This window comes from Protopterus annectens, chromosome 1.part1 (genome assembly GCF_019279795.1).
Source record: "Protopterus annectens isolate FY-2018-M chromosome 1.part1, PAN1.0, whole genome shotgun sequence".
In the NCBI taxonomy this organism is placed as follows: domain Eukaryota; kingdom Metazoa; phylum Chordata; order Ceratodontiformes; family Protopteridae; genus Protopterus; species Protopterus annectens.
In genome coordinates, this window is record NC_056726.1 from 1036583230 (window position 1) to 1036727408 (window position 144179).

The following is a 144179-nucleotide window of genomic DNA, read 5'->3' on the forward strand; positions in this document are numbered from 1 at the left end:
TCATCTGCTACAAAACTTTATTTTCTCAGTTATATAGTGAAAGTAGATCTAAACTAAGAATTACCAAACTACTTTATCAAGGAATGAAGTCAGATTGGTGTTATCTTAACAGCAAGAGGAAGAGAAAGCATATGGATATTAATAGTCTGCTACAACAGTCTTATCAAAAGCTCCCCGCTTCCTTAGCAAAATGGATTTTGATCTATGGTGCTATAAGCAAAATATATTTCAGACTTGACTTGAAACCTCATTTTTAGCCTGTCAGTAAGACAGCAAAGCATGCCATAGTCTCTTCAAAATAAAGCACGAAACATAACTCTCATTTGACAACCACATGGCCAAAGTGGTTAGAAAAACATTTTATATAGCCCACCTAATCATGAAGGGATTCACATCTAGATCAGGGGAGGTCATCGTGCCTCTTTACTCATCCCTCATCAGGCCCATAATTAAGTACAATGCCCCTTTTAGGATGTACCTTACCAGACACCTGCAGCAACTGGAAAGACCCCAAAAGTACCTCACCAAGAGGATCAAAGGGCTCAAACAGATGCCATATGCTGCCCGGTTAAAGAAACTCCAGCTCTACTCAGTGGCATAACGCCTGTTCAGAGGCGATCTGTGCCTGACGTATAAAGCCATGTCCAACCCAGAATTAGTGGACATGCTGCACCTCAGAAAATCCAAATCCCATCGAGCTACGCGCTCGAGAGACTTGAACCTCAACACTGAAATAAATAGGACATGCTGGAGGGACAGATTCATAACCCAGAGGCTCCCTTCACTCTGGAATAAAATCCCAGTCCAGGTTAGGCAGAGTCCCTCATTGACTCTCTTCAAGAGGAATCTTGATGAGTGGATGGGAGATCGAGGGTTTACCTGGTATCACTTCTGTGTCACTGTTAGACAGAGGCACAGTATACTAACCTCGAAAAAGGGCATAGCAAAATAAATTTAAAATGGGTGGCGAAAGCCAAACACATTCTGGCTAGGCTTATAAATGCCATAGGGCAGATAGCCTAGTATGAACCTATGAACTTCAATGCTAAACAGATTTAAAGTGGTTTAGAGATTTTCAAGCTTTTTAAAATCTCATAATCTCCTTACAATGGACTCTGAAATCATCCTGGGATTTTAAAAAATCTACAAAGACCCTCCATGTTTTCAAGCTATCATTATTCAGGACCTGTTACTGCTGTAGGCAGTTTGTTCCCTGACCATGCTGCCACAATTGCTGGAGCAGTGCTTTGCCAGACTTCCTACCCTCTACCTGGGAATGCATATTTCCAATACAGGAATTTGGAAGCATTTTTTTTCACTTAGGTCATCTCAACTTCAAAGAGAAAACATGGTATACATACTTTAACAGCTAAAAATGGGTAAAAACTTAAGAAGTCCAACTTTAGTTTTAATAAAGTAAAATATAAGCACTTCATCGACTGTTTATTATTTTATTTACTTTTTATTTAACATTTGTTTACCAGGAAAGTCCAACTTGGAACGAAACAATTTTCAGCGGAGACCTGGGGAGGAAACATTCCAGATGCATGTCTTTAACATAGGAGGAAAACAGAGCATCCAGAGGAAACCCACACAAATGCTCTGCATAGAAGGCACCCAGCCAAGAATTGAACCAGAGAACCTCTTTCTGTGAGGCGACAATGGAAACTACTGCAACACTGGCCATCTACTAAACTGTTTTAGTAGAGTTAGTCAGGGGATATTAGCGGTTTCATAGTTCATATGTACGTACTAGGCTATTAGCCCTAGGGCCTATATAAGCCTAGCCAAAAAGGTACCCTGGCTTTCGCCACCCAAGAAAATTATTTTCCTGTGCCCCTGTTGAGCAGAGCCACAGAAGTAATCCCTGGGGTGAATTTCCTTTGCTGTTTTTTTCTTTCCATCATTTAATAAGGTGAACTAGAAATTACTAAAATAAGGCAAAATCATCTACTAGCTGTGGAAACTGCAGGTTTAGAATTGTCAGCAACTGATGGAACTCCTGCAGATTAGTTTAAAGGCTTTGTTGAACTGTCTTATCCCACTGGCCATTTTGTGCAGGAATGTGTGTGACCAGACTGACTGACATGCCTAATGGCTGTGATGTGGCATGCAAATGATACGATTGACATGCCATGCAGAATTGCCTATGACTTCATGAATATTCATTGTGTAATTGTAGTAAATTCTCTTCCTCAATGTAGTTCAATCTATATTGAAATAGCGAGGGGGATGGGGGCACAACCCCCACAGGTGTAGGGGGCTACCCCAACAAAAGCTAAGGGAAAATGAATAATAGTTTTGTGTGCATCTGTCCTGCACCAAGGCTTGCTGTGTATTGGAGTGAGATATTTATAGTCTAATTGTAGTTTACCCTCTTCCTCGATGTAGTGTGATCTTGCAGTTGGCATACTTAAGTAGTATGGGGAATAAATAATATTTGTGTGTGTCTGTGGTTTTGCAGCCCCCCCCCCCCCACACACCCCCACTACTTAAATATATCAATTCTGAGATCACACTACTTTGAGGAAGAGGGTAAAGTACACTTAGACAATGAATACCAATGATGTCAGTTACAAATGGTATGAGTGGAATACAACTAAAATTGTCTAAAGTAATGCTTGCAGTGAATTTTGCCCTAAGAAAGCACGTACGAATTGTCTTTAAAATTTGATGTGAGTTGAGGCAACTGTATAGTAAACTAACAAGTCCACCCTATCTACTTTCCGCATGCTGACAATCCTGGAAGAATATTCATGTGGAAGAGTAAAACATCAAAATGTTTTTTCATGAAATAGTAAAAATGTCACCTGGTTCTGTGTGTTGGACAGGGTTTGGGTGGTGTTTGCTACTGCTCATCCGGTGGGTTAAGACGCTTCAATAAAGCCAGTTTAACATAGTTGCAGCCTTGCAATGGTAAGATCAATATTCAGAAACTATACATGCATTAAATGAAATTGGAAATAATGTCTTAAGATGCAAGACTGGAAACATGCAAGCAAGAAAGACTACACCTTAAGGTATTATGCTGTGCCTCAGGGACCATCTAACATTCACAGTGCTTTCCTCTGCACTTTTGGAATATTTCAACATATTCATAGTGCACTTAACATAAATGTTACCATGGTCCAACACTTTGCTCTACATTGTGTGCCTTAAGCATGGAAGCCCAAGAGATCTGACAGTGCAGAGAACTAAAACTCTAACCTGTTCCTCTACTGCTTCCTGTGGCAAGGTTACAGAGCTGAATATACCTTTATTTGCCAGCTGTGTGACCTTGAGCAAGTCTCTTAACTAAATAGCTTTGAGGCAACTGGAAATTTGGGCTAGGCTCTTTAATAGCCTCCTATAATGCATGCCTAATAACTATCTGTATAATTATGTGAGGGTGTTTTACATCAGAAAAAACAGTACAATTTGCTACAATGATACCCCAATCACATTTAAAGTATGCAAGCAAATACAGATATGTGACATCTGCACACACATTAAAACAAATTTTGGCTAACTAAAATGTGGTTTTACATTAAGACTGGGACTGCAATTCTAGTAGAAGTAAAAAGGTATCCTGGTCTGTCCAAGTTGGGAAGAACACAGGAAGGCTTAAACTGTGGATCATTTCATTTGCCAGAAGGCTTTTTTGTATAGATTGCTCATTTTCTTTCAGTCTATAAATGTGGTGTGTTTACTCAGCTTTTGATTCCGTTTCACAGATCTCAAACCCTCAGCATCCTTGCTTGTGTTCTCAGTGTGTTTCACTTCCTTCTAGTGTTATCCAGGCTAAGTACTTTAAATTGAAATATTGCACTTTTCTAAGATATTTCTGAGAACTAGTTACTGCATTGCAGTTTTCTGCACTTTACTACTGTAAAGAGAATTTGCTTTTCCTTGGTCTAGATGCTGCTAGTGTTCTTTGAAATTGCCTTAAAGTGTGTATTCCTCATTACAGGCTTGTCTGCATTTGAATTTTATTTTTATTTTATTTATTTATTACATTTGTTTACCGGTAGTGTCCAGCTGGGCCATGGGCATGTTTTCACAGGAGACCCAGGGAGAAAAGCTCCACAGTAGTACATAAGAATTATTGCAAACAATATAGGCATTTATACAATACAATTGATACAGCAATATATGCAATAATACAAACCAAGCAATTGCACTATACAGTACTGAGATCACCTTGTAATTACTCACTGTAGCTAGTTATCTGTTTTCACTTTTAGCTAACTAAAGTATGTTTTTCATAAAAAAGGCAGAACTGCAAATTTAGTGGCAGTAGAAAGGTACCCTTGTCTGTCTGAGATGAGAAACACAAAGAGAATCTTAAATTGAGAACATTTCATTGGCTAGGGGGATATTTAGTTGATTTAGTCACATTTCTTTGAGTGTATAAATTCCATTGCTCATTGGGCAGTGGCATTTTTCAGTGTCCTGTACAGATGCAGGCACTTAGAAACTAAAGTTTCTTTACAAAACTTCTTCTGTAACATTCTCCAGCATTCAGTTGCTCAAAGACCAACTTGTTCATGCACTGAGGAGCACTGCCACACAAATTCAGTCATCTGTTGTAGTTTTTACCCTCCAAGCATCCAGATTAGCCAGCTGTACCACCTGTTCGTAGTTCAAGGCTGAGCACTTCCCCAATTTCTCCACCACTAGCTTGGTAGTTATGGACATCCTGAGACAATGAAAGAATTGTCTCATGTTCAATGACAACCAAACCTTCGAGAAATGGATACATTATGTGACAATTTTAATTAAACAATATAACTGAAGGCAAGACACTGACACAAAACTACTAAAAATAGCAATCAGGTTGCCATTAACATAAGCATTACACCCCCTGCACATAGTATATGTCCAGTACATAGACCAACATATGCAGAGTCACATAAAAACAACATTACTAAACCCCAGAGACCTCTTAGACATTCATCCTACAAAAATAATCCTTATCGGCACCAAAACAACACCCAGCACAACACCTACAGCCACACCCTTTGAAGCCTCAGCTATAAAGCTCATAATGCAAGTCAACACATTACCAAATATTTAATCATAGGAGACTCCATTGTGAGACATGCAGATGTCCTGCTCACCCAGCTGAATAAGCAGAAAATCACAGTCAGTTGTCTGTCAGGGACCAGGATCACCAAATCACCCATGCACTCAAGTTTAGACCCTAAGTACAAGTATGACTCAGTCAAAGACCATGTGGGTGTAAATGACATGAAATATACCTCCTTGAACTATATGAAGAGAAACATTAGGGAACTCTCAGACTATGTGTCCCAGGTTGGTATGTGCCTAGCACTGAGCAGCATTGTACCTTCGCCTAGGATGATACTGCAATATGAACAAAAAATAATGGACTTCAATAATTGCCTTGGTTTCTGCTGTCATTCCAAGGGGATGCAATATCTGTCACCATGGGAAGATGTGGTCAGCAGACCATATTGCTTTTCCAAGGATGGTCTGCACCTGTCCCCTCTAGGCTTTTGAATATTGACTAAAAACACTGTACTCTTCATAGTGTTTTTTAGGCATAGGCAAACAGACAAATCGGACATAGCAAAACCTACCTAAGGTAGGTAATCTAAAAGCAATACTGCTCAATACCAGGAACCCAAACAAGAAACTCCACTCCCTCCAGGCTGTCCTCACCCTAGAGATGTGGATATCAGTGCAGTTACTGAGATGCAGTTTAAAGCCACAAACAGCCAACCTGGCAATGCTGGGCTAAAATCAATTCCACACATTCAGGCCAGCTCCTGCACAGGCAGGGACCAAAGGTGGAGGTGTCTCAATCTATATCAACAACAAACTCACCTCAAGGCTAGTCAAACTGGATGATGCACTTGAGCTTCTCCATATCCAGCTTTCAGTAGACAAAGTCCGATAACATGGGAGAATGGTGTACCCCATAGTGTAGTTTCTTCTATGATAAATTCAGGCCATAAAGTTATCTCCTTCATTGTATAAATCAGTTCTGTGAGCCAGACTAAACTCATAGCATTTAGGAACTATTCTAGGAGAAACTTCCTACTACTGAGTGATAATTTGTCAAAATTTCAAGAACCCCCCTCCCCTAAACTTTGAGAACACAGCTGCCAATGTAGAATTTTTCAAAGAAACCCTGTACAATCAAGTCATTAAATGCAAACCGCATACCTTTCAACCTGAAAACATCAAAAGTCTGGACAAAGACCTATGAAAAACAGGTACAAATTTGTATGCTGATTAACATAAAATGTGCATACATAATTATGTAACCCTGTCCACTCCAATGGAATTGTGGGATACCACCTTTCAAATGCAAATTGAAGAACAGACAAACAAAATATAGCCCAGAGTCCACCTGCAGCCATTCTAATGTCCCATTGCCAGGCTATTTTGCCTTATTTACCATAAACACTGATGTGCATATTGCTTTACTTCTACAATGATTATTTGGATTTTATTTTACATTTTGTAGAAATAATAATAGACATCTGCTAAACAAAGCAATACAGTCTCACAATAAAAACAGACTTTGCAAATGTATCTGTCCTTGAAACTCACATTCATTGAAACAGCATTGAAACCCACATCCAAAGAAAATGCATCTGGCCAGTGGTGGATAAAGATTACCTTTGGGCTGTTTTCAAATCACAGGCCCCTTGCACATGAAACAAGAAACATATGTGTGTTCTTTGATACACTTTCCTGACTTTATTAAATTATATTCCTTGTATAAAACAGCACACTTGTTAGAACACATTTAAAATTTATTGTTTAAACATTTTTCCAGTAAGAAATGAAACAAAATGCATGAACCAATAATGACAAAACTGCCCAATTCAGAACATTTCCATCATAAAAAGTCTACTCAAACTTCTACAATCCACCAGTATCAGTAAACATTCACAATCTCTGTGGAAGTAAAAGTCATCTAAATCCCATGTTAAAGGGATTTGTGCAACTTTATATTTCATTGTTTCGTGCCTGTTGCTCTCAAAGAATAAATTGTCTATGTTACATTAAAAAATGGTAAATTAGTAATATTTCAATAGGGAATGGATGCAAAACTGAGACATTCTCAGGACTGCAGCGTCCACCCCCTTTAAAACTATAAAAGTACAACACAGTACAGTATCAGCAATCCATCTACAGACTATGGGAGTAGAATGCACAGCCTTCTGCAGCAAAAGCAAATATACTACCTGTTGTGCTACTAACAATGCAAGTAGACTTTGCATAAGCAGCACTAAACTTATCTTTTCCTGAAAAACTGTGCAGCACAAGAAATTAGGAAAAATCCAAAATTTATTGGGAGGGACAAAAGCCCAAAACCAGGGACACATTTTTAAACATTGCTTGTATAATCTTAGAAAGTTGCTAGAATAAAATGTATTACCACGTGTTTCCTAAAAGATAGGAAGACAAACTTAAATGGCTATCATTATTTAGTGAATTCAGTTCTCTCTAATTTGCCAGAATAAAATAAAATTTATGGTTTTTAACTTTTGTTTACTGGGAACGTCTGACTTGGAATGAAGCTAATTTTCAGCAGAGGCTTGGGGAGAAATGCTTTGGACACATATCTTTGTATTGTGGGAGGACACCCACACAAAGACAGGGAGGACATTCAGACTCCACACAGAAGGCATTTCAGCCAGGAATCAAACCAGAAAACTTCTTGCTGTGAGGCAACAATACTACCACTGCACTATCCACATTTTAAGAGGAACAGACCAAATGTATGAGCCAAACACATTCCAGACATTATTTGAAAATAAGTACAGTTGAGAGCTATAACTCCTCCACACAGAAGGCACTTCTGTCAAGAACTGAACCAGAGAACATCTGGCTGTGAGGCAACAACACTACTGCTGCACTATCCAAATTTAAGAGAAACAGAACAAAAGTAGGAGCCAAACACATTCCAGACATTTATTTATTTATTTATTTGCAGTTTGATTACTGGGAAAGTCCACTGGGCCAAATTGACCCATTTTCAGTGGAGGCCTGGGGAGAAAAGCTCCAAGATGCATTATACAATTTAGATACAACTGATAGTTAATATTAAAGATAATATTATGTAGAATTGTTACTCATAAATGCATTCACTATCATGCATAGTTAACAAAAGGTAGGGATAATACAGTTTCATTTGAGGAAAACAGATATGTGCTAGGTGTGAAAACAGTTTACATACAAACCTTTTAAGAAAATGTAAATAAGCTTTGCATACACACATCAACAGTAGAATGATATTTACAATATGTACAAGGTTGGGCTGTGTGAGGGTAGCTATAGGGCTTGTAGAGAGAAGCAATAAAAATTGTTGAGAGCTTAGATAGGCTCATAGGAAGATAACTATGAGAGTTGTAGAGCTAGGGAACCAAAGCGAGAACCCCCTTGGATTAGGTTGTGTGAAGGCAGGTACATTTCCATTTAGTGGACAGGTGTTTGAATAGTTGCATTTTGAAGTTTTCTGAGTTTGGTATGGTTCTTAGTGTGGAGGGAAGGGAATTCCATTTTTGCCTAGTGAGAAAGATAGGAGAAGTTGGCCAGTAGGACGTTTAGGCTTATGGATAGTAATTAAGTTCTGATTTTCAGATCTGAGAGCTCTATTGGGTGTATAAGGGGGAAGGATGTTAGTTAGAGTGGGACATTTTGTTGGGTGAAATATGAGTCTATGTGCAGTAGTGAGTTGGAGGTAGTCTAGGTAGTTTGGGAGTTCAAGCCAATTCAGGGATTGTAGGGTTAGGTAGTGATGGGTGGTATTTTTAGATTTAGAGGCAAATTTAGAGATTTTTGTTGTAGCAGTTTTCTAGTTTAGAGGTGATAGAGGAGGGCAGGTTGGTTAGGAGTGGGGATCCGTATAATAAGGAAGGAAGAAGATAAGTTTGCCTGGTAGAGTTGGAGAGAAAGCGATTATTCCTATACAGCATACCTAGCTTTTGGTGGGTTTTCTTAATATTTTGTTGAATATGAATATCAAACTTGAAGTGTTCATCTACATTAATGTCAAGTAGTTTGGCAGAGGGGACTACTTCTATAGGTGAGTTGGTTTGACTATAGACTTTGAAGTTGTTTTTATCATAGGAGAGGGTCTTTGTGAGAGGGAATAGTATAATCTTTGATTTATTTGCATTGAGAGAGAGGAGGTTTTGGCACATCCAGTTTTCAGTTGCTGACAAGGCAGTTTGGGTATTAATCAGCAATTCAGAGAGGTTAGAGGCAGAGCAGACTAAGGTTGAATTGTCTGCTTATTGAATGAGTTTTGCATCAGGAATAGCAGTGTGAAAGTTACTGATGAAGATGTTAAAAAGCATTGGCCCAAGGATGGATCCCTGTGGTATGCCAGTTGGGGTAGATAGGAAGGAAAAGATGGAGTTCTTCCATTTGACTGCATGTGATCTGTCTGATAGACAGCTGGAGAACCAGGATAAAGCATTATGTGAGAGATTAAGGTTTGAGAGATGACAGAAAAGGTGCTTGTGGGAAACATTTTCAAAGGCTTTAGACAGATCGAGTAAAACAGTAGAAATTAAGTGTCCTAAATCTCGGGCTTGATTGACAGTTTCTAGGAAAGAGAGTACAGCAGTTATTGTGCTATGGCATGGATGGAAGTCATGCTGGGTTGGAATGAGAAGATTGTTTTGGGTCAGGAAAGGCATAAGTTGGAGGCTGATGCATTTTTCTAGGATTTTGGAGATTGGTGAGAGCAAAGCAATGGGGCGAAAGTTTGAGATGCTGGTATTTTTGCCTCCTTTATGAAGAGGAAGAATATAATAAGCTGAGCACCAGAGTTTGGGGATGTATGATTCTTTTATGGATTGGTTAATAATAATGGTGACTGGAAGAGCAATGCCATCAGCAGCACATTTTAGGAAGGAAGAGGGAATATTGACGGGAGCGTTAGAGCAAGGTTGAAGTTTGGACAAATGTTTTATTTATAAAGTTAGTGGAGATGGGTTTGAGTTCAAACAGATGAGGTGAGTTAGAAGACAGAGAATGTAGAGCAGTTGGGTTATTATTGGGAAATGTCTTGGTGAGGTTAGTAATAGTGTCTATGAAAAATGAATTGAATTCAGAGCCTAGTTCGAGGTCAGATTTACTTGGGTCAGGACAGGGATTATTCTTGGAGCCTGGATTAAGGAGTGAGTTTATTGAGTTCCAGAATTTTGGGGGTTTTTTATTGTTATTGGACTGAAGTTTGATATAGTAGGATTTTTTGTCTTTGGTGATTAGTTGTTTTGCCGGGTTGCGGAGCTGTTTATATTGGAGCAAGGTAATGGCCAGTTTATTGCTTTGGTAAAGCTTCTATGGTTTGTCTCTGTGGTGCATAATATGTTTTGTCTCTTTGGATAGCCAAGGAGCAGTTTTAGTTTTTATCCTACTGTTTCTTAGTGGGGCTAGTGAGTTTAAAGTATCAAGGAAGACAGAGTTGAAGTATTCTATAACCTTATCAAGAGGAAGGATGTTTAGAACTTGCCAGTTCATTTGTTTGAAAGTATCTGAGAAAGTAGTTGGGTTGAAGTTACTGAGGTTACGAGTTTGAATGTATTGATGCTGGTGTGGGGAGGAACTAGTTGAGCGATGCATGAAGGCTGGGAGGTGGTCGCTAAATGTATTGGGAATTGTGCCTGGTTATTTTATTTGGATCTGAGACTAGGATCCAATCTATAGTGGATCCGGGAGGGTTTATTTTGTTAGGTCGAGTGATGGAGAGGATTATTTGAGTGAAGTTATAGAGGTTAATGGATAGGGAGGGAGAGGGGCAATTGATTTCATTCCAGTCAATATTCACATCACTAAGGATATAAGTTTCATAGTTAATTTCAGTAGAGGCCCATAGGATAATATTTCGAATGTAGAGATATTGTTACCAGGTGAGATATATATATATAGGACAATGATGCAGATATTTTCATGTTTATTTAGTTTTAGAATTCCAGCAGTAAGTTCAGTGTTCTGGAATTGAGGAATTGGAATTTGGAGGGGAATTAATGTAAGAAGGTTGGAGTAGACTAGGGCAGTGCCTCCACCTTTTTTATTTAGTTGGTCATTTCTGAGATAATGAAATCCTGGCAGCAGAATCTCAGAGTTGGAGATAAAGGGCTTGAGCCAGGGTTCGAAGATGGCTAAGATATCTGGCTAGTTATGGCCTAACCAAGCTTGAAATTGGTGTACTTTGTTGTTTAGACTTTGTGCATTAATTGTAAAAATCTTTAAGGTGTTGAGATAGGAGGAAGAGGGTAAGGGATGAGTGTTGTTAATAAAGGATGTAGGCTATAGATAATAATCTAAAGTACTGGTATCAGCTGATATCTGATAATAAAGTTAAAAATCTAGATTTCTTAAAACAAGAATTTGATCTAAGAGAAACTTGCTGGTTAGAGGTTCAGATCTTTAGACAACATCTCATTGATAGAATAGATCTAATGTCTATAACAGTTAAAGAATCTATTCCAAAACTGATTGATTACTTGATAATAAATTTACAGCATAAAGTTTCTGATAAAGGTAAACTTTCATATATACATAAAATTATCAGACAAGAAACTTTTTACAATGTAGATTCATACTGGAATTATTTCACCTCTATTAATGGGGACCCACCAACTCAACAAGATAAACAATATATATTGGAATCTGCTTATAGAATTACATCTTCCATTGTCTGGAGACTTTATACATGGAAATTTTTACATAGATCTTTTATACACCTTTGATGATGAATAAAATTAATAATAAAGATAATCTATGTAAGAGATGTAATGTAGAAATTAATGCTGACTGGGCTCATATGTTTTATGACTGTATGAAGTTGAAAGAATACTGGAAGTCAATTAATGAATTTTTGCAGGCTCTTTAACAGATAATTTCATTATTTCTAAGTCTCTTATATTATTCAACACACCTGTACCTCAATGTGTTAAAAAGATTAAGCTTCCCTTGTTATGGTCTATCCTAGCAGTGGCTAGGAAAATAATAACTAGAAATTGGATTTCAGATACACCTCCTTCGTTCAATGAATTTAAAAATGTTATGAATATAATGTGTCATATGGAAATAAGCACAATTAGAATGAGAACAACTAGAAAAACATCACATTTTATTGTATGGGATAATTTACAAAATTTGTTAAAAAAATTCTAATTTCAATAGCACAGTATTTTAGTTTAATTAATTGATCTGATTGTAGTGGATGTCTTTGTAAATACTTTAGTTGTTTTGTTGAATATTATAATAATACCTATTTTTAATTATTTGTATAAAATTGTTATGATATTTCTCTTATATGTTAAAACAATAAACTTGTTTTGAAAAAAAAAATAAAGGATGTAGGACCAGGGTTAGGATGGATATCACCAGCTTGGACTAGGTTGTTGAAGAAGATATCCTTTAGCCATATTGGTCTGCCAGGCATGAATTTTGGTAGACTGTAGATTGGAGCAGGTGACAGTGTCTTGACTTGGAGAAGAGTTTAGGGTGGAATATGTGCAGAGGGTTGGGCTGAATGAGAGAAGAGGAGATAGAGTGGAAATGGGAGTAAGAGTGAGGGAGAAGGTGGGTTTGTATGATAGTTGTCTTTGTAGGTGGTATTGGACAAGCATAGTTGGAATATGAGGTAGCATAGTATAAGGGAAGTAGAAACAGAAAGAGGAGGCTGGGGGAGTGGAGGGTGTGATAACTTGAGGTGAGCATGTTGGAGCAAAGAGAGAGTGGTATGAGTGGCTAGGAAAATAGAGAAGGCTATGGAGAAGGTAGGGGCTAAAAAGTGATGGAGGTTTTCTAGATATTTAAGGAAAGAGGAAAGGACTATAATTATTGGGTGGAGAACAGATTACAGAGTTTAAGAAGGATGGCTATAGGTGGGAGGAGTAATGAGGGGAGCTGGTATTGGGTAATTAGGCTGAGAGGGTGGGGTAAGACAGGAATAAAGCTAGGAGTACTGGGGCGGGTGGGAATTGGGGGCAGGGTAGGGGAGTGGAGTGGGAAAGAACACTAGAGGTGAGTATGGCAGAAAAAGTATCAGCAAAGAGCAGTTTAAAGGCTGTAGTTGGAAGGTATGAGCTAAATATTTCCAGCCAGAAAATGAAGGCTGCCTTTACAGAGGGTGGTTTAGCAGGGGGGAGACAATATTTACAGTCTAAGGATATTAACTCACAACAGTTTGTGAAAAAATAAAACTTGTTGGGATTATAAAGAATATCTAGAATTTATATTGGTAGATGCTGCCACCTAATGGTAGAAGGAGATAGCAAACAGCAGGGATAGTTGGACCAGTCTTAGGTTTAAATATATTCTAGGGTAGTGATAACAGGAGGGGGAGAGGGCAAATGGTCTGCTGTAGGCTGCTAGAATGCACACATGGGAGGGCAGACTAACTCTATAGATAGTACATCAAGTCTATATTTAATTAGTGTTAAGCAACATACATTTACACAATCTTGTTGGGGGGGGTCTTCTCAGTAGTATTTTTCTAAGTACCAGGCAAGCTGGCCAATTCAAGGTGTCTTCAGGTGATGGCCAGAGGTATTCCTTTTGCGTTTAATGCAGGGAGGGAGCACCTGGGATGGATTACTGTAGAGGAGAGGGAAACAACAATGAGTTAGTTAATATTGCAGAAGTAGAGGGGAAAGGTAGAAGATAAGGGATGTTTAGAGAAGAAGGGAGGGTGTAACAAAGCACAGTAGTAGAGAGAGGCTATGTTTAGATGAGGGTGGAGCAAGTGTGTAGAGGAAGATTAGGTTTAGGGGATTAACAATGGAAAGCAGCAGACATGCTAAGAGCAATACAAGTTAAGCAATATAGGCTCCATTAAATAGAACAAAGCATTCATTCAGCAGTTCAGAATGCTATCAGTGACCCTGGTCCATTTGAGAGGACAGCGTTATACAGCAGTAGAGCCAAATATAAGCAGCAGAAAGCAAGGGTAAAATGATAAAGTAATACTATAAAATCTCTAAGCAGTGCAATATATAGTGCTCAACAGACTAGCACAGTAAACTATGATATGTTCATGCTGTGCAATAACTTGAGCTGAACATTTTTCAAAACAGTTTTCAGAACAATATAAAAGCCAAGCGGTGCCCTTATAGAGACAAACGGAAAAGAAAAATAGCTACTAAGTCAGTAATAAAGCTAAAGGCTCTAGTAGGACCATTGATCCACCTTAAAAGAGAAAAAAAGGCCTTCAACAATATATGTTCATTGGTGTCCTTTTAACAGGACATCTGGAGAACAGACTAGATCAGCAAAGTACAACAGTCGAGCCCGGTATACTCAGACTAAAGTAATGCAGCTGGCGACAACATAAAAAGAGACCCACTCATCCTAAAAAGCAGCTTACAGCTGCTAAGCCAGTAATTAACCTAAGCAAAGGGCAAATGACACAGTAGAATGCAAGCAGTCAAACAGTATAGTATATAGGGCGAAACGGTCCCCAAAACCATGTAGAAGCTGTGCAGAGCCCTTATAGTTACAAATGGAAAGAAAAATGGCTGATAACTAGATGTATAAGAGAATTTAAGTACCTTTATCTGCACTTTTTTTTCAAAAATACAGTATTTAAATTGATTTTAACTGTGTTGCAGGAATATTAACTGAACTGGAAGTTAGTCAGTGTTTGCTGAATTTTGTTATTTTCTAGTAATTACAGATGTGGGGGTAGCCACATTCTTTGATTTCCTGTCCTTGCTTATTTAAGTGGTACAGTGTGAAATATTTTCTGCTTAAAAACCTCAGCTTTAGCCGGCTAAGAACTAGCTGTATTCAACTGGACGTATAAGAGAATTTAAGTACCTTTATCTGCACTTTTTTTTCAAAAAATACAGTATTTAAATTGATTTTGACTGTGTTGCAGGAAGATTAACTGAACTGGAAGTTTTGACTCTGCTCTTCCGTTATTCCCACCCACCCTCCCTGTTTTTGTTTTGGTGTTAATCTTGGTGGCCTTGAGGCTGCCCGCCCCTCTTGTAAATTTGTGTTTGGATACTCCTTCTGGGCCCGTCTCATTTGCTCACTCAGCTGAGTGCAGTGGGATCATGTTCTGATTTCAGGCACTCCTACTGTGTACAAAGAGAGCATCTGGGAATCAGAAAAAAAAATATTAAGCTTGTTTCCTGCCTTTCCTGTTAAGTGGTATAGACTATTTGTAGGCTTCTGAGCCCCCAAGCCCTTCTGTGTTGGAGGGAAGCCTTCTAGCTTAGTTTTATTTTCTTATAACTAGCCAGTTTTCTAGTTTCAGCACTCAAATCTGTTTCTTTGATCTGCTTTTACTGTACTTGTGTTTCTACCTACTTTATTTTACTTTTGCATCATCTTAAAAGTACTCAATTGTATTTATTACTGCTTGGTGTAACTCATTCTAAGCCTTTTGGTTTAAACACTTGGGCTTCGGACCAGTTGTTTTGCACTGAGAGGGTTTGTGGTCTGCACTGTAGTGGCAGAACAGGTAGCTTACATCCTTCTAGGTTGGGAACTGATGATTGAGGGCTCAGTGTCTGTTATTCTAAAAGTGTATTAATTCTGGTTTAAGCACTTGGGCTTTCAGGCCAGTTATTTTACATTAAGAGGGTTCGTGGTCTGCACTCTTGTGGGAGGACCGGCTGGACTCTGCCCTTCTGAGCTGGGAATTTCTGGTTAAAGGCTTATAGTGCATGAATATCTGAACTGCTTCTTACTGAAGTTGGTGCGCCTTGTTTGCTGTGGCATAGACTGGATTCGGGCCTGCTGGATCTAGCTTTGTTTGTGTAACTTGAGCACTAATCCAGGCATTCTCTAAAGTATTCAATTGTATTTATTACTGCTTGGTAGTAACTTGATTAAAGTGTAGCTATCATTCTAAGTCTTTTGGATTAAGCACTTGGGCTTCAGACCAGTTGTTTTACATTAGGAAGGTTTGTGGCCTGCAGTGTGGTGGCAGGACAGGTAGCTTCCATCCTTCTAAGTTGGGAGCTGCTGATTGAGAGCCCAGTGTCTGTTATTCTTAAAGTGATTTAGTTCTGGTTTAGGCACTTGGGCTTCAGGCCAGTTATTTTACATTAAGAAGGTTTGTGGTCTGCACTCTTGTGGGAGAAGAGGCTGGACTCTGCCCTTCTGAGCTGGGAATTTCTGGTTAAAGGTTTATAGTGCCTGAATATTTGAACTGTATCTTACTGAAATTGTTACACCTTGTTTGCTGTAGCATAGACTAGATCTAGGCCTGCTGAATCTAGCTTTGTTTATATGCTTGTTTGCTTGTTATTTCCCTGGAACGCTAATTCCACCTAATATGCGGCTTCTCAGTGCTTCTGTGGATCACTAGTGATATCTTCATTGCTTACTGTACTTATTTCCTTGTTTCACTTGAAAGAAACTTACTGTTTGTCGTTTTTGCATTTAAGTTACCTGTAACACATTACACTTAAGTTACCTGGCACTTGCTCACTAAAGCAATTATATGTCAGCACTAAAAATTAAAAGCACTACACCCTCACTCCCCACTGGCCCTTGTTTTCAATTATAAAGGAATTCCCAATATTATTCTAGCATGTCCAAAGGTCAGTTGTCAATCTCCTCTCCGGTCCAGCTGGTGAATCTGGGAATCTTGAGGCAATGTTACAACTGCCTCATGTACACAGACAACCCTCTCCTCCTCCCAACAAATTCCAACACATGTGAGAGATGCAACCATATAGCCAAACTGGAGGCTAAGCTCTCTCAACTCAGTACTGGCATAACCAGTCAGGAGGAGAAGGAAACCACACTCACTACAATTCCAGTCTCACATAGATCTACCACAACAGCAAACCAAACACATAATCACACAAAAACATACTCGGATGCTCTAAATAAAGATCTGTCTAAGCAGCAGAGACCTCCAAAGCAGACACCCAAGCAACCGCTACCCCAAAACAAAACACGTGCAACACATATCTCACAAAGCCAGTGTGCCGAACAGTCACAGCCCTTAAGACTAAACAACACACCTGATACACTTGCAATAGGTGACACTATCGTCAGGCACACAGACGTCCCGCTCACCAGGCTGAACAAGGAGAGGGTCACGGTGAGCAGCCTGTCGGGCGCTAGGATCCGCCACATAACACAAGCACTCAGGTCACTCCAAGGCAAGTACAAATATGACTCAGTCATTGTCCATGCTGGTGTGAATGAGCTGAGATGTACCTCCCTGGACTACATGAAAAGAGACATAGAGGAGCTCTCTGAGCATGTAGCCCAGGCCGGTATGACCCTGACCTTGAGTAGCATCTTACCCTCACCAAGAATGATGCCGCAATATGAAGACAAGATGATCAATTTCAACAATTGGCTTAAGTACTGGTGTCATTCAAAGGGGATCCAATGCCTGTCAGCTTGGGATGATATGCTCGACAAGACACGATGCTTCACTAGGGACAGCTTGCACCTGTCACCCCTGGGCTTTCGGATATTGGTAAAGGCTCTTGCTACCCCCATAGTGCCTTTTTTAGGCAAGGCTCAAAAGACAAACCCACCTCCATAGGTATCACAAGGGATAAGAAACTAAGAGTAATGCTACTCAACGCCAGAAGTCTAAACCTCAAGATGCATGCACTCGAAACTCTCCTTAGCATGGAGAACATCGATATCTGTGCAGTAACAGAAACCTGGTTCAGGGCTGCCAAGAGCACCCCAGCACTACCAGGTTATACCTCATACCATGCTTTTCGGCCCCAAAACTTGGACCGAACCACAAAAGGAGGGGGAGTATCGATATTCATCAAAGATACCCACACCTCCAGGTTGGTGGCAAAGCACGAAGCATCAGAGACTATCCATGTGTAACTAACAGTGGGTAAAACTGCCTTCCAGTTTATAGCCTGCTACAGACCACCCTCCCAAACCCAGGAACCCCACTCGGCCTTCCTGAGAACACTGGAAAATATGAAGATCTCTCCAAACACCATTATATTGGGTGACTTCAACTACCCAAACATAGACTGGGAGCATTATTCTAGCTCCAACACCCTAGCCCAAAGGTTCCTAGAATTTATAAACTCAAATGCTATGGAACAACTTGTTACCACTCCCACAAGAGGGGAAAACATACTGGACTTGATCATCACCAACATGGGGACTCTATGCTCCAGACCAGAAGTGTATCCCTCACTGGTAAGATCAGACTATAAACTAATCTCACTGGATATTCACATCCCGACCACACCCCCTGCCCAGAAAACCACAGTGAAAAATTCTCTAAAGCAAATTTCACACTCCTCAAAACCGAGGTGGAATCCTTCAAAGCCCCCGGGCCTGTGGAAAATATGGCCCAGACCGCAGAATCCTTTATAAATGCATTCTATGAACACCTTCAGGAATGCATGGATCATGCGATCCCAAATAAAACCAAGACCCAATCATCCAAAGGCAGACGTCCTGTCTGGTGGACCCCAGCCATAAACAAACTATACAACAGATGGAGGAAGCTACTAAATGATAGAGCAAAATCCCAAAAAGGGAAGGCATCACTGATCAGTATTAGCAAAAAACTACGGGCACTCATAAAATTGTCTAAGGCCAGCTTCGAGAGAAAAATTGCACAGGACACTAGGGATAATCACAAGGCTTTCTTTAGTTATGTTAGGAACCTGGGTGGTAATTCCCAGATATGCTCAGAATTAGTCCAAAATGACAAAAAATACACCGAACCCACAGACATTGCCAACATCCTAGCTGACAGGTTCAGCACAAACTTCTCCCCCCTCCCCACCAAAAGGGAAAATATCTATCCCAGCAGAGTGCTGCCCCCCCCGACATCTCAGATGCTCAGGTAAGAGCCGCCCTCTCCAAAGCAAAAAACACAGCATCAATGGGACCAGACGGTGTCCTGGGCTGTGTCCTACATGAACTCCAAGAAGAGCTAAACCCAAACATAAAACTACTGTTCAATCTCAGCCTTACTACAGGATATGTGCCCAAAGAGTGGCGTACAGAAACAGTGGTCCCTCTCCATAAGGGTGGTGCCTCAACGGATCCTGGAAACTATCGCCCCATAAGCCTGACTAGCTTGGTCTGCAAAGCTATGGAAAGGATCATCATGGAGGACCTCATAAATAAAGATATTGGGGACCTACAGACACTCGATCCTACCCAGTTCAGCTTTGTTAAGGGCAGATCCTGCCTCTTAAACCTGGTTGATTTCTTTGAAACAGTCACCAAGGCCATTGACGAGGGGAAGGTGGTGCACACAGCCTACCTGGACCTCGCAAAAGCCTTCGATACAATACCCCACTCGGGCATTATAGATAAGCTCACCAGTTTAAATATAAACCCCTATGTCACTAGATGGATTGCAAACTGGCTCACGGACAGAACCCACATGGTTAGAATTGCTGGAGCCATGTCAGACTCCAAACCAGTTACAAGTGGTGTCCCACAAGGCTCAGTCCTGGGACCTCTCTTGTTCGGTATATATTTCGAGGTACAGGCCAACACGGAAGGACTGTGGCTGACCAAGTTCGCAGATGACTGCAAACTGAGCACCATAATCGACTCTCCAGCCGACACAAGCATCCTCCAAAAGGGCCTGATAGAAAGAGACAACTGGTGCCAGAGCCATGGCCTCAAGCTAAATGTGAAAAAGTGTATAGTCATCCCCTTGGCAAAAACAAAGTGCCCACAAATTACCACATAGGTGGTAATCCATTAAGTACAGAAGAAGTAATTAGGGACCTGGGGACCCAAGTTGATAGCAAGCTCTCATCTGACAACCACGTGGCCAAAGTGGTTAGAAAAACATTTTATAAAGCCCACCTAATCATGAAGGGATTCACATCTAGATCAGGGGAGGTCATCGTGCCTCTTTACTCATCCCTCATCAGGCCCATAATTGAGTACAATGCCCCTTTTGGGATGTACCTTACTAGACACCTGCAGCAACTGGAAAGACCCCAAAAGTACCTCACCAAGAGGATCAAAGGGCTCAAACAGATGCCATATGCTGCCCAGTTAAAGAATCTCCAGCTCTACTCAGTGGCATACCGCCTGTTCAGAGGCGATCTGTGCCTGACGTATAAAGCCATGTCCAACCCGGAATTAATGGACATGCGGCACCTCAGAAAATCCAAATCCCATCGAGCTACGCTAGAGACTTGAACCTCAGCACTGAAATAAATAGGACATGCTGGAGGGACAGATTCATAACCCAGAGGCTCTCTTCACTCTGGAATAAAATCCCACTCCAGGTTAGGTAGAGTCCCTCATTGACTCTCTTCAAGAGGAATCTTGATGAGTGGATGGGAGATCGTAGGTTTATCCCGGGTATCACTTCTGTGTCACTGTTAGACAGAGGCACAGTATACTAACCTCGAAAAAGGGCATAGCAAAATAAATTTAAAATGGGTGGCGAAAGCCAAACACATTCTGGCTAGGCTTATAAATGCCCTAGGGCAGATAGCCTAGTATGAACCTATGAACCTATAAACCTGATTTTAAGTGGAAGGCTTGAAGGGGATTGTTATTCCACCTTAAGAGGCTATCCGGCATTCAGCGAGGCACTTTTGTTGGCGTCCTTTTAACAGGACATCATTACACCAGGTTTCTGCTCATGACAAGCCAGCAGTATTCAATCAAGCCCTTTGTACCCATACTAAATTAATGCAACATTAGTCAGTGTAGAAAAGAGCACCAGTCCTCCCAAAAGCAGCTTATAGAGGACAAAAACACATGTAGGTCACAGATAAATGAAGCTGTCAGCACGAGGCCAACAATAACCTTATAACACAGTTACAAACATTGCATTGGAGTGATGGCCATCACCACAAGGCCATCTATAACCCTAAAACAAAGTTACAAGTAAAAACGCAGAGTTTAGCACAATAGTTGCTTAAGGCTTGCAAATGATAGACAGATATTCTGAAAAGACCTACCAGGAGGTGAAACAAGCAGTCTAAACCACAGGACCAGCACAGACGCATAGAGGAGCTATGGATGCTCAGGACAGGATTTAAAAATGGCACCAGAGTCCATGGGCGATATAAGCAAACTCCAGGAGGAAACTATCTACGAGGGAGGGGATAAGTGAAGGGAAGTTGGTTGGACTAGAGAGGGTAGAAGGTAGGAGGGACTTAAGGGGTGGAAAGTTGGTAGGAAGAACAGTTCCAGGAGGGGGAGGACTTAATAGAGGTGAGTATGGCAGGAAAAGTATCAGCAAAGAACAGTTTAAAGGCTGTAGTTTCATAGTATAGTACTAGGCTATCTGCCCTGGGGCATTTGTAAGCCTAGCCATAGTGATGTGGCTTTTGCCACCCCATGAAATGGTACAAAAATGTACAGAATAAATCTAGAATACTGTGCCTCTGTCTAGTAGTGACACAGTGAAGGTCCCCTTATATAATAGAATTAGTTTACTGTGCCCCTGCCTAGTAGTGACACAGATGTGACCCCTGGGGTAAACTTACGATCTCCCATCCACTCATCAAGATTTCTCTTGAAGAGAGTCAGTGAGGGGCTCTGCCTAATATGAACTGGGATCCTGTTCCAAAGCATGGGAAGCCTCTGTGTTATGAATCTATCCCTCCAGCATGTCCTATTCATACTTGTGCCGAGGTTTAAGTCTTTAGCTCTCGTAGTCCTGATGGATTTGGATTTTTTGAGGTGGAGCATGTCCATCAGATCCTGATTGGACATGGCCTTGTACATCAGGCAGAGATCACCTCTGAGCAGGTGGTATGCTACTGAACAGAGCTGAAGTTTCTTTAGTCTGGCAGAATAAGACATATGTTGGAGACCCTTGATCCTTTTGGTGAGGTACTTTTGTGGTCTCTCCAGCTGTTGCAAGTGCCGGGTGAGGTACATACCAAATGGGGCATTTTACTCAATCATGGGTCTGATGAGGGAGGAATATAGGGGTACAATGACATCCTTGGATCTGGATGTGAAACCCTTCATGATGAGGTGTGCAAGGTAGAATGTTTTTCTAACCACTTTGGCAACATGGGTGTCAAATGAGAGGTCGCTGTCTACTTGGGTCCCTAGGTCTCTGATTACTTTTTCCGTACTCAGTGGGTTGCTGTCTATGTGATAATTTGTGGGTACTTTGTTTTTCCAAAAGGGATGACTATACATTTTTTGGCATTTAGTTTAAGGCCGTGACTACGGCACCAGTTGGCCATTTCAGTGAGGCCTTTTTGTAGGATGTGTGTATCTGCTGGTGTATTGACTATGGCGCCTAGTTTGCAGTCATCTGCGAACTTTGTCAGCCACAGCCCTCCCATGTTTGCTTTAACATCTGAGAAATAAATGCCAAACAAGAGGGGTCCCAGGACAGATCCCTGTGGGACACCACTTGTGACTGGCTTTGAGTCTGACATTGCACCAGCGATTTTAACTTTATGGGTTCTGTCCTTTAGCCAGTTTGCAACCCATCTTGTGACATAAGGGTTTACTTTTAAGCTGTTTAGCTTATCTATGATGCCTGAGTGGGGTATTGTGTCGAAGGCCTTAGCCAAGTCCAGGTATGCTGTATGGACTGCTTTGCCCTCATCAATGGTTCTAGTGACTGTTTCAAAAAAGTCAACCAGGTTTAAAAAGCAGGATCTGCCCTTTACAAAGCCGAACTGGGTGGGGTCAAGCATCTGTAGGTCCCCTATGTCTCTGTTTATGAGTTCCATAATGATTCTTTCCATAGCTTTGCAAACCAGGCTGGTTAAGCTTATGGGGCGGTAGTTCCCAGGGTCTGTAGAGGTACCCCCTTTGTGGAGTGGGACCACTGTTGCTGTACGCCAGTGTTCAGGTACATATCCTGAAGTAAGGCTAAGGTTAAATAGCATTTTTATGTGTGGGTTTAGCTCCTCTTGGAGTTCACGTAACACGCAACCCGGGATACCGTCAGGTCCCATTGATGCTGTGTCTTTTGCTTTGTTTAGGGCGGTTCTCACTTGGACATCTGAGATGACAGGGAGATTACATTCAGCTGGGATAAGTATTTCTTCTTTTGGGGGTGAAGGAGGCGAGAAATTTGCACTGAACCTGTCAGCCAGAATGTTAGCAATATCTGTGGGTTCAGTGTATTTTTTGTTGTTGTGAACCAACTCTGTGCATATCTGAGGGTTTCTGCCCAGGTTTCTAACATAGCTGAAGAAGGCTTTGTGGTTATCTTTAGTGTCCTTAGTGATTTTTCTCTCAAAGTTTGCCTTGGATGTTTTTATGAGAGAACATAGTTAGTTTTCTGCTAATGTTGATCAGAGATGTCTTCCCTTCATGGGATTTCGCTGTGACGTGCAGTAGCTTCCTTCTTTTGTTATACAATTTGTTTATGGCTGAGGTCCACCAGACAGGACGCTTACATTTGGTGGAGAGGGACTTGGATTTGTTTGGGATTGCATGATCCATGCATTCTTGGAGATGTCCATAGAAAGCATTTGTGAATGATTCGGCATAGTGGAATGTGGTATCCACTGGCACAGTGGGCTTAAAGGATACCATCTCAGTCTTAAGAAGAGTGAAGTCTGCTTTTGAGAAGTTTTTCACTGTGGTCTTTTGTGCTGGGGTGGAGGTGGGATATGTATATCCAGGGTGATTAGTTTGTGGTCAGATCTCACTAGTGAGGGGTATACTTCCGGTGTGGAGCATTTTGTCCCCATGTTTGTGATGATCAGGTCTAGTATATTATCTCCCCTAGTGGGAGAGGTGACTAGTTGTTCCAGTGCATTTGAATTTATGAATTCCAGGAACCTTTGGGCTAGGGTATTAGGGCTAGAATAATGTACCCGATCTATGCTTGGGTAGTTGAAGTCTCTCAGTATGATGGTATTATGTGATACATTCATATCCTCCAATGTCTTCAGGAAGACTGAGTGGGGTTCTTGAGACTGGGAGAGTGGTCTGTAACATGCTACCAGTTGTATAGCAGTTTTGCCTATGGTTAGTTACACCTGTATGGTCTCTGATGCTTCATGTGTTGCTACTAACCTGGAGGTGTGGGTGTCCTTTATGAATATGGACACTCCCTCTCCCTTTGTGGTTTGGCCCAGGTTTTGGGGCCGAAAAGCATGATACGAGGTATAGCCTGGTAGCGCTGGGGTGCTCTCAGAAGCCTTGAACCAGGTTTCAGTTACTGCACAGACGTCAATGTTCTCCATGCTGAGGAGTGCATCAAGTGCCTGCATCTTGAGATTTAGACTTCTGGCATTGAGCAGCATTACCCTTAGTTTTTTTCCAATTTTGTTTTCTAAGGAGGTGGGTTTGTCTTTTGAGCCTTGCCTAAAAAAGGCACTATGGGGTTGGCAAGAGCCTTAGCCAATATCCGGAAGCCCAGTGGTGACAGGTGTAAGCCATCCTTGCAGCAGTGTGGCTTGTCCAACATATCATCCCAGGCAGACAGACATTGGATCCCCTTTGAATGACACCAGTACTTGAGCCAATTGTTAAAGCTGATCATCTTGTCTTTGTATTGTGGTATCATTCTTGGTGAGGGCAAGATGCTGCTCAGGGTCAGGGTCATACCAGCCTGGGCTACATAATCGAGAGCTCCTCTATGTCTCTTTTCATGTAGTCCAGGGAGGTATGTCTCAGGTCATTCACACCAGCATGGACAATGATGGAGTCATATTTGTACTTGCTTTGGAGTGACCTGAGTGCATGTGTTATGTGGCGGATCCTAGCTCCCGATAGACAGCTCACAGTCACCTTCTCCTTGTTCAGCCTGGTCAGTGGGACATCAGTGTGTCTGACTATGGAGTCACCTATTACTAGTGTATCAGGCAAGGTGTTTGGCCTTAAGGGCTGCAATTGGTCGACACACTGATTTATTGAAGTATGTGTTGCATGTGTTTTGTTTTGAGGTGGTGGATTTTTGGATGTCTGCTTTGGGAGCTTCTGTTGTTTTGGTAAGTTTTTTATTAGAGCCTCCAAGTATGTCTTTGTGTTTTTATGTGTTTGGTTTGCAGTTGTGGTAGGTCTATGTGGGACTGGGATTGTTGTGTGTGTGGTTGCCATCTCCTCCTGTCTGGTCATGCCAGCCCTGAGTTGAGACAGTTCAGCCTCCAGTTTGGCTATATAGTTGCATCTCTCACATGTATTTGTGTTTGTTGGGAGGAGCTAAATATTTGTTGGTATGAGCTAAATATTTCCAGCCAGAAAATGAAGGCTGCCTTTACAGAGGGTGGTTTAGCAGGGAGAGAAAATATTTACAGTCTAAGGATATTAACTCACAACCGTTTGTGAAAAAATAAAACTTTTTGGTATTATAAAGAATATCTAGGATTTACATTGGTAGATGCTGCCACCTAATGGTAGAAGGAGATAGCAAACAGCAGGGATAGTTGGACCAGTCTTAGGTTTAAATATATTCTAGGGTAGTGATAACAGGAGGGGGAGAGGGCAAACGGTTTGTGGTAGACTGCTAGAATGAACACACGGGAGGGCAGACTAACTGTATAGATAGTACATCAAGTCTACATTTAATTAGTGTTAAGCAACATACATTTGCACAATCTTGTTGGGGGGAATCTTCTCAGTAGTATTTTTCTAAGTACCAGGCAAGCTGGCCAATTCTGGGTGTCTTCAGGTGATGGCTGGAGGTATTCCTTTTGCATTTAAAGCAGGGAGGAAGCAGCTGGGATGGATTAATTTACACAATATTGTTGAGGGGGTCTTCTCAGTAGTATTTTTCTAAGTACCAGGCAAGCTGGCCAATTCAGGGTGTCTTCAGGTGATGGCCGGAGGTATTCCTTTTGCATTTAAAGCAGGGAGGGAGCACCCGGGATGGATTACGGGATGCAAAAACAAGCAGCCTAAATAACAGGACCAGCACAGAAGAGTTGTGGATGCTCAGGACAGGATTTGTAAAAAGTTGTACAGTTGAGAGCTATAATTCCAGGCTCTTGCTTCATGTACCTAAGGTACAGGGTTTGAGCCTGAGTAACTCTAGCCACCAGGTATATCTATTTGGCACACACACACACACACACACACACACACCAAACAGCACCTAATTTCACTGCAAGACTGCAGCCCCCCATAACACACACAGCATAAGCAGTCTGCCTCCCCAGACCACTCACAGCAAACAGCACCAAATTTCACCTGTAAGACTGCAGCCCCCTCCAGCATTCAAAGATGCATCACAGTCTGCAGATCTAAAAAAGAGGCATCAGCTTGAATGGATCAAAAATTAACTCAGTCAAGTCTATAGGGCCTTTTTGTATTCTTCCATGTAATACTCATGGTTCCTTATGGCATCCAGACATTGAGTTTCGCTTCTTTAAGTAAGTGACTTACCAGCTTATACTAGGCAGTATTAGAAACAGCAATGACTTATTAACAATTTTCATAACTGAGAGACCTACATGCTATTGAAGGGGGTGTATATCATAACCGCAAAACCGCACAAAATCGAATGGCATTTCATCGAACCCGAAACCGTGAATGCCGACAATATCAAAGCCATTCTTACCCAGGGCAAGAATTTGGTGGGCCATTACATGGCTTTGCCATGTCCTCCACTGTAGTGTGATCTCAGAGTTGGTATATTTAAGTAGGGGGTTGTGGGGTGCACAGCCCCCCATGTCGAGGGGTGTGCGGGCGAAGCCCCCCACATCAGACAGTTTTTGGTGTGCTTGTTTTGTGTGTGTTTCTTGGAACAGCGAATTTTTTCGATGATATACCATTTCGAACTTCCAAGTTCGAGCTTATGGTGTTCAATATTTTGGAAGTTCGATAATGTGATATAAACCCTATTGAAGGATATGGTGTGAAATGCCATAGCAGAAGACAATATGTCAATGTCCTTTTATGTCACACTATACTGGAAATATTACAATTTGTTTGTTAGTAATTATGAAAAATAAGTAACATTTCATATGTAAAACTACAAAGCTAGCTATCCAAGTGTAAATGCTCCTATGACATCAGGTATTTAAAATGTGTGTTTTTTAAGAATCACATTGGCCTGAGGAAGCCCAGAAGGGTGAAAGCGCTTGCCATTGATTCATTAAAGTTTTATGTTGGAGCTAACACTGGTTCTTATTTGATTCTTCCTCCTCCACAGTTCACATTGAAGTTAACGTCATTTTATGTGGAGTATAAATTTCAGCTTTGGTTTGTTCCTGAACTCCATTTATTTTATCATTTTAACATTTCATATGTACTTAATACTTCAGAAACTAAGGGACTTAACTACTGAATACCATTTGAGACTGTAGATGTTGAAGAAAATTTATCACGAACATCTGCACTGCAAGCTGCACATCTTGAAAGCTATTTGGTGTTATTTGTAATTATATAATTATGCATTATTCATGTTTCTGTAAATATCTCAAACATGCACTCAGAACTGCATTTCCTGCTATAACGTGAAAGCTTATGTCTTACTTACAAAAGTGTTCCAACAATATATGCCTAGACTGTACTGTTTCTAAGTCATGCTAATTTGTGAAAGTTTAGCAAAACATACAATTTTGTAACTGTGTGCATTATGTTACAGTATTTAAGTAAAGACGTACTATACTATTATCACTATAAAGAATATTTCTTATCTACAGTTTTAAAAGCTTTTATTGTTAACAAAATATTTACATTTGTCTATGTTATGTCTTTTAAGCTGATTTTTAGAAAGTACCTTGGAATATAAGCATGTGTGCAAGTCTGCTAGAGGTGAGTCATTCTACACCGGAGGTGTTAATGAGTTGAATACAGAACATGCCTCCCAACTATCCCAAATTACTCATTTTTTACTGAGTTTTGGGGTCCATATAATGGGGTGCCATGATTCCAGAGCGGCACCCCTTCATTTCCGATTTTTTTCCCAGCTTTTTTTATTTTTTGCTTTCATTGTTTTGAGCTGATGTCAACGTGCGCAATGATGTCAGCTCCATCAGGCTGTCGGAATTGAGCTCAAGGGCGTTTGATTTAAAAGCACGAGAAGGAAACTAGCTTACTTAAAGTATTGCAGTTTTGGCCCATGGTGATGGATTTTACACTCGTATTGGCCCAGGTCAGGACTCTCTTATTTCTGCATTCAGGATGCTCGTACACTGAATCAGAGTTATTTCTGCACTCAGGATTCTTGTATTTTGAACCGGAGCCTCTGTGTTATTTCTGCACTCGTATTTTCATTACTAGAAGACAGACACTCGTATTATGAGGTATTTGGAGAAAGAGATTGCATGTGTGTGTGTGTTAGAAATCTTTACCTTTTTTGCAGACAAGTAGAATGAAGGCAATACCAGCTGCATACACACCATTCAGCAGGCTGCCACAAACAACCTACAGGAAACATCAACATTGAGTTCATCAGCATCAGGCTGAAAGCTCCATGGTGCAGAGATATGGAGCTCTGTGTGCAGTTCAGGGGACCTGGGTTCAAGTGGTGGGCCTGCAAGCTTGAGCAGCTTAAATGCTAGCTCTTCTATTCCTGGCAGAGGATGGGTTTCCTGGTTTGCTACAGTCCCTAAAACAGACAAAGGAGTCTATTGCAGACTGACAAAACATTGTTCTGTGGGGGGGGGGGTGCAAGTGACAGAGGGTTTCCACATCTGTTGTTAAATACTTGATTTCCAGATGCCAGTGTTAGAATGTTCCTTTCATGTCACGTTTATTATTTGCATCTTTTGGTTTTACTCCTTTTATCCAGCTGGCTCATGCTAAAATGGCTCGCCACTGTCTAATATAGTAGGTTCATAGGTTCATACTAGGCTATCTGCCCTAGGGCATTTAGAAGCCTAGGCAGAGTGTGTTTGGCTTTCGCCACCCATTTTAAATTAATTTTGCTATGCCCTTTTTCAAGCTTAGTATACTGTGCCTCTGTCTAACAGTGACACAGAAGTGATACCCGGGGTAAACCTACGATCCCCCATCCACTCATCAAGATTCCTCTTGAAGAGAGTCAATGAGGGACTCTGCCTAATCTGGACTGGGATTTTATTCCAGAGTGAAGGGAGCCTCTGGGTTATGAATCTGTCCCTCCAGCATGTCCTATTTATTTCAGTGCTGAGGTTCAAGTCTCTCGAGCGCGTAGCTCGATGGGATTTGGATTTTCTGAGGTGCAGCATGTCCATTAATTCCGGATTGGACATGGCTTTATACATCAGGCACAGATCGCCTCTGAGCAGGCTGTATGCCACTAAGTAGAGCTGGAGTTTCTTTAACCGGGCAGCATATGGCATCTGTTTGAGCCCTTTGATCCTCTTGGTGAGGTACTTTTGGGGTCTTTCCAGTTGCTGCAGGTGTCTGGTAAGGTACATCCCAAAAGGGGCATTGTACTCAATTATGGGCCTGATGAGGGATGAGTAAAGAGGCACGATGACCTCCCCTGATCTAGATGTGAATCCCTTCATAATTAGGTGGGCTATATAAAATGTTTTTCTAACCACTTTGGCCACGCGGTTGTTAAATGAGAGATTGCTATCAACTTGGGTCCCCAGGTCCCTAATTATTTCTTCCATACTTAATGGATTACCACCTATGTGGTAATTTGTGGGCACTTTGTTTTCGCCAAAGGGGATGATTATACACTTTTTGGCATTTAGTTTGAGGCCATGGCTCTGGCACCAGTTGTCTGTTTCTATGAGGCCCTTTTGGAGGATGCTTGTGTCGGCTGGAGAGTCGATTATGGCACCCAGTTTGCAGTCATCTGTGAACTTGGTCAGCCACAGTCCTTCCATGTTGGCCTGTACCTCTGAGAAATATATACCGAACAAGAGAGGTCCCAGGATTGAGCCTTGTGGGACACCACTTGTAAAGTACAGTTTTGTACCTACCATAAATGTAGATGTCCGAACTGGATAGCATCTGCAGTCATAACAAGTGGGTTGTCCTGTCGTCAGGCAGCCCCGCAGTCGGCCGGATTCCAAAGTCCGGTCCGCTTCGCTGATGTCGCCTCACCCGACGTCATCTTTGTTGGTCTTCGGGTATAAAAGCATCAGCCGACGCCATTTTCCTCAGTGTTTCTTGCCCCAGATGCCAGTAGCCCTCTTGCAGGCTAAAAATTTGGATAGATGCCAATGTTTCCAAATGGATACAGGTAAACACAGTAATAAGCATATATGTACATATATACAAACAAATACACCATAAAGACTCCCCAACAGCTAGCTATTAGGAGGGTAAACACCCTAGGAGTACCACAGAGGGAAGGAGGGAGAATCCTGACTGCAGATGCTATCCAGTTCGGACATCTACATTTATGGTAGGTACAAAACTGTACTATGTCCTTCATGGATGCATCTGCAGTCATAACAAGTGGGTAGAATACCATAGCCAACTAGGGAGGAGGATAAAAGTAGATTATGGTGTGTTTAGGATCCCTTGCAGTACAGCAGTGGCAAACCCTGCTCGGGATCTGGAATATAGAGGCAAATTATAATGCTTGGCAAATGTATGCACGGAGGTCCAAGTAGCCGCCTCAATAATGTCTTTGGTTGCCACTCCTCGTAAGAAGGCTGTGGTAGTGGCTGTTGCCCTTGTAGAATGAGGTCTTATGTTCTGTGGAATTGGTTTTCCATGGAAGGAGTAACAGAATCGTATGCAATTTCCTATCCATTTGGAGATTGTCTGTTTGGAAATAGCTTTTCCTTCCCTTCCTGTTGCATAGGCTACAAAAAGTTGGTCAGTCTTTTCTGCTATTTTTTGTTCTGTCCAAGTAGTAGCGTAGCTGTCTATGTACATCCAAGGTATGCAGTATTCTTTCCCCTCTGTTTTGTGGGTTGGGAAAGAAGGTAGGTAGGTGGATTGCCTGGTTTAAAGACACTCTGGATACCACCTTGGGCATAAATGTAGGATTAGTCCTCATGGACACTCTATCTTGGTGGAAGATTAGGAAGGGTTACACTGCCATTAAGGCCTGTAGTTCTGAAACCCTCCTTGCTGAAGTAATTGCCAGTAGGAAAGCAGTTTTCCATGACAGGTGTTGTAGGTCTGCTGTTGCTGCTGGTTCAAAGGGTGATAGTGTCAACTTTTCTAGCACAAAGTTTAAATCCCAAGCTGGTAATGGTGGTTTCCTTGGAGGTTTTACATTCTTGATTCCTCTGAGGAACTGCCTGAGCAAAGGGTGCGAAAAACAGGTGGATCAAAGCTGTATTCTGCTGAAATAGCTGATGCATGTATCTTGATGGAGGAGTAGGACAGGCCTGAATGAAGAAGTTCGGCCAGATACTCCAGAATGTTAGGCATATCTATGTTTGACACATCTTTTCCTCTTTCCGTACTCCAAATGACAAACCTTTTCCATTTTCCAGCATAGTTCCTTCTTGTTGAAGGTCTGCGTGCTTCAAGAATAATGTCTTTAACTCTTTGGGAAAGTTCTGGATTAGCTGCTGCTATGTGATGTTCCATGCAGTCAGTTGCAGCGTATTTAGGTTTGGATGTATGATGCTGTAGTTGTTCTGAGTTAACATCAAAGGCATCAGGGGTATTGGCCACATATTGTTCTGAGACATGCTCTTCAGTAGTGGGTACCAGTGTTGTCTTGGCCAGTTTGGAGCTATCAGGATTATCCTTGGACGTTCTTCCTTGATTTTTAGTAGTACCTTGTGTATCAAAGGAAGAGGTGGGAATGCATATGCTGTTAGGCCTTTCCAGTTGAAGGAGAGTGAGTCCACTTTCCATGCTAGTGGGTGGAATGTCCTTGTGCAGAATTTTTTGAGCTGGTGATTGAGAGGTGATGCGAATAGGTCTATCTGTGGCATTCCCCATTTCTTTGAGATGGTCTTGAAGATGTCCGGTGCAGCTTCCATTCGTGGGCATCCGAAGTGGTTCTGCTTAATATGTCTGCTAGAGTATTGTCTTTCCCGGTACAAATATTGCCTGTAACTGAATGTTGTAGCTGAGTGCCAGGGTCCACAGCTCCAAGGTCATTCTGCATAGAGGGTATGAATGAGTGCCTCCCTGTTTGTTGATGTACCACATGACTGTGGTGTTGTCTGTCCTTATCATCAACTGGCCCTCTTTGAGAAATGGTTTGAACTTTTGGATTGCCAGTTTTACTGCCAGCATTTCTTTTAGATTGATGTGCAGGTGAAGTTGATCCTGTGTCCACAATCCTTGCACGCATTTGTCCAGCATGTGTGGCCCCCATCCTAGGTCTGAAGCGTCTGTTGTGATGGTCTGGCTTGGTTGACATCTGCGAAAGGGTAGGCCTGGGTTTGACTGGCATGCCTGAGCCCACCATAGGAACTCCTGTTTTAAGCATGGAATTAGTGGGATTTCTGTTTCTAGACTGTGTCTGTGTTGGGACCATAAATTCTTTAGGTACCACTGTAGTTTCCTCATATGTAGTCTGGCAAATGGGACCAAGATTATGCATGATGCCATGAAGCCCAAGGCCTGCAGAACTTTTCTTGCTGTTAACTTGTTCAGTTTTGTTAGTGCCAAGAAGTAAAGAGGAAGTTCTTTTGTTTTTCTGTAGTCAGGAATGCCATTTGTTGTACTGTGTCCAATTCAGCCCAAGAATGTCCTTGTTTGGGATGGTATCAGCCTTGACTTTTGTAAATTGACTGTGTATCCCAGTCCTTGTAGCAAGTAAATGACCCTTTGTAAATCTGTTGTCAGCTTGCTTTTGTTGTCCCTTGTAGCAGGCAGTCGTCCAGGTATGGGTAAATTTGAATTCCCTGTAGTCTGCAATAGGCGATTACTGATGCCAGGCATTTTGTGAATACTCTGGGCGCAGTAGATAAGCCAAAGGGCAATGCTAAGAATTGATAGTGCTCTGATCCTGCAAGAAATCTGAGGTATCTTCTGCAGATTGGTCGAATGGGGACGTGCAGGTATGCCTCCTTGAGATCTAGAGTTACCAGCCAAGACTCCTTGCCCAGCATGGGAAGAAGCTGCTGTAGGGTCAGCATTTTGAATTTTGGGACAATGATGTATGTATTTAAGGTGGACAGGTCGAGAATTGGTCTCCAACTTTTCTCCTTTCTTGGAACTAGGAATAGTCTGGAGTAGAACCCCTTTCCTTGTTCTGCTGTTGGCACTCTTTCCACAGCTCTCATGTTTGCTAACTCCATTATCTGGCGTAGAGCCTCTGTTTTTTGATTTGGAGGTAGATTTGGCATTCCTCTTTTGACTGGTAAAGTGTGGAAGTGAAACCCGTAACCTTGATCTATGGTTTGTAAAATCCACTTGTCTTTTGTTATGTAATGCCAGTTCTTTAAAAATAAGGTTAACTTTCCGCCTAGAGGAGCTGCTATTTGTTCCCTGGTAGGCGGATTTAGGATTAAGTCACTGTGGTTGTGCTGATGTAGTGGCAATGGCTGTGTCTGTGCCTCTGTTGTTACCTTGCCACTGTCGTCCTCTGTAGGCACCTCCTCTGGATTGGTTTCTGCCTCTGGAACGTCTATTCCTGCCCCTTTGAAATTTTGTGGAGTCAGGAAAGGACCAATTTTTGGCAGGTCAGTTCCTGCTAAACCTTGGGGTTGAACCTGCAAGAAATCTTTGACAGTTTGAACAGATTTTGCCTTTTCTTCCATTTTCTTCATAACCTGCTGGGCAGGTGTACCAAACAAACTTGTCTTGTCCATAGGAGCATCTAGCAACTTGGCTTTAACATGATCCGGTAAAGCTTGTTCCTTTAGCCATGCATGCCTTCTTATCACTGTGCCTGTCATGGCTGATCTAAATGAAGCCTCCAGTGCATCATAGCCACATTTTAAGGAATGGTTGCTAACCTGTTGTATGTTATTTACCATCTCTAATACATATTTCTTATCAAGAGATTCATCAGTGGTTAGTTTTTAGTTAACTGATCAAGCATAAACTCTTGGTATTGTATCATGTGAAACTGACAGTTTAAAGCTCTAGCTGAGAGAGTAGCTGAAGTGTAGACCTTTTACCCCATCTGTCTAGTGACCTTGCTTCCCTTTCAGAAGGAATAGGGTTTTAGCTGTGGTCGCTACTGCCTTGGGACCCTGGGATATAGTTTCTGGGTCTGCAAGTGGGGCCTTGTAAAGGTGGTGATGAGTATCTGGCACCCTGTAAAATCTGTCTGGTTTGGCAGGGGCTGGGGTAAAGAATCTGGAGCGGAGCAAACATCATTGAAAGCATCATCCACCACAGAGAGAACAGGAGGTATAGCTAAGGGCCTGTGCTGTGGGAGGTGCAGAAAGGTCCTAAGTCTTTTCTGGAGTCTGAAAATCCTGTTGCTGCCATTGGAACTGTTCTCGCATGGCATGCAAGGTTTCCCCAAAGGAGAATTCTTCTGGTGGGGAAGCAGCTGGAATGGATTCTTCAGCATCAGAATCTTCAAAATTGGAGAAGGGAGCCTCAGGCTGGTCAGTTATGTCTGATTCATCAGCAGAATCATCAGAAGACACTGGCTCTGGGGGCTCTGCCCTAGGTCTCTTCTCTGGGGGCTGAGAGGCCCTGTCTGGGTGAGATTGAGATCCTCTAATTAAAGAAATTAAATCTTCTGCCAAAGAAAGTATTTGAGAACTAGAAGAGGGCCTGGATGTGGGGGGTATAACAGGCACTGTTTTAGTAGTTTTGGCTGCTTTAGCCCTGGCGAAGGCCTTAATGGACATGGCAGCTGGAGGCCTAGCAGCACCACGTGCTGGGGTAGAGACATCCAAGGGATGGTGTCTGATAAGTCAACCACCGTGGTGGGTAAAATTTCTGAGGTCGATTCAAGAGTTGTAGCAGGGCCTCAGTTGTAAGAATAGGTTCAGCTGTACTTTGAGCAGTTTTCTCGGTTTCGCCGAAACAGAGACACTCGGTTTGCTTTACCGTGGTTTCGGCCGAAACCGTGGACCGCGGTGTCGGTCTTTATCTTTGCGTTTTTGGGGTAGTCGGAGGATCCGACGGCATAATGTACGCAAAATCAGAACCGAAAAACTGTTCTGCAAACTCCGACCGGCGCCTAAGCGTTCGTCGGTTGAAAGAGGCACAGGCCGAACAGGCTGCTACGTCGTGGGCTGGGCCTAAACAAGGCAGACAGTAAGAGTGGAAATCTTTATGAGGTATTTGTTTCCCACAGGTTAAACAATTGTTAACTTTTTCTGACATCGGCTGAGGCAAGAAAGAGTCCCAACGGGTACTTAGCTTTAGAAGTCTTCGGTAGTATTCGGTAGAAGTAATCTCTGGATCCGACCGACCGGCACTTGCGAACAGCTTCTGCTTCGGGCGCCACGCGGCAAGAAAGACTGAGGAAAATGGCGTCGGCTGATGCTTTTATACCCGAAGACCAACAAAGATGACGTCGGGTGGAGTGCGACATCAGCCGAAGCCGGACCCGGACTTTGGAATCCGGCCGACTGCGGGGCTGCCTGACGACAGGACAACCCACTTGTTATGACTGCAGATGCATCCATGAAGGACATCTGGTTTGAAGTCTGACATGGCTCCAGCAATTCTAGCCATGTGGGTTCTGTCCTTGAGCCAGTTTGCAACCCATCTAGTGACATAGGGGTTTATATTTAAGCTGGTGAGCTTATCTATAATGCCCGAGTGGGGTATTGTATCGAAGGCTTTTGCGAGGTCCAGGTAGGCTGTGTGGACCACCTTCCCCTCGTCAATGGCCTTGGTGACTGTTTCAAAGAAATCAACCAGTTTTAAGAGGCAGGATCTGCCCTTAACAAAGCCAAACTGGGTAGGCTCCAGTGTCTGTAGGTCCCCAATATTTTTATTTATGAGGTCCATGATGATCCTTTCCATATCTTTGCAGACCAAGCTAGTCAGGCTTATGGGGCAATAGTTTCCAGGATCTGTTGAGGCACCACCTTTGTGGAGAGGGACCACTGTTGCTGTACGCCACTCTTTGGGTACAATATCCTGTGGTAAGGCTGAGATTGAACAGTAGTTTTATATTTGGGTTTAGCTCTTTTTGGAGTTCATGTAGGACGCAGCCCGGGACATCATCTGGTCCCATTGATGCTGTGTTTTTTTGCTTTGGAGAGGGCGGCTCTTACCTGAGCATCTGAGATGTCAGGGGGGCAGCACTCTGCTGGGATAGATATTTGCCCTTTTGGTGGGGAGGGAAAAAGTTTGCGCTGAACCTGTCAGCTAGGATGTTGAAAATGTCTGTGGATTCGGTGTATTTTTTGTCATTTTGGACTAATTCTGAGCATATCTGGGAATTCCCACCCAGGTTCCTAACATAACTAAAGAAAGCCTTGTGATTATCCTTAGTGTCCTGTGCAATTTTTCTCTCGAAGCTGGCCTTAGACGATTTTATCAGTGCCCGTAGTTTTTTGCTAACACTGATCAGAGATGCCTTCCCTTTTTGGGATTTTGCTCTATCATGTAGTAGCTTCCCAGACTGCAGTGACCATTCCACACTGGAGGTGGAAGAAGCAGGAATGTACACATTGCTGTGACATTGCCCTTATCCATAATGGACTCCTTAGCCACTTGTGCACTGAATAGCTTCTGTCACAGTTGTAGTTTTCAAACCTCCGCTGTATTTCCAGTAGTTTAAAATGAGAAAATGTGGCTCAGTACAGTTTTATAGAACTTTATGATTGATGATACACTAGTTTGCTGCGAGAAGAGGCAAAAGCTGTAATTTATTCTTTACAGAGTATATCACTTAAGTGTTCTATGAGGCATTCAAAATATTCCCTACAGAGAGTGACCTGAAAAGATATATTCTGTCACATTTCTTATTTAAAGTCTTTTATACGTTACATACTGAATATTTTAAAGCTGATTATTTCATGAATTCTGTTTTCTTATTATTTACCAGACTTATTATTTCTGTCCTTTTTCTGGCAACCTTCTGCATTTTTGTGTGTTGATATGTATTGCTATATCTTTTTCAAATGTTTTGTGGACTTTTCTTGCATTTTATGAACTTTCAAGCCTCATCTTTTTGAAAAAAAATTCTGCCCTTTTTAAGTGAATTTTCTCCTCAATAAATAGCTTAAAGTTGCATATACATTGCCAGTTTAATTCTGAAAATGTTGTTAACTACCTCATCAAATCTGTTTAGATAGCAAAACCTAAGGAGGAAGAGAAACTTAAAACAGAGGTTGTTAACGACCGTTTTTCAAAAGTCATTGATATTAAGATTTTCTCACCATGCTCTCTAGTACTTATTTTTGGAAGTGAAGGCAGTGCACTTATGTGCGCAGTAAGTAATGCTGAGTCTGAAACTGTTAAAAAAATAATTTGTTCATAATTGCTGGATAAATTTAACAACAGGATGATATATATTTTACTACCATATTTAGTAGTTTTAGTGCACCAATAAAAAAGTATTAATGTATTACTGGGAGTATATTTTATGTATAAATGACCCATTTGTGAAAAATTAGGGGCTCCTATTATGTCATTTAGGGAGGTAAAAACCTTTGGGATTTATTAGTAAAGTCCAGGTTGGTAGCCCCCTTAATGAGAATACTAGGTAATATAAAAGAACTAGGAACTATTGGTTGTAAAAAGTGTAAGTCTTGTAATTTTATTGTTCAATATTTTAGAAAAATTAATGGCTTGTTGTTTGAAACTAAGTTTCTGTTGTGGCACTGAAGGCATTATTTATGCCTTAAAGTGCCCTTGTAATAAGTTTTAAATTGGAGAAACAAAAAGACCATTTACAATTAGGCTACTAGGACATGTTAGGGACATAGTTAACAAAAGGGAAGATAGTGCAATAGCTTTGCACTTTAATAAATTTCATGATGGCAGTATTAATGGTTTGAGAGGTACTGTTTTGGAACAAATTGACACATATTGTGATGTAAATGAATTAAAAAATAAATAGCTTTTTAAAGAGTCTATTTATATTTTAAAGTTTGGTACTTTGTTCCCTAAGGGGTTAAATAATGAAATTAATTGGAGATTATTTGTGTAATGTTTTACTGAAATTGATTAATTATGTTTAGTTGTATAATTGATAGGTGTATATAGGCAGGTAACTTTTTGTAAATGTTATACTCCTTGAAAGCTTGTGAAGCCGAGACGTCAGTGTGTGTTTTATAATAAACTATCCTGTGGATTACTAGCTGGTGGTTCTACTTTCTACTTTGGTGCTTCTACAGTGTAGTTTTGCTGTATTAAGTAATGTTGAGTCTGAAACTGTTAAAAAAAATATTTGTTCATAACTGCTGGACAAAGATCTTTTGTTAACCAGTTTGCTTTTAAGTCTGAATGCTTTTTTTTCTTCCTGAGATTTTTTATTGTATTTGTATTGCATCAAGAAACAAGATACACTTTTTTAGTCTTCTCAGAAGGGTGATTCAAGAAAGGTAAAAAAAAATGTTTCATGTCAGCACCATCTCTGATTCTGTAGAAAGGGAGAATGAGGTATGTGAGGATGAATTTAACTGGTATGACAGTCATGCAAATGAAGTGGCATGCAGAGTACATTAACTGAAAAACATTTCACAGCTTACATCTGACAGCTGTAACTGGACAGGAACTGCTCTGTCTGTAGAAAAATGGAGTATCAGGAATGAATCCAATCTGTCCTATGTTGTTCTTTGGTTCCTTGACTCTCCAGTAACTCCTTGGCAGCACTGTGTAGATCTTGTTATAAAAAGCCCAACATATTATCTAGAGCTTCTGAACTCTGTATGGAATTTATAAGGTACCTTAAGATGCTAAATGCTGAGTAAAACTTCATTCTCCCAGTACAGAATAGGGAGATATGTCTCCTGCCAAGTCAAATAAGAAAGCAGTTTCTGAGGATGTTTTCCCTCCCTGATGAACATACCAAATTAATATAAGTTAAAGGCAAAGGGGTATACCCTCATGTTTTTAGTTCACAAGTAAATAAAACATGTTTTTTGACAATATTTTTCTCTCAGAAAAAAATGCCAAAGTTGACAGACAACTATACAAACTGTGTCACTGACAACTATATATGCATGCATATGAGTATATTCTTTATAACTGGTGATAAACTCTAATCTACAGAAAACACATCTAAAAATTTCATCAGTGATTACTTTTATAAAAAGTAAAAAAAAAAAATCTAACAGAAGTGATTGCAAATGTAAACAAAAGAGCTACACATTTGCAAGCACCAGAAATATAGAAAACTTTGTTTTCCCATGGGGGGCTTCATCCCTTACACCCCCAACATGGGTCTCTGCCTACATACCCCCAGAACTTCAATAAACTTATTCCCTGGTTTTACAACTGCAGGGAAGGAGGAAAATCCTTTGCAGTCAGCTTGCTGAAGGGCGATTGTAATATAATTTATTCACTTTCACCACCGATGAAAGTTATCACATAAATGTAGCAAGTGATGTTTGTGGTAGAATTTCAAAGTAGGAAACATATGGCTAAGTAAAACTGGGCTGCTTACAGTACTTGCTTGTAACAGGAGTAACACATGAAGGAAGATATATGTGCCTGTTTGTCATGGAGGCAACTGGGGTTATATTTCACGCCAAATAACAGGAAACTGTACTAAGCTTTCCAGTCCAATAAGTTTACATCACAGCAGCAGTCATGACCATCCATTTCCATCACAGAAATACTTGCGGTCTTGAGATTTTCACTCTGGGGTTTGGTCTGTAGCTTGTAAACAATGAATTCAGGCTGCAGATAGGCACCCACTGAACTTTGTTCACATTTCAACTGTGTGTGGATTGTGGTCAAAGCCAAAGCTCCTGCCTGGTGCCCTTCAGAGTTCTACAGCAGTAGAGAGACAAAAGAGAGACTTTGGAGTGATTAAGTATAATTTTTCTGCATTTTCTTGCTACCTTTAGCTAATTCCGCCTAAAAATCCAATTTGTTAGAGTTTCTTTGATTTAAAAAGTTTGTTTCAGCTACATATTGTACTTATTTTACTGACTGCACTTTAACAAAATTGTTTTTGTGTTTAAATTACCTGTTTAACTTTTGTAGGCTAAACACTCAAGTGTGATAGCCATTTCTATGCATTTAAAGTGTTTTTTGATTGTATCTGCTTTATTTTCTGAAAATAAATACAAAACAAAAAATATATTCTTGTTTTTCAGCCTTTCTAAACTAATATAGTCCAGTTTTCAGGTTAGTGCTGAATTCATGGCTGTGTTACAAGTTTCTGTGTTTGCCCATACCTTACTTGGATAGAAGGAAGTTTCTCCATTCACTTGTGAGAGAGGGGAACTTTGAGCAGCCAATCTGTCCCAGGTGGAGTGGTTTCAGCCCAGAAATTAGTAGTGTATTGGCCATTTAGGGCCAATAAACTACTAAATCCTTGGATACTCTTGTGGCTGCTATGTGTTCCTGGCCTTGCTATCCCACACTCCCACTCTTCAACCTTCTTTACCTAATTTTGCTTTACCTACTGGCCCAGCCCTCCTGGACATCCAAGACCATTCTCAAGATACCAAGTCTCACGCTGTTTGCCCGATTCCCTACAGGGACAGTCCTACCTTTCTCCCAGAAGTGCAATTAAAGGGATTAAAGAAACTCTTAAACCTTTTTTACCTAATTTTGCTTTGCCTACTGGCCCAGCCCTCCTGGACATCCAAGTCCATTCTCAAGATCTCAAGTCTCACTCTGTTTGTCTGACTCCCTACAGGGACAGTCTTACCTTTCTCCCAGAACTGAAATTAAAGGGATTAAAGAAACTCTACAACCTTCTTTACCTAATTTTGCTTTGCCTACTGGCCCAGCCCTCCCGGACATTCAAGACTATTCTCAGGATACCAAGTCTCACTCTGTTTGCCTGAGTCCCTACAGGGACCATCCTACCTTTCTCCCAGAAGTGAAATTAAAGGGATTAAAGAAAGTATGTAACATGCTGCTATACCTACTTTAATTTGCTTGTGAAATTGCTCTACCACTTGCCTGTAGTTAGTAAAGGATCCCAGCCAGAATACCCAGCAGCCATACCCTTCTTACTGTGAATCCCCTCATATCTGCCTCATCCATGGCTCCTTTTTATCCTGTATCAGAGCCGCCTTGCTCCCTACACCTATCTAACTGCTATAGTGGTTCCTCTCCCTACAATTACAGGATTTGTCCACTAGGTGGCAGTGTCTACCCATCTATAACCTCTCTTCCCTCACTCCTTCTCACTCACTATAATATAACATATTAATAGTCATTTCTCTCTCTTTAACTGCTTAGTAACAGTCCTACCCACCATCCACCTCTGAAATCTGTCTTGCCCTTTCCCTTTGTACAGTACCACAAGCATCCTTTTAACCACCCTGCTTACCACCCTCTGTACTTACCTTCACCAGACTGATTGTTTTTTACACTGACCTGTGCCTTCTTTCCTTGGGTCTACCCACTCCGTTCGCCCTGTGGACTCACTCCGCTCCCCTACCCTACCCCCAATTCTCACCCACCCCCAGTGCTCCTTAATTTATTGTAACTATATATCCCCTCCCCTTCCTTCCTGCCAACCAACACACATCTCCTCATTAGCCCCACCACTCCAGTCATCCAATACTGTCTCTCTCCCTCCCCATCCCAAACATCAAAGTACTTTCACTCTCTTCTAAACCCCTCCCTCTTACACTCGCATACATACCCTACATCCAACTACTTCCTCAATCCCTCACTCCTTCACTCACATACCCACCTCCCATTTTTTCCTGTAATCCTACACCACACCATGCCTCGTCAAACTCTTCTCATCCCCACCCTCTGCCTACTACTTCTAATTCCTCTATACCATATTACCTCTTATTCCTCTCTCAGACTATCCCTTTCAGTCCTATCCCCTCCTCACCCAACCATCACCCTCAACAACCTTCATCCCTTTACCTTAACTCACTTCCACACAATAGCTCCCAACCTAATTCAACCACACCCACTTCTCTGCTTCAAACTAAAACATCCTACCTCTATGAAACATCATATCCCTAAATCATTGCTATTCCTCACACTAAACTCCAAAAGTAAACTCAAACCCCTGATCTCATTCCCTTCAACCATCTATGCCTAGCAGGTGACATACACCCCAACCCAGGACCCACTACAACCAACACTCCAACTACCCCTATTACCACCCATATATCCAACCCTCCAACCCTAAACAGCTCAAACTCCTAACCATAAATGCCCAGAGTCTAAAAAACAAAATAGGCCACTTTCACACTTGGCTATACCAAGTAGTTTATTGGCCATTTTGGGATAATTTCTCTCTCTTTCATTTCCCTGCTTTAAAACCCGCATTTGCACAGTTTTGCGTACTGGGCAGCACTGGTTAGCTGGGATATAACTATTCCTGGCTCCACAAAGTCTACTCTTCAATTTTTCCCTTTTGTACTAGACAAATTTTCAACTTAAGCACACAAACCATTCACTTCTTAGCCCGGCACTTGCTCAAAACTCATAGCAAACACTAATAAACCTTAGCACTAGATCCTCCTATACTGTAGAGAAGGACAAGGCTCTCTGTTTGACCTTACCAGCCAATCAGTAAAACAGTTCACTGTACTTATCCAGGCATGTCCAAAGAGCAGATTCAGGTGTACTCTCCAGTCCAACTGGTGAATCTGGGCATTTTGAGGCAATGTTACAACTGCCTCATGTACACAGACAACCCTCTCCTCCTACCATCAAACACTACTACATGCAAGAGATGCAATTATACAGCCAAACTGGAGGCTAAGCTCTCTCAACCCAAGACTGGACCAGGCAGTCAAGAGGAGAAGGGAATTACTTGCATCACATCACCAATCTCAAACAGACCTATGAAACCAGCAGCATAAAACACACATAAATACACAAAAACATACTCAGAGGCTTTAAATAAAAATCTGCAAAAGCAACCGAGACCTCCAAAGCAGACATCCTAGCAACTTCCACCCCCCAACACAAACTATGAAACACATACTTCACAAAACCAGTGTACCATGCAATCACAGCTCTTAAGGCAAAATAACATACCCAATACACTAGTAATAGGTGACTCTATAGTCAGGCACACTGACGTCCCACTCACTAGGCTGAACAAGGAGAAGGTTACTGTTAGCTGCCTGTCAGGTGCCAGGATCCGCCACATAACACAAGCACTCAGATCACTCCAGAACAAGTACAAATACAACTCTGTCATTGTCCATATTGGTGTGAATGACCTGAATCATACCTCCCTGGACTACATGAAAAGAGACATGGAGGAGCTCTCTGATCACATAGCCCAGGCTGGTATGACCCTGACCCTGAGTAGCATTCTGCCCTCACCAAGAATGATACCACAGTATAAAGAAAAAAATTATCAATTTCAACAACTGGCTAAGCTTCTGATGTCATTCAAAGGGGATCCAGTGTCTGTCAGCCTGGGATGACATGCTCAACAAGCCACGCTGCTTCCCTAGAGATGGCTTGCACCTGTCACCCTTAGGCTTTCGAATACTGACCAAGGCTCTTTCCACCCCCATAGTGCCTTTTTTAGGCAAGGCTCAAAAGACAAACCCACCACTGTAAATAGCACAAGTAACAAAAAATTGAGAGGAATGCTACTCAATGCCAGAAGTCTAAACCTCAAAATGCATGCACTGAAGGCACATCTCAGTATGGAGAAAATCAATATATGTGCAGTAACAAAAAACTGGTTTAAGGCTCCTGAGAGCACCCCAGCACTTCCAGGCTACAACTCATACCATATATTTTGGCTACCAAAACCCGGACCAAAATACAAAAGGCTGGGGCGTATCCATATCCATCAAGGATACCCACACCTCCAGGTTAGTGGCACAGCACAATGCTTCAGAGATCATCCACGCGCAACTAACAGGCAAAACTGCAGTCCAAATTGTAGCTTGCTACAGATCGCTCACCATGTCCCAGGACCTCCATTCTGCATTTCTGGAAACACTGGGAAACATAAAGGTCCTACCAAACACCATGATATTGGGTGATTTCAATTACCCAAACATTAACTGGGAGAACTACCCAAGTGTTAACTCCCTTGCCCATTTCCCAGAATTTATAAACTCTAATGCCCTGGATCAACTGGTCAACACCCCCACCAGAGGTGACAACATATTGGACCCTGTCATCACCAACATGGGCGACTGGTGTTCCACATCGGAGGTCAACACCTCGCTGGTTAGATCTAACCATAAACTAATCACTCTGGATATCCACATTCTGCTCCCACCCCTGGTCAAGAAGCCACCGTGAAAAACTTCTCAAAAGCAAACTTCATGTTACTCAAGATGGAGGTGGAAAGTTTCAAAGCCCCCAATCCTAAAGGATAATGCTGTCCAAGCTGCAAAATCCTTTACAAATGCACTCTATGGGCACCTACAAGAATGCATGGCTCATGCTATCCCAAGCAAAACCAAGACTCACTCCTCCAAGAAAAGGAAAACAGTCTGGTGGACCCCTGCCATAAACAAGCTATACAACAGAAGGAAGAAACTAGTACAGAAAAGAGTAAAATCCCAAGAAGGGAAGACATCCCTGATCAGTATCAACAAGAAACTATGATCCCCTCATAAAATCATCCAAGGCTAGCTTCGAAAGAAAAATTGCCATGGACTCCAAAGATAAACACAAGGCATTCTTTAGCTATGTCAAGAATCCAAGTGGCAATTCTCAGATCTGCTCAGAGTTAGTGCAGAATGGCACAAAATACACTAAACTGACTTATATTGCCAATATCCTGGCAGACAACTTCAATGCAAGCTTCACCCCCTTCTCACTCCCCAAAAGGGCCCATAACCATACTCGAAGAATATAGTGTCCCTGAAATCACAGACATTCAGGTTAAAACAGCCCTCTCCAAAGCCAAAAACACAGCATCAATGGGACTGGATGGTGTCCTAGGCTGCATCCTACACAAGCTCAAAGATGAACTAACCCCTCACCTAAACACATTGTTCAAACTCAGTCTTTCCACAGGTTACATGCCCATAGAGTGGTGCACAGCAACAGTTATTCTGCTCCACAAAGGTGGAGCCACAACAGACCCCGGGAACTATCACCCTATAAGCCTGACTAGCTTGGTCTGGAAGGCTATGGAGTGCATCATCATAGATCCCATTAACAGAGACATTGGGAACCTCCAAACACTGGACCCTACCCAGTTCGGCTTTGTTAAGGGCAGATCAAGCCTCCTAAACCTGGCAGACTTTTTTGAGACAGTTACCAAGGCTATAGATGAGGGAAAGGTGGTCCACACAGCCTACCTAGACCTTGCAAAGGCCTTCAACACCATTAGACAAGCTCATCAGCCTGAACATAAACCCTTATGTCACGAGATGGGTTGCCAACTGGCTCACGGACAGAACCCACATGGTAAGAGTTGTGGGAGCTATGTCTGACTCTAACCGGTTACAAGTGGCATTCCCCAGGGCTCAGTCCTAGAACCCATCCTGTTCAGCATATACTTCTCAGACGTACAGGCAAGCACAGGAGGACTATGGCTGACCAAGTTTGCAGATGACTGCAAACTAGGGGCTATAACTGACTCTCTGGCTGACACAGACATCCTCCAAAAGGGTCTCACTGAGACAGATACCTGGTGTCAAAATAATGGCCTCAAGCTAAATGCCAAAAAGTGCATAGTCATCCCCTTTGGAAAAAACATAGTACCCACAAACTACTACATAGGTGGTAGCCCCCTAAATACGGAAGATGTAATAAGGGATCTGGGGACCCAAGTAGATAGTAACCTCTCCTTTGATAATCACATTGCCAAAGTGGTTAGAAAGTCCTTCTATGTGGCCCACCTAATCACGAAAGGGTTTGCATCCAGATCAAAGGAGGTCATTGTGCCCCTCTACGCATCACGCATCAGACCCATCATAGAGTACAATACCCCATTTGGGATGTACCTTATAAGATATCTGCAACAGCTGGAAAGACCACAAAAGTACCTCACCAAGAGGATCACTGGCCTCAAACAGATGCCCTATGCAGCTCAACTGAAGAAACTCCAGCTGTACTCGGTTGATACCGCATTCTCAGAGATGATCTCTGCCTGACATACAAGGCCATGTCCAACCCAGAATTGATGGACATGCTCCACCTAAAGAAAACTATATCCCCTTGAGCCACACGCTCGAGGGACCTAAACCTCACAACAAAAAATGTGGGAGGACGACCTTTATTGTTCTTGGAACAGGTTTTTTTGCAATTTGTTGTGACATTTTTCGTGTTTTGTGGTAAAAAATAGGATGTGCTGGAGGGATGGATTCCTGTCCCAGAGACTTCCCATGCTGTGGAACAGGATTCCAATGTACATTAGGCAGAGCTCCTTGCTAACCCTCTTCAAGAGAAACCTTGCTGAGTGGATGGAAAACAGAAAGTATACCCCGGGGATCACTTCAATGCATCTGCTGGACAGAGGCACAGGGAACTAATCTAAGGGGGTGGTGAAAGCCAACATATTCTGGCTAGGCTTATAAATGCCTTCGGGCAGATAGCCTAGTACCTACCTATGAACCTATATTAATGGATATAAATGTTGCTGTTATGTTTGCTGTTTTACATATCCATCTTATGTCTGGACAGTGTTGTTCTCACAGAACACTGAGCAGATGTCATACCCTGGTTATAGAAGTTATAACTTGGCTGTTGCCTCATGTTTTCCATTAAGTACTCTGTATAGATTTCATACAGCACTCCATCACTTGTGAATTTATGCCTTATATTTTTATTCTGTTCCTAATTAAATCTGTGGTTTTCAGGGGTTTTGTGGCAAATCACTGAAGGATTGGATTCACTAAATAATGACAGCCATTTGAATTTCAGACTTCATATTCTTCAGAAAATAAAATAACACAAAACCTTTTATTCTAGCATTTTTTTTAAGTTTATAGGATCAGTATTTGAAATATGTCCCTGTTTGGGGTCTGTATTCCCCATTATTGGCTTTGTCCAGTTTTTTGTGCTAAGAGGTTGAGAGCTGTGGTGAGAAGTGAGAACTGAATTCAGTAAATGATAGCCATTTAAGCTGCAGTAGTCCTATCTTTCTGAAAACTGCTGATTTGGCATAGTGGTATGTTGTTCTGACTGTACTGTAAATGTTCCTGGGTTCAAGAAATGTATGGTGGTAACACAACATTTTATTCTATCAACTTTCCAAAATTATACAAGCAATGTTTAAAATGTGTCCCTGGTTTTTGGCCTTTTGTCCCCCCCTCCAAAAAAAACTGAAATTGAAAATAAGTGCTAGAAGCTGTGCAAGATGCCTATGGCTTACACTACTGTCATTATATTTATATAAATGTATATGATGTGTGTGTGTGTGTGTGTGTAAGTAGACTTTTATGATGGAAATGTTCTGAACTGGGCAGTTTTGTCATTATTGGTTCATGCATTTTGTTTCATTGCCTACTGGAAAAATGTTCAAACAATAAATATAAAATGAGCTCTAACTTAAGTCTAACAAGTGTGCTGTAGTATTAAATAAGGAATATAATTAATAAAGTCAGGAAGGTGTATCAAAGAATGCATGTATGTTTCTTGTTCTGTGTGCAAGGGGCCTATGATTTGAAAACAACCCAAAGGCAATTTTTATTCACCACTGGCCAGATGCATTTTCTTTGCATGTGGTATGGGTTTCCGTGCTGTTTCAATGAATGTGAGTTTTAAGGGCAGAAAAGTTTTAATGTCACGTCTATTTTCATTGTGAGACAATATTACTTTGTTTAGCAGATATCTATTAGTGTTTGTGCACTGTGCTATAAAATGTAAAAGTAAAATCCAAATAATCATTGTAGAAGTAAAGCAGCATGCACACATTAGTGTTTATGGTAAATGGGGCAAAATAGCCAGGTAATGGGACATTGGAATGGCTGCAGGGGGACTCTGGTGCCATATTTTGGTTGTCTGTTCTTCAGTTTGTATTTGAAAGTTGGTATCCCACAATTCCATTATGTATGCAAATTTCACATTAATCAGCGTACAGATTTGTACTTATTTTTCTTGGGCCTTGTCCAGATTTTTGATGTTTCCAGTATACTACAGAAACAAAACTGTTCGCTCCCTCCAAAAAAAAAATAACATTTCTTCAGGTTTCTTTCTATTCAGTATTCAAAGGACTACTATTTTCTGTTTTTGACATACCAGTACCTGCCTGCTCTGTTCACTTCAAAAGGAATGATTTTTTTTTTTTTTTTTAGTAATTTATTTTCCTGGACAAAGTCGCTCAGCAACCTATCCCAAAAACAAACAAAAATGAAGTGAACAATTCTGACTCACCAGCACTCCTGTCAAGTTTTGTGGTACCTGGTAGCTGGTTACAAACTCTAGCAAAGCAATTTGTAGAAGCGATTCTAAAAACTAAATCACATACACTCCTACATTTCCTCAAAAACAAGAGCCTGAGAAGAATGACTTTAAACTATAATGTCTCTCCATTTCATCTCAATTTCTGATGTCATTAACATGTATGAGGCTCACAAACCATTACAGATTAGACTCTCATTTCTTAAAACAGAGATTTATTTTGTTGGTATTTCTTTATCACATTATTGCAATTTTAACAGCATTACCTTAAGCTTACAGCTGTTCTCCTGAGCCTTTAACTGAGCAACTCAGTAGTAACAGGTCCATCCGATACTTATGCAAGTGTTTATCAGTACCACACACACACCTTCAAATAAAATAAACGCAGTGAACGCAAATAAAATTGCATGCATTCCACTTATGAATGGCAGCACATAAACATCTATGGAAATTAATGCAGCAGCAGTGAAGTGATAATCCCAACACAGGCATTCAGCAGCTTAGTGCTTTACCTGGAAAGAACAGAAATGTTCAGGCTTCTTGTCTGTCTGTTTTACCTGGAAAGAATGAAATGTGTAGCAGTTCATGGGCCCAGAGCAGCCATCAGCTGAATTCCGACAGACTAAATGAAGCTGACATCACTGCACATGCCTCCGCATGATGATGTCACGCCGGAAAAATAAAAAGGCCGCGAAATTTGGAAATTAAGGGGTGCCGCTCAGGAATCATAGCACTCCAATAGCTGGACCTCAAAAACTGGGGAAAAATGAGAGATTTGGTACAGTTGAGAGGTATGGCAAAGAGACAGCTGTGCCTTCCAGAAATAAGCACATAACTTAGTCAAAGAACAAATCATACTGGTGGAATTCAAACATAAACAGGTGGTACAACAAATGAAAAAAGTCATGGCCAAGATTAGGAACTGCTATGCCCAGCACTCATCAATCCAAACAAACCGCTAAGACGGCAAATGCTCAAGCCAAACTATGACCTTAATATAGCCTCTCAGGCAAAGGACAACCACAAGGCTTCTTTAGTATGTCTGAACCCTCAAAGGCATCACACACTAGTGTTGCAGAACTGAATGCAAATGGAGCCACCTACATGGAGTCAGAAGCCATAGCAAATCTGTTGGCCAACAAATCCAGCTCCAATTTTAACCCCTCTGTCCTTCAGCCAGTACACCAGGAAATACAAACAAATATCACTAGGGAGCAGGTCCTAGATGCACTTGCTGAGTCTAAAAACACTGCACTGATGGGTCCCAATAATATCTCAGGATGCCTCCTGAATAACCTGAAACATGACCTATCAGGACCACTGGAGTCAGTGTTTAACCATAGCCTCTAGAATGGGTTTGTGCCATGCAAATGTAGACTTGCAATGGTCATCTCTCTGAACAAAGTGAGGGCATTCAACAGACCCCAGGAACTGTAAATCCACAAGTCTGACTCATCTCATATGCAAAGCTATGGAATGAATTAGCATGGGAATTATTAAAAAGAACATAAAAAAACCTTCAAACACTGGGTCCACCTAGTCTGATTTTCATCAAGGGCAGATCACGCCTACTCAACCTGGTGGACTTCTTTGAGAAAGTCACCAAGGGGATGGATGAGAGTAAAACAGTGCATACAGCCTACCTTGACCTGACTAAGGCATTTGATACAATGCCCCACCTGGGTATTGTAAAGAAAGTCATGGATATAGGCATAAACCCCTATGTTACCTGCTGGTTAGCCATCTGGCTTTCAGATAGGGCTTAGGAAGTTAGAATTGGGGAGACCACCTCCACAAAGAAGCTAGTCACTACTGGAGTCCCTCAGAACTCTGTGCTTGGTCTGCTCCTTTTTGTCATCTACTTCTCAGAAGTCAGGGCCAATGTCAGATGCCTCTGGCTGGCCAAGTTTGTAGTTGATTGCAAACTAGGAATAGTCATAGAATCCCCACAAGACACTAAAATAGTACAGGAAGGACTATCTCAAATAATGACTGGTGCCAAAGGAATAGATTAAAACTGAATGCCAAGAGATGCTTAACAATACCCTTTGCAAAGTGAGTCACCTTGCTAATTACCTCAGACAACATATTGCTAAGAGTGTCCAGACACAAAAGCAGACACAAAAGAGCTTTCCAGACATATGCAACAACTGGAATTCCCACAGAGATACCTTACAAAAAGGATAAAAGGCCTAAACAACATTTTCTCCATAGGCTGACTCAAAGCCCAGTCACTATACTCAATATCCTACAGACTGCTAAAAGGATACCTGTGCCTGGCATACAAAGCATCTTCCAATATATTACTGCTGGATTTACTGCACATCAGCAAATCAAATGACATTAGAAATATCAATCTAGGGATCTAAACCTCTTCTGCAACACCAACAGAATGGTTTGGAGAAACATTCATACTTCTTAGAGGATACTGCTGCTATGCAACAGACTTCCCATCCACATAAAACAAAGTTCATCCCTGTCCATTTTCAAGCACAACTTAGAACTTTGGATGGGATAAAGAAAACTTACCCCAGGACTGCCCCTGTAGTACTAATGGACAGATGGAGCTCTTAAATGTTTTATCTCATGCATGGGTCCCGTCAGATTATCTATGGCGTGATCCCAGTTATTCTCATTAGGGGTAATATACAATCATCAATCATGGGAGTGATATGGCCAATCTGTAACCAAATGGGATAGATTATTTTGAACACAAAGAGTAATTGGCTAGGCTTAAAATGGCTGACAAGTGCAGCTAGCTTAGTACTTACTTATGAACCTATGAGTAGAACCACTAGCCAAGGCTTTGGGTAAGTATGTAGACAGTAACCTAGCTTTCAACCAATGCATGTCTGAAGTAGTAATGGGAAACATTCTATGTTGCTTAACATATAAGCAAGGACATGGCATCTGGATGCAAGGCACTTATCATTCCACTGCATTTATCCCAAATTGGTATGTCCCTGACTAGGCACATGCAACAACTGGAACATGCACTGTTTCATCACAAAAATAATATGGGGCACAAAGAGCATACCCTCTTTGGATCCACTTAAAGCCCTGTCTCTGTACTCTATTTCCTACAAATTGTTGAGAGCTGATCTATGCCTAGCATAGAAGACAACCTTAGATACCACTCTGATGGACCTTTGGTACATCCACAAAATAAATAGCATCAGAATTATGCAATCTAGGACAAATTTTGCTTGCAATATAAATTAGACATTTTGGAGGGACATGTATGTGTCTCAGAGAACTCCCTTTCTCTGGAGTTGGCTTCTCATACAAGTGAAACAGAGTGCTTCTCTAATCCTATTCAACGGAAACCTGGACCAGTGGATGGGAAATCAGAAATACAAACTGGGTCTACCATCCATCTAATGGGCAACCTGTAATTCTTGCCCTAGCTCACACATACCACTTAAAATACCCTCTAAGGCATATAAACTTGCAGGATACAATTGGAATACTTGGCTAGGCTTATAAAAGCTCTAGTGGTCATTAACCTAGTTTATACCCATGAACAACATGTGTAGCTGGAGAGTAATACAGTTTAGAAAGTAAGTAGACTTTACATTGTTTGTCTGGCTTTAAGACACAACTCAACATCAGGAGCATGGCAAATAAGTTGCATTTTTATCATTGATAATGCCCAGAAGCTTCAAATGTAGTAATAGGTTTAAATAGGGCATATACAATATTTCAGTCAAAAACAAACAAGAAGCCTCTATGGGCTGGATTCTAGAAATGAAACTATCATTTATGCTACACTCCACTGTAAAACAAAGGTCTATGTCTGTCTCCATTCATAACCAACTTATTAGGTCTTCAAAATATGGATGCCAAAAACTTCACCTCAGGAGCAAGCTTGAGAATTGAATCTTGGCACCCATTTCAAGAATGCATAAAGGTTACGACTGTTGACCAAGTCATACCTTTAATACTGCATGGAGCTTTATCTGCCCCATGTACTACTAGTTAAAGAAAAAAATGTGTTGGAGTGTGAAATATTTTACCAACTTTCCAAGTAGAGCAGACAACAGAAATAAAGTGCTTATCTGTAGATCTAAACTGTTATGAATTTTTATTTTATTATTTTATTTTTGCTTTATTTATAGGGAAAGTCTGAAAGGTCAGCAACCCTTTTCAGTGGAGGTCTAGGGAGAAAAGCTGCAATATATATATATATATATATATATATATATATATATATATATATATATATATATATATATATATATATATATATATATATATATATATTTTATTTTTGCAAGGTATTGCAAAAATGTTACATTATGTATGAATCACATGACAGTCAGCACACTCGTACACAATAAATGAGATGGTAAAAGATAAATATAAACTGCTATAGTTGTGGGTTGAGAGAGAAGTTGTGGGCAAACGTTTCTTTTATTACAAGTCTGGTAATGTTGTGATGAGGCTGTCTTAACATATAACTAGATGATAAAGAGGAGACGAGGAAGCATGTTATTAGAAGAATGTCAGGAGGCATGTAAGGGGATGTCTGCAGAAATGTCACTATATTACGTAAATGTTGTCACTACATCTCTAAACATAACATTAGAGCTGTACTACAACTTTCAGAGCTTGGTACTTTTCAGGTTTGCAAGTTAACTTGTGCATCACAGTAAGCTGAGTTAATGACAGTAGGTGTGGTAGTTCCAGCCAATTCAGTTCCTTGAGGATTAGACAGTGATGCTGTCTATAGTGGTGATAGTTTCCAAATTTGGCAGTTTTATTGTAGTATTGTGGTAACTTATTTGGCAGTGAGGTCTAAAGGTTTGTGTGGAATGGAGCAACTTTGAGCAGGGTTGGAAGAAGGACTGTTCAGGCTATGCATTTTTGGCAGCATCAGTTAGGAAAGCTTTTGTTCTGTATAGTCACCCACATTTCTGATGAGCTTTTCTAATTACTTGGGATATATAGTGAGCAAATTTCATCTGGTTACCAGTTTTGCCTGATTTTATCTGTCTTATTTCTGGAAGTAATAGTAAATCTGAGCTGCTGTTCTGACAGTTGTTTTGGAAAATTTGTTTTAGGGGGTTTATGATTAACTCTGCATTGTTTGCCAATTTTCAATAACAAAGAAGATCATTAATTAGGAGCTTATAGAGTAGTGGTCCTAGCATAGATCCCCAAGGGACCCAAGTATTGACAAGTGCAAAAAAATAAGTCATTTTGACACTTGAGAGCTTGTCCCCTATTAAACAGTTGCAAAACCAAGGACGTGATTTATGGGGGAGCTCTATGGACTCAAGCTTGTACAGGAGTTTCAGAAGAGATACAGTGTCTAAGAATTTGGACAGATCTAGAAACAGTATGGAGTTCAGTTTCCCTTCAACTCTAGAAGAGTTGACAGTATTGACAAAGTTTAGCAGAGCAGTTGTAGTGCTGCGGTATGTGGGAAAACCATGTCAAGTGGAATACAGGAGCTGATTGCTAGTAGGCATTCCATAAATAGAGGGTGCAAACATTTTACTTGAATTTCAGATGAGGGAAATATTATGGATATTAACCGAAAGTCAGATAAGTCAGTAGAGGTATAATGTATGATTTTTTTCCATAGTAATAGAACCTGATTTTATAGTATGGAGTGACAGACCAGAAGAGAGGAGGGGTAGGCAATGACTTAGGCTGCCATTTTGGGACCCCTTCAATATTATGTCCAGGTTATGTACAAGCACTAAATTGAAACATTCACCCAAACTATCCTTCAATAAAAATGTCCAGATATATGTAAGCGCAAACTTAAACACTATACTTGAAATAAATCAAAGAAGGGGGTATGAATTCTATAATGAAACTGGGTATGAGGCACTGTGGCGCATGTATACAGTGCATATTTATATTACAAGGTGCCTATTTTTGGTAACTAGCTTTTCTAGAGTGATTTCACTGAAGGAAAGTTATGACTGTAACACCAAAAGGATATTATATTTGGCCCTTTGTGCAACCTGTCCCGCATTTTATGTAGGTAAGACCAAGAGGCCCCTTAGGAAAAGGATTTACCAGCACACTTGCACTGTCCATATGAAAGACAGTAGAATGCATCACTTTATTGGTAGATTATCTTTAATGCTGTAAACACCCCAGGTATTAATAATGTTATTTTTATAGGAAGTGTTTTGAAGAAAAAAATATCTTTCTTTATGAAGTGTTTTGACTAAAAATGAAGTTTACTGGTTTTTATCACAGTTAATATTAATTTATATAAGTAGATGGTTTTCGGAGGTGTATATCGATTTAAATTCAGTTCTTGTTTTTTGTGCCAAAATTCATATTTAAAGCAGCAGGAAGTGATGCAATTTCTTTTAACTGATGAAGTTCCATTAATTGTAAAAACAAAGATGCTTAGCATTTTACAATAAAAGAAGTTGTAGACAATTTTGGAGCAGTGTTTTGTGTTATTGTTATCCTTTTCATATCTGTTACACATCTGTAAGCAGTACTTCTTTTTCCAATAGTCCTTTGAAATAACTGTAAGAGATTATACTATACGTTTATTTATTTTACATTTGTTTTCTGCGAGTGTCCAACTGGGTCAAAAGCCTGTTTTCAGCAAAGGCCTGGAAAGAAAAGCTTCCTTACAAAAATTTTAAAATCACATGTTGAAAGTAACACATAACAAGTCACTAATATAAGCTCTATCTTATGGTAATAATTGTTATATAGCATCAAAACAGAGAAAATATATTTTATTTTTATTTATTTTTATTTATTTTACATTTGTTAACCGGGCTAGTTCTGAGTACAATGTGAGTCATTAGCAAGAGTCTATAATAGATGGTTTACTATACTATAGACATAAGTAACAAAATCTATAATTTTATATAACTAATAGGGGGTTGGTGTTGGAGCCCTTGTGAGTAGGTGTGGTGGCTGGTTTGCCAGGGGGATAGAATATTATTATTTATTTTTATTTATTTTTTTGTTGACCGGGGCTAGCTAGTCTGATATATGTCCATTTTCAGTTTCAGTAGGGGAGAAAAGCTCACTAGTTGAAAAAAAGAGTATTGCAGACCAAAATTTATTTTGTTTTTGGAGTGGGAAGATTGATTGTAATGTAGTTTAGTAATTTTTTTTTTTATCATTTTAGCTTTGTTTTCTTTTTTTTTTTGTTTTTTGATTAAAAGTTATATTTTTAGTGGTTCGCCATGTGTTCCAGGCTTTATTTATATACAAGTACAAGTAAATAAATAACATACAAGCTGAAGTAAGTATTAACTTGGATACAACATGGTAATCTGATTGGCATAAATGAAGTCACAAATCAGACATCTGTACTGTTTAGGTAATAGTCTTTGAGTTTTATGTAAATATGTATATAGGAAGGTAGTAAAGGGAGAGACCAGGCTTCAGTTATACTGATGGGAAAAGTAAAAAGCTTAGAAGCTAGAAGAATGTGGTCCTATACAGAACAAGGTAAGGTCATCCTGGGGCAGTGCAGAAGCAAAGCAACTTATTGGTTAGGTGCTCTTTGAGGAGCAGTTTGAATGTGGAAGAGTTAGCAGTGTTAAGTATGTGTTGGGAATAGAGTTTGATATTCAGTTGGAGAACAGGGAATCCCCAAAACTATTGCTGGTTTTAGTGACCTTTAGTAGAAGCTTGTTAAATAACCATAGGGATCTACTATTAGACTAAAGTTGAACTAGGTTTTGGAGGGCAGGACGGGTGTCTGGTTGGTGAATAATGGTACGGGCAATAATACGTTGATGGAGAGAAGATTTGGTAATTTGACCCATTTTAGTTGGTGGAGAGCTGAACAATGGTGTGATCTGTTAGGGTGGTTAGCAGCAAATCTATTTTATTGTACCAGGCCTCTAATTTGTTTAAGTATGATTCTCTGAGGTTTGTATGTGAGAGGCATACAGCAGAGTGGATAGTAGATGTGTCCTGGCTATAGACTGTCTGGAAGTATGAGTGAGGAATGGATTGGCTCTGTACAGTGAGGAAAGTTTGATGTAGACCTTTCTGATGGATAGGGCTATATGATTGTTGTATTATAGGAAGATGCCAGCTGTGATGCCTAGCAGTTTGGTATCATCAACAGGTTCAATTCTGGTATTGTTAGAGGAGTGGATGATACAAAGAGAGGGGGGGCTCAGATGTTTTGTTATTTGAGAAGAGCATTACTTTTGTCTTGTTTCAGTTAAGCATGAGTTGGTTATCAGAAATATACTGTTCTACGTCTGTAAAGGATTTTTGGGTTCTATATAGGAGGTCAGGAAGCGAAGGAGTCATCTGCATATTGTATAATGGTAGCTAGGTGGTGGCGGTACTGAGTTTATTGGTGAAAAGAAAATGTAGCGGCACAAGAATAGAACCTTTTGGTGCACCAACTGAGACTGGTAGTAGGGATGAGATCTCATTCTGCCACTTGACTGCTTATTGGCATTCAGACAGGTAGATGTGAAACCAAGAAATGGCTGATTGGGAGAAGTTAAAGTTGGATAGTTTGTTGAAAAGTTTTTGATGGGATACCATGTCAAAAGCCTTAGACATGAAGGAATATAGATGAAATGAATTGCCCATTGTTTATGAGCTGGTTGACTGTGTCTTTGAAGCTTATAAGAATGGTTGTAGCACTGTGATTTGGTCTAAAACCATGCTGGGAGTTGTAGAGAAGGTTATTGTTTAGTAGATAGAGCAGGAGTTGTGAGTGTTTGCATTTTTCAAGAATTTTGGCTGGGGGAGAGTATTACAATTGGCCTATAGTTTGAGTATTCTGTAGATGAGCCTCGTTTATGAAAGGGGATGATATGAGAAATTTTCCAAAGTTTGGTCCAGGCCAGATGAATTCACTCAGTTTAGTACACAGACTGGTTTATTAAAATACAAAAAATAACTTCTGCAGTACAAGTTAACAGCAAACCTTCAAACTCTAATACCATTAAGAGGAAGTAACACTTCTCTGGCACCTCAGCTTTCAGAAAAGCCTTTTCAGGTGATTAGGGGTGTGTTTGCCTTTTATCTATACAGTGGATGTTAAAAGTGTACATGCCCCCTATTAAAATGCTAGTTTTTTGTGATATAAAAAATAAGACCACAACACATTATTTCAAAACTTTTCCTACCTTTAATGTGACCTGTAACCCGTAGAATTCAATTGAAAACAAACAAATTTGTTAGGAGAAAAATAAAAAATGTACAATAGTCTGGTTGCATAAGTTTGCACACCTTTAAACTAATATTTTGTTGAAGGACCTTTTGACTGAATTACAGCATTCAGTCTTCTTGGGTAGGAGTCTATCAGCATGGCATGTCTTGACTTGGCAATATTTGCCCACTCTTTTTGCAAAAGTGCTCCAAATCTGTCAGATTGTGAGGACATCTCTTTGCACAGCCAATTATATTTATCTTAAAACTTGCTATCTAGCAATTGATTTAACACTAAAGTTACAGTTTTTTTATTAAATTTCAGCAGCAATACTTCCTGAAACCTTTCAATTTCTTCACCTATTTCTTTGATTGAGTAATTTAAATCTTGTATAGTTAGTAAAATATCATCTTCAAAAAGTTTTATTTTGTATTGACAACGTCTGTTAATTAAGAATCCATATTTTTTTTCATTGCTTCTTAAACTATTAGCAAGGGGTGAGATAAATAATGCAAATAATAGAAAGGAAAAGGGACACCTTTACTTTGTGCCTTTGTTTAAAGTGAACCCTTGAGAAATGTAACATTCAATTTTAACATGTGCTTTGGAGTCTCTATATAGTTGTTTTTAATATTCCAATAAACGGTTCTGAAAATGCAAATGCTTCTAACGTTTTAACCAAGTAGTTCCAATCTACAGAATCAAAAATGCTCTCAATATCTAAGCTAATTAGGGACAATTTCTTGTTCATTCTTTTTGCCAAATCTAAGATAATTACTACCCTTTTTATATTACTGTACATTAATCTACTGACTATAAATCTGTTTGATCTTTATTAATCTATTATAGCTCTTAATCTTGTAGTGAAAATGAAAGTACATATGTCATAGCCTACAGTTAATAAAGAAATAGGTCTATATGAGGAAACTAGCTTATTATCCTTTCCTTGTTTAAGTATAGATGAGATTATAGAATTATTTTGGCACTCTGAATTATCCTGAAAAAGTCACTTAGTGATTGTAAACTATTTAGTGGACGCAGACTATATAATTTCATACTTAAACCATCTCCTCCTGGAGCTTTACCATTTTCCTTTTTTTAAAAAAACGTCTTTAACTTCTTTTAGTGCAACACACTTATTTAACATAGATATTTGTTGATTATTAAGTTTATTGCTAACATTTTTCTTTAAATAATTATCAATTTTGTAATCATCAGGATTATTACTTTTACCTTTATTAAAATCCTTATGGATTAAAAAAAATGTTAAGCATTTCCACTGTGTCTGTAGTAAACTTATAAGTGTGAGGATCTTGGATATTATTGATTTCTGCCCTTTTGCTTAACATCTTACTTCTATTAGCTAATCTATGCAGATTTTTTGAAGTCATTGCATAACTCTGCAATGTTATTTTTTCTAAAGCTGTCTCCACTTTATACATTAAAGTTGTTTGGTATTTTGTCACTATGTTTTAATGACTTCAGTATTACCTAATGTCTTTGCTTGTTGTTCAAACCTCACTTTGTGTATTGCATCTGGCATTTCTAACAACTCTTTATCCCACTCTTTCATTTTATTACTAGCCCATATTCCTATTCTATCTTTAATATGCATTTTTAAGGAGTATCATAGTATGACTTTAGAAAGCTGACCATTACCATTCAAAGGTAAAACAAATATTGATTTGTTCCTTAAGGTAACTCTTAAATTCTTTTAATTTTATCATATATACTGGGATTGTATAAATAATCTGAAATTTTCTTATATCCACTACTATATTTATACTTAGAGCATTATGATCAGACAGGCACACAGAACTGTTTTAAAATAATTCACTTAAGTAAATCTATAGAGGCATAAAACCTATCAATTCTAGTTTGTGTCCCATGTGCAGAAGAATGAGTAAAGAAGTATGTATCTTCTATTTTACTAGTAAATCAACAAAATTATTATTAATAATAATTTAATATTTTAATAATAATTTTAATAATTTAATATTTAATAAAAATTAATAATACCCATATTTAGTACTTTAGCTGATGCCAGTATTTTAACTTCCTTCTCTTCACTTGTATCTTCTACCAGATATGCAGTTAAAATACCTTGCTAAAATTAAACTACCCTTCCTTTGTAGTAATTTAAAGTGAACTTTAGCCACTCTTGCACCTATTCTAGGGATCCAGTAAAAACTATCTAGTATATAGAGTTTACCATTATATTTATATTACAAATATACACACTCCTTTGGCATCATTAATGGAGTCAATCACCTTAGGCATTACAGTAGATTTTCTCCAAAGTATAGCAGTTCTTGTCCTCTTGTTAAAAGAAGCAAGATAATATTTCATAAGTTATTTAAATACTGTATATATTTATCTATCAAGTAAGTCTCTTGCAAAAATATGTCTCCTCTATGTAATTTTAGAGATCTTGTTAATTATTTCATTTTGCTGACATTATTTAATCCACTTACATTAACAGATAACAGATTAGAACTATCCATACAGTATATTTAAAAAAAATTAAAAACAAATATGACACATTTATCTACCATATTAAAGTAATTATATATAAAATTATAATGCATTCTTACAACACTATCTTAACATTCCACACTCTTTTGAATGCTTCCTTTCTACAAACTATGCTACTAAAACTCATAAATAAAATAAAAGACAGGTCTACAACTTTAACTGTATGTATTGCTAATAAAATACAAACTATCATGGAGATGCCAAAGTTCCTAGTTTGCCTACTGAATAGACACACTACTATACTGTTGCTCTACCTACCAACACCTAAAAATTCATCAAAAACTAGTCAAAAGTTACTGTGACTTACAAATAATTAATATTATATTATATTATATATAGGTCAAAATAACAAAACAATATTAATTTAGTTATCTACTTTGCAATTAAAAACTATTCCCCCATTAATACATAAAATGTTAATACTCTTCTATTAATCACAAATTTTAAATTATCCAAAAATAGTGTATTATATACCTAGTTAGGTAATAGTAGTATAAATTACCTATTAAATATTCCTAAATTATGGGTCTATATTAGAACACCGAATGTTCAAATTTTGAGTGTTCTAATATCGACCCATTTTCAGTGAACGCTGAAAATACCGAATAAACAGAAAACCAAATTTTTTCCTAGGGAAAGAATTTGGTTGTCCGTTTCTGTTTCTTCGTTATTTTCAGCACTGTGGTGGAAAGTTACGGGTCAGGTTCAGGTAAGTGTGTGATTGTGTCCACGTTAGGGTTAGGGCGAGTTAGGGTTAGAGCATGGGTCAGGTAAGTGTACGATTGTGTGGACATGAGGGTTAGGGTGGGGTAGTTGAGTTAGGGTTAGAACGCGGGTGAGGTGACTGTGCGATAGTGACGGACCTTAGGGTTACGGTTTGGGTTAAGTTGATAGTTAGTGGTGTATGTATAGTTTTAGTGTAGGGTTAGGTGTAAGAGTATGTGTGTGGATTGCTGTTTGTTTGGTGTGCTTGTGTTGTGTGTATGTGTTTTGAAACAGCAATTTTTTTCCCTAGGAAAAAAATTACTGTTCTGTATGTTTGATGTTTTAAATTTTCGACTAATAGGGTTCGATATTAGAACACTTGAAATTTTGAAAGTTAGGTGTTCTAATATAGACCCTAAATTATTCACTCATTCAACATTATCTCTAAGTAAATAAGTGTAGCAGAGTGGGACCTGAAGAGATAAAGACATCTGTAAACTTACAGGGTAATCCTATCATACTAAACTATAATACAAAAGGGAAATCAATGCACATATTTATCATGCTAAAACACACACACATTTTATACATCTAACAAAAGCTCTGAATTAATTTTTAAAATACAAGTCTCTATATCTCAACACTGTAATAGTCTTAACACAATACATATCAAAATATTTAAAAATCCTTTACCTTATTAAACTACTTCATAAAAATATGTACATTACTGAGGTTGAAGAGAATGCCTTGCTATTTTTATGGAGTCATATACCGATATTGACAGATGTAGATATAGATATATTTGCAGACTATATTGTATTCAAAAGCCACAATGTGTTCAATTGAAATCCCATTCTCCCTTCCAGGATTCAAAAATTTAAAAATCTACTGTACTGATTCAGCAATAAAACACTCAAATGTCAGCTCTGACCAATGAAATGAGTCCCCTCAGGTAGTCTTAGTGAATCCAATAATATACAACTTGTAAAATGCTTCAATGTTCACTTGATCAAGCTTCACATTTCATCATTCAGATTATCTTCAAACATTTTATATGACTTTATATGTAAATTAAATAAGGTATTGTATTTCCACATCTCTCCCATATGCAGTCGCATGCAACAGACATCTTTCTTAAAACCAGTTTGTTATTTAAATATATTTTTCTGTCTTATTTTCATACTTGTATTCCACCTTATTCTATTTGTTTTGTATTTCTAAACTATCCCATCAAAAAGTTATTTAATCAGCTCTCTATTAAGGATTATAGTATATGTACACTTTTTAACATACTGATACTGGTCTTTTATTAATCTTACATATTAAATATTTAGATCCTTGTGCATTTGCATTTTATTCATGAGATGTTTACTATTCTTATTAATTCTAGTATTACAAGCAATCTTGAATATTTATAAAATAAATCCTGCTTAATTTGAATGTGCATTTTAATCATTGCAAACTGCTGATGTGATCTATGCTTCTCATACTGGCATCAGAATTTAACTGCATCATGTGAAAATGACAACTCATGGCACACAGCAGCTGCTAAATTCCTCTGTAAGTTTCTCATTCCTCTTTTTTCTTTTAAGCTGTTCTAATCAGTACCAAACATCAACTTTACTTCTTTCAATTAATATGTACAGTTAATATATATAGCTGGAGTTAATAACACCACAGCATAAGCTATTAACATGCAAGATGTAAGCAAATTATCATCTCAGTATAAAACATTACTACAGCTTTTGTCTTACTAATTCTTCACTTTTAAGAAAAGGAAATGTGTTATTTTAAGTAGATTTCTCACATAAATACTTGACAAAAGAAAGAAAAAGAGAATCCTTTTCTTTTTTCACAGACATCAGTGATGGACTTTGACCTAGATTTTCTTCAGGACAGCTCAAGGCAGGAAGAATACAGCATTCTGACTGTGATGTCCATGCATTGGCCGAGTAGTCAAGGAGCCTCAACCCTCACTACTAACAGCAGTAAGAAATGTGCACATTGGGAGGATAACAAGTACACACATAGTAATGTACAATTACCCTTAAGAGCACACAGAGATCACAGTCAGTCTGGGGCTGGATTCTCCCTTTCTCTCCAGATCCCCAATAAGACTCCCCACTGTCACAGTTATAGGGTCAAGATCTCAGCTGAGTCATCAAGCCAAAACCTCTAACACCTTCTCTGTTCAACCAGTGCTTCATGTCCCTGCCCAAGTAGCTGACACACACACACTTTGAGATATGATTTATATACAAACACATAGACACTCCTTGGGAAGGCTGGCACAGGTTCACTAGCTATGCTCCCTTCTGCCCAGACTATAAGGTAGAAATCACTGCCAAACACTACTGATCACCTATTAATAAGGCCGTTCCCAATGGGTGACCAATTCTACTGTATAATGTTAGTGTTATCCAAACAGTAAGTGTGACTGAGACTTGAAGGCTATTTAGGAGTGGCTTGTGCAGTATCACCAAATACATGCAAGTACTCTAAGAGCTTAAATATCGCTACACAAAACAGCCACAGTTAAAAGGTTTAAAATGTTTAATAATAAATAAACACAAGACAATACTCAATTCAACACAGTGACAATAGATAGCTCACGAATCACAGGAAATACTTTAAAACAACATTGTAGGACAGTCTGACAAATATAGAAAACATCTACACTAATCTGGCTATATTACTATCTCTAAAAAAATACTAAGATCCAAGTCTTACTTACAGAGAAAGGCAAATGCTGGTGAGTTGTTGTCAGCTTCAGAACAAAATACAAAATGCACCCTCATTTTCTCTCAGATAGTTTTTAAATTAACAATACACAGTACTGCTGAGTCATTTCAGATTATATCATTCTTGTCACCTCTGCTAAAGTTCCCAGGCTCAAAGAACTTAAAATTTAACATTTTATTGTAATCTTCAGCTGCCAGGAAGTCACAGAGCAATAAAAGACACTTTACATATGAAACCTAGCAATTAACTCTGTCTTAAGACAATAGAAAGAACCTCCTACCCTAAACATCCTGTCTCTTAGCTTGAGATCACACACAGCTGTAAAATTCTTTACTTATCAGCTTATATTCTTAGAGTTTGCAAGTTAACTCTGTATGTCCCAATTTCCATCATGAAACATACAATACATAGACATAGAGTTTATACACATTTCTTTCTTCTAGCAGGGTGCACTGTGGTTACATTTTTGAAGGTCAGCACATTACACAATTTTCTTACATTTGTGAAACAAGCCTGTGAATCACATTAATATTTACAATGACATAGAATTATTTACAAAATTCTATCTAGCTGGATTGGCAGCCTCTCAGTTTATCACATTTCTTCCCCCCTGAGAATTCAAGCTAGTTTTTCAAGTGTCCCTTGAGAAACGTTGCTTGAGAGGGTTGAGTCTGTCTGGGTATACCTTACCCCATTCCCTGTCTTGACAGCCCATCTGCATTGGCATTGCTAACCCCAGTGCAGTGCTGCACTATCATATCATATGCTTGCAGCCCTAAGCTTCATCTTAGCAACTTGGCAGTTTGCTGGCTGGCTCAATGTAACCATGTTAGGGATTGTGATCTGTAACTACAGTGAATTTCCTTCCATAAAGATAAGGCTGACATTTCTGTAGTGCCCACCTGTGGCTAGACATTCCTTTTCTACAGCTGCATAGCATTCGTCCCTGGGGTGTAGCCTATGACTGAGATAAACCACAGAGTGCTCTTCTCCCTCTGAATAAATCTGGCTAAGTAAAGCCCCCACCCCATGGTTGGAAGAATCCACCTGCACAACAATTTCTTTGCTGTAATCTGGACTGGCTAACACAGGGGGTCCTCCCAAAGCTTATTTAAGCTTCTGGAATGCCTACCTTATCTGGCCTGTTTCTCCATGTCAGGTCTGTGAGGGGAGCACATATGGTATTATAACTGAAGACAATCCTTCTGTAGTACCCTGCTGTCTCTAAGAATGCCCTCACCTGCGTTTTGGTAACAGGTGCAGGCCATGCCTGAAGGGCTTCCACTTTGGCAGGTTCTGGCCTGTTCTTACCACTCCCTACTCTATGTCCCAGATAGGAAACCTCTGCCATACCCACCTGACATTTACTGGGCTTAATGGTCAACCCTGCCCTCTGTAGTCTGCCCAGCACCTCCCTGGCTTGCTGAAGGTGCTCTTGCCAGGAATGGCTGTAGATGGCAATATCATCTAGGTGAGCAAGGGCAAAATCTCCTGCTCCTGCCAGGATATGATCTACCAGTCACTGAAAAGTCACTGGATCATTTTTCATCCCAAAGGGCATCTTTGTGAACTCATACAAGCCAAAAGGAGTCACAAAAGCTGACCTCTCTCTAGCAATGGGAGTCAAGGGCACCTGGCAGTAAGCCTTGGTAAGATCAAGAGAAGTAAGATACTAAGCCCCTCCCAGCTGCTCTAAGGCTTCATCTGTCCTAGGCGTGGGGTAAGCATCTGACTCTGTGTGACTATTTAATTTCCTATAGTCCACACAGAACCTGGTGCTGCCATCCTTCTTTGGCACCAGCACCACTGAGGAGACCCAGGAACTTTTGAACTCTTGAATTACCCCTAGTTCCAACATTTTCTGTATCTACTCCCTCAGGAGTTTGTTTGACTCTCTCAGGCACCCTGTAAGGGGCCTAATAGGCCTTTGGGGTCCTGTATCCACCTGGGCTGCACCAGGTGGGTGCACCCTGGTTTCCCAGTGAACATGTCCCCAAACTACTTTTACACTGCTCGGGTTTCTCAAACCTGGGTAGGAGATAGTGGAAGGGGTAGCAATGACCCAGCAGCTGAGGTGTCAGTCTGAGTCTCACTGAGGAGATCAGTCAGCAGATCTCCCTCAGACTTTTCCTGCAATCCACTGTAAATACTCAGCACAAGGGCCTCCCTATCATGGTAAGGTTTCATCATGTTAACATGGTACAATTTGTGCCCTTGTCTAGCAGTTCTACCATGCAGTTAACAGCACTGATCTTCCTTGCCACCTTGTTGGGTCCCCCAAGCTGCCTACAGCTTTTGTGTCTGACAGGAATGAGAACCATTAACTGCTGCCATACAGCACACTCTCTAGCTCAAGCATTCCTGTCATACCAGACCTTTTTCTGATGTTTGGCTTCTGCCAGGTTCTCCTGGGCCCAGCCCAGGAGTTCCTTGAGCCTTTCCTGAAGTTTAGGACATATGCCACAACAGACTCCTTGTGGGATTCACACTCACCCTCCCACTCATCTCAAATTAAATCTAGAGGCCCCTTCGCCCTATGCCCATATAGCAACTCAAAGGGTGAAAAACATGTGGATTCCTGGGGAACCTCTCTGCACGCAAACAGATAGGGCAAATATTTGTCCCAGTCCCTCTTAAGCTGGTCTGCAAATGCCCGTAGCATGAACTTGAGTGTAGAGTTTAACCTGTCAATAAGACCATTAGTCGGGGATGGTCTTTAGGTGATTCACCCTGAAGTAATTCTATATACAAACCAGCAGGTCTGACATGAAATTGGCACCTATGTCCGTCAGTATTTCTTCTGGGAAACCAACCTTGCTGAAAATCTCTAACAAAGCATTTGCCACCTTTTCGGTCTCAATGGAGGACAAAGCCACTGCCTCAGAGTATCTTGTAGCATAATCTACTACCACTAGGTTATACTTTTTCCCTGTGGAACTTGGGATACCTCAGAGGCCCCTCAATGTCCATAGCTACCCTCTGAAATGGCTGCTCAATCACAGGCAAAGGCATCAAAGGAGCTTTCACTCTGTCTCCTGCCTTGCCTACCTTTTGGCACTGCTCACAAGTCCTACAATACCCTGTTACCTCTCTGGAAATTCCAGGCCATTAGAAGTTCTGGATAATATGTCTCTTGGTACATTTTATGCCCATATGACCTGCAAAGGGAATATCATGGACTATGGCTAGAAGTGCCAGATGGTAGGCTCTGGGCACTACCAAGTGCTACATTCTCTCACCTTCTAGACCTCCCTCAGGGGTCCACTCTCTATACAGTAAACCTTTGTCCAAGTATACAGATTCTCCCTTCCCTTGAGAATCAGGTGCCTAACTAGCTACCTGCCTAAGGCCTTGTAATGTAGGGTCTGAGAGCTGAGCCTGTCTCAACTTTCTCTTTGTAACCCTTCCCAGCTCCCCTTCCACAGGAAGTCTGGTATCGTCTGACAGAAGTGCTTCACTGTCAGCCTGGGTACTACTACTCATCTCTGTCCTTGCAGTCACTCTGTCCAAGGGAACATCAGTACCCACAAGCAGCTGTGGCGCACCTTCAGTCTCACTGCAACAGAGTAGCTTCCTCTCTGAAGTAACCACTTCACCAGTCCTGGCTGCAAGTGTGCAGTCTGTCTGGGTCTCCCTGAAGCTACCTGACCCACATGCTCATCTCCAAGCCTGACTGTGTGTAACTGCACAAACACATGGTACTGCATTAGGAAAATCATTCACTATCAGGACAGCTACAGGGAAATCCTCAAACACACCTACTTGCTGGCTTCTTTTTTCACCCTCCCAGTCAAGGTGAACCCTAGCCAAAGGTATTTGGAATAGGGTCCCTCCTAAAGCTCTGACTGGAGTAGACTGCCCAGGCAAGTAGTTCTCCTTTGTAACCATTACAGGTTTCACAACGGTTATGTCAGAGGCTATGTCTGTCTTAGCAATGGTCTCTTTCCCATCCACTAAGATAGGATACAACCTCTTGTGGTAGTTTGGTACCCTTGTTGTCTCAAGATAACCTACTGTTGGGATTTTGTCATACCCACTTACTGGCTCTCCCACCTTTTGTTCACCACCTTGCATCCCTGGACATCTATATGGCACATGGTCCCACTGGTTGCATTTAAAACATTTAACCCTAGGTCCTGGATGTGTACCTGGACTACTGGCTTCTCCTACTACTGGTGGACTCTGTTTGGGCAGTCTGGTCTGCCCATCTTGGGTTTGCTTAGACCCATGAGCAGCACCGGGTCTCCATTTCCTTTGCAGGGATGCCCTGCTTCCTAGGTATAGGTCTCCCTTCTTCCCCAACTCATCTATAGTAGGGCATTGTCTATCAGCTAACCAGATCCTCATGCCCTCAGGCAAAGTGGTAAGGGCTTGTTCCCTCACTGAAAGGTCTGCCAGCCCTTCAAAAGTGGTGACCTGACATCCACTCACCCACCTATAAAAATAAGTACTTAGTTCAGCAACATATTCACACACACTTTCATCTGCCTTGCATCTATGCTCATGAAAATTTTTCCTATAACCTTCAGGTGTTAGTTTAAAAAATTCTAGCAAAAAATTCTTTACAACATTATAGTTTAAAAAGTCAACATCAGATAGTATGGAAAGAACATTTGCAGCTGTACTATGGAATAAGGGGGGTTAGGAACCGTACCCAGAGCCTTTGGTCAATGTCATACTGTTTACATACCCTCTCAAACATATGAATGAAACAACTAAAATTATCTCCCTCTGTTAATTGTGGAAGAAATGTCCTAATCTTTTGTGTTTTTGGGGTCCGGTTACTCCCTTCCTCATTACCTCCATGACTCTGGCGAAGAGTCATCATCTCCTTTTCATGTTGCCTCTGCCCCTCCTTCTTCTCAGATTCTATTTCCAAATGCCTGGCCTCCATCTCAAGTCTCTTCGGCTCCAGGTGGATTTTTAAGTCCTCTGTAGAAAGGTTGAGCTGTCCACTCTGAGTGTTGTACATCTCCACAGCCAGTCTGACCACCCTCCTGACTGCTATTTTCTGATGCAGCTGTGACCAAAATTGCAATCATGTCTGCTTCAGTTAGGTTTCTATGCCCCAGTCCTTTAGCCTGGTATATCTCAGCCACCTGGCTCCTTGTCAGCTTGCCATACTCTGCTGACATGCTTGCCTGCTCTCACTGTCCAACTAAGCTTACAAATGAAATAAAAAAATTATTATCTAAACTCTGAATGTTCACTGTGTGGCTAATTTAGAGTACAAAAGCACCTTCCGTGATCACTGTACACAAGCTACAGGAATTCACTATTCACACCACTACAAGCAAATTAATATGTGATGTGGCTATCTCACCACTATCAACCAATTAATATTTGATGTGGATATCCCACCACTGCTAAACAATTAATGTGTGACACCCGTGCACTGGCCCAGTAGTCAAGGAGCCTCAATCCTCACCACTAACACCAGTAAGGGTCTCCCCACTGGCACAGCTACAGGGTCAAGATGTCAGACAAGTGGTCAAGCCAAAATCTCCAGCATAATCTCTGTCCAACCAGTGCTTCGTGTCCCTGCCCAAGTAGCTGACATACACACTTTGAGATATGATTTATATACAAACACACAAACACTCCTTGGGAAGGCTGGCACAGGTTCACTAGCTATGCCCTCTTCTGACCAGACTATAAGGTAGAAATCATTGCCACCAACCGTTACTGATCAGCTACTAATAAGGCCCTTTCCAAAGGGTGACTAATTCTACTGTGTAATGTTACCGTTGTCCAAGCAATAAGTGTGACTGAAACTTGAAGGCTATTTAGGAATGGCTTGGACAGTGTCACCAAATACATGCAAGTACTCTAAAAGCTTAAATATCTCCAGACAACACAGCCACAGTTAAAAGGTTTAAAAATATTTCATAACAAATAATAAAAACGCAACACAATATTCATTAATTCAACACAATGACAATACAAATTTCAGAAATCACAGGAAATACTTTAAAACAACATTGTGGGACAGTCTGACATAAATATAGAAAACATCTAATCATCCTTAAAATGGAGAACATCAACATATGTGCAGTGACAGAGACCTGGTTCAAGGCTCCAGAGAGCACCCCTGCATTACTAGGCTATAATTCATACCACACCTTTTGGCCACCTAACCTAGACAGAAATACTAAAGGTGGAGGCGTGGCCATATTCATTAAGGATATCCACACCTCCAGGTTAGTTGCTCAACATAATGCATCTGAAATTATCCAAGTGCAACTAACACTGGCAAGACTGCAATCCAGGTTGTAGCTAGTTACAGATTTACCACCATGCCCCAGGATTCCCACTCTTCATTTCTTAAGATATTGGAAAATATTAATGGTACAACCCAATACCTTAATTATGGGCGATTTCAACTACCCCACCATCAACTGGGCAATCTACTCATATACCAACTCATTCGCTCAACGTTTTCTGGAATTCATAAATTCCAACGCCTTGGATCAGCTTGTCCACATCCCCACCAGGGGCAGCAATATCCTGGACCTGGTCATTACCAATATGGTTAACCGGTGTTCCACACCAGAGGTCAACTCCTCGCTGGTCAGATCCAACCATAAGTTAATCACCTTAGACAACCATATCCCACCCCCCATTAAAGAAACCACCATCAAAAACTATCAAAAACTACTCCAAAGCCAACTTCATGCTTCTTAAGACAGAAGTGGCAAACTTCATGACACTCATGCAGATGGAAAATAGAGGTATGACTGCTGAATCTTACACAAATGCAGTGTATAAGCACATTCACGAGTGCATGGATCATGCCATCCCCAACAGAACCAAGACGCTATCCTCCAAAAAAAGGAAGCCAATCTGGTGGTCCCCTGCCATAAACAAACTCTACAACAGAAGGAAGAAGCTGTTGCAAAAAATAGTAAAATCCCAAGATTGGAGGAACTCCCTGGTCAGCATCAGCAAGAAGCTGAGATCCCTCATAAAATCCTCCAAAGCCAGTTATGAAAATAAAATTGCCACTGATTCCAAAGACAACCACAAAGCATTCTACAGCTATGTCAAGAATTTCAGGGGCAACACTCATATCTGCTCTGAGCTATAGCACAATGGCAGTAAGTATACAGAACCAACCGATATTGCCAGCATCATGGCAGATAGGTTCAGTGCTAAGTTTACCCCCCCTCACCCTCCAAAGGGCCCATCTTAATACCAGAAGAATGCAAAGCCCCTGTAATCACTGATGAACAAGTAAAGATCGCACTCTCCAAAGCCAAGAACACAGCATCCATGGGACCAGACATCATCCCAGGCTGCATACTGCACGAACTACAGAGTGAACTGGCACCCCACCTAAGTACCATGTTCTATCATAGCCTCACCTCAGGCTATGTGCCTACTGAATGGTGCACAGCAATGGTTATCCCACTCCACAAAGGGGTTGCCACCATGGATCTCGGAAACTACCACCCTATTAGCCTGACGAGCCTGGTCTGCAAGGCCACAGAACGTATGATCTTGGAGCTTATAAACAAAGACATATATAACCTCCAAACCCTGGACCCCACTCAGTTTGGGTTTGAAAAAGGTAGATCATGTCTACTAAACCTGATTGACTTATTTGAAACAGTCACTAGAGCCAAAGATGAGGGCAAGGTAGTGCACACAGCGTATCTTGACCTCGCCAAGGCTTTCAATACCATCTCTGACTCTGGAATTATAGATAAACTCACTAAACTGGGCATAAATCCCTATGCCACAAGATGGGTGGCCAACTAGCTCACTGACAGAACCCACACAGTAAAAGTAGCTGACTGCAAGTCCAACTTCAGACCAGTGACAAGTGGAGTACCACAGGGTTTGGTCCTGGGTCCTCTCCTGTTTGGCATCTACTTCTCTGAAGCGCAGGCCAACACAGATGGTCTCTGGCTAACAGAATTCACAGATGACTGCAAATTTGGAGCTATAATAGTATCACCTAATGATGTAGACATTCTACAAAAGGGTCTCAGAGAGACAGATGCTTGGTGTCAAAGTCATGGCCTCAAACTCAATGCCAAGAAGTGCACTGTCATCCCCTTTGGGAAAAACTCAGTACCCAAGAACTACCACATAGGCAGTAGCTCACTAAACAAAGTGTGATAACAGACCTCGGGACACAGGTGGACAGGAGTCTCTCCATTGATAACCACATCACCACAGTAGTCAAGAAATCCTTCTACATGGCACACCTCATCACAAAAGGGTACTCCTCTAGAAAAAAGGAGGTCATTGTTCCAATCTACTCATCCCTCATCAGACCAATTATAGAGTACAATGCCCCATTTGGCATGTATCTCACAAGACACCTACAATAATTAGAAAGGTCATAGAAATACCTCACTACAAGGATTACCAGCCTGTAACAGATGCCATATGCAGACCATCTAAAAAAACTCCAGCTCTACTGCATCACATATTGCCTACTCAGAGGCGATCTCTGCCTAACATACAAAGCTATGTCAAACTCACATGGACATGCTACACTTAAAGAATTTCCTATCTCTCCGAACCACACCCTCCAGGGACCTAAACCTGGCATGCAGAGCCACAGAAATGATCCCCGGGGTGGATTTCCTATTTCCCATCCAATCATCAAGATTTTTCTTGAAGAGTGCTAATGAGGAGCTCTGTTTGACATAGTTAGTCTGTTCCAGAGTATGGGAAGCCTCTGGGACAGGACTCTATCCCTCCAGCATGGACTCCCTCCAGCATGGACAAGACTCTATCCCTCCAGCATCTTTTCACATAGTCCAGGAAGGTATGTCTCAGGTCATTAACACCCACATGTACAATGACAGAGTCATATTTGTACCCTTTATTGAGGGGCATGAGTGGATGCATTATGTGGTGGATCCTGGCACCTGACAGGCAGCCTGTTACTTTCTCCTTATTCAACCTAGTGAGTGGGGCATCAGTGTGCCTTACTATTGAGTCATCTATGACTAGTGTGCTGGGCATGCTGTTTTTCCTTAGGGGCTTTGGTTGAGTGGCACACTGTTTAGGAGAGGTATGTGTCTCATGATTAGTGTTGTGTTTGGTGGTCAAGTGTGTTTCTGCTTTGGCGGTCTCTACTGTTTGGATAGATTTTTATTGAGAGCTCCACGAACGTGGGTGTGTGGTTTATGTTTTTATGTGAAGGTAGTGCTGGTGTGTGTTCTGGAGGGCTGTGTGTTCCATGTGGTGTGGTGCAAGTGTTGATCTTCTCCTCTTGACCAGCTCTTCCTGTCTTGGCTGGAGAGTGCGTGGTTTCCAATTTGGATATATAAGTGCATCTCTCGCAAGTCTGAATGTTGGGAGGTAAGAGGAGAGGGTTGCACATAAGGCAGTTGCTACATTGCCTCAGGATGCCCAAGTTTACCAGGTTAATTGGAGAAACCACAGAGAACTGACCTTTAGACATGCCTGGAGAGGTGGTCATTAATAAAAAGTACTGGAGCTGTTTCTTTGTAGAATGTTTAGTGCTGGCAGCACTTTTGTGTGCTACAATAATAGCTACAAGAAGTGTGGTATGGTAAAGTGTTAGACTAATAAGCTAGTAAAAGTGCAGAAGAGGAGAGAACTAGCAGATCTAAGAGAAACAGTAAACAGCAGACTTTGGCACCTCTCAGAAGCTTACAAACAGTCCTGGATACAACAAATCTATATCTGGACTAGACTAGTTACAGGAAAGGTGGGAAACAAGTGCACATGTGGGCTTTTAAACCAGAAAGTTGAAAGAGATGGAAAAATTACCCAAACAGCCAATAAACTATAAATTCTGGGCCAAAAATTAGCTGTAAACTATCTCCAAATTTTAATTTTTGATTATATTTTCTGTCAGAGACATTTTCAGTCACAGAACTTTCACCAGCTGCTGCTCTGTTATCCATCTTGGCCATGCCCCCTCATACTCTAGTTTTGTAATTGTTCCACCCACAAACAAAAACATTGATATCTCACTCTAACTCTGAATTAATCTTTCTTCTGAAGTAAAACATAAATTCATAGGACATCACTAGGCTAATGGCCCTAGGGCCTCTACAAGCCTAGCCCTGTTATACCTGTGCTCCCTAAATGACCTTGGTTAGATGGTCATTATTCATACAGCAAATATATGATCAGCACCAACTACACCTGTCCATGAGGGACACAGGAGCCACCCCTGGAGTGACTTTTCAGTCTTCCATCCAAATTTTCTAGGTTACACCTTGAATAAGGCCATTGAGAACCTCTGCTTCACATGAATTGGGAGTTTATTCCATACATATAATGTTAAATTAACAAGTCCTACTACAACAGCACAGTTCTCTTTACAAACCATCATCTATTTTGGTCAGAAGAAAAGCTTGAGCCTAGCTATATAAAAGACAGCAGTAGCATGAAAAGCTTTTGAGCTTTTTGGTCCCAGTAGAGAACTCCCTTTTGTGGGTCCCTTGAAACAGTGTCAAAGCCAAAGTCTTCATCGAGGCCAGTCCTTTTTATTTTTTTTTGCCTGTGTTAACCGTAAAGGCCTCAACAGTCTAAATATACACAGTTCCAAGGGGGCAGCCATTAGTTTGTATGCATCTGATACCAGGTGATCAAGAAAGCTAGGCCTGCTGAGCCATTAGGAAAGCTAAAAGGTTATTTATGGGTTTAAAGCCCTTACTGTTGTAAAGATTTCTAAAACGTTTGGCCTGATTTTAGCACAGGATCAATACATTCTTATAAAATAAAGAAATAAACTGAACTGTACTGAATTAGTACTGACGTTCACTGAAAGACGTGCAGCAGGTACTAATAGGGACAAGAAAGCCTGAAATTGTTCTGTAGAGTGAAGCCCTTGATGGCATTAATGTGAGGTCATAAGGAGAACTGCTGAGCAATTGTACTTTATTTGCGGATTCAGGGTTTATGTAAGGGAGATACTTTAAACTGACATTCGACAATTGAGTTTGGTTTAAAGGTATAAAGTTTACAGAAACCGGGATTTGAAGTATTGCCTCCTGCATAGGACACTGGAAAATTAGCAATAACAACGTTTACAGACCACCCGGAGTGGATTTATTTATTTTTTTTGTGTGTGATATTTCATGCTTTATTTTGTAGGAGTCAGTACTAGTATGTCAGCAAGGCAGTAGACTTAGCTGTCTTGTGAGACAAGACTGCAGTCTAGCAAGGTACTGGGTTATCACATGTCCAGAGAGAGTGATCAGCCCTGCTACAGGAATTCAGGAGGAAAGTCTTTATGTAGAACATGGGGAACAACTGACATGGGGAACAAGTAATTGTCGTTCTGGAAAAAGGTCTACATAGAACAACTGGTTATCTGCTGCTTCCACCAATACATCCTCCATTATCTAGATATGGCAGCTCTGAGCTCTTTGATCATACAGGCAAACATTCCATAGTTTTATGTATCCTGTCAGAATACTGTGATGAGTCAACAGCATAGTTTATCTGAAGTAATCTTATGAAAAGTTTTTGGAGGAGTTGGAGTTGTGTGTGTGTGTGTGTGTGTGTGTGTGTATATATATATATATATATATATATATATATATATATATATATATAAAGAAGTTATGTACTCACCATAATGTTCCATCTGAGTAGGTAACTTCATTTGCCAGCAACCTGTGGGTATCGGATCTGATTCGGATCTGAGCTGGCAGCTTTTCTTAGCTAAGATCCGAGCTCCAAGCTCCTCCCCCTTACCCATAATACCCTGCCACCTCTCTCTAGTCCCCAGATCGACTTTGCCATACAATTACAGAACAGTATAACTATATTCCAACTATACAACCTAAACTGATGTCCATAAGGACCAAACAGAGGAACATGAAAATCAACTGCAGGACCGGGGGATGGAGGGGGTGTTGGTTGCTGATAAATGAAGTTACCTACTCAGATGGAACGTTATGGTGCGTACATAACTTCTTTATCTGAAGTAGTTAACTTCATTTGGTCAGCAACCTGTGGGACAGAGTCCCCAGCTACCAGAAAACTTGGGAGGTCCTCATGGAAGAATATTCCGGAGCACTGCAAAGCCAAAGGACGCTCTCCCTCTGGATATTAGATCCAATTTGTAATGTGTTATGAAAGTATGAGATGAAGCCCAAGTGGCTGCAGAGCAAATGTCATCTAAAGACACCCTAGACCAGAAAGCAGCGGAAGTAGAAACAGATTGGGTAGAGTGTGCATGAACCCCCACAGTTTCAGGTCGCCTAGAACTGCTGTATGCCAGAGTAATACATTGAGAAATCCATCTGGCTAGAGTCACTTTTGTTATTGGCTTACCAAAAAAGGGTTTAGCAAATAAAATAAAGAGCTGCTTTGATTTTCTATATTCAGCAGTTCTGTGTAAGTAAAATCTCGATTGTCTATGTACGTCCAGAGAATGGAGTCTACACTCCCCTTTATTATGGTAATTCGGAAAGAAGACTGGTAGGTTGATAGATTGGTTGATGTTTGATTCAGATGCCACCTTAGGTAGAAAAGAGGGATTAGTCCTGAGGGTAACTGTCTTTATGAAAAATGAGGTATGGAGGCTTGGTACAAAGGGACTGAAGCTCTGAAACCCTTCTGGCAGAAGTACTGGCAATCAAGAAGGCAGTTTTCCAAGATAAGTACTTTAATTCCACAGTAGCTGCGGGTCCAAATGGGGGGCCAGTAAGGGTCTGGAGAACCAAAGATAAATCCCACGGAGGGACCGGGTCTTTGACTGGGGGTCTCAAAAGAAAGGTACCTTTTAGAAAGGTCTTGCATATCTTAGAAGAAGTTAGAGGGCCGAGATTATTTCAGATATGAAAATGGGAAATTGCTGCCAACTGAGCTTTAACTGTAGAAGAACTGGCCCCTTGATTAAAGATCTGAGACAAAAATTCTAGGACTGCTGTAACAGGAGCAGTAAAGGGGTCCAAATTCCTATGCTCTGCCCAGATTGAAAAACGTTTCCATTTGCTCTTATAGACCTTCCTGGTAGAAGGTTTATGAGTGGCCACCAAAATAGCCTTTACTGGGGATGAGATGCCGGGAGTCCTAGCTATGATTGAAACTGGATCAACCAAGCCACGGGCTTGAGGCTGACCAGGTCTGGGGGTGTCAGCCCTAAGGTATGAGTTATCAGATCCGGAATGGGATCTAAAATCCAAGGAGGATGGACTAGATGAGACCGTAAGGAAGGGAACCAAGTTTGACGAAGCCAGAATGGGGCTATGAGGATAACTCTACTCCCCAACCGATGAGCTTTCTGTAGAAACCTTGTCATTAGAGGAAGAGGAGGGTAAGCATACAGAAGACCGGATGGCCAAACATGCACCAGAGTGTCTCTGGGGTCTTCCCCTGATGGGGGAATTAGAGCGAAGAACTCGCTGCACTTTGCATTCAAAGGTGACGCGAAGAGATCGCAGCAAGGTTTGCCCCATTCCAGAAGATTTGCTTTCTACCACAGGATTGAGAGACCACTCGTAAGGTGACAGGATAGTTCGATTGAGCTTGTCCGCAAGAATGTTTGACCGGCCCGGGATGTGTGTTGCTATGAGAAAGCAGTTGGTGGAGATTGCCCACTCCCAAACTCTCATGGCCTCCCAACAAAGTGGATATGACCTGGTTCCCCCTGTTTGTTGATGTACCAGACTACTGACATGTTGTCTGTTTGAATTGCAATCTTCCGTGGTGGAAGAAGGGCCTGGAGCGCTTGCAACGCTAAAAGCACCGCCCTCATCTCCAGGACGTTGATGTGCAAATGGGTCTCTGGATGAGTCCATGTGCCTTGGATTGTTCTGCCCATGCAGTGCCCCCCCCAAGGCAAGAAGCATCCGTGGTCACTGTGGCTTGGGGTGGAGACACTGAGAAGGGGCAGCCTTCTCAGAGATCCCTGGAATGGAGCCACCAAAGCAGAGATTCCCTGCAAACCCTGCTGAGAGGGATAGGGGATCCTAATGGGTGATGCAGAATGGACCATTGAACCTGTAAGGTCGATTGTAAAATTCTCATGTTCAATCGAGCCAGGGGTGTCAGATTGATGGCCGCAGCCATGGACCCTAGAGCACTCAGGACTAACTCCGCTGGGGGTGCAGGTGACTGTAAGAGAGCTAGAACATGTAGATTTAAGTTGCAGAGCCTGTCTGAAGTTAGAAAGACGTTCGACTGTATCGTATTTATTCTGGCCCCAATGAAATCTAGGACCTGAGCCGGTTGAAGGCATGATTTCTTGTAGCTGATTGTGATCCCCAAGGGGTGGGCCAAATGTAAGAGATAATCCTTTGCTGCATACAGTAGATGCCTGGTGGGGGCAGCTAGGAGCCAGTCGTCTAGGTACGGAAAGACCTGTATTCTCTGAAGCCTCAGGTGGGCCGCTACGACTGCCATAACCCTGGTGAACACCCTGGGGGCTGTGGTGAGACCAAAGGGAAGGACCCTGAACTGATAGTGGCTGGCTCCCAGCCGGAAGCGAAGAAACCTCCTGGATCGTCTGTCCATTAGAATGTGGTAGTACACATCCTTGAGGTCTATGGAGCACATCCAGTCATTCTCCTGCAACAGTGGGAGGATGGATTGGATAGTGACCATCCGGAGGTTTTCTTTGGTGACCAACAGGTTCAGTGAGGACAGGTCGAGAATTGGTCTTAAGTCCCCCATCTTTTTTGGCACCAGAAAGAACCTGGAGTAAAAGCCTAATCCGGATTGATCAGGGGGGATGTGTTGGATGGCTCTTTTTCTTAGCAGCTCCTTTATTTCTATGGCTGCTGCCTCCCTTTGATTGGGTGGGACATCTGGAAGGCTCTTGGACCGGAGAGGGAAACTTATGAAGGGGATAGTGTAACCTCTGTATATGATTCGAAGCACCCAGCGATCTGTTATGATGGACTTCCAAGCTGCCAGGTGCTTCGAGAAACACCCCCCGACTGCTTCCAGAGAGGAGCAGTCGGGTAACCCCTCAGGGTTGCTGCGCGGGTCGGTCTGAAAAAGGTTCCCTCGACCTGAAGTTCTTCGGTCCCCCTCTGCCTCTGGGCCGGTGTCCACCTTGTCCTCCTCTGCCTCTGAAGGACGAGGGGTCCGGAGCGAAAAGAGACTGTTGAGATTTTCGGAACCACATCTTCTTTTGACCCCTTTGGTTCCTGGAGAAGGACCTCTGGGGAGCTGAGAAGCGAACTCCGATGGCAGACAATGTCTTCCCATCTTTTTCGCTCTGGACTAGAGTGTCGCAGATGGTCTTGCCAAAGATCGAAGAACCGTCAAAAGGGGCGTTAGCGAAGGATGCCTTGAAGGGTTCCGCAAAGTCACAAAGACAGAGCCAGGCATGCCATCGTAAGACAATGCCTGCTCCGCCAGCTCTGGCTGCTCCTTCCATGGCATGGGAGAGGAGCCGCACAGAGGTATTAGAAATGGATCTCAGAGTGGCCATTCGCGTCAAGAATGTTCTCTTATCCTCGGCCGACATGGACTCTGTGGACGATATGGCGTATTCCTTGATTAGATCCTGCTGGAGTTGTACAACATGTGCCAAATAATTCAGCGACCTTACCGAGAAGGAAGCTGAAGCAAACATTCGCTTCCCAAGGCGGTCCATCATCCGAGAATCCTTATCAGGAGGATGGACCGAGGAACTCTCTTGCACCAGTTCCCTCATAGCGGCAGCCACCACCATCATGGCATCTACTGGGGCAAACAGAAATAAGCCAGCAACAAGTGGACTGCAAATAAAGGTAGTTTAATAAAAACTACTCAACCAGCATAACAGCTTCCAACAAACCGGTTTCGGCCTGGGTTTAAACCTGGCCTTCTTCAGTGTATAGCAAGAAAGTTGTGTCATAAAATGCTTGAATTTATACAAACAAAACCATAGTGATTGGTTAAACAATAGACAGTTGCTCATAAATATTCATCAGAATGTAATACATACAAATTGTATTGTTAAATGATTTTTGGACCATGGATTATCAGATACAAAATTAATAAGAAATGTTATATTTTCAATTATACAACAAGGATATATCCTCTGCAAGAATATATATTTTATAAACTTGGTGAGCTCTGTTTATGCTTAAACCAACTGGGCGTTTATAATATTATTTCTGTTCAGTGCAGCACTTATTCGTAAGGGTTGCTTTTACGAACATCATTAGCCGTTTTCCATCAGCGCTTACAGCGTTGTGATGTATGCAAACTACAGAATGGTTTATGCGTACTACTTTGTGAGCTGTTCATGCTTAAACTAACTGAGCGTTTATAATATTTTTCTGTTCAGTGCAGCACTTATTCGAAAAGGCGTAAATTGGAATTATATGACTGTTTGTGCGTACTATTTGGTGAGGTGCTTATGCTCACACTATCTGGGCATTTATACAATCATTTCTGGTCTGTGCAGCACCTATAAAGGCGAAAATTGGTATCACTCTATGTACACAAATGATGCGCCTAAGTAGGCTTAATACCGATGCTGCTCTTTATCAACAACAACAAATTGATGAAATGATACAATGCTTCCTAGACAGGGGTTATGATACTGACACTCTTACTTTAAATTGGGATGAAGTTGCCATATTACGTGATATCAGTGTGAGTCCTTATTTTGGTAATAGATCTGAGAATTCAGAAGTAACGTCAGCTAGTTCTGAAACTTTATACATTTAAGGTATGTGACAACCTATAATAGAACTAGCTCACATATACACAAAATAAATTATGATAATTGGCCCATCCTACACACTCTACCAGAACTAAGACAAATCATTGGCTCTGCACATAGATTTGCCTATAGGAACAGCATAAATCTTAAAAAACAGTTGTGCTTTAAGGATTTTAAACAACATTGTAACATGGTGAAAACAAGTAAATCTGGTACTTTTCCATGCTACAATTGCTGCTGTTGTAATTCTGTTGATAAAGATATGAATTATTTTTGTACACAAACTGGTAGAAGGTATGACTTTAGATGTGTTGCAACATGTAATTCAACCAACATTGTCTATCTGGTGACATGTAAACAATGTACTAGTCTTTATGAGGGTAGGTTGACTAGAAGACCAAAAGATAGAATAATTGAGCACAATTTGGACATTAGGCATAATGTACCAATGAATGCCTTAGCAAAGCACGTAAATGAAACTCATTTGACAAATAGGTTTATGTTTAAAGTTATAGATGTTATCAATAAAAGTCATAGACGAGGTGACATTAATAATAAACTGGAACTAAGAGAATATAAATGGATCGTACTGTTGTCTGCAGATCAAGTACCTGGTCTAAACGAAATATTACTGAAACCTGTTTTAAAATACAGACAGAATTGTCTGAAGTAACTATACATACTTCTAGAAAAGCATATGTATGTATTTCTATATATGTTTTTACATATTTTTTGTATGCTTAATGGATTTATCTCTTTAAGATAATTGGATGTTTTCTATTGGCTGTGATATTTTTGAAATTGTTTAACTCTACTAGGATATGATGTCAGCACAGATGAAGGGTTTTTGACCTGAAAGCTTTGTTGTTTTATTAAAAACTTTACGCTACTCAGTTCTTTTGTTTTTGTCACGTTGTCATTTTGAGCTGCATTTTACTTAAATACTTGATTGTTTTTGGTCAGCTATAAGAACAAAGGCAAACTATGCCCATGGCTAACCAAAGAAACAAAACTCCTCAAAACCAGAGATAAAGTCTGGTCACAGTATCAGTCTAATAAAAGCCTGGCCACACTAAACTATTATCGGCAACCAAGAAATAAATCAAAAAAATCTGGTAAAAAATGACAAAAAAATTATACTATATAGCTACCCAACAAAAATACCAAAACAAGTCAAAAACATTCTGGGCAACTATAAATCAGCTTTTACAGCCAGGCAAATCTGTAAGCCCAACTCCCTCCACCACAAACACACTAGATAGTACGGCCACTCAGTTCAATACCTACTTCACCAATTCCATTCTAAACTTAACCAAAACAATCACTATGCCACTAAAAATCCCTACTGACCCCAATGAAACATCCAACATTTTTTTCTTTTAAGCCCATTCAAACTAGTACTATAAAAACAATGCTCCACTTAAACCTACTACCACTGCTGACTATCTCAAGTTAGGTGCTGACGTCATCGCCTACTCAATCACTATATTGATTAATCGCTCCATAGAGCATCAAGTTCTCAACATCTGGAAAACTTCCTACATAATACCCCTACACAAAGGAAAACCTGTACAGACCCTTCTAACTACAGAACAATAGCAATTTTATCACCCTTATCCAAAATCTTGGAAAAATGTATTCACTCCCAACTTATGAATCACCTGTTCTCTAATAATCTTCTAACACCCAACATGGCTTTCGAAGTAAATACAGCACCACTACAGCTCTATTAAGCTTTACAGACACCATCAACCATCTCACAAATAATGGGCAGCTAGTCTCCTCAATATTTCTAGACATGTCCAAAGTCTTTGATACAGTCTCCCATCAAAAACTTCTACACGAACTCCTGTCTCGTAAACTAAGCCATTCTGCTCCCACTGGTTCCATGACTACCTATCAGATCATCAAGAAGTAAAATGAGAAAATGAATTCTCCCCTACACTACGCATTACACTAGGTGCACCTCAGCGCTCAGTTTTAGGTCCAGTCCTATTCCATATCTTTACTAACAAGCTCTAGTCTGTTACAAACCTGACCACAATCATACAATATGCTGATGACACCACACCTATCGGTGCAGCCTCCTCCAACTTGCTTTCTCTGTGGTAGAATCCTGACTTGCTGTCACTTAATCCTGAATCCAAATAAAACAAAACTAATGTTCTAAAATGAAGCTAAAACACAAACTGGATCCGTACTACCAAAAGAAGAAGCACCACAGTGCATCCAACTGCCCAAATAAATCCTGCAAGCACGATAAAATGACGTACTGTTTATTGCAAAGAACAAAAAATCACATAAAGCGCTTTTCGTCAGGCCACATAGCCCAACTTCTTCAGATAATTATACAACATAAGACATAGGGCAGGATTCACGAAGCCTCCGTGTAAGAGTTATAACTCTTACATGGAGGCTGCAGTTAAACGGAGTGATGTCAGCATGCTCTGCATATTCATTAGAGCATGCTGAATCACACCTAAGGCTAACACGGTCCGTGTAAGACAGTAGGGGGCATGTCCATAGGCCGAGCCCTGTAAGCGGACACGCCCTCAGAAGAGTAAAAGTGCCCAAAGTAAACACCCATGACAGAGTCCATGGAAATGTGAATAAACACAACACAACACATGCCCCCACAGACTATGAACAGTAAATATATAAATGAACATGTTATAAATTTTTTTTAAATCGTAAAGATGTTTGCCCGTGAGTGCGCTCGTTTTGCTTGGCGTGCCGTAAGCAGCTACAGTTAGCAGTCAGTGGGAAAGAATATATGAACTAAATATGTAAAGTAAGCCAAGAAGCAATAGCGTAGCGATAGAGATTTTGGCTGAAGAGCAGGCATTCATGGTTCGAGCCCCCACAACACCAATTTTTATTTTTAGCAAAATAAACACGAAACAAGTCCCTGACAAACATGTACACATATAAAATCACATTTTATGTAAAATGTAATGAAATAGCCCATTTACTTTGAAGAAATGTGAGGTAACAAAACAATAAAAAATGCCAGATGTGCCTATAGCTGAGCTACAGTTTAACAGGGTGAGTGCATCTGCCCGTAGGTGAGCAGTGGTTTAACTGGTGCAAAAATGAGTGCCCGTAGCTGAGCAGTGGTTTAACTGGTGCAAAATGAGTGCCCGTAGCTGAGCAGTAGTTTAACAGGTGCAAATTGAGTGCTTGTAGGTGAGCAGTGGTTTAACACACTGAAATTGTGTGCCCCTAGCTGAGCTGAGCGTGATATACGTGCTGACAGCCAAATGAGGCGTAAGCCAGCGCACCGCGCTAACAAGCTAACCGACGGGCAACGTTGAGCAAGCTGTAAAAAAACTGCCTTTAGACAGACACACCCCCTAGCCTGTCTCGACAGTCATAAAATATAAAAAGCAGTGGCCAGGTTCGAACCCAGGATACCATGCACCATAGTCAAGGTACTGAACCACTAAGCCACAACAGCTGTACTCAGAAATGCAGTAATAGCAAATATATAGGAACGAATAGAAAGTGAAGCATGACAAAGCAGGTTTTGTGAAGTGGATACAATTGCAAAATGGCCAATCACAGATAAGTGCGGGAAAAACGGCATATATAAGCCCCATAGGTGGGAATACACAGCATAAACGATTGTAGAACTGACTTGCAGCCAGAATGTCAGGTGTAGGTGAGGGTAGTTGCTTTCGAGCACAGAGGTGGGGTGTTGAGGAGTCCAGATACATGGTCTGGCTCCTAGTCCACAATCATGAGGCCCAACTCATGCAGGGCCAGGTCCTGTGGGGAGCATATAGGGCTGAGGCGTGGGACCGGTTGGCTCATGATCTCACCAGTGCCACAGGGATTCCAAGGACTGGTGAGCAGGTCCGTCACCACCATGCGGACCTGAAGAGACGCAAGCAGGACCAGTTGAACCTTTGGATCCAGGAGGCCCGGCAAATGCCCAACACCCCACTACTAAGTTACATGTAATTATGTATGTAAGAATTTAAACTAGCTGATATTATGGAGATGTGTATTCCAATATTACTTCAGTTATATTACAGCTGCAGGTGTCCGTTCTGCGAACCGCAGCGCCTATGGCGATAGGCTGGTGCGGTTGCGCCACCAGGCAGGTCAGTAATCCTCTCCCAGTAACTGTAAAGAAATATAAAAGTAAGACAGTTAGCAAAAGAGTGCAGTGTAGTCACTAAGTAACAGAATGTGCAAGTAACAAGTGTAAGAGTGTTTGCAAGTATTGCTTGATTACAAAAGTGTGTTGCAGTCTGTAATCCAAACAGAAAAATTAAAATGTCTGAAATAAAGTCTGAAATAAAGATGCCCCACCTGTAATATAATAGTACACAACCTGCAGCAGGCTGAAAAGTACAGCTGCAGAAGATGAGCAAATCACATGTGTGAAATATACCCCTGTTGAAATACTGAAACATGACAGAAGTGAGACTGCTGGAAAGGATTGTAATAACTACAGGTAAAACATGTCAATAAAGCCTAGAAGTAAGTACCATCCTGAATAGTAAAATGAAAACAAGTGAGAGAGTGTGAGAAAGTGTCATGAATCCAGCAATATAGTAGTAATAACCCCTGAATAAAGTATACTGCAGTCAGTACAGAATGAAATGCATGTGAGAAGCAAAACCAAACAGCGAAATCTGTTCAAAGTGTTGCTGCAGCTGGAATGTGTATCCCAAAATCTGGATATGTTGCTCTCAGTCTGCAATATGCAGATAGTATGATTGTCTGATATACCAAACATCCACAGTTGTCTATAGCTATATAAAGGAAATGTAGCAGGATGATGTAGCTGAACAAAGCTAGATATGAATGTGTATGAAGAACAATAAAATGTATATTGATGTAGCAGTAACAGTCCTATCACCAAGTTGAAGTAGTTATCATATAGGAAACTGTAGTTAGAACAGTAGTGTGTATATATGTGCAGCTATTAGAAATGTACAGCATATGTATTGGTATTTGAAGGTGTTAATATTATTTTCTTCACCCCACCCTATAACCACATATAACCCATTCCATGTGAAAATGGTATGTGCAATCACAATTAACATCCCTGGACATTTGTCCTGTTGGGTCATAAATATTTGCATGTCCGTTGATGCATCTGCACTGTTCATACATCCAAACCTGATGGCCTGTTGCCATCAATCAACCCTGCATGTTGTTGGACTGTGTATTGCTGTTCAAATTATGTATGTGTTATGCTCGCTGTTCAATGGTGTGAACATCTGGGTGTTTGGTTAATGGGAATACTAATGCATGCTGTTACAACTAATTGTGAATGGTATTATATGTCACAAACCCAAACTGTCATGACATAATGCAAAACATAGGATGACAGGGAAGGCGGGTTCCAGCGGACCCACCTCTCCCACCTCAGCTGGCGAGTGCACCTGGCACTAGTGCCCAGTCTGGACCCTCCTCTGGTGGCCCTGTGCCACCTGCGGGTGGAAGCACTGCAGGGGATGGGGCTCGTCCCCCTCTGCAAGTGTGGCCAGAGGAGAACCACCACTCACCCTCCGTAGCGTCCGGACTGTGGTGCGTAGGGAGATCCAGGACTCTGTTCTTGGGCCCCTATGCCAGCTTGAGGCACAGGTGGCACAACTTACGGGCATGCCTGTTGCCCGGCCTACAGAGCCCCCAGCACAGCCCCGTCCTGGGCAGTGAAGGAACAGTGGCAACTGCCTATGGGTGGGGATATCAGTTCCACTGTTGCCATCTGTGGGCTCATGGGCTCTGGATATCCAAACCTCCATCCCCGTCAATTGTGTAACCCCCCCACACATGTCATACACCGCCCCTGTATGTGTCTTGTTTGTCTTGTCTGTTGACCTACCCAACCAGACAATCCAAAAGGAAAAACCACTTTAATGACAAAACACAGCAGAGCTTTCGGACATAATCCTTCTTCAATACTACAAACTTATAAAATTTCTTTCATCTTATATACAGGCCCAAAGTAGTCATGTGGTTAGAAGCCCAAAAATCACATGACCATAAGTATCACTCAATAAGGCAAAGTTAAAACAACACAGATAGCAATGATTCTATAGTACATAACAAAAATTTAAAATTCAGCTTGCTAATATGATTAATAATCAAAGTTACACATAAAATTCATATTATAAAATTCATATTGTAGAAACAATATACATAATTATAAATTCAATCTACTGAGCTTAACCAAAATTGGTTTAAGGCTCAGCATACTGTTCAAGCCAGGAGAACGGTCACCAGCAAACCTTAAAATCCACTCATATTCTTTCATTTCTAAGTTATTATTTATATCACCACCTCTTGGGGAGGGGAAAACAATGTCAATAACCCTGAATTTAAAAACATGATATTGTCCACAATCTAACATATGCTTATATAAAGCATTTGTTTCAACACATCTTCTAATTTCAGACTTATGCTCTGTAATCCTCTCTTTCAACCTACGAGTGGTTTTGCCTACATAAAAAGATTTGCATAACACACAGGTAGCCAAATACACTATATGTGTTGTGTGACAAGTAGCTGAAACATAAAATTTAAAAGTTTTCCCTGTTACTGGATGAACAAAAAGGTCACTCCCTGTGTCAAAAATATATCCACAGCATGAACAATTGTGGCATTTACATGTACCATACTTAGAGGAAAGCGTTTTCACAATGTTGGTAGAAAAATCCTTATAACACAATGAATTTTTTAAAGTTCTCATGTTCCTATAGGCAAATAAAGGTCTATCACCCAATAAGGCCTTTAGTTCATTTGAAGCCATTAGTATCAACCAGTTCTTAAATATTACTTGCTTTATGGATGGTGTTGTAAGACTATATGCAGTTACATATCTAGTCACGTCCATACACATTCATACTATTCATAGGTAAGGCATCTGACTCCAGTGGGTCAGATAGGAAGGTAGGAGCAAACTTAGTCTTCCTCTCCTGCATCACCTTATCTTTCTCCACAGAGAGTAGGACATTATCATATCCACTAGCAGAAAAATCCGCTAACATATCCTTTAATTGTAACTCAAAACAGCAGTCATCAGTGTTAAGCCTACTCAACCTTCCTAACTGGGACCTCACAATACCTTTAAAGATGTGTGGTGCATGCATGCTATGAAAGTGGGTGTATCTACCAGCACACACATCCTTTCTATGTGACTTAGTATTCATATGTCCATCCTTAAATATAACTTCTACATCCAAAAACACAATTTCAGTCTTGGAGCAGCCTACCCAACCTACCTCCCCAACTATACCGACTTCCTTCACCTGACATACCACTCTCACCTGAAAAAAAAAAGGGCACTCTGTACCCCCAAAAAAATTACGCCCCATACATAGCTGCCCATTCCGCACACGTCTGCTGCACATGGAAACTATCAATTACAATTGGCTGTACAACAAGTATTATTGTTGTCCTGACACCTCTCTCTCAGGGGTGGAAGGTTTCAAATGTCACACCAAATTACATACATATGCACAGCTGTTGCTAATGAAGAAATGGGCAGCTATGGGCCTTACCTACATCCCTCCTGCAAATCCCAAGCTTCTTTCCCTACTGTCTTACCCTCTGTGTTACCCCTTTTTCACCACTTTCTTGTCTTCCCATTTTCATTTCTTTCAAAGAAAATAGCGCGGGTGTGTGCCAAAGTAAGCAATGTTAAGTGGTTGTAAGCGGGTGTGCGCGGAGCTAAATGCCACTGCGCATGCGTGAGCTCCGCGCAAACCAGCGCTAACCTGGTTACAACTGCTTAAAAGTGCCTTAGTCACTCTGATTGACAGGTCCTGTAGTCAGTTCAAAAGCAAAATAAAATCCCACTGTCAGTCCCGAACCCAGGACCTTGGAAACAGTAGTCTGTATGACCTACCACTAAGCCATGACTCTTATACAAGAACATTGTGCTAAAATAAATATATCATGTAATAGTAGGAATGAATGTAAAGGGAATATAGGATGTGTAGTACACAAAGCATGTCATTTAGAATTACTGTCAAAACTAGTGGATTCCCATAATAGTAGTGTGTGAACAGAAACAGCCATGCTAGTTGGTAACTAGTAGGTAATAATGTCAGTTAATGTACATATATAAATGTATATATAGATATAGTTGTAGGTGTCATTATGCATACACACTTACTACAGGGAACAGGAGAGAGGAATGGAGAAATGTGAATCTACAACACAGCCTGAATCATGAGAGAAATACTAACCTTTACACTCACAGGACAGTGTCCACAGCATACCAGCATGGTCCCCACCCATACAATCTGAAAGGGCAAAGCCTATCTCACATACCCTTTTATAGCACTGTCCTGAAATCACAGTGAGAACTGCAATCAGTACACAACTGGCTGCATGCAATTAGCAAATGCTGGCTTACAACTGGTGCAGAGGCCATCACATGGACCTATGCAGATACCTACAAAAGCATCCTGTACTAACACTCCACACATGCAATACGTTCATTGCACTGTCTGGAAGCAGACAGAGGGAGAGAGACAGAGACAGAGAATGAGTGAAAATAAATACACATGCTACACACTGAGTCTAAGCTGTCAGCAGTGACAGTAGCAAGCCGTGCCAGCAGCAGCAGGAAGCAGAAGTAGTGGTAACGCAACCAGCTGCGACAAACACAGGTAATGTAAAGTAGCAGGTTAATAGTCTGCATACTGTGAACCACCCAAATGTGTCATAGGTCTGTATCTATAGGTATGTCCATGTGATATGTTGTGTGTATGTAGTTCCACCAAAAGGGGATGACTATACATTACATGTCAGTCAGTGTTAGGCCATGATCCTGGCAGCAGTTGTCTGTGTGTTGCCCTCAGCAATGGCTGTAGTGACTGTTTTGAAAGGTCAGCCAGGTTCAAAAGGCAGGATCAGCCCATCACAAAGGCAAACTGGTCAGGAACAAGTGTCTGCAGGTACCCAATATCGCTGTATATGCGTCCCATACTGAATAATTCCATAGCTTAGCAGACCAGGCCGGTTATGCTTATGATGTGGTAGTTCCCAGGGTCAGTAGAGGTTCCTCCTTAGTGGTGTGGGACCACTGTTGCTGTATGCCAGTGTCCAGGTACATATTCTGTAGTACGGCCAAGGTTAAATATCAGTCTTATATGCGGTTGTATGTCCACTTGGACTGCACATAGCAGACATCCAGGGATACCATCAGGTCAAAGTGATGCTGTGTGTTCTGCTTTGCTGAGGGCGGCCCTCACCTGGACATGTGAGATGATAGGGAGGTTACATACAGCTGTGATAAGTATTTCAACTTGTGGGGGAGAAGGAAGGGGGATACGTGCACCGAACCTGTCTGCAAGAATGTTGCCAATATCTGTGTGTTCGGTAAATGTTAAGTAGGTGTGTATTAACTCAGAGCATATCTGAGGCATTTGGTCCATATGTGTAACATAACTGAAGAAGGCCTTGTGGTTATCTATAGTGTTTGTGGCCATTTCCCTCCCAGAGTAGGCCATGGCCGTTATGAGAGACCGTAGCGTATTACCAGTGCTGACCACAGATGCCCTCCCTTAATGTGAATCTGCTCTGTCCTGCAGTAGCCTCTTGCTATTGTTTGCTATTGTTATACAATCTGCCTCTGGCTGGGGTCCACCAGACAGGATGCCTAACCTTTGTGCATAGGGTCTGGGTTAGAAATGTGTGTGCAAGTTCCATGCAATCTGTGGGATGTCCGTGGTAAGCATTCGCAAAGGGGTCAGCAGTGTGGGTTGTGGCTTCCACTGGCCCAGTGGGCTGCATGGATACCATCTCAGTCCTAACAAGTGAATAACTGTCTAATCACATACATATCAAAGTAGTCTACTGTGCTGCTGGTGGTGGTGGGATATGTATATCCAGGCCGAGTAACTTGTGTCCACATCACACTAGTGGATGGCGTTCCACATACAGTACCTCGGTATAAACCCCCAGAGTGAGGTTGTGCATTGGACCTGTCGCAGTGTGCTGACCGATGGGGCATGCTACTATGTTGTATGGAATGTGGCAGGTATTCTTGCACAGGTGTTGGCTGAGCACTGATATCTGGCCATGTACTTGTGTATCCACCACGAGACACACACATGCAACATATGGGAGTAGTATATATCACTACACTTGAGTATCATGTATAGTATGTGTGCCATATATTGCTGACATAGTCTGCTGATATCCTGTTTGTGTTCTCTTCCAGGGAGATGGAGCATCAGCGTAATCCCGCCTACTCTGCAGCGGAAGATGAGGAGATACACCAGAGCCTGGTGTGGGAGTATGACATACTGTTTTCCCACACCAGCCAGAATCAGCAGGAGAGGGCTGCACTGTGGCAAGACCTTGTCCATAGGGTAAATGACATTGGCACGCATAATAGGACATATGAGCAGGCACGACATCACTGCAGTGATTTAATCAGAAATGTCCGTCAGCGTGCGTCGGATATCCAGAGGCAACAGGTTGCCACAGGAGGTGGGGTGGCCACACATCCACCCCTCACCAGACTGGAGGGGCTACTCCTAAGTGTTGTGGCTCCAGCCCCGGAACAGCAACAGCAATACACCTGCATCATGATGGAGGCTGGATACACACAGCAGCACGACATGGAGCATGAAGGTAATATGCCATATGTACACTTGACTGTTCTGTACACTGTTAGTTTATGCATGTGTAAGGTGTGTCCGTGGTATGTAGCTGTCAACATAGTATGTAATTGTGCATGTGTGATATTGGCAATATCAGCAGCTGACGTGTGAAAGGCAACTGGTGTACTACTGCACTGTATCATATGCAGTATCAATGGCACAGTTGTGCCCACTGACATTAATCTCCTCATTTCTGCAGGTCCCTCTGGGGTTACAGCAAGGCAGGCCATCCATGCTGGTGAGTGTGTTTAACAATACCTATAATAGTCCTGATAGTGCTAGTAACACTAGTGTAACTCAGTAGTGCTCTGTGTGTATACTGCAGGGTGTGCATGTGTGCAGGTGTGCCTGTGTCCATGTGTGCATGTGTGCCTGTGTCCACGTGTCCACGTGTCCACGTGTGCCTGTGTCCACGTGTGCCTGTGTGCCTGTGTCCACGTGTGCATGTGTGCCTGTGTCCACGTGTCCACGTGTGCCTGTGTGCATGTGTGCCTGTGTGCATGTGTGCCTGTGTCCACGTGTGCATGTGTCCACGTGTGCATGTGTGCCTGTGTCCACATGTGCATGTGTGCATGTGTCCACATGTGCATGTGTGCATGTGTCCATGTGTGCATGTGTGCATGTGTGCATGTGTGCATGTGTCCATGTGTGCATGTGTGCATGTGTCCACATGTGCATGTGTGCATGTGTCCACATGTGCATGTGTGCCTGTGTGCATGTGTCCACATGTGCATGTGTGCCTGTGTGCATGTGTCCATGTGTGCCTGTGTGCATGTGTCCACGTGTGCATGTCTGCATGTGTGCCTGTGTCCATGTGTGCATGTGTGCATAAGTGCATCACTGGTAACATTGTGTGGACACTGTAAACTGTGTTTCCTGTCTTCCTCCCACAGGTTCTGGTGCTGCTCTGGTGTCCTGCAGCAGGGAACCTGAATCTGGTGCCACAGGTACTGGTAATGATGATATCTGTGTAATGGTACAGGAAGGTGTGTCAGGGTCTGCCATTGGTCAGCCAATTGACAGTACACAGCTGTCAACCCCATCATTGTGCATAGTCATCCTGCCAGTACATCCTTTGTCACCATTGTCCCTAGGTGATGGACAGGATACCGTGGGCAATGACCAGGGTAATGTGGTATCTGTGGCATATGCTTCCCCACACAGCAGTCATCGGCAGGGTCTTGCGATGGTACCACACAGACAGTTGCCCATGGGTTCTCGTGGGAGCATCCGTGGGCGTACTGCCTCTGGCAGACGTGCCCAAAGAGGTCTGTCAACCTCAGCTATGTTTTGGGCTGTCATGCAGGCACAGTCGCGTATGGAAAGGTACACCAGACAGGGTCTGAGGGAGCTGAGAGCATGTCGCACAGCCATGACTGACAGTATGTGTGACATCGCAGATGCTATCCGTAATTTCACCGATGTCATACAAAGACGTTGTGGGGACATATTACAGCAGTTCCACAACCAAATGTCCATGAGCCAGGGCAATGGTGGGTGGTTGCGGCATCGACGTAGCCGTATGCCAGCAACAGCAGCAGCTGGCAGTCGGTGCAGACGACAACAGGCCCGTGCATGCCCCCAAAGTGCCAGCAGCAGCCCCAGCAATGCTGGGTCTGTGCTGTCATTGGAACGACCCAGGAGACCACGTGCACGTGGCTCTGGACAGTCCCAACAGGGACCTGTATCCAGTCAACACACTCCCGCTTCTGATGACAGTACCCAGTCTGGCTTAGTACTGGATACGGTCCGTAGCACCCCTGCCAGGCACAGGTACCATGTCCGTGCCCACAGACACTGATCTGTATGACCTGCCAGGTGCAGTCTGTGGCTGTCCACAAACCCCTGTATATGGCAGCCATGAGGTGGAACTGTGTGCGTGCATACACACATGTGAAATGTTAACACCTAGGGCTACCACATACACGCACACACTGCACCAACAGTGCCCCACCCTGTACTGCTGTCCCTCACCAACACACATACACACACATGTCAATTGATGGTATCAGTGGCAGACTCAGGCATACCTAATTCACACCCTGTGCATATGATGACACTGTGCCACCTCCTGCAATCTCCAATATCATTGCGGGAACAGGTAAACACGTTGCTGCTGCACAGGGTGACTACATAGAAGTGTATTAGTAGTATCATGTTGGTAACAGTACAGTGTGCCGATATGACTGTGTGTATATCCCAGCATGCCTGATGCAGTAACCGTATGACTGTCCTGAATTGTTATCTGCACTCATAGTACGTACCAAAGTGTAACAGCTGCACATTATTGCATGCCGGTGGTAAGGATGTCAACAGATAGCCACATACATGGGCAGCACAGGGGGGAAGCTAATGCAAGTAGTGATATGCAATGATGGACATGTACAGTAATAGTGTCAAGTTGCCCACAACGACTATGCAATGTGGATGTTTGCGCATGTTGATATGTGTGCAGTACCAATGTAATCCAAATAACCAAACCAAGTATGATGAATCAGGAAACAATTTAAAGATGTACCAGGATTTTATTGACTCAAACCACTCGAATCACAGGAAAAACGTAGCACCAACAAAAAACTCCACCACACATAAATGCTATTCAAATCACACTGCGTTTTCGTTTCAACCAGCTAGACTTCATCAGATAAATCTGTTACATCAAATTATTCCCCTTTTATATGTATCTCAATGAATTAATTAATCAATTTATAAATTTACACAAATTTTTAAAAAGATATATTGCATTTTAATTTCATATATTATAAATATCACCTATTACTCATTTTATTAAAATACATGAAGCAATAAAATAAAAAAGTTGATTTAAAACTGTAGTCAATTACTTCTCAAAATTATGTGTGTATCTATATATATATATATATATATATATATATATATATATATATATATAAATATTTAAAAAGTTAGTGAAATATCAGAAAAGATTATTTTATTTAACAACTGTTATCACTTGTCCTATTATGCCATCTTGTGGCCATTTCTTTTATTACAACTAAAAAACATTCCAAGGATAAAGAAACTCTCTTTCTGTAGGTAACATAAAAATAGTTTTTAGAAAAATACCATAACCTAATTGATTACCATATACCTCCTAGTTTAAGCATCACCTACAAAAACTTGTAACAGGTTTAAAACCATGTTATAAGTATTATTAATTTAAAAAAAGCCCCAAATGTGACTGTTTAAAAATTCATAAAAATCACTAAATAAATTACTTGTTGTTTAACATGAACAGGTGTTCACATTATTACAATTTAGCTGCCCTTAACTTCAAGATGGGTACAATGCTGATGTATTCATTTAACCCTGGTGGATTATAAGCTTCAAGAGTCATTTGCCACCACAATTCTCTATACTCTAGCATTTCTTCCCAGGGTCCACCTCGTATATCTTTTTCTGTATGTTCTAATGCAGAGAAACTAAAACTAGTTTGTGTGCATTCCTTACTATGCTTATACAAAGCATTAGTTTCTTTACAGTTCTTTATATCATTAAGGTGCTCATAGATTCTCCTTTTTAGTTTCCTTTCGGTTTTCCCTACGTAGAATGACTGGCATTTTGTACAAACTGCCAAATAAATTAAACCTGAACTAAATTTCCTCCTATAGTTAAAGGTAAAGAAAAAGAAAAAGAAGTACTTCCCAGCACGAACAACACTGAAAATCAGGAAAATTTTCATCTAGCTCTTACATTGGAATTTAATACCATTAACAGCAAAATAAGAAGTATTTTTAATAAAGAATGGGAAAGATTTATGGATTTAATGGATATAGACTTTTGTAACAACGGTCCAGTGAAGATTGTATACAAAAATTCATTAAGTATAAGAAATTTACTTGAAAGAAAAAATCCTTTAAATCCACAGGATAGAAGGAGGAAGGGCACCTATAAATGTGGAAGATGTGCCCAGTGCACCTATGTATCCAATAGCAATGTGATAAACATAAATAGTAGGAGTAAAACCATTGTGAACGATAGGCATTTTTATAATTGTGAGTCTTCAGGTTTAATTTATTTGGCAGTTTGTACAAAATGCCAGTCATTCTACGTAGGGAAAACCGAAAGGAAATTAAAAAGGAGAATTTATGAACACCTTAACGATATAAAGAACTGTAAAGAAACTAATGCTTTGTATAAGCATAGTAAGGAATGCACACAAACTAGTTTTAGTTTCTCTGTATTAGAACATACAGAAAAAGATATACGAGGTGGACCCTGGGAAGAAATGCTAGAGTATAGAGAATTGTGGTGGCAAATGACTCTTGAAGCTTATAATCCACCAGGGTTAAATGAATACATCAGCATTGTACCCATCTTGAAGTTAAGGGCAGCTAAATTGTAATAATGTGAACACCTGTTCATGTTAAACAACAAGTAATTTATTTAGTGATTTTTATGAATTTTTAAACAGTCACATTTGGGGCTTTTTTTAAATTAATAATACTTATAACATGGTTTTAAACCTGTTACAAGTTTTTGTAGGTGATGTTTAAACTAGGAGGTATATGGTAATCAATTAGGTTATGGTATTTTTCTAAAAACTATTTTTATGTTACCTACAGAAAGAGAGTTTCTTTATCCTTGGAATGTTTTTTAGTTGTAATAAAAGAAATGGCCACAAGATGGCACAATAGGACAAGTGATAACAGTTGTTAAATAAAATAATCTTTTCTGATATTTCACTAACTTTTTAAATATATATATATATATATATATATATATATATATACATAATTTTGAGAAGTAATTGACTACAGACAGTTTTAAATCAACTTTTTTATTTTATTGCTTCATGTATTTTAATAAAATGTTTTATAGGTGATGTTATTTATAATATATGAAATTAAAATGCAATATATCTTTTTAAAAAATTTGTGTAAATTTATAAATTGATTAATTCATTGAGATACATATAAAAGGGGAATAATTTGATGTAACAGATTTATCTGATGAAGTCCAGCTGGTTGAAACGAAAACGCAGTGTGTTTTGAATAGCGTTTGTGTGTGGTGGAGTTTTTTGTTGGTGCTACGTTTTTCCTGTGATTCGAGTGGTTTGATTCAATAACATCCTGGTACATCTTTAAACTGTTTCCTGATTCATCGTCCTTGGTTTGGTTACTAGTTTTTTCTGCATCGTTGACTTGGTTTCAATGTAATCCAAATCACAATTAACTATGACATAATATCAGTTCTTCCATGGGCATCTGCGCTGTGCATTCCTGGGTACATGTTGATAGTGCCTACATATTTGCACTGTTACTTACTGTTAGTGTTACCCCTTCTTTGTTGTACAATGAACTACTTCCAGCCCTGCTTACTGTAGCTTTGTTTGCATGCATGTTCGCTTGGGTTTCCCTGGAACACTGCTTCCACCTGCAATGCAGAGTTACAGTGCTTCTGTGGACTCCTAGTGACATCTGCATAGCATACGATACGTATGTCAAGTTTACACATGACAGAACGTCACTGTCCGTCCTGTTTGCATGTATGTTGCCTGTGACACATTGCACATGTCTTACCTGGCATTTACCCATGTGTGCAGTCATATATGCCAGTGCTATGAAACAGTAGCAGAACACCCACACATACACACCTTCAGTATGTTGTTCCCCATTGGCCCTATGTGTTGGTACTCACCATGGCAATCACACTACTAGGGTAGCATGTGCAAAGGTAACCTGTGAATCACCTCTATGGTCCAGTTGTGGTTTATGTGAGTCATGTGGCAATGTCACAGCTGCCACATGTATGCAGTCAACCATCACCCTTGGCCAGGAATGTACAATACATGTGTGGGATGCCACCACATAGCCAATCTGGGGACTGAGCTCTCTGAACCCAGTAATGCCATACCCTGTCAGGTGGCATGTCATACTACAGTGACTACAATACAAGTCAGACATAGACACGCACTGACAGCATGCTGAACACACTGGGGCATATGTGTGGACTCAGAATAGCATCCTGCCTGAGCATCACACACCTCCGCAGCTGGCACACAGGCATATGTTACGTCAGAACAGAACACATGGCACACACATCCCGTGTGCCACACACTCACAGCCTGTAGGGCTACACAACACACCTGCTACAGATGTGTCAGGTACCTGTCTTGGGCGCTGCAGTGGGGTCCCGCTCAACAGGCTGTATATGGTGAAGGTCACAGTGATATGCCTCAGGGGCACTATGGTCCACCACAAAACACATGCATACAGGTCAGTCAGAGGCATGGACACATATGACTCAGTCATTGACCATGCCACTATGGATGACCTGAGACACACCTCCCTGGACTACATGATAGGGAACATAGTAGGGATCTCTCAGCATGTGGCATGGGCCAGTATGAGCCTGATCTTGGTTGCCAACATACCCTCACCAGGTATGCTACCACTATATGTAGGAAGGGTGTTGTATGTCTACATTCTGCTCAGTCTCCAATGTCATTCATAGGGTATCCACTGGCTGTCAACATGTGCTTACATGCTGGGGAAGCCACAATGATGTGCAAGGGGCAGCTTGCAAGTAACACTCATGGCCTAATGTATATGGGCGAAGATCCTTGATACACACATACTGCCTTATGCTGCAGGACACGGATTACATAGCCACCTCCGCAATCACACACGTTAGGACACTAACAGTGCTGCTACACAACACCAGCAGTGTACACCGCAAGATGCATGCACTGGACACTGTCCTCAGCACAGTGAACTGCAATGTCTGTGCAGTACCACAGTCCTGATTCATGGCTCACAGGTGCAACCCATCACTGCCAGGTTATGCCTCATACCATGCCTGTCGTCCCCTACACATGTAACACACATGGACAGGGGGGTGGTATCCCAAGGCACCACAGATACACACACCTCCAGGTTGTTGGCACAGCACAAAGCATCAGGGCCTATTCATGTGCAGCTAACAGTGTGTTGGACTGCCGTCTGGTTCATAGCCTGGCACACACAACCCTCCCATACACAGGAAAACCACCTATCCTCCATAACAACACTGGCAATATGACAGTCTCAAGAACTGTCTTCATATGGCTGGACTGCATCCAGCCAAACATTGTGCGTGAGCATTACTGTAGCTACAACACACTAGTTGAAGGGTTCCCAGCATGTGGTCACTGGATTGCAGTGGAATGACATGTTACCACACCCACAACAGGTGGGAACATGCAGCATCTGTACATCGACTACATGTAGACTATATGGCCCAGACCAGATGTGTATCCCCTCCTGTAGGTATTTTACCATATACACCCACACTGTATAGACACATACCGCGTGCGGCCCCTGCACAGTAAGACACAGTCATATTGTTATGCATTGCAAATACCATTTATCCACTCGAGGCATGTGTCAGACATGGTAACTACTGCAGGTCACAGGTATTTATGTGTATGTGTCACACACATACATCATGTGTGCAATGTCATTGCTGGTTTAGCCAATGGCATGCATTGTTATGCACAAAGACCCACACAGGGTCATAATGTGTGACACAACCACACATGGCAGTTGTGGGTTACCAAAACATACCTATCTGTACTCTGACAATGGTAATAGACCCAGTAGCAGAGCGCACTATTGGCATTACTGGCCAACTAGCCCTGTTTGGCTGTGCTGATAGTGTGGTGACATCCCCTGTGTTTACTGGGGGAATATGCAGCATCTGGTGTATTGTAGTATTTGCCAAAAGGATCTGTTCTCTCACACTTGCATTTACACACCCTACTACCCCCCCCCACACACACACACGCACATTTGCCATTTGCAGGATTCATACCCCTACCTAACTAAGTCACGACACGTGAGAGAGATGCATTAGCGAAGCGCACTATTCGGATTACTAGATGGTTCCTCTTCTCTGGCTGTACTCATAGGGTGCTGACCTCATCAGTGTTTTGAAAGGGTAATGTGCATCAGGTAGTGTGATCTCCTGATTGCCAAAACTAACATGTTTGTCATACAGAATTGCACACACACAAACTCCCCACATCCAAACACACACACATGCCATTTGCAGGTTTCAAACTCCTACCTAACTATATTATGACACTCGAGAGAGACGCATTAGCAGAGCGCGCTATTCTCATTACTGGGAGGTTTCCCTTCTCCTGCTGTACTTATAGGGTGCTGACATCATCAGTGTTTAGAAAGGGGAATGTGCATCCTGTAGTGTGTTCTCCTAGTTGCCAAAAGGGATATTTCATTTATACAGACTTGCACACACACTAACTCCCTCCACACACACTGAGCATTTGCAGGATTCAAACCCCTACCTAACTATGTTATGACACTCGTGACAGACACATTAGCAGAGTGCGCTATTCGAATTACTGGGAGGTTTCTCTTCTCCTGCTGTACTTATAGGGTGCTGACATCATCCGTGCTGAGATAGGGGAATGTGCATCCTGTAGAGTTCTTTCACAGTTGCCAAAAGGGACATCTCCCTCACACAGACTTGCACATACACTAACCCCCCTCCACACACACTGGGCAGATGCAGGATTCAAACCCCTACCTAACTATGTTATGACACTCGAAACGGACGCATTAGCAGAGCGCGCTATTCGCATTACTGGGAGGTTTCCCTTCTCCTGCTGTACTTATAGGGTGCTGACATCATCAGTGTTTAGAAAAGGGAATGTGCATCCTGTAGTGTGTTCTCCTAGTTGCCAAAAGGGATATTTCTTTCATACAGACTTGCACACACACTGAGCATTTGCAGGATTCAAACCCCTACCTAACTATGTTATGACACTTGAGACAGACGCATTAGCGGAGCACGCTATTCGCATTACTGGGAGGTTATCCTTCTCCTGCTGTACTTATAGGGTGCTGACATCATCAGTGTTTAGAAAGGGGAATGTGCATCCTGTAGTGTGTTTTCCCAGTTGCCAAAAGGGACATTTCCCTCGCACAGACTTTCACACACACAAACCCCACTCACACACACACACACACACACACACACACACACACACACACACACACACACACACACACACACACACACACACACACACACACACACACACACACACAGCATTTGCAGGATTCAAACCCCTACCTAACTATATTATGACACTTGAGGGAAACGCATTAGCAGAGCGCACTATCCGAATTACTGGGCATCTGTTCTGCACCTGCAGTATTTATAGGGTGCTGACATCTTTATTTCTACAGAGGTATGTACATGCAGTACTACCTGTCAGGTGGGGGATAGCATTTATATGCATTTGCAGCCACCTACGTCAGGGTCAGATATGCACATCACACTGACAGGTTATGTTCTATACCATGCTTTGTGACCACAGGACCTGTAACACACAACACAACCAGTCCAGAACACCACACCCACATCCAGGACACACACTTAGCTTCCCTGGGAACAGTGCCGGGATATGCATGTGTTCACATACACCATTCCAGTTGTTAACATCAGGTACAGGCATATTGTGTGTGAGAACTACTCAGGTCTCTACCACTTTACCCTACAGCCACTACAATTTGTGGGTCCATGTGCTATGGCAGAGCCACACACCACAGCCACATGGGGGAATACATATTGCACCTGTCCATCTGCAACATGGGTACTCACTGTTCCACACCAGAGGTAGACCACCATTGTTGATATCTGACCGTACCCACCTTTCCCTGGACATCCATATCCCATCTCCACCCACAGGCAAGGTTGTCACTGCACACAAACTGTATTTAGCACAAGCAGACTCTACACTTGTGAAGACTGGGGTGGACGACTTCAGAGGACCCATGCTGGGGGACTATACTGGCCACTCAGCATAATCCTTGATAAATGCATTCTATGAGCATGTGTACGGTTTGCATTGATCATGCTATCCCATATATACCCATGACTGTTCCACAACAAGACACCTGTCAGGTGTACACCAGCCATATATGAGCCATACAACAGACAGAGTGAGCTAATACATTGCAGAGCTGTAGCCCACAGAGGGAGGAAATCTGTGAACAGTTCCGGCACGGCACTTCATTCACACATAATCATCACAACACAGTGTTGACAGTGGAATTGTCCAGAGAATGCAGATAGGGCTCCCCTCAGTCTGTTATTGATGGCCACTTACTGTTAGAGATCCTCAGCAACCCTCTTCCAGCACACACCGACAACATGGCTGTAGCTTAGCACATTCAAACCCTGGGATCTCCACTGTGCCCCTGCTTGACAGAGGCACAGCTCACTAGCCCCACACGTTGCCTTATGTGACCTACTTTACAGTGGCACAGTAGCCTACTGTACTGGGGATGCAGATGCCAAGCACACTCTGGCTGAGCTGTCATTCCCTAGGGCAACAAGCCTAGTATTGACCTCTACACCCATATGTTCAATTGTCAGATGCACAATATTTGTTGTGCTATTCTACTGTTTGCAGGTCTTTATTGCCATAGCATGTTCCTATGACCAACTTGTGTATCTGTGGAAGATGTTTGCATATGACGGCGATCCACTATATCACTTATGTCTCTGTAGTCATTTACTGTGTGCACTGGGCAGATTGCTGTGTTGTGGTTGGTTCCTGGAATGACACATACAAATACCAGATATGTGTGGCCAACTGCTAAACGGAGATATGGCCTAAGTGTGTGAGCATGCCCAGTTCAGCCTTTCCATGGCATGTTGTCTGACATATGCCTCATTTATCAAAGTGTGCGAGCATGCCCAGTGTGAGCTTTCCATATGTTGCACTCTGAAGTCCACCACATATTTGGGTGTGTGTGAAGTTCAACAATATCTCACATTTATGGTTGTGTGTTGGGTGTCATGTTGTGTACTAACTGGCCAACTGCTTCGTGTCTGATATAACAGGGATTATACTGTGCCTGCAGGGATTGCATGGGATACTTTGCAGACAGTTGTCAACATACTTTCATAATGACCTAACACTGTAGTACCGTATAGTGTACTGGTTCAGTACTTTCACTGTGGTGGACAGTATCCTGGGCTTTAGTCCTATCACTGCTTGACATCTTCATAGTGAGCACAACAGACTGTGTAGGGGCCAGTTGTGCATATATGACCATGTTGCATTATGTTCAGATATGGACTACCTACACCAGGCTCGTCCAACATTGGTAGTGTATTCCACAACAGGGGTGGACATTGGCAAACACTAGCGATGTTCCCTAGGCCATTTCTGATGCTAGTCACAGGGTGTGTTTGTCCTTCGACACACATTGTAACTGGAGTTTGCCATGACATATGTCATGGTTAGTATACTGTGCCTCCGTCTACCTCTGACTTAACAGTGATACCCAGGGTTAGCCTACCATCTCCCATCCACTCATCAGGATTCCTCTTGAGGGGTGTCGATAGGTGACTCTCTGGCTGACCTGTACCGGGAGTTTACTGAAGAGTGGGGGTGCCTTCTGTGTTATGGATCATTCTGTACAGCTTGTCCTATGTATGTCAGTGCTAGGGTTCAGGTCTCTCATGTGCATAGCTCACTGCCATTCAGATTGTACAAGGTGCAGCATGTTCATTGATTCCAGGTTGGACATGGCTTCATACATCAGGCACAGCTTGCCTGTAGCTGGTCAGTATGGCAGTGTGTGGGGCTGCAGTTTGTTTACTCAGGCAACACATGGCATCTGTACATGCACTTTGCTACTCCTGGTGGGGTACTGTCGTGGACTTTACAGTTGATGGAGGTGTCTGCTGAGGTATATCCCACAGGGGCTATTGTAGTCAATTGTGATGCTGATGAAGGATGACCACAGAGCCACAGTGACCTCCCCTTATCCACATCTGACAACCTTCATGATTGGGTGGGTATATAGTATGTTTCTGCGAACACTACAGCCACATGTTTGTCCAGTGCAGGATATCCATCACCTTTTGTCCCCAGGTCTCTCATTACATGTTAGGTACGTAATGGGTTAACACCTGTGTGGTAATTTGTGGGCACCTACTGTATATCAACGGTGGTTTTCTATACACAGTTCTGCAATTAGCTTGCTGACATGGCTATGGCTCCAGTTGTCTGTTTGTAGGTGGCCCTTTTGTGGGTTGCTTGTGTCAGCTGGGGGTCGGATATGGTGGGCTGTTTGTACTCCTCTGCATACATCTTCAGTCACAGTCCTTCCATGTTGGCCTATACCTATGGGACATATATACAGAATGGGGGGGGGGGACCAGGCCTTGTGGGATGCCACTCATATTTGCTTTGTAGTCTGACATGGATGCAGCATGTCTGACCATGTCAGTTCTGTCCTTGGTCTGGTTTGCAACCCCTCTACTGACATAGGGGTATATATTTAAGCTGGTGAACATATCCATACTGAACTCATAGGGTATTGTCTAGAAGCATATGCACGGTCCAGCTACGCTGTGTGGAACACACTGCCCTCATCAATGACCTTAATGACTGCTTCAAATGGGTCAAACATGTTTAGGGGCAGGATCTGCAGTTATGACAGCCACACTGTGTAGGGTCCAGTATCAGTAGGTCCACAAGAGCTTTATGTCTGTGGTACATACGGATCCTTTCCATAGCTGTGCAGACCAAGCTTATCAGGATCCTGGGGTGGTAGTTTGCAGTATCCATTCAGGCAACACCTTTGTTGTGAAGGACCACTGTTGTTGTACACTGCTCTTTGGGTACATATCCTGTGGTAGGGCTGACATTGGGCAGTAGTGTGATTTGGCATTCCATTATTCTTGGAGTCCATGTTGGCCTCAGCCCAGGACACCATCACATACCTTTGCTGCTGTGTGTTTTGCTTTGCAGATGATGGCTGTTACCTCAGCATCTGCAATGTCAGGGGACCAGCAGTCTGCTGGGATAGATATTTCGCATTCTGCGGGGGGGGGGGGGTTGCACTGCACCTGTCAGGTTGTATGTTAGCAATATGTGTGTGTGTTTGGTATGTTGTTTGTAATATCTGTGTGATTCGGAGAATATCTGTGGATGCCCAACATGGTTCCTACCATCAGTTAAGCAAGCCTTGTGATTATTCTTAGTGTCCTGTACAATTTGTATCTTCATAGGTTCATGGGTTCATACTAGGCTATCCACCCTAGGGCATTAGTAAGCCTAGCCAGAGTGTGTGTGTCTTTCGCTGCCCCTTGCTATGTGACTATTATGGCCATTTTGAATTTCTTTACTGTGCCTCTGTCTGGTCGTGACACAGTGAAGACCCCCAGTATACATGTACGATCATCCATCCACTTGGCAATATTCCTGTTGAGGGGTGTCAGTGAGGGGCTCTGCCTAACATGGATTGGGATCCTGTTTCTGGGTGTGGGGAGCCTCTGGGTTATGTATCTGTCCCTCCAGCACATCCTATTTCATTATGTGTTGAGGCTGACATCTGTCACTCTCACAGCTCCAATGGCTTTGATTTCCTGTGGTGGAGCATGTCCATTACTCCTGTGTTGGACATGGCCTTGTACAACAGACATAGAATGCCTCTGTGTAGGCAGTCTGTGACTGCATTCAGCTGGGGTGTCTACACCCAGGCAGCATATGACATATGTTTCACACCCTTTATCCTCTTGGTGGGGTAACTATGAGGTATTCCGAACCGCTGCAGGTGTCACGTACAGTACATCCCATATGAGTCATTGTACTAGATTATGGGTCTGATAAGGGAACAGTACAGCGGCACAGTGACCTCTGTTGATGTAGATGTGAATCCTTTCATGATACGGTGTCCAATATCGACAATCTTCCTAGCCACATTGGCATTGTGTCTGTCACATGACAGAGTACTGTCGACTTGTGTCCCTAGGTCCCTGATTACTCCTTGCATACATAATGGTTTACAACCTATGTGGTAATTTGTGTGTACCTTGTCTGGTATTTGGTGGGACATTCATACTGTCCAGTGTCTTCAGGATGTCTGGGTGGAGTTCTTGTGTGTGAGAGTGTGGTCTGTCGCATGCTACAGACTGTACAGCAGTTTTGACTACACTTAGGTGCACATGGGTGGTCTCCACTGCTTTGTGCATTGTCAGTTACCTGGCCGTATGGGTGTCTGTGCTGCATATGGATACTCTCCCTCCTTTGATGTTTTGGTCCAGGTGTTGGGGCCATAACGCATGATATGTGGTATAACCTGGTAGTGCTGGTGTGCTATCACTAGGCTTGCAGAAGGCTTCTGTCACTGCACAGACATTGATGTTCTCCATACTGGGAAGTGCCTCAGGGGCATGCATATTGCAGTTTACATATCTGGCATTGGTCAGCATTACCCTTATGTTTCTGACCACTTATGTTTTCTAGGGTGGTGGGTAGTCTTTTTGGCCTTGCCTACATACGGTTCTATGGAGGTGGCAAAGGCCTTATCCAGTATCCAGACGCACAGGGGTAACAGGTGCAAGCCATCCCTGGATCGGCAGCATGGCTTGTCATGCTTGACATCTCAAGCAGACAGACATTAGACCCTCTTGGACTGACAGCTGTAACTGTGCCACCTGTTAAACATGATCATTCTGTGTTTGTACTGTGGCATCATTCTTGGTGAGGGTTGGATGCTGCACACGGCCAGTGTCATACCGGCCTGGGGTACATACTCAGAGAGCTCATCCATGTCTCTTTTTATGTAGCCCAGGGAGATGCATCTCAGGTCATTCACACCAGCATGGACATTGAGTGCATCATATTTCTGCTTGCTTTGGGGTGACCTGCATACTTGTGTTATGTGGCATATTGTGGCAGCCTACAGGCAGCTTACTGTACCCTTTCCCTTGTTCAGTCTGGTGAGTGGGACAGCAGTGTGTCTGCCTATACAGACACCTGTTACAACTGTATCAGGCATGTTGTTTCTCCTTCTGGCCTGTGACTGTTTGGCACACCAGCTTTGTGTACTATGTGTTGCATGTGCTATGTTTGGAGGTTGTGGTTGCTTGTGATCTGCTTTGGAGGCTTCTGTTGGTGTGGTGTGTTTGTAATTAGGGCCTATGGGAATGTTTTTGTGTGTTTATGTGTTTGGTTTACAGTTGTGGTAGGTCTATGTGGGACTGGGTTTGTGGTGTATGTGGTTACCTTCTCCTCCTGACTAGTTTTGACAGTACTGAGTTGGGGGAGCTCAGCCTCTGGTTTGGATACATGGTTGCATCTATCACATATATTTGTATTTATTGGGGGGAGTTGTGGTTGTCTGTGTACTTGGGACAGGTGTCACATTGCCTCTGGATTCACAGATTCTACTTGTTGTGGCTGGCCTTAGTGGATTGTACGTGTGGACATATGTTACTGCCATACTATTAATCAGTGATTACTTCCCTTTTTATGTTTGCTCTATCATGTGGTAGCTTCCTCATTCTCTTGCATGGTTTGGTAATGGCTGGAGTCCAGCATGCCAGATGCCTGCGTGTATGGCATTGTGTCTTCTTGTTATTTGTGATTGCATACTCCAAGCATTCCTGGCTGTGTTCATGGAATTCCTGTATAACATGTTCTGCGGTGTGTCCCATATTCTGCACTTACACAGGCCTTTCGTGGAGTCCACATTGGTCTGGAGGGGTGCAACCTATGCTTTACACATGTTTTTCACTGTGGTATTCTGGCCAGCGACTGGGGTTGGGATGTGTATATCCAGTGTGATTACTCTATGGTCTGGTCTTACCAGTGAAGGATACACTTCTCATCTTGCCATCCAGTACACATGTTGCTGATTATCACATCCAGTATGCTTACCCCTCTTGTGGGAGTGGTACGTTGTTCCTGGGCATTTTGGTTTATGGATTCTGGGAACTTTTCTCCAACTGTGTTGGTGCTAGTATAATGCTCCCGGTGTATGTCTGGGTATTTTCAGTCAAGCAATATAATGTTGTTTGGGGGGCTTGATATATTCATGTATTCCATTGGCAGAGTGTCAGTCCTGCACCAGTTTTTATGTAGGCAAGACCAACTGTATGTTTAAAGTCAGAATCCTACAGCACCTCTCTTCAATTAGGAATGGGGACACACAATGCATTGTATAGACATTTGGAAGCTTATCCTTTGCATGGTTTTAAATTTAGAGTGATAGTGAATGTGCGAATGAATAAAAGAGGGGGTGACATTAAACAGTTAACTGAATTAGCTGAATTAAAATGGATAGTTGAACTTATGGCTCACAGGAGTCCTGGATTTAATGAAGTCATTCCTATGAAACCTGCCCTTAAAAATAGGCGGGTCTTTTATTGATTTTTTACACATTTTCATTGGTTAACTTGTCTTTTAAATAGTTTGGATTTTGTGAGAGGCTTTATCTGATGAAGGGCAGAGGCCCGAAAGCGCTCATACTTTGTGTGTTTGGTGTTTTAATAAACAGAAGGTGTTTGACTCCAGCAGTGTTCAGTCTTTTGTGACTTTTGGATATTCCAACATAGGCCAGGTGCAGTTCCTGGTATTAGGACAGTAGTCTGCAGCAGGCTATATACTGGGAGGCAGTTTTAGCCATTAGTATTTGACCATGGCTAATCCATGCTGCTTCTTGTTGTGGTATCAACATGGGGGTGTGGTTATCCTTGACATTTATTGCTAGTCACCCTCCTTTTGTAGCTTGTTCCATGTTTTGCGGCTGTACAGCACAGTATGAGGTGTGACCTGGTAGTGTTAGGGTGCTGATGTGAGCCTTGACCCAGTTCTCTGTTACAGGACTGATATCTACATTCTCCATACTGTGTGCGTTTACACTGCACACATCTTGCTGTTTAGACTTCTGGCATTGGGTAGCATTACATCTAGGTTCCTATCCCTTGTGGTACCTATGAAGGTGGGTTTGTGTTTTGAGACTTACCTATTCAGGGCATGCTATGGGTACTGACAGCCTTTGCCAGTATCCATGGGGCATGGAATGATAGGTGCACGCCACCCCTAGCAGGTGGTGCATCATGTCATGCTCCGCATGTCTTCCCAGACTGAAACACATTGGCTCCCCTTTGACTAACTGCATTACTTCAGCCAGTTATTGCACTTGATCATCCCATCGTAATTTTGTGGCTTCATGCTTGGTGAGGGTGGATGTTAGTCAGGGTGCTCAGGTGTGCATATAGTACATGGTGTTATATTACTTAACACATGGCATTCATGCCTCAGGTGGTGCTGCAGGGCTGCCTCTGTAGGATGTTTGTGAGCAGGTCATGTCATTTTAGGCATCCATGTTATTATTTGAGCGAGTCAGAGGGGGCATCATTCCCAGGGTTCCTACTGATCCAGTGTATGTGCTATACGTTGCCTCTTTGCCAAGGCCAGGTCATACTGGGCACGCCTCCTTCTGCCTACTGGGGCAGGCTCAGGTTGTTCCTCCTCCGAGTCACGCTCTGCCTGTGATGGCCTTGGCAATGGTGGGGGGCTGTTTGGCCCAGCCCTATGCTGGTCCTGCTGCAGCTGTTTTCGCAAGATCATATTATGTAGCATAGCACATACCATGACAATTTGGGTACATGTAGTTGGTGTGTACTGCAAGGCTCCACCAGATGTGTCCAGACACCGGAACTGTGACTTGAGCAGCCCAAACACACGCCTATATACATTTGTTGTGTGTGTGGCCCTATTATGGCGTTCCTGTTCAGGTGTGTGTGCGTTTCTGATGGGTGTCATCAGCCCGCGGCTCCGTGCATATCCCATCCCCCACTGGGTGTCCATGGGATGTCCCCCCGGGGGCATGTCTCTACAGCTGCTTCGTCAAATGCCAGATGTGGGAATCATGGTAACCAGGGCAGCCAGCTATTGCACCCACTACCTCAGGGTATTCCGCTATTTGCTGGAAGAGATGCATACTGCTGGCCAATACCTCACGGGCATTGGGGAAATACACATGATCACCGACATGTGCTGACATGGCATTCAGGAACTGGTGCAGTACCCTGGAGGCTGATGCCTGTGATATCCCCATCATATCGCCTGTTGGTCTCTGGAAGGTACCTGTTGCTAGTATTCTTAGGCCAACACATACCTTGGTTTCCACTGGGATGGGTTCCCCTCTGTTGGTTCTGTGTGTGAGGCGTGGCCTGCACAGCTCAACTATTTGCTGCAGGAGCTCTCTGTCCACTCTATAGCGCTCTACTATCTCCAGCTCATGTAACCCGTGGTATGTGACCCTGGGCCTGTACACTCTTCTCCGTCTCCTCACTGTGGGTTGTCTGGCACCATCTGCATTGTCACCACCCTCAGCAAGTCGCCTATGTCTCATTATGACAGCTATGGCAGCCCCTAACATTTCTGCTCTGAGTGAAGCTTTTTCAGTTTTCACTTCTATTAGCTTACTCCTGTCTTGCAGTGTCTCTTAAGAGAAACATCCTGCACTACTGTTTGCAGAGTTTTAAGTGCTGGGCTGGGCTACTATTCTGCCTGTGTAATTGCCTGCTTCTAATTGTTTTCACCTGCTAGCTTCAGCAGTATTCCCTGCTAGCTTCCTACTAATTCTGTTGCTTCCTTTTTCCTTTCTGTTTCCTCAGGGGGGAGCAACGTGCATACCAGCAGAAACACACTCACAGTGGCTTACACGCGCACACACGTGCTTACACGGCTCAGAATCTACTTATTTGGGTTAAAACGTGCGCACACCCGTGCAAACTGTTACAAGTCTGCCAACAGCCTCCTACATGCTCAGCCTGCCCTACACGCGCACATCAGCGCAAACAGTGTTAAACATCTACCAACATGCTCCCACATGCTCAGTCTGCCTTACACGCGTGCACACTGCCCTACTCGCGCTTCATGGCACGCACACGTGCGCATGCACACCCAGCAAGAAACTTTAGTGTAAGTAACAGTGTACACCTTCCATTTCTTGACTTTCCCAGACTTATCTTGTGGCACTCCTCTTTCCCTGATCTGTGTCTGTCATCTGTCATGTTACACTGACCTCCAATGAACTGCATTTCTTTCTACCATTCCCCCCTGTGATGTCACCTATCTCCTACTCTATTCCTCCCCCTTATGTATCTCTTACACTACTCAGACTGTGCTCATTTGCTATGTGACTGTGAGATTCAGTATCCTAACCCTCATTTACATGAGATTGCCTACTAATGCTTAGTTACATTTCTTACACTCAGCTTTCCCCCTTAGCAACCACTACACGGTGGCCATCTTGGTTTTGGTCTGCTGGTCCCTGCATTGTCATTTCATGTATTGCATAAAACCCCCATTTGTGGGTTTATAACCTTCATTTTTATGTTTTATACAGCGCAGCCCGTTTGCGTGGGGCTGCGCTGGGTTTACACATCGCCGAAAAAAAAAATTATATTTTTATTAATTTTGCATCGGGTTACCTAGCCAATGGCCACATATTTGGCCATTGGCATGCTGCCTGACACATATGCACCCTTTATTTGGAGCTGACATGGCTCCATTGTGAAATTTGCAGAAACGTACTCAGTTGTCAACTGAGTACATTTCTGCAGCTAAAACGTCTCTTACACGGGATGGTTTCTGCTTCGTGGATCGCTAATATACCTCATTCGCATACCTTTCGGATGCAAGTGAGGTATTTAGCATGTCCACACCCAGTCCGTGTAAGAGACGTTTTAGCTGGTCTCTTACACGGAGTTTAGGGCTGTTCCTGGATCGCGAGGCTTGCATGGAGTGTTACACATCTCTTACACTCCGTGCAAGCCTTCGTGAATCCTGCCCATAGCTATATAGGAAGTGAAAAGTCAGCTGGTTCCTGAACCCAACAGGAATTAGCTGCTCTTAAAGTGGCAACCACCTTCATTCATTACAAAAAATATAGTTTAAACAGCTCTCATCTACGCATTGTTTAAAAACAATATTTTAAATAATAGATAAATAGTGTAAAAAGATCTAAAACCAATAATTATCTATTATGAAATATTAATGCAGTTAATGTTAAAATAAAAAATATGTATATGTATTCATATTTTTATTTTTGAATGTGACAAACCTTAAAAACATATAAGTAAAAAACAGCAAAACCTGACTTAAGGAGCTAAAAGTCAAATACACTCTAATACAATGGTATGCATAGACCAAACACAGTGTGATAGTCAACTCCTAACCAAATTTTTAAGTTGTAATATGCACTTAATTGAATACATTTCGTTAATGCCCGGAGGGTAACATGCAAAAGTGCGTAATTGCCAACTCAATTCTAATTTCTCTAAGAGCAAGGAAAGAGGCCCTCCTCTAGGGTCATAGGCGATACAATCTATAGCCCTAAAAGTAAAACCATGGGTGGATGCTTTCATAAAATATTGTTTTAAAACAATGTGCAGATGAGAGCTGTTTAAACTATATTTTAGGTAATGAATGAAGGTGGTTGCCACTTTAAGAGCAGCTGATTCCTGCTGGGTTCAGGAACCAGCTAACTTTTCACTTCCTATGTAGTCTATGTCTTATGTTGTATAATTATCTGAAGAAGTTGGGCTATGTGGCCTGACGAAAAGTGCTTTATGTGATTTTTTGTTCTTTGCAATAAACAGTACGTCATTTTATCGTGCTTGCAGGATTTATTTGGGCAGTTGGATACACTGTGGTGCTTCTTCTTTTGGTAGTACGGAAGCAGTTTGTGTTTGTGTCTTAGCTTCATTTGTCTTTCATGGAAGAGCCTACAAATGTACCTGCTTCCCTCACTTCTGACCCAGATGGAGGTATGAATGAAACGGAAGGAGCACTGTCTACTTTATCAGCTCTAGTGCTTAAATTATCTAAACAGCTTGATGTATTTTAGCAGCTAGAGTTGACAGTCTGGCAGGGAAACCTATGGCGCCACCCATTACAACAAAAGCACCTTCATTACCATTTACTAAACAACAGAAACTAGTAAGTCCTTTGTCTAGCAACTGTATGGACATACCAGACGAGGACCCTCTTCTCAACATGTCTACTCACCCCACACCACAAGAAGAGATGGAACGTGGACGTAACAAAAGAGGCGAAGGCCATGTTTTACAAAGAGAGCACACTTCCAATGGATCGGCAGCAAACCTGAACTTTAATCTTGACCTTTCTCCTTGGTCAGAACAGTTACCAACTTTTCAGCTTCCTACTTCAGCGCGAACACAAGGTGAGCTAATTACTGAAAATGTACTAACTGAAACATTGAATGGCAAACAAACTATTAGACTTAAAGTTACTTAAATATAACGGGCGGCACAGTGGTGCAGTGGTTAACATTGTCACCTCACAGCAAGAGGTTCTCCGGTTCGATTCTCGGCTGGGGTACCTTCTGTGTGGAGTTTGCATGTTCTCCCTGTGTTCGCGTGGGTTTCCTCCGGGTACTCCGGTTTCCTCCCACATTCCAAAGACATGTATCTGGAGCATTTCTCCCCGGGCCTCCGCTGAAAACAGGCTCTGTGGAACCTAGTCGGACTTTCCCGGTCAACAAATGATAAATAAATAAAATAAAAATAAAATAAAATAAAAAAACTACATTTGGAAATAACTTATTTTAAACAATGCATCAGTGAAGGCATAGTTCCAAAAGGTCTTCGAATTTGGCAATACCCTACTGGGCTGGTAGGAGGTTCGGAATTCCATCAGGACTTAATAAAAATGTTTAATAATCATGGTATTGAACTGTTACAACTTATAAGTAAGCACTACCAAAAAGCTGCAGACGACTTACTACAGGAAGCTACTAGTTTAGATGGTGAAATAAAGAGAGACAGTGATTTTTTTCGTTATAAGTACAAGTATGAAAGATCGTTTTCTACTATTGACCATTGCCTTGAGAAATTAAAAAACAATCAAGTCAAAAAACTAAATCGTGATAGGGAAGCCTATGACAAGGGTTTGGCATATCCAGCATCTCCCTTGTCCCAGACGAACTTTGGTAACAGGGAACAAAGCCAGGGTATGACAGCAGGGGGAGTTGACGGAGCTATGGACATGCATGAATTGGACCAATCTGAAGAGGGCTGGACACAAATACCCAAAAAGAAAGGCAACAACAATAATAGCAACAAAAAGTATAAGACTAACTCAAATGGGGTTCAAATCAACAGACTCAATGCAGCTAACCAGGGTAATAACTTCCACAATGCCCACTATGGTCCAAGAAGCCAAAATGGCTATGGCAACCAGGATTTTCAAGTTTCTGCCTCGGGGTACAACCTGAGGCAAGGCACGAAGAAAACGTACTATCATTCACACCAGTAATTAGTGAACATATTAATGTGGTCACCATGGAGCCTCTCACTGTAGAACCGACACAGCAGGAGAAACCAGATGAAGAGAATGCATTTTTAAAAGAACCGGTTGTCACTATTGTATATAATTCCACTGGGGATTTTAAGATTTTTAATTATTCTGATTTTTATGTTGATACTACTTTGGCTAATTTACTAGCAAAAGGTTTCACTTTTGTTCCTTCATGTAGAACCAACGTAGCAGAGTTTATTACTGATTTTAAATTATTCATTAGGAAGTTGAATTTAAACCTGTTATTAGGAGAGGCACCATCCTCTATCACACCATTTTACATTACTAGTACATTTTGCCCCCACTCCCATCCAGACGTGGCTTTGTTTGAAAAAATATGTATGTTAGATATTTTTCACAAAATGAACAAGATGAATAATGAACAAATCACTAGTATTAATTACAACATTACCAAGGAAGAAAAACAAGCACTCGTGTATCTGCAACAAGCACACGTCAGGACCATGAAACCAGATAAAGGAGGGGGCATAGTTATTTTTAATTTGGATGATTATAACAACAAAATTCAGACCATTTTAGAAAGTGACACTTATGAGGAGGTATCAAAGAATGAATTAAACACAGCTTATAGAAGAGTTAGGGTATTTCTTGAAGAATTATTCATTGAAGCAAGGATAGATATGACTGTAGCAAATTACTTACATATGTCGGCCCCAAGGATACCTACTATTTTTGGAGTACCAAAAATACATAAATGCATAGACAACCCACCCATGAGACCATTGGTTGACGCTAGAGCAAGTATTACTTATGCTTGCTCTAAATTTATTGACCATACTTTAAAGAAATACATGGCTCAACAAAAGCACATTTGTAAAGATTCTTGGACATTTTTGGACAATATAAACCACCTACAATACCAAAATGATTTAAACTTTCTCACAATAGATGTGAAAGACTTGTATTCATCAATTCCCCATACAGAGGGAATTGAATGGGTGAGTTTATTACTACAAGGTATAGGAGCCCCCCAGAATGAAATGAAATTGATGGCTGAATTATTGGATACAGTTCTTTCCAATAATTGTATTACTTTTAACTTTTAGTTATGTACTTACCATAACTTTGGATGTATGGGATCCATCTCGCCTACATTCATGACAGATGGGTTCGGAGCCGATCCATCGGCTCCGACTCGGCACTAATACTCTAGCACGAAGTCTCTCATTGGCTGGGCTACCCCCTATCCCAGGATGCACTACACCTGCTTCCCCAGATCTTGTTTGTTCGCTTTCATACATCCATGCAAACACAAAGTAGTAATCACTATAACCAACTAAAGTTCTTCAAGAAAGAACACCAAGAAAAAGGTGACTACAGCTCCTCTAAATCCAAATGGAAGGGGGAAGGAGGGTGGGTACTTATGAATGTAGGCGAGATGGATCCCATACATCCAAAGTTATGGTAAGTACATAACTAAAAGATGTAATGGCATCCTATCACGCCTACATTCATGACAGATGGGACAGCGTCCCTAGCACCTACATCCCGGGTGGCTCATTGGAACACACTCCTGAGAACCGTGGAACCAAAGGAAGCTCTGCCTCGAGAAACCACATCCAATTTGTAATGAGAAATAAAAGTGTGCGGAGAAGTCCAGGTTGCCGCAGCACAAATGTCATCAATGGATAACTTGGAGTGAAAGGCTACCGAAGTAGCCATAGCCCTGGTAGAATGAGCCTTGACTGGAAAGGGAAGATCTTTTTTGGCCTGAGAATAAACAAAGGTGATACAATCCTTAATCCATTTTGATATGGAAGCTTTTGATACTGATTGACCCAATTTGTTCGGTGCAAAAGAAACAAATAACTGGTTTGATTTTCGTGTTTGAGCAGTTCTATCCAAATAAAAACGTAACTGTCTATGTACGTCCAATTGATGCAAAGTATATTCTGCGTTATTAGAGAATTCTGGGAAAACCACAGGGAGTTCTATGGTTTGTTGCAAACAGAAAGAAGAGGCCACCTTTGGAATAAATGCAGGGTTCAATTTTAAAGAAACTCTATGTTTATGAAAAATCAAATAGGGAGGATCAGAACAAAGAGCTTGAAGTTCTGAAACTCGTCTAGCAGATGTTATGGCTACTAAAAAGGCTGTTTTCCAAGACAAAAATTTTAAATCAGAGGTAGCAGCTGGTTCGAAAGGACGGGCAGTTAGGGCAGCAAGAACCATATTCAAATCCCAAGGAGGAACGGGATGAGATAAAGGAGGCCTAAGGAGCCAAGCTCCTTTAAGGAACGCCTTACAAAGTTTGTGAGACATCAAAGACGGTTCAAATGAAGCATGAAAATTAGAGATTGCCGCTAGTTGAACCTTAATGGTAGAAACTGAAGATCCCGACTGAAACAGGAAGGCCAGAAAATTCAAAACCTCCGATACTGGAGCAGTGAGAGGATCAATCCCTCGTTCTTGAGCCCAGAAGGCAAACCTTTTCCATTTACTGGAATAAAGTTTGATGGTGGAAGGTTTATGGGAAGAGGACAGAATGTGAACCACATCCGGCGAGAGAGCATTATCTCGGACTAAGGATGGAAGTGGAGTAACCATGCTGCCAACTTCAGGGACCTGAGAGACGGATGAAGCCGCCCTGACTGATGAGTCAACAGGTCTGGCACTGGATCCAGAAACCATGGACCTTCTATCGCATGCCTCTGTAGGAAAGGGAACCAAACTTGACGAGGCCAGTGCGGGGCAATCAGAATCATCTCGCTCTCCATGAAAATGGCCTTCTGGATCACCCTCGGTAGGAGGGGGAACGGAGGGAAGGCATAGAGAAGACCGGAGGGCCAACTGTGGGTCAGAGCATCCCTGGGAATCTGTCCCTGGGAAGGGAACAGTGTGAAGAATTCTGTGCATTTCGCATTGTGGGGACTGGCAAACAGATCGCAGCAAGGAAGACCCCATCTGTCGAAAATTTTTGCAGCTATACTCTGATTGAGGGACCACTCGTGGGGCAAGAGAATGGTCCTGCTTAGTCTGTCCGCAATCACATTGGACTTCCCCGGTATGTGCGTTGCCATTAGAAAGCGGTTGGTAGCTACCGCCCAGTGCCAAAGTCTCATGGCTTCTCTGCATAGTGGGTAAGACCTGGTACCCCCTTGCTTGTTTATGTACCATACTACCGACATGTTGTCGGATAGGATCGCAATCGGGCCCAGTGGGAGAGCGTGATGGAGAGCTTGGAGTACCAATAGTACCGCTCTCATTTCCAGGACATTGATATGCAAATGTGTTTCCTGGCTCTGCCATGTGCCTTGGACCGACCTGTCCAGGTAATGACCCCCCCACCCTACCTGGGAGGCGTCCGTGGTCACAGTGGCAACGGGACGTTGAGGAATAAATGATCGCCCTTGGTCGAGATTTGACTGTAGAAGCCACCAACGCAGATCTCGACGGCAACTTTCCATTATTATGACTAAGTGGTTCAAGGATAGTTCCTGATAGGACCATTGAACCGACAGTAGCCATTGAAGAATTCGCATGTGAAGCCTGGCCAAGGGAACTAGAAGTATAGTCGACGCCATCGAGCCCAACAGTTGTAGGATCCGATGGGCCGGGGCTCTTTGTAAGTGAAGGCAGGATTTGACTTGATCTTGTAAGATCTGAATTCTTGCTGCCGGCAAAAAGGCGCGCATTCTTTCTGTGTCTAAGTCTGCGCCTATGAAAGTAATACGCTGAGAAGGCTGTAGTACAGATTTTTGCAAATTGAATGTGATCCCCAAAAAGCGGCCCAAGGTGAATGTCGCTCTGAGCGCTTGGAGAAGTAGATGCTCTGAGGCGGCTGTAAGGAGCCAGTCGTCCAGATAAGGAAACACCTGGAATCCCAGACTTCTCAGGTGAGCAGTTACCACTGCCAAACATTTGGTGAACACCCTGGGGGCTGTGGTGAGACCAAAGGGCAGTGCTCGGAATTGAAAATGACTGGCTCCGAGGCGGAAGCGTAAATGTCTCCTGGACTCTTGAGCTATGGGAATATGATAGTAAGCGTCCTGGAGATCTATTGAGCACATCCATGAATCTTTTTCCAGCAAAGGAAGAATGGATTGAAGAGTGACCATTCGGAATTTGGACTTCTTGACGAAACGATTCAATGAGCTGAGGTCCAATATGGGCCTGAAGTCCCCTGTCTTTTTTGGTACCAAAAATAATTTTGAGTAAGTTCCTGATCCGATCTGGTCGGTGGGGACAGGCTGGATGGCTCTTTTTTCTAGCAGCTTTGAAATTTCTAATGCTGCTTGATCCCGCTGACTGGGTGGCACGTCCGGGATTTCCCTTATAGAAGGGGGGGGTTTGATGAAAGGGATGATATATCCTCCGGTAATAATGCGGAGCACCCACTGATCGCTTGTTATGGATTCCCAAGCTTGTGGATGCGCCGCAGCGACCCGACTGGCTCCGGAGTTGCACAGTCGGGCAACCACTCAGGAACGCTGGTTGTATGAAGAACCACGAAAGGAATTGCGGTCTCCAGAGTTACGGGGGCCTCTGCCACCTCTGGGGCGGCGTCTTCCAAAATCCCCCCCCCCCTGCCTCTGGAGGGGGAATCACTGGGTGGAGTAGAGAAAGACTTTTGGGATTTTTTAAACCACATCTTCCCTCCTCTCCCAGCCTTGGGATAAGGCCTGGAAGGAGCAGAATAACGGGCCCCAACGGCAGTCAAAGTCTTTCCCTCCTGCTCACACCGAGTGAGTGTGTCCTTCACCTTGGGTCCAAACAACAATGACCCATCAAAGGGGGCGTCGGCGAAAGAAGACTTGAAGGCCTCCGTAAATGAACACAAGCATAACCAGGCTTGTCTCCTAAGGGCAACGCCTGTTCCCGCTGCTCTACTCGCCCCCTCGGCCGCATACGAGATGAGCCTCATGGACGAGTTAACAATAGAAGAAAGGGTAGTCATCTGTGCGCCAACAGTTGAAGCCAGCGCTTCAGGTAGATTACCAACAAGGGAGTCATTTAGCTCTTTGAGAAGATCCCTTTGGAGCCTCGTAAAATGACATAAATAATTCAGCGACCGTAAGGTAAAGGCCGCTGAGGACAGGGTACCTATCCATACTCCTAGAATCCTTATTAGGAGGATGAATAGACGTCGAAGCCTCTGCCACGTCCTGCTGTGTGGCAGAAGCCACCACCAAAGCATCTACCGGTACACCCTTAGTAAGAAATTCTTTCTGGGGGGGGGCTGACAAGAATTTGTTAGGCCTCGCAGGCACCGGTTCCACGGAATCAGGGTGTTCCCACGCCCTTCGAGAAACCACATCAAGGAGCTCATCGAAATGTACAACACTTGTACATTTTTAAAATTCACATATAACTTTTCACAGGATAGAATTGCTTATTTGGATGTTGATTTAAGTAAGGATAGACAAAACCAATGTTTTAAAGCCAGGATTTTTAGAAAGGAAACATATTCAAATGCATTTCTTCATTACAGTAGCTGCCATCCGGCCCACCAAAAACATTCTGTTGTTAAGGGCCAATTTGTAAGGGCAGCTCGAATGGTTACAGACGACAACCAGTTTATTGAAGAATGCTCAACACTTATGGACATGTTTAAAGAGAGAGGTTATCCTACTTCACTCCTACAAGAAATTTGTCAGGAAGTGAAAAATAAAAGAGAAGCGGGCTTTTACAAATCAATACTATCAAGTAACCACAGTTTAGAAATAAACAGTTGTACATTACAGGATGGGACATTAAATGAAAATAGACTTATTACGTATTGTATAGACAGTTATGATTTTATAAATATTTTAAAGAAAAATTGGGACTTGATAAATATGGACACACATTTGGCAGGAGGTCCTACTGACTTCCCTAAAACAGCTTATAGAAAAGGAAAAAACTTAAAGAATCTAGTGGAAATTCAGTACTCAAACTCCTGTACATTTAACCATGCAGGTATGAATAAGTGTTTGTCATGCCCTTATTGTAAATATATGGAGCAGGGAACAAAATTTATCATAAGAGGTTTTGAATACAACACTAAGTACAAATTTGATTGTAACTCCAAGGGAGTGGTATACCTGGCTAAGTGTCATACCTGTCCTGCCTTCTACATCAGAAAAACTGATAATAGGCTTAGGGACAGGGTCTATGAACACACATATGCTATTAGGTCTAACAAATCAGAGAACGCATTGGCCAGGCACATTATGAAAGCACCCACCCATGGTTTTACTTTTAGGGCTATAGATTGTATCGCCTATGACCCTAGAGGAGGGCCTCTTTCCTTGCTCTTAGAGAAATTAGAATTGAGTTTGCAATTACGCACTTTTGCATGTTATCCTCCAGGCATTAATGAAATGTATTCAATTAAGTGCATATTACAACTTAAAAATTTGGTTAGGAGTTGACTATCACACTGTGTTTAAAATGGTCTATGCATACCATTGTATTAGAGTGTATTTGACTTTCAGCTCCTTAAGTCAGATTTTGCTGTTTTTTACTTATATGTTTTTAAGGTTTGTCACATTCGAACATAAAAATAAAAATATAAATACATATATATTTTTAATTTTAACATTAACTGTATTAATATTTCATAATAGATAATTATTGGTTTTAGATTTTTTTACACTATTTATCTATTATTTAAAATATTGTTTTAAAACAATGCGTAGATGAGAGCTGTTTAAACTATATTTTTTGTAATGAATGAAGGTGGTTGCCACTTTAAGAGCAGCTGATTCCTGTTGGGTTCAGGAACCAGCTGACTTTTCACTTCCTATATAGTCTATGTCTTATGTTGTATAATTATCTGAAGAAGTTGGGCTATGTGGCCTGACAATGTGATTTTTTGTTCTTTGCAATAAACAGTACGTCATTTTATTGTGCTTGCAGGATTTATTTGGGCAGTTGGATACACTGTGGTGCTTCTTCTTTTGGTAGTAATGTTCTAAAATAATAAGCCCTCTGACCACTACTCAACCTTCCAAATCTATTCAGCTAATAACACCAAGACTGAACCAGTACCAGACAGCTAGCTGTCATCACAACTGATAACATAAAATTCGATAAGCATCTGTCAACAGTTATAAAAAAAAAAAAAAAAAAAAAGTACAGATAAAACTAGGCTCACTCTACAGATCTAAACCAAACCTCACTGACTTCAGCAATCTACTGCCAGGACTCATTTACTGTCTCCTCTCCTCTATGCCCCTGTCATCTTCACCATCCTGAAGAAAACTGATCTAGCTAATCTAGATGCTTGTTATAGCAAGTTTGCTAGATTGGCTAACTCCCTATACAGATCACATCACTGTAATGCCCTACAACTAAATTGGTTGGAATTACCTAACAACCTTACATTCACCCAACGTATAATAGTTGACAACATGGTATATCAACCTCAAAAAATGCCCAGCCAAGACCTACATAAAACCCAATCTAATACAAGGCAGCTCAGATATCCTGAGAAGCTTCTGTTACAAGTCACCAAGGCCAACAACTTCTATGGAGATTGTCTGTACTCCAGTTGCATCTCTAGGACATTGAATTTGACCACCAACATATACTAACCACTGCTAATCCCCCAAAACATAAAACACTTCTCAAGTCCCACCTAACTCCTGGGTTTGATCTTGTCTAAATCCTGACTAACACTGTCTCTGTTTAATCCCTCATGACAAAGTCCCATAACAGATCTTGAATTTACTAAGCTACCCTTAAGTCTCTTACTCCTACTTTTTAACCACTAAGACATGTAACTATGTATCTCTAATTATTATAACAATTAATGTTCTTTGCACGTGTGTGACATTGCTTCTCTAAATGTATGATGTTCTTTAGAACACATTTATGACTGTTATTAACCAAAGGAGCTAAAGTGGATTATCTCATCACATGTTATGTATTTTTCTTATATTACATATGTATTCTTTGCAATTCATGGGACTTTTTTGAAAGTCTAAACTTAAGTTTGTATTTTCTTACATTATGTACTCGATGTGGGTTATTTTTGTTGTCTCTTCCTATGATTGTAGTTTATTAGATTATGTTTTCTCTGTAACTAGTAGGGCTCCCCCCCCCCCAGGCTTCCACTGAAAATGGGTTACCCAGCCTGTCAGACTATCCTAGTAAACAAACATAAAATATTATAATAAATATCTAAAATATAACAGTGAGAGACCACATTCCTTGCTTATAAGAATCTGAATCTAATTAGTTGTGTACCTACTTATCTCATTACCTAAATGAGAATAAACAGATATGTTTGGATGGTAAACTTTATGTATTACTGTTTACGGACAGTTACTTTTAATTCTGTATTCATTAATTTATAAATCAACTTTCAGTAGTTAAACATGACTAAATAGTAGATTATTGCCAAGGCATTGCACTATTATCATGAATATACTGAAACTAATCTCAGCCTATTTATAGATGCCTATAAGGCTCACTTTCTGAAAAATGAGGAACCAATCAGTATCAAAGTTTTTTGACAGTAGACTTTATGGAACATCTGAAAGTTTTAACTGGACTTTTATTTAAATTCTAGGTACTTAAAACATAACAGAAAATGTTCTGTAGAATCCCACTAATTACTGTAGTCACAATATAATAAGTCTCGACTCAGACAGCAATCAAACCAACATCAAAAGTCTGGCAAATATGTGCTTTAAGCATTGCATCAATATTTACCTTTCAGTACAGAACATTATTACAGTTATGCCAACAGATTACCAGGGTGTACATATTGCTAATGAAATTTTAATGGAATAAGGCTTCAAATGGTCTAGAAACCCTACCTCAGTCAAAAACACATTACACAACAAAACATCCACTAGTCTGATTTTAATGCATACGGGGAGAACTTGCAAACTACAGTGCTCTATGCCATACGTTTTCACACCAGAACTAATATTAAGGTTTTGTTCTACAGTATTCTAAGTTACAGTTCAAAAACACTGCAGTCTTTGCCATGTAATAAAATTGCTAAAACAAGTTATAGCTGTAGTCTACCATTATGATGTATATCAAATAAAGAAAAGATGATATCTCAAAATTTCAGGCTTATTTCTTGTGATTTAAACAGATGAAAACCAAAAATAGAAGTTAATGCTATACATTAGAAGGGACTTGTAGTAGCTGAAGGGATTGAATGCTTCTCTGCACAATGTTTCTGGGAACTGACGACAATAAAATAGAAGTTATGTTCTTACCATAACGTTCCATGTTAGTTGTCTTCTTCTCGCCTTCTTCTTGCTGGATGGATGATTTCTCGCCGACCTCGGTCTGACTGCCACTCTAAAGCTCGAGAGTTGGTTTCGGCCACCGGCCCTATCCCCCCTTATATCCCTAAGATGCAGATCTATCTTAGCTAACTCAGTTGTAAGCTAACCCAGCTTATATGTAAAACAATATAATTGTAAAACAGGAAGAAGGCTAACAGCAGGAAGAAAAAAAAAAACCTACAAAAGAAAAATATGAAATAAAAAGTGGAAAGAGAAATGGAGAAAGTAGAGGAAACTCTCTCCACTCAATATCACAACCTCTAGGATCGAGAGGCGAGAAGAAAGGAGGGTAACATGGAACTAACATGTAAGAACATGATTCCAACATGGAACGTTATGGTAAGAACATAACTCTATATGTTGTTGGATATCCCTCCTTCATTTGTGGATGATGGCCCTAACACCTTGTCCCCCCCTGAGAACAGTGGAACCAAAATTCAGCTCTATGCCTAGAAAGCTCTATCTATGCCTAGAAGCTAAATCCAAAGGAGTATGGGAAATAAAGAGCTGAGGATGAGAATAGTGTTAGGCAAAGAAATCTGAAGTGGTCAAGAAGTAGCCAAAGCTGCTTTAAGGGGGGCTAGGGTTTTTTAGGCTCTTTTGGAATGGGCTTTAGGGTAAACAAGGTAATCAGAGATGTCTAATCTCTGGATAAAGGATAATCCAGAAATGAACTTTCTGCTTTCTTTCCTGGATAGAGACAAAACAGGCAGATCAGATTTCTTTCTTGATGTATTCCGTCCAAATTGAACTGATAAAATTAATAGCAGTGTAATTTTTTGTTACAGGTAATTTTGAATTTTGTTCAGAGAAGGAAAAATGGAAAAGACAGGGAGGTCAATGCTTTGAAGATGCTTTAACCAAAGAAAGGTTAGTAGGGCAAAAAACTTAAGAAAACCTGCAAAAAGATAAGAGAAGATAAGGACTGAGTGCTGGAGAATCTGAAATTCTGTGCTTTGAAGTTCTGAAATTCAGAAGAGACTGATGAGATACCCAGTTCAGAAAATTCCAAATTTCAAATAACAAAGGAACATGAAAACGAGCAGGAAAGAAAAAAATTTCAAGGAAGGAAGAAAGAAAAAGGATTAGGGGGTGGAGAAGAGGTGGAAGGAGAAGAAAAAAGGAGGAAAAACAGGAGAAAAAACTCCTTTCAAAAATCAGGGACATTAGGCAGATTCAGAAATGGGCACATGAAAAATTAGAAAGAGCTGCCAATTGAAAATTAAGAGTAGATGGAGATGAAATGGAATGGAAGAGTTCAGCTAGAAAGGACTAGGATGCTGTGGATGAAGCGGATCTGCTATGAAAGTTATTTCCTTTGTGCCTAATATGAGAAGCACGCTCACCCTACTCTTCAAATAAAACTTTCTAGGGGAATTTATGGAGATATTCAATGGATCCTATCAGTGAAGAGGAAGCTGAAGAGAAGCCTGGCCCGGGTTCAGAGGGGGAGAACCGCAGGAAGAGGAGAGGGAGGGGATGAAAGAATTGGAAACTGGTGGATCAAAAGATCTGGAACTAGGAGACAGTGCCACGCAGGGCAGGAGAAAGCGATGTCGAAGGGGAACCATGGTGTTGAGGCCAGTAAGGGCCTAATGAGGATCAATGAGGCCTTCTGAGCGAATGATTGCTTTCTGTGAGACTTGAGACAGAAGGGGAAAGGAGGCCAATGCATGGAAGAGTCCAAACTTGGACTAACTTGACCAGATGGGGAGTAAGGAGTAAAGCCTGGTGAGTGAAGAGAGAGAAAACTTGGCTGCTTGGGGGTAGGAAAAAGATCGGGAATAAGGCTGCAAGGAGTCTTAGCAATGCTCTCACTCCTCTCAGAGTAGAAGGACTCTAGTGAGGTATGAATGCAGCTGTGCCTGCTGTGTCCATTGTCTGGAATGTGCTTGACAAGTAAGGATGTGCTGCTTGCTAAGAAAGCTGAGTATCCTGTTCAATCGTCCATTGCCACAGTCTGATTGCTCTGTTCCACAGTTGGGAATTGTCTGACTCCGCTACAGTATTGATGTCCTACTGATTGCAATCATATTAAGGAAGAGAGTCTTGAGAGGCTTGCAACGCTAAAGCACTGCTCTCATCTCCAGAATATTTATGTGCAAGTGGCAATGCCTGCATTTATGGTGCCCTGGACCAACAACTGCTGCCATGTGCCCCCCACCCGAACAGGAGGCATCCAGGAGGAGAGTAGCACCCCTGGCAGGATTGTAGAAGTGTGGGAAGGAGGCCACTGCTGGGGGGAGCCATCTCAGACAGTAGGAGAAGGTCCCAACACCTTAGAAACTACCTGGCTTTGGGCTCTGTTGTTGTTGAAGAGAAGTGTGACCAAATTGTGAATGTCTGATATCCTTTGGTTAGTTAAGCGCGTTGTTTATAACAATAAACTGTTTATTTTTCTCACTCCACTGTAGTGGAATGGTGTGATGTAAACTATCAACTGATTGCCTGCAGAGTTGGATCAGAAAATACTGGTTCAGTGGAAGTGCACACACTGGAAGAACCTGAGCATCTATTCAGCTCATACATACTTTCTAAGTGTGAGTGGGTTAGGGGAGAGATGTTATAATGTAAAAATAAAAAGAACTCCATTTTCGGATACATTATGAGAAATTTCTGGCTTAGTGGTAGGTCATACAGACTAGTGTTACTGAGGTCCTGGGTTTGAGACTGACAGCGGGAATTTGGTTGGGAGGGTGGCCTAATGGTTAAGGTATTTGCCTTACAGACACAAAGTGCAGGGTTTGAGTCTCACAAGGGTTAATTGGCTAGGCTTAAAATGGCTTGCAAGGGCAGCTAGCCTAGTACTAATCTATTTCTATTTCATTTCTACTGAATTTTAGCAATATCATAACCTCTTTTTCTTTTAAAGAGAGTATCATAACTTTTTCTGTATAAGCATAAACTGTAAAAAAGCATGAAAAACATTATAATGAAAATCTTTGAGTGACAAACAATAAAATGCATATTGAAGGGTGGTAAGGCATATAGCTGAAACAAAACCCAGTAATGTAGAGTTTTTACAGTGTTGGAACTAACTGCACTGCTATACAGTCATTAATACTTCACCATCCAGTCTGTGCTATAACATGACTATCATGATTAAATGTCAGATGTAAAGTGTAACCATCCACACACACAAAAAAAACTTATAATGATGACCAAAGAACTATTAACAACATGTACTGTAATGCTGACCTTTTCATAACTATACCAAACTGTATTTAAATTAAAAAAAAAAAATGCTTGATCTTTATAAGAAATACACTGCCAGATATAACAAGAGAATTTTGAGGCTTTTTGGAACGTCCTTCTTTATAACTATTGCAGCTTTTGTGACTGCTTATGTGTTAAGCTTTTCCAAATTAATTACATATGAGTTGACAATAAAATGCACTAAAAGTATTTAATTAAATATACTGAATATCCTTCAAAAGCATAGCCTATGCTTCATGACGATATTTATTCACTTCATCCATGTCCAAAACGTATGTCAGCTCAGCATTTTACTTAGAGCTTCAAAACCAAAAGTAAACTAACCATTCTAACAAGGTCACATTTACTGAAAGCTGTAAGGTAAGATATAAGTGTATGCTTTAACAGAACCATCAGGTAACTACAACAATTAATGTAGTGAGTGTTATATGGGGCATAGATTCCTTTTATCAGAAGGAATAGACATGAAATGTGCCTATAAAGTCCAAATTAATAGCATTCTTTTACATTTAACTTTCTTTAATTCAAAACTCATGTGCACAACTCTCAAGTGTACACACATATATATATATATATATATATATATATATATATATATATATGTATATCTATTTAAGAATTATTTAAACATAAGAGGATGTTACACTCTTTTTCCAGGTCATCCAATAAGTTTAACTATTCAAATGTCATCTGATCTATTTTTTTCTTCACGCCAATAGTATTAGAAAAACTGCATAAATTAATTACAGTCACTATTAATGAACTTGACTTATAAGAAGCTACTTTTTTTAGTTTAGCTAGTGAAACTTTCATTGAATTTTCACTTGCCTTTATGCTTCCTAGATGAAGAGATATTTCCAGTTGGTTCTATCAACTTGTCTTTTTATGCAGACAAAATATATCAGAGAATAACAAAATTTTGTTTTGTTTTGTTTTGTTTTCTGAAGCCAAGAGCACTTGAGTCTTCAACTTCTGTCTGTGCCATTTTCATACTATAAACAACCAGATAAGTGGTCTTACCCTCCCTTGCTACTCCTTGTTCTGTACTTAAACTCTGGGTCTCTTTTGTAGTTGACCTTTATGTTAATTTGACTATAAAACTTTTTCTCTTCCCACTTTCAGTAGTTGGTATCATTATTTACAAAAGTATCTTTCAAAGTGACTCCCTTTTAGCTATTGTTCAACCCATTGTTTTCCATACGCAACTGGAACCATGGATTTGCACTTTCCAACCATTTCTATAGTCAACATCCTGAGAGAATGTAGCAATTGCCTCATGTTTACTGATGACCACCTACTATTTAAACTGACACAGTGTGTGACAGATGCTGTTAGTTAATGGATGTTAAGTTCTAACATGTAGCCATTACAAATAACAAACAAGTTGTCAGTATGTAGCCATTACAAATAACAAACAAGTTGTCAGTATCACACTAAACCAATCACACAGCTCAGACCAAATGTATAGACCTACATATACTGTGGCTCATAAAAGTAATTATCTAAACTACACAGGCCTCCTAAATGTATTCTAAGAAAGAAGTAACCTCATTACCCTCAGACGCACAACAGAGATAGCATACATCCAAGACTCAAGTTGTCTCAAGTCCAAAGCCCATAAACCAAACCTCCACATAAACCAATATCCTATTAAAATGTGAAAATGAGACACACGGATGCACCACTCAGCAGGCTGTGCAAAGAGAGCGTCACAATCGGTGGCCTATTAGGTGCTAGAATTGGCCACATCATACTTGCACTAAGTCCTTGTACCACAAGTACACATATGACGCAATCATAGTACATGTGGGTGTAAATGACTTGTACATGACAAAGATCACCAATGCCTCTGGTAAATCTCACATCCAGTAACCCTGTTTATTACAAATAGCAAGTTACAGGATGAAAAAGTACAAAAACTACAACAGAGGTTGGAGGAGAAAGCTGTCCCCACTTCCTTGCCATTTCTAAAAAAAATGAAAAATAAACACTTAAATGTTACAATATTAAGCAACAATAATAAATAGTCCAAAACTTCAGATGTTGATTCCTCTTCTACGAAGGTACTGAAGAAACAAACTCAAACAGTCACTGGAATAACTTAGCTTTAATTTGCAAGCCCTTTTGTCCAACAGCAGGACTTCATCAGATCAACTTTTCTTTAATAACAAGGAAGTGAAGTCAGTCTTCTACCTCAACACTGGGGACAGCTTTCTCCTTGCATCTCTGTAACAGGGATATGATAAAGCTCTCAGAATATATGTACAAGGCAGGTATAAAACTAGCATTCTACAATCATCAGGAAGATTACTGACTTCATTTACTTAGCTTCTGGTGTCATTCAAAGGACTATTATATACACCAGCCTGGGAAGATACATTAGACAGTCTTAACTGTTTTGCCAAGCTTGGTCTGTACCTATCCCCAAGTATTTTTGTATACTGAATAAATCCTTGTCCACCACCACAGTGCCTTTTTTAAGCAACATCAGTCAGCTAAAGCTTCCAACATAACAAAACAGAATCCAGATAACAAAGATATTGTATTACTGCTCAGTGCTAGGAGACTAACAAAAACTCAGTTTCCCACAAGCATTTCTTACTCTGCAAAACATTAATACTGTACATGCATTGCCAAGGAGACATGGTTCAAAAACAATGACAGCTCTCCATCAGTGAAGAATTTAAGACCAATGAGAGAACTCCATCACCCCAAGGATTAAGACTAAGGGAGCACTCAATCAGTCCAGGGTTTAAGACCAATGAGGGCACTCCATCTGTGCAGGGTTTAAGACCAATGAGGGCACTCCATCTGTGCAGGGTTAAGACCAAGGAGAGCACTCCATCAGTGTAGGGTTTAAGAAAAATGAGAGTAAGCCATCAGAGCAGGATGTTGGTGCTTACCTCAAATTCAGGACCACTGTAGATGAAGACAATGAAGGCAGTGATGAGCATTATCTTTATTTTCTAAAAGAAATCACCTCCAGAACTTGTTAGACAAGATGATGACCTGGAACTCCTCCATGTCCAACTTACTAACAACAAAATTCTTTAAAATATAGCTAACTACAGAACTCCCTATATGTTCCCATCAGCCCATACTTCCTAACTCAATAGTACTGAGTCCCTAAACATCAGTCGCCTAGGTGACTTCAACTACCCCTCCATCAACTAGGAGACTTATACATCCTCAAACATAAATGCCCAGAAATGTCTGGAGTTCATCAATACAAATCCTCTGGACCATTTAGTCCATACCTCAAATAGAGGTGAAAACATCCTGGACTCTGTTTTTAACAACTTGGGACAGCTTTGCTCCCCATCAATTTTAACTTCCTTAGTTAAACTGGACCAACACATCAGTCACTTTCCCTATACGACTGAAGACAGAAGCTTCTTCCAAAACCTCATACTTGGAGGCTATACTAAGGCTAATTTAACAAAACTGAGCAATGACCTGGATAAACTCAGAATTCACTTCCAGCTAGATGACCTGACTTCTTATGCAGAATATTTACCTCCAAATTATATGCACATGTAAACAGCTGCACTGACACAGGTATTCTCCTTCACAGTAAACACCACACCAAATTTAAAAATAAACCTCTATGGTAGAGCCCAAACATAAAATAGTTATTTTTATGAGTTTTTTTTATTTTATTATACAAGTTCAACTTTCATGATGCCATAAATGCTCTTGATAAACATAACAAGCAACTATGGACTCTGATAACATTAACTAAAACCAGATATTAGGTTGGAAAACCATCAATGCAAAGGATAACCACAAAACCTTCTCAAACCTCAGGAACAACAGCCAACACTGCACATAGCTAATAGTAAAGAATATCACATACTTGGACCCAGAGGATATAACCAATCTACTGTTGGATAAGTTTAGCTCAGACATTACCCTATCTCTTTCTCCCTCTCTCCTCCTATATTCTCAGATCACATACCTGTATCTACACACCCATGCAAACTCAAAGCACTATCCAAAGCCAAGAACATTATTTGTATAGGACAGGGGATAACATACCATTTGGTCTACTGGCAAGCCTGGAACATGACTTGTTAGACCCCCTCCAGAAACTATTCAATATCAGCCTCCAAACAACCTTCATGCTGGATGAATGGAGGATAGTAACGGTCATTTCCTTTGGACAAAGGTGGAGTTCATGGACCTTAGTTGTTATGGACTCATAAGCTGTAAGGCTATGGAAGTGATCATTATGGAATCAATAAATAAGAACATGAGCAGGCTACAAACTCTGACATAGGCCAGTTCAGATTAATCAAAGTCAGATCTTGTCTACTTAACCTGGTCAACTTCTTTGATAATGTTACAGATCTAATGGATAAGGGCTTATTACTACTATGTTATCTATGCCTTGCAAAGGCAATCAACATTATCCCACACAGGTATCACAGATATATTTTTTTCTGTTAAATTTAAATCTCTGTGTTACTCTTTGGAAAGTTAATTGATTTATGAATTAAACATGGGAGGATGGTTCTAGTTTCTTCAACATAAAACCTCTTCCTCATTAGCACTCTTCAAGGAAAATCAAGATGAGTGGATGGGAAAAAGGAAATACACCCTGGGGATCACTTTTGCGGCTCTGCTCTACAGGGGCACAGGAAAAGAACTTTCTTGGGTTGTATAAGCCAGGGAACCTTGTTGGCTAGGCTTACTTAGGCCCTTGGGCCGATAGTCTAGTACCTACCTATGAATCCAAGAAAGATTATTCTATGAGAAGGATTGAGAGAGGATTTATGAATGTTTACCTGAAAACCTAAACTGATAAACCCAAGCACAAGAGATCTAACATTTTGAAAAATACTCTGCAAAGACGACGAGACAGCCATCTAAATATGGCAAAAAAGGAATGCCTTACAATTTGTAATGGTCTATCAATGGTGCCAGGTACTTTGCAAATAGGCTTTTAGCAGTAGATAGTCCAAAGAGTAAAGCAGATAACCGAAAGTGTAAGCAATGTTAAATGTCTGAAACTCTAAAAAAATTGAGATGTAATGATAAACATTTTTAGATCTAAAGTTAACAGAAGAGAGAAGGATTAAGCCAAGAAGAATTAAAAGGGCAGCATTTTGAAATTCAGGACCTTCACAAACTGGCTGAAAAAGGAAGTGTCCAGAATTGGTCTCCAAGATCCTGCCTTCTTTGACACTAGAAAATTCTTGAGTAAAACCTCTTCCCTGATTGGTGAGGGAGCACTGACTACCACCCCCTGGGACAGCATATTATGTATGACTGGAGAAAACAAGGAAGTCTGACAGAGGCTGTACAGGAATCCCTGGAAATGAAGTCTCTCCCATTTCTATTTGCATCTTTGCTGAATTGGTCTCAGAAACAATTTGTCTGACACTGCTGGAAAAGAAGATCCAGAATGTGGGAAAAGTTAAGTGTGAGAGGTTGGCATAATGGTTAAGGTGTTTACCTTAGACACGGTACAGGGTTTGATTCTCACATTGGGTAATTGGCTAGGCTTAAATAGGCCAATAACCAAATAAACTCTGTGGTGTTCAGCTCAAGGGTGGTATATAATCCATTTATTATGAATATAATACGAGTTAGCACTTTCATTGTACCACAGGACTTCAGAACTAACAAACCATTAAAAAACACACATATACTTCATGGACCCCATCAAGTATCCAATTAGTTAACTGAGTCACATTGCCATCAGACCTTTTACTAAGCATTATGACACCTTTCAAAATGCTATGGTTATAAAGTACAATGAAGTTAATCATGATGTAAGAAATATCACACAGAACTGGGCGATTTTGAGAACGATGATGATGAGTTGTTTCAATGGATCTAGGACAACAGTCCGAATCCACTATCACTGAACACACTTTACCAAAAGCGCTTTCACCGAAAAAGTGCTTTTGTTAAAGTGTGTTTAAAAAACCCCAAGAAAAACATTAAATCTACTTTTACGCAGGGGCAAGCCCCCCTGCGCCCCTCATACACCCCCTACTTTAATATTCTCACTCCGAGATCGCACTACAGTGGGGAAAAGGGAATTTTCCCTTATCCGCACCATAGTACGACTGGAACAGGCATACTTATGCGAAAATGCTGCTTCTTTGAAAAGCATTTTCACTTAAGTATGCCCGCCCATTCGCGATTAGGAAAAAAGTGCATTCGTGCAAGAGTCCTAGACCCATTTCAATACCTAGAGAGTACACCTACTTTTATATACAAGGTAAATAGAAATATTAAGGAAGTTTTGGAGAAAAGCTCACAGGTTCAGAAGACAGTTAAATGTGGTAGGTGCAATTACAGTCAATATATTATTGACAAAGAGGATGTTACTTTGAACAATACTTTTCGTACACATATTTTTAAAAAGGTGACTGTAATACAGGTGGTCTGGTATACCTGGCCCTCTGTAATTTTTGCTATTTTGTGTAGGGAAAATGGAGAGAAAACCGTCTAAAAGAATCTTTGAATATTTGTATGACATAAGAAAAGCTAACCCAAAAGAATGCAGTATTTAGACACACTTGTGCATGTAAAGTTTTTAAGAAATTTGTTTTTGGTATTCTGGAGGTGGTCCCTACACATGCCAGAGGAGGAGTTTCGGAAAATAAAGTAGAATAAAAGGGACTCCTCTGGTAGCTTAGGTTGGACGCTATGCAAAAGCCAGGTCTAAATGACCATACTTCTATAAATCAGTTAGTTATGTACTCACCATAACGATCGATGTATGTGGTCCATCTCACCTACATTCATTACTGACGGGTTCGGAGCAGACAATCGGCTCCGACTTGGCCGACTATTTTCTAGCACGAAGTCTCTGATTGGCTGGGCTAACCGGTATCCCAGGATGCACCTCTCCCAAACCCCCAGATCTTGTTTGCATACCTTGCAATCACTCCACATACACCAACCTCACTAAGGGGAATATCATCCACCAGGAAGAGGGAATAAACTGATTCTGAAGGGTCTCAGAGAAATTTTCCTCCATATCCTTCAGGCAGGGGGCAGGTGGGAGGGTAAGTAAGAATGTAGGCGAGATGGACCACATACATCGATCATTATGGTGAGTACATAACTAACTGATGTTATGTGGTCCTATCTCGCCTACATTCATTACTGATGGGACAGCGTCCCTAGCGCCTCTAACCAGGGAGGCTCATAGGAAAATACTCCTGAGAACTGTGGAACCAAAGGAAGCCTGGCCTCTAGATGCCACGTCCAGCTTGTAATGAGAGATAAAGGTGTGATGAGAAGCCCATGTGACCACTGCACAAATGTCGTCCAAGGAAAGTTTATCATGATATGCTATTGAAGTCAAGACCGCCCTATTGGAATGAGCCTTGACTGGGAAAGGTAAGTTTCTGCCTGCTGATGAGTAAACAAAGGTAATGCAATCCTTAATCCACCTGGAAATTGTGCACTTGGAAACAGAGCTACCCATTCTATTCTCTGAAAAAGAGACAAACAATTGATCTGATTTTCTTAACTGTTTCGTCCTGTGTAAATAGAATCTTAGTTGTCTATGCACATCCAATTGATGAAATTCGAACTCCGCCTTATTGGAGAAGTTGGGAAAAAACACAGGTAACTCAATGGATTGGTGGAGGTTAACTGTAGATGACACCTTAGGGAGGAAGGACGGATTGAGTCTCAAGGAAACCCTGTCCTTATGGAATACCAAATATGGGGGTCTAATGGACAATTCTTGAAGTTCTGATACTCTTCTAGCTGAGGTGATGGCCACTAAGAAAGCAGTCTTCCAGGACAAGAATTTTAGTTCATAAGTGGCAGCCGGCTCAAAGAGTGGAGAAGTGATGGCTTGCAATACTAAATTTAAATCCCATGGCATGACGGGTGCTGACACAGGAGGACGCAGTAACCAGGCACCTTTCAAAAAGGCCTTGCAAAGTTTATGGCCCATAACAGCGGGCTCATAGGACACATGGAAGTTAGAAATGGCCGCCAGCTGCACTTTAATGGTCGAGGGAGCAGAGCCTTGTCGGAAGAGCATAGCTAAAAAGTTTAAGACCACTGATATAGGGGCTGTGGAAGGGTCCAGGCCTTGAGACTGAGTCCAGATGGAGAATCTCTTCCATTTGCTAGAGTAAATCCTTCTGGTGGAGGACTTGAGACGACGAAAGGATATGCACCACCTCAGGTGAAAAGGAATGTAGTCTAACTATCGATGGAAGTGGAGCAGCCAGGCTGTCAACCTGAGGGACTGTAGGGAGGGGTGGAGCTGTCCCGACATGAGTCAAAAGGTCTGGCACTGGGTCCAGAGTCCAAGGACTGTCCACTGTGTACCATTGAAGGAAGGGGAATCAGACCTGGTGGGGCCAGTGTAGGGGAATCAGAATCATCTTGCTTTCCAAGTGAATGGCTTTTTGAATCACTCTTGGTAACAGAGGAAAGGCATAGAGCAGACCGGAAGGCCAACCGTGGACTAGAGAGTACCTGGGTTACTCCCCCTGTGGGGGATCAGAGTGAAGTAGTTGCTGCATTTGGCATTGACGGGACTGGCAAAGAGATCGCAGTAAGGCTGACCCCCACCTGCTGAAGATCCTAGTGGCAACTCGGTTGTTCAGGGACCACTCGTAAGGCATCAGAATAGCTCTGCTTAGCCTGTCTGCTATCACGTTGGATTTTCCCGGAATGTGCGTTGCCACTAGAAACCGTTGGGAAGACACTGCCCAATTCCACACTCTCTTGGCTTCTCTGCAAAGGGGGTAAGACTTGACTCCCCCTTGCTTGTTCAGGTACCAAACAACTGACATGCTGTCTGAGTGAATAGCAATTGTTCCCTGTGGAAGAGAGCTCTGAAGTGCTTGCAACGCTAATAGCACTGCTCTCATCCCCAGGACATTGATGTGTAAGTGTACCTCGTGATCCTGCCAAGTGCCTCGGACCGTTCTGCCCAGATAATGCCCCCCCGCACCCTATCTGGGAAGCATCCATGGTCACTGTGGCAGCAGGAGAGAGGGGGAGTAGATTCTTCCCCTTGTCCAGGTTGGAGGAACATAGCCACCAACCGAGATCCTGCCTGCAATGCTCTGTGAAGAGAATCAGGTGAGAGAGGGGTAATTTTTGATAGGACCACTGGACTGAAAGGAGCCACTGGAGGATCCGCATGTGTAGCCTGGCTAAGGGTACTAACATGATGGTCGCCGCCATGGATCCCAATAACTGAAGAACTAACCTGGCTTGGACCTTCTTCCGAGGCAATAGAGCCTGGACTTGAGATTGCAACAGTGTTATCCTTTCTTGAGGTAGAAAGGCCCTCATTAGGACCGAGTTTAACTCTGCGCCTATAAATACAACACACTGTGAGGACAGCAAGGCAGATTTTTCCCAGTTTAGTGTAATTCCTAACCTTTCACAAAGGTTTATGGTAGCCTCCCTGGCTTGGATGAGGAGATGCCTGGTGGGGGCGGTAAGGAGCCAATCGTCCAGGTGAGGAAACACCTGGAATCCTAGACATCTCAGGTGAGCTGTCACCACTGCCAAGCACTTGGTAAACACCCTGGGGGCTGTGGTGAGACCAATGGGCAGGGCTCGAAACTGGAAATGACTGGCTCCCAGCCGGAAGTGTAAATGATTCCTGGATGCCTTGTTTATCTTGATGTGATAATAGGTATCCTTGAGGTCGATGGAGCACATCCATACTCCCTCTCCCAACAATGGGAAGATGGATTGAAGAGTGACCATTTGGAATTTGGACTTCAGGACATAGTGATTCAATCGGCTGAGATCCAGGATGGGTCTCAGGTCCCCTGTTTTTTTTTGGCACCAAAAAGAGTCGAGTAAGTTCCTGATCCGATCTGGTCTGAGGGGACCGGTTGGATGACTCCTTTTCTTAGCAGCTTTGATATCTCTAGCGCTACTTGATCCCTTTGACTGGGTGGAACGTCCGGGATTTTTTGATTAGGGGAGGGGGTGAAGCAAAGGGAATGATGTAACCTCCGGTGATTATTCGAAGCACCCATCAATCCTGAGTGATGCTCTCCCAGGCTTGAAGATGCCTCGAAAAATGACCCCCGACTGACTCCGGAGCAGCACAGTCGGGCGATCCCTCTGGGATACTGATAGGAAGATCCGCAAAAGGAGTCGCAGTCTCCCAGATTGTGGGGGCCTCCTCTGCCCCTAGGGCGGCGTCTTCCAGAATAATTCCCCCCACCTCTGCCTCTGGAGGGGGGCTCACCATGAGTGGCTGGGAAAGGCTTTTGTGATTTATTGAACCACATCTTCCCTCCTCTCTGAGCCTTGGGATAAGGCCTAGAGGGAAGAGAAAAATGGGCCCCTACGGCAGATAAAGTCTTACCCTCCTGTTCACATCTGGTGAGAGTCTCTTTCACTTTGGGTCCAAAAAGAGAGGACCCATCAAAGGGTCGTCCGTGAAGGAAGACTTGAAGGCCTCCGCAAAGTGACATAGGCACATCCAGGCTTGCCTCCTAAGAGCCAAGCCTGAGCTAGCTGCCCTACTCGCCCCTTCGGCTGCATAGGATATGAGCCTCATGGACGAGTTTACAATGGAACCAAGGGTAGACAACTGGGCGTTAACAGTCTGCGCTACCGCCACAGGCATGTTACCTGTCAAGGTATCTCCCTACTCTTTGAGATCATCTCTCTGGAGCAGAGTAAAGTGACAAAGGTAATTCAGAGACCGCAGTGGTCGCTGAAGACAGGGTACACTTCCCATAGCGATCCATACTCCTGGACTCCTTGTTAGGAGGATGGACGGAGGAAGAAGCCTCTGTAACTTCTTGCTGAGTGGCTGATGCCACCATCATGGCATCTACAGGGACCCCTTTTGTCAAAAACTCTTTCCCCGGGGGAGCAGACAGGAACTTACTAGGATGACTGGGCACTGGTTCCACGGAATCAGGGTGCTCCCACACCCTTCGACAAATCAGGTCTAATAGTTCGAAGGGTGGAGACACCCAGGAGGTGGAAGATTGAGCTCCGAAGGCCTTGAGGAATACCGACTCCTCCTCAGAGGGGTGCTTGGAAGGCCAGTCACCTCTCTGCCTCAAAATCTCCAGGATGTCGGAGAAGGAGACGTCATCGGAAGATGAAATAGGGGACCCCTCTGCATCCTCGAGGTCATTATCCAAGGTGATGGATTCGTCTTGGGAGTCTATGTGCTTCCTCTTGCACAACTTCTTCCTGGGAGGCTCCTCAGGCACAGACTCTGAGGGGCCCTCAGAAAGCTGGAGACTGCTCATGGGGGTGTCCTCAGGCCTTCAAGCTCTGCTGTCCACTGATAGAGGGGCATCAGAGGCTCTAGCCGGGGTGTATGGGGATGGAGTGGCCGATCCAAGTGATGTCACTGATGACCTGGCCAGTGCGCTCATCATGGCTTTGAAAGCGGGTTCTCCCGAATCAGAGGACTGACCCGTCTCAGAGACCACAACCGGAGTCGGGATCCCCCTAGCCGAAGCGCAGAGAGGGAGACTAGGGGCAGACGGAAGTCCCGATGTATCCCCCTCAGGCCCGACCGAGGAAACCAGAGTGCCGAAACCAGATGACGGAACTGAAATGGTTGGAGCCGATGACGGCTCCAATAAACCCACCAGGGGTACCGGAGCCAGCGTAAGGACATCACTCGGCACTGAACACTCCAGCTCCGATGACACAATGCTCGGAGGAGGAATCATCGGTATTGGCAAGGGAATAGGCTCCGGAGCTGACTGGGTCGGAGCCAAAAACAATTTGGCTAACACCGGCGACTGAAGGAGCCTCTGAACCACCCTATCCATGTCCAAATCGGATAACCTAGAGGATTTGGAGGCAACTGAAGGAGATGAGGATCTCCTGCCTATTGATTCCTGTGTAACACTGGGTGACCGGTTCAGAATCGGCTCCAAAATGATTGGAGCAGAGGTCGACTCCAGTATCATCGATACCTCCTGTGGCCCCGAAGACAATGGAGCCGAGGAAGCAGAATCCAAAACAGAGATCCTATCCTGCGGCTCCGAAGCCAATGGAGCCGAGGAAGTAGTAACTATCTTCAAAATCTTCTCCGGGGGCTCCGAGGGACTAGATGGAGCCAGAGATCGTTTCTTAGTTCTTGTGGATTTGGATCTGCCAACATTAGAAGCAGACTCTATATCCTCTTCAAAAGAGGGCTTGACCAGGCCTTTCAAAATCAGTGTATTTTTTCTTTCCTGCAGTACCCTAGAACTGAAGGAATGGCAGACACTGCAGGATTCTTGTAAATGAATCGCGCCAAGGCAATAAACACAGATGGCATGCCCATCTGTGATAGACATTTGATAGGCACACTTTGAGCATTTTTTAAACCCAGAGGGTTTATGCTCCTTTTGCTCTTTAGACATGTCCAACAAATTACAAACATTCAACACAACAATAGGAAGGTGGGATACACTATAGGAACTCTAATTTAAATGCTCCTAGGGATCGACAAGAGAAAACACTGATAACAAGACGAAGGAGAGGACTAGGTTCCTCTAAATTAAACGGGCCTAGCCTGCCAAACACAAGGGAAACCACACACACTCTCCACAAAACTGCAACAAGCCCAAAACACACACAAACACAATATAGCTATGAAAATAGCTTTTGTTTCACAGAAAGGTATAAAAACTTTAGAAAGTTTTAGTCAAAAAAGGTACTTAGCCACAGCCAAGCTTAAGACCACGTCCTAACTCAACGAGCGGCAAACGAGATCTGGGGGTTTGGGAGAGGTGCATCCTGGGATACCAGTTAGCCCAGCCAATCAGAGACCTCGTGCTAGAAAATAGTCGGCAGAGTCGGAGCCGATTGTCGGCTCCGAACCCATCAGTAATGAATGTAGGCGAGATAGGACCACATAACATCCTGTATTAAAAATGATGGCAGCAAAACTGTGATGGTTTATATTGTATTTTACATAAATGTGGTAATATTTTTAACTACAAATATTTAGAAAGTGTTTGGATTGGAAATGGTTAAACGTAGCTTAACAGGATAACAATGTGACTCAGTTAACTTACTGGATAATTGATGGGGTCCATGAAGTATACAAGTGTGTTTTATTTAATGGTTTGTTAGTTCTGATGAAGTCCTGTGGCAGGACGAAAGCTCTTAACTCTTATTTTATTTTCATTAAATGGATTGTATACCACCCTTGAGCTAAACACTGTTGAGTTTATTTGGTTATTGGTCTCTTGACTGCAAGGGATACACATCTTTTTGGTTCTAGGCTTATAATGACTCACAAGGGCAGTTAGCCTAGTACTAACCTGTGAACCTAGGATTGTCAGGACAGGAAGGAGATGATGGGACTGGAAGCAGTAGACAGTCAGACTTGGAGGAATGTTCTAGGTTCTGGGAGTCTCTCCCCTCTCTTTACAGCCTTTGATTTTGAATGTCTGCTTGCCTGAATTCTGCTTTGTTTTTTTTTTTTTTTGGAAAAAAAAAAAGAAATGTTTAAACTTCGAGAAATATCTCCAGAAACTGCCGGATCAGTTTCCCTCTTTCATCCTATTTATTTCAGAACCTCAGCAGCAGATAGACTCAACTTCCTTTGCAAAAAGAGAGTTTAAAATTTCAGAGTTGACTTTATGTAGACAAGCATGCAAAACGTCTTATAACAACAATTTCTAGAGCAGCAGTTTCAGGTTTTATCAGCAGAGTCATACAAACACTTTAAAGTGTACTGGGTTACCTGGGTAACAGAAGCAGTTGGACAACTAACAGATTTATTTTCTGAAAAAGGAAAGTTTGCATTTAAGTTCCTCATTTTCTTGAAGAATGCTAGCAAAGATTTTAATACGCAAGCCTAACAATTGAGGATTCTGAATGTTAATGCAGCAGAATAATACACTATTTTCCGAAATCTATTGAAGGCCTTCCCATCCTTGCAGATCAAATGTTTAGCAGCAAAATGATTTGTGAAGGAAACTGATGTAGAGTTAGAAAAATATAAGACTGAATAACTATGTATAATCTCTCTTTTAGAGGCTGACGGCTGGCTTCTAGGAAAAAAAAAATCCTCCAAAGCTGGTAAAATGGCAGGAAAAGTAGCAGGCTGAAGAAATGCCAATTCTAATGAATCATACTAACGTCTCAAAGAAAGTCTAATGTCATTCTGTTTCCATTAAACAGTTATTTCATTTTAGAAAAGGTTTCAGAAAAATGACATTCCTTAGAAAGCAATTCAGAAGAGAAACTCTCTTCAGACTCATAATTTGTTACCTGAGGATAAATAACAGTAGCAGTTCCAGAACATTTCATTCCATCTTTTTCTGACTGGGAATCTTCCAATGTAGAAGGCATTATTTTTCTGTTACTACAAAAAGGAATGTCACGGTGCCTTCATTGAAGGTTGGGTGTCGAGCTGACAACTCGGCACTGTAAAAATCTACTGCCAGTCATTAGCGGACCGGAGTTCCGCTGTGGCGACCCCTAACCAGCAAAATCCGAAAGACAAACAAACAGGAATGTAACGGAGCCTGAAATAAGGTGGGTGCAAAGCCTGATAAATCTTCTTTGTCAAAAATAATGGATATGGAGGAAGATAGATGTTTAACTTTCTGCTTCTTTTGTCTAAGACAGTACACAGAAGTAGACAAGTCAAAGTAGAAGCATTTCCACATGAAATGGGCATCCTAGTTGAACCACACATATTAGTATTCCCCGGTCCATCCTCTGAGACCAACAAGAGTGATTCTCCCATGCCCACAGAGGACACTCCAGCTGCCATACAGGACACATACCTAACCTCTTCCTTAGTAAAGAAAGGACCAGGGAACAAAGTGAATGGTATAAGGAACCACAAATGTCTAAAACAGAATCACCCATCAGTGGCTAAGGCAAAGTTGAAGCCCACTGTAGTGGCAAAGGTTCTTTGCCCTCTGTTTGGCGGAAGGAAAAGCCAAGGAACTGGTAGTTTATTCCATGGTCCTGCCAAGAAAGACATCCGGAATGTGGCCAGCAAAGCCTGTGAAAGCTGGTAAAAGGAAAAAAATACCTAAAAAGTGTTTTCCCAAAAATACAGTAACAAGCACAACACGTACTAGTACCAGCTACTAGTAATAGCACAGATTATAAGACAGAAAATTAATAGGAAACTTGTTACAGTAAAAATAGTTTGTTAGCCAACTCAAATAATTGACAAGTATGATTGAAACAGTACTGCAAAACTTAGCCCATTATAAAATGCAGTTTTAGATTAAAAAAAAAATAAAAAGGGGACTTGTCTGTCTAGCAACTGAGAAGCATTAGGTGACCATCTATCTTCTGAAGCCACCAAATGGACCACATTTCGGCAGCAGGAAAGTACTGATGTATTTGATGACCAGACACCTCATTTTCTCTAGCTTTGCTTTAGCATCAACAGTCTCAGTGTATGGAAGTTGGCATGAAATTTTGGTTGCCAGCTTGTTATATTCTCGGTAGACTATAACCCATTCAGCTTAGGTAACTTCAGCAGTGATCTAACGATACACATCTGGCATTTTTATATCCTGAGACAGTCTAGTTCAAATGATAAACTACTACAAGACCCAGTCAACCTAGAATCTTCACTGTGTGATATCCTAAACCTCCTGTAGTGGAAGTGCCTTAAGATGTTACACAGTGAAGAGTCTAGCTTACCTGGATCTTTTTTGCAGTTTTTACTAAACGGTTTATCTGACATTTTTACTATTTGGTTTGGATTTTTAGTGATATTTTTCAGTTTATATATATATATATATATATATATATATATATATATATATATATATATATATATATATATTTATATATGGGTTCACTACTAAAGTATCGAAATTCCACAGTCCCGAGACTCTGAATTCCAACAACCAGAATCTCGAAATAGCGGAATCTCAAAAACAGTGAATGGAGATTGCCATACAGTGCAGAATGGGAACTTTGCTGTCCACTCCACTGTAGTGCGATCTCAGAGTTGGTATACTTAAGGTGCAGGGGGGCTATGCCTCCCTGCATAAACGTTAGTACAGTTGGTTTTGTGTTTTACTTTTTTTTCTCTCAAGATTCTATTCGTCTGTTTTTAGAGTCTTGGGATTGTGGAATTTCGATATTTAGTAGTGAACCCATATTATATATATATATATATATATATATATATATATATATATATATATATATTCATCTAAATACAATAAGGATAGATCTGCGTTCTTCAGTCTATCTCAGTCTGTGAGTTACTGGATCTGAGGCTAGCAGTTAAAACTCATGGCTCTGAAGCTCCAGCCCCCCCGTAATTTTCTGTGTTCCTACGTTTCCTCAGATGGACTTAGTCTTTCTTATATCTGGTCTTTACATGAAGTCACCCAAGAAATATCAGGGCATGACCTAGGAAGGTCCAAAAAGTAAGACTCCAGCTATGTCCATAAAGTCTACTCAGCACAGGTTAAAGAAGAAAAAAAAACTGGTGTCAATTGAAAGGTTGACAAATCTGGTTGAGACAGACAGGGAATGACATGTATCTAGCATGTTTGTATCCAATGTTGTCCTTTTTATCTACCTCAACCTGTGGGACAGAGACCACAGCCACACTGATCATGTAACGTCATACAGAATGGTGGAGACAAAAAAAGCACAAGACCTAGATGGAATGTCAAGCTTGTAATGAGACACAAAGGTATGAGTGTTTGACCAAAGAGCCGTTGAGCAAATATCATCCAAACAAGCATGAGTGAAAAAGGTTGCTGAGGTAGATAACTGCCCTGGTAGATTGAACTTTTGGTTTGGAAATCATGCATAAACCATTAACTGTGCAGACACAGGATATGCAATTGGAAAGCCATCTGGACAGTGTGACCTAATAAACTCCTTTACCAAGCTTGGCCCTAGATAAGGACAAAGAGCTGGTCTGATTTTCTGTAGTCTTTCATCCTCTCTAAATAATATCTCAACTGTTGAAGGCAAAGGCTAGTGAGGAACATATTCAGGCATGTTAGGAAATCTGGGCAGAATACCAGTAAATGAATGGATGGACTCACGGGCCACTTTAGGCAAAGGCTGGATTACACTGCAATGAAACCAGGTCCTTGTTAAAAGAAAAACAGGTATGGGTGGCTACAGATCAAAGGCTGAAATTCTGGCAATTGGCTGGTAGAGGTTACTGAAATTGTTTTCTGTGAAAAGATGTTTAAATCGACCATTGACTCTGGGTCAATAGTGTGGCTTGGTGAAGGCTTGCAATAAAGGAGACAGACTAAGTCTGAGATGAAAGGTACTTTCAAAAAGACATTGGATAAGCTACGAGAAGATGGACCTGACTGACATAGTAACTGGAAAAGGCCTCTAACTGAACAGAACAGTAGTCAGCACCAGATTGGAAAAGGCTAGCTAAAAGACAAAAATCGGATCTAAAGGATTGGAAAAGGGGTCCAAGGCCACCCAAGATGGTCCAAATACTAAATCTTCTCCACTTACGACTGTAAATTGTCCTGATGGAGGGGTTTCTGAGAAGAACATATACCACTATCAACTAGCTTGAGATCTCTGGCCATCACTGGAATCAATTGGTCAGTATGAGAAATTTTAGATTTAGGTGAAGCTGACCTGAGCGATGGGAGATTAGATTTGGCAACAGATCCAGGAAACTAATCCAAGTGAGGCCACAGAAAGGGGAACCAGATGTGTCTGTGCCAAAAGGGGGCTATGAGGATTGCATTCATCTTTCAAGAAGCTGTTTTCTGTAAGAACCTTATTATTAAAGGTGTCAGACTGTGTGTTGAGGAGACTCAGGTGGCAAGCATGGACTAGAGCATTCCTCAATGACCATTTCTTGTGATGAATCAGGGCAAAAAAGCTGCTGCACTTCCTGTTCTAAGGGATTGCAAATATATCAAAGCAAGGCTGGTAACAGCGGTTGAAAATCTGCACAACCACCAATGGATTAAAGGATAATTCATAAGGTATCAAAATGTGCCTGCTCAATTTATCCACTAGAATGCTGGATTTCTCTGGATGTGCATTGCTATCAGAAAGCATTGACAGCATATTTTTCTTTTCCGCACCCTCATGGCCTCTCAACATAGCAGGATAAGATTAAGTTCCTCCTGTTTTTTGATTTACTAGATCACTGCCATTTTGCCACTGTTGATCAAAATCACACCTTTGGTGAGATAGTTGTGAAAAACCATCAGTGTCAGGAGGACTGACCTTGTTTCCAATACACTGGTGTACAGATGCACCTCTTTTTGGGTCCAGGAACTTGGACCATCTTCTCCTCATGATGCCCCCCACAAGAAGGATGTGCCCATGGCCATCGCGGCATGGGCTGTGGAAGAGGACATGTCCACAGGAGACATGGTGAGACATCAAGCACCATGAAATTTGATGACAAACCTCCATAAGATGTGGGGAAATGTAAAGGATGAATTGTCATAGACCACTAGACTGAAAGAATCCATAAGGAACTCTCATGTAGAACCTAACCAAGGGAACCAGAGATATGGCAGCTGCCAACAAAGAGTAAGAACTACAGAAGCTGGTGGCCTCTGAAGCAGCAAGATGTGATGAGCGTGAAGATAGAAAAAATATAACATTGAGAGAGTATGTCTCGCAATCTGATGGCAGATTTCCATCTGGACTAGCTGTAGACTGGATTTGTCAAAGTTGACTAATATCCAAGGACAGGCACAGATGGAGCAAGGAGTCTCTCATGGGAACTAGTACTAAACAGCCAGTCACTCAGGTATAGGAAAACCCAGAATCCCTGCAGCCTGAGCTGAACAGCTACGATTACCATGCATTTAGTGAACACCCAGGGGGCTGTGATGAGGCCAAAGGGCAGAGCTCCAAAGTGACAGACACTGACACCCCAGGCACAACTGCAGAAGATCTTAAAATGTTTTGCCATCTTTATTTGGTAGTAAGCATTCTTGAGGTTTACTGGGCACATCCGGTCATCCTTCCTCACCTGAGGCAAAATGGATTGCATAATTAACATCTGGAATTTAGTCTGCTCGACAAACACATTTAGATTGCTTAGGTCCAAAATGGGCTTGAGGTTATTTTTCCTGACAATATTTTATACATTTCATTTCAAGTGAATTCTTTCTGGTCTGTTGAGAGTTTCTGGATTTCTCACTTTGTGGGCAGCTTTTAACTATCTGCTGCTGCCTCCTTTTGCTGATGAGTTGAAACATCTAGAATGTTTTTTTGAAAAAAAAGTTGGGAA